The 144179-nt window shown below is 35.5% G+C and overlaps 1 protein-coding gene and 1 pseudogene across 2 annotated transcripts; one reads left to right on the forward strand and one right to left on the reverse strand.

The window, feature by feature from the left end:
• Positions 1-1825: 1825 nt before the first annotated feature.
• Positions 1826-120015, forward strand: LOC149536503 (photosynthetic NDH subunit of lumenal location 4, chloroplastic-like). Of its 2 annotated transcripts, XM_089805840.1 has the most exons (6): positions 1826-2338; positions 74139-74231; positions 75070-75130; positions 75254-75322; positions 86511-86596; positions 119485-120015. In XM_089805840.1, the coding sequence occupies exons 1-5, from the start codon at positions 1958-1960 to the stop codon at positions 86564-86566; spliced, it is 660 nt and encodes a 219-aa protein (XP_089661966.1). In that variant the 5' UTR covers positions 1826-1957; the 3' UTR covers positions 86567-86596; positions 119485-120015. The 2 variants fall into 2 exon arrangements, with proteins under 2 accessions (XP_089661966.1, XP_089661965.1); XM_089805839.1 differs by lacking the exon at positions 86511-86596.
• Positions 59595-60701, reverse strand: LOC149536504 (uncharacterized; annotated as a pseudogene).
• Positions 120016-144179: the final 24164 nt, after the last annotated feature.

The following is a 144179-nucleotide window of genomic DNA, read 5'->3' on the forward strand; positions in this document are numbered from 1 at the left end:
TCTTTGGACATTTAAGCTCGAATATGACACTAAGTACCTTAATACCATACTACGTTCAATACATATGCTTTAAAAAAATTTGCACCTTCTACATTGACAACTCAAAATATGTGCAATGGGGAAAGATATCCATACCAATATTTGAATTATAGAACTTGAAGAAGTGATGAAGCATTTGGAGTATCACATTATATGTTTAAGCATGTTATGCATTCTACTAGAGAACCATAAGTAGTTGGAGAAACTTCCCCAAAAATGTATTATTCTCATCTTGATTATCAAATGTAACTCACACTATTTTTAATCATTAGCATTGGACAAAAACTATGATAGAGGTATAGATAGAGATAAATAACAGAATAAAATAATAACAACATAAACATATATGCAGAAGAAAAAAGGATAGATAATATAGAGTAGGAAGAGGAAGAGAGATAAAATAGTAAGATAGAGTGAGACCAACATAAGTTGTGTGTGTGAGAGAGAGAATTAAATATAATTATTTTTCTTAATAAAACAAATAGTCAAAATAAAATCATGGTTATAATAAAATATATATATATATATATATATATATATTATATTTTAATTAATGAAAGTAAGAATTTAATTTTTATATTAAAACTCACATTTGTATAAGAAAAAATGAAATGTATTGAAATATAAAAATATTTTATAAGTAAAATTAATTGTTTATTTTACACAATTAGAAAAGGTGTACTATTTAATGTTTTCTATTTCCAAAATTTTTTAAAAATTAAGTAATTTTTAATTATGAAATAATATCTATATAATTTAATATGTACATTTGTATATAATAAATAGATGTAATACAGATAAATTTGATGTTGATGAATAAATATGATGTAATAAATAAGAAATAGAATATAACTATTTAATTTTAACACAATTTATAAAAACTTAATAATAATTTATATATCTTTTAGAATTGAATTATTTGTTTTTTGTGGTTATTTCGTTTAGTATGTCTTTTTGATATGAAATAAAATTATTAATTTAATATTAAAATATATATTTAAGTTTTAAATATATTTAAACTAAATGATAAATTATTTAAATAAAAAATATTAATGATAATAAATGATATAATTTATAAATTGTAACACTTATCAATTATACATATTACAAACACTATTATAAAATATAATATATGCATTTTATTGTTTAATTTATATTTATAAAAGTAAAATAATAGTAATAATTTAACTACTTTTATTAAAAAATCAAAGTTTTTAAAACCTTAGAAATTCAAATACAAAGATCTAACATATTGAAATTATATTAAAAAGACACACACTTACGAACTTATGCATTATATGAAGTTTTAGGAACAAGTCATATCAAATAGTTAAAAATAAACATCAATGTAAAATTAATAATAAATATATTTAAAAGAACAAATTAAAAATATTTAACTCTATATTTGAAGAAAAATAGATTGTGATAATTAATATTGATTAGACATGTTGTGTAAGGTGGAAGATAAAAGGATTGAATAAAAAAAATCTTATCAACTTGTCACAAATGTAGAAAAGATAAAGTTACAATTAGTGCATTCATTAATGCATGACGAAGTTGTTAGAAAATATTTTAATTTTCTCCTCCACCAATAATATCAAACAATAAAATAAATGAAAAGTTTAAATTAGAAAAAGATATAAACATTTGAACTTTCATATAATCTTTTAAATTCTTTGATTTGATTAATCAGTGTTAATGTCATATTAGCAATGCATAAGTATCCATGCCATAGGCACTAATAATATGCCACTTTTAAACATGCCATTTCTAACCGGGGAGGTTCACCACAAGAGTAGACTACGTGAAGGGTGGATAATGGATCAGCCCACTTGGGCTATCGAATTTAAACCCGAACGGATATTTGAAATGATTGCCACAGTTTGCCTTATCCCGAGCTACTTCGAAATTCAATTCAATGGCAACTGCATCAATCCTCCCTCTTACCCAGAGACCAATCTTTGACAGAGCTTTCCGCTGTACCGAGTGCCCCGTGCGCTTGAAATGCAGGCAGTCGCATGTCTGTAGGTTGGAAAAACTATCACCAGATGGAGGGGTTGGATTCGACGTTGTCACCTCTGAGTGCTCAAGAACTCACCCCGTCAACTCCAGAAGAAGGTTTGTTGAATTGGGTTGCGGACTATTAGCAACTACATTGACCATGACAATGGCAGCTGAAGCAGAGGAAGAGAAAAAGGAGGAGGAATCTTGTGAGCTCACATTCGCACCCTCTGGGCTTGGATACTGTGACATAGTCGTTGGGACAGGGATCGAACCTCCTCAAGGCGAACTTATTTTGGTACTTTCAATTCTGTACATATATGTATCCGCATTGAATTTGAACTTGCACAAGAGGTGGTTTGGAGTTGGCAATGACACTTACAAAGTTTATTTTTTGTTTTCTCTTGATTTGGTCAATCTTTTCAAGGATATGATTGGACAGGTTTCTAGTAATTATAATAGTCTTCGTGTACCCAGAAATCATTACACAGCCTTGCCACATCTGGCAGAGTCATGGGTCATAACTATGAAGGAATTCAACTTTGATCAGGGCCTTACGCTCATTTCCAATACAACTTCACAACGACCGCTTGGGCATTACAATTACATTATTGGAACCACCCATGCTCGAGTACTAAAACAATGCCAGGAACATTAGAGAACTGACTCTGTTCTTCCAGTGTACTGGCAAATTACACGAGAAGCACGAGAACAGGGCTCAAGTATCATTGGTTTGGGTTAATATACCAAAGCAGAAATAGAAACAAAAATATAGAATTATAACTTATCTTTAGTTGATGCTTTCAGGCAATATTTTCAGTCAGAAATTGGTATGACTTTACATTCACTTACTTTCAAATTCTATTAAGCGGCAGTAAATACCGATTACAATCTGGCAATGGTTGATGTCAATTGACTGGGAATATCGAAGTGCTTGGCAATATTGTCAGTTGATAAGTAGGAGATACTTTCCACAGCAAATCAAATTTTGATATTGTTATCAGGATTCAATTGTTTAGTTCTTGAGTCAAACTCATTGACCTATGTTTCATGAGTAGTGATTTGCACAAACCCATCTCTCATTAGAATGAATGGAACACTTGGGGTATAAAATCATGGACTGAAAATGAAACTTGATAAAAGGCCCTATATATATATACAGGGTGGGGGACATGTGCTACTTCTCCTGATCTCCTCTATTGTAGGAGTGCTGGTTTCCTAAACCCCACAAGTTATGCTTAGTTTACAGTCTATAAGGACTGCAAAACATGCAAAGTATAAACACATCCAATAGGAAGCTTAAAAAAGAGGTATTAGTGACTAGAAATATCTCCTCAAGATGGTATAACTAGTGTTACAGGAGTCGGTGAGTTCCGATGCGAGGCAGCCTTCCCAAGGCTGGTAGCCTCTTGCCTCAGACTTGACCAAAACCTGAGCGAGTTTCCATTGACTCCCCGAGTCCAGCTGGTCAGACTCTATCATCAGCCAACGATTTTTTTTCAGCTCAGGGGCAGGAGGATTTATACAAATATAGCATTTAAGAATAAGTTGCATTTATACTTTAAGTTATATTTGTATAAATATTGTCAAGATGTTTGAGATAGCTTTCAGCTTCACAAGAGTTAAAATGCAAATTCTAGATTTTGGGGGATTTCAAAAATTCTAGGCTTAGCCAAATTTTAGGATTCATCATGCCTTCAACAGTGTTATCTCCCACAACTTGTCTTGGCTATTTGAGGTCAAATTGAAGCTGGAAGTTGATGATCCTGTCTTCAATGATGAAAACTTGGAGTGGGTTGATCAAGTGGATTGAGAGGCAGATGCAGTGGTGATAGTAGTGGAGGAGGCTAGAGCACGAGGAGACCCAATGCAGGACCTTGAGACCAAGAGTGATGGATCCAACTCTAATGAAGAAGATTATTAGGATAAGTACGAGGATGAGGAGGATGATCATGATGAAGATGTCATTGAGGTTCAACCTCACACAGAGGGAGAGAGGATGGTTCTAGAGTCTTCCATGACCTATCTTAGCATAGTCGTAGGAGGACATAGGCTACTATGAGCCTTTATTTTGATATATGTTTTGAACTTTTGATGTAACGCATTGCATATTCCATGAATATTATAGACATTTGATAGTGACACTATATTTCTATTATGTTATTCAATTAAAGTAATTTCTTTCAAAAATCCACATTTATACTTATGTGATCTAGGAAAAGTTGTGGATGTTGGCAAAGTAGCTTCTATTTATCTCAATTATTGTGTATTTGATGTTAATTGGCTAAATGATGGATGAAAAATATTTAAAATCCTTAAAAATCTTTGAATTTCATGGGTTTTTAAATGTTGAGTCCATGCCGTGTCCTTGTCGAGTCCAAGTCCGAGCCTGATTTGGGCTTGCCTGGTTCGAGCCGAATTTGAGGCTGATAACACTGGGTATAACCATGGTTATGAGCATTGCTTATCTTTTATTTGTAAATATACAAGGAGCATATAATCTCTTCGATCAAAGAAGGTGTTTATCTATTCATTGGTAAGGTGTCAAGGGAATTTGGTTTGTTGGCTTTCTATCAAAATATTCCGTAGAGGCTTAAAAAAGAAAGTCATAGAGGGAAGAGACCAAACCTATATGTTGAAAACTTAAAGTTTTTCCTATCTAATTCTTTAGACTAGCTGGAAAAATCAGGTCAATATCAATTGCATTAATCATCTTTCATTATTTCTGCAAGGATTATTCTTATCGAGAGAGTTATATGATAAGGTCTCTCTTCATTACTTAAACAATAATCTATACCCTATGACAAAAGTAGAGGCAAGTATCCTTTCTATTTCTATTTTCCTCTTTGAATACTTTAAAACCATGTTAAAAGCTTGCCCCCTAGACCCATAGTTTCAGCTTCAATCTGGCCTAGATATGGGCCATGGTTTGGTTTGGCAATGGATCTAGCCAAGGTGCTGCAAAAGCTTAGTGGGTTTGTCCAAGATGACCTTGGTTAAACTCATCCCGAATTTTGCCTCCTTCCACTCCTTTTGTGACAAATCCATTGCTTTTTTATTTTTCTAATTTGCCATTTAATTCATCATCTCCTTTCTATTTTTAGGATTTTGAAGTTAACAAAATAAGCTGTGTTCTCATATAATGCCTTATTTATAGCTAACATAAAACATTGATATCCTCATGAGGATTGACAATGCTTTTATCAAATGTAATGAATATGTGTCTAAAGACTCTAAACAAATTAGTTCACTTTGTTCTAGTAGGAGTTGATTATTGAACCCATAGCTTCTAAATATCACCTACAAAAAAAATAACTTATCATAGAAGAGAGAAAAAAATGCTTAAGCCACTTGAGATTTGTGAGGACGCCATTTTGTCGAGAGTCATAGTTATCTTTGTTCAGAATAACCTAGGATATTGATTCCTCTTGAATAGGGCAGGTTTTCGCATCCGAAGCAGACAAATACGTGGTTCTTCTAGAAGCCTTGAGGCCACAGGCTTCTGGATGCACGTGGAAGCTAGCCACAACCTTTTGGGTGCGTGTGAAAGACAATCTCTAGCTTTCACGCGCATCTGAAAGCCTGTGGTTGGTTTCCGGTCAGCTTCTGGCTTCTATGCACATTCGGAAGCCTATGGCTAGCTTTCAACCAGCTTCCATAGGCCTTTCAGAAGCATCAAGCAACACTCGTAGGCCCAATGGCCAATAATATAAAGAAAAACCCAAAAACAATTTAAGTTCCCTATTATACATGTGCCTAAATTGATTTTTTAGGTTTTTTTTTAATGAAACCCTAAAATGACCCTAAAGGTGAATTTTAAGGCATTCACAACTCATTTTGGAACTTTTTTTGCACCTACAACCACTTCTCATTTTCTTTCTAGTTTGCATTGCCATTGTGAAGCTAAGTTCAACATTTTCGAAGAGGATTGATCGGAGGGCGAGAGATAGCTTTCGCGAAGGAGTTTAAATCATTCAAGGTAAGTGATAATCCCATTCTTGAGTATTTTGATGAATTTTTTGAGTTCTTGACGAATTTTTTCAAGTTGTTGAAGAATTTTTTAAAGTTTTTTTTTCAATTTTTTTTAAAAGATAGAAAGAAGCAAGTTTGGGTATCTATTTTAGTAGGTTTTTGTCACTTCTTTCCACTTGTATGCATGATGTTCATACTTGTTAGGACCTAATTAAAATTTATTTATTTTCTTATATAATACGTTGCAAAAAACTAGGCAAGAACGAAGGGCCAGTGGTAGTGCTAGTCAAAGTTCAGAGGGGGGCCAAGGAGGGCAAGGGATTGCTAATTTCAAAACTGATATAGGTTCTTCTTGTGGAGACATACAACACGGATATCGCAGGTTGTAGGAGGTGGCTCATACTATTTGAAGTGCAATTATTGTCAAAGCAACAAAAGAAAACCTTTCAATAGCTCATATTCCCGGGTGAAGCTTCATTTTATGGGCCTTGCTGGCAAAGGATTTGGAATGTCCAAAGGCCAAAATGGAAATGGGATAACTAGTGCAGAAATACTTTCATTTGTAAGAGAACAAGAAACTGTTGATGCATTGGTCAATAGATAAAAAAAAAGCTACTATCAAGGTCCATTCTCAAAGAGCAAGATGCATGCACCCATTGAACCAGTTGTATCCTCCCAACAACCATTCTTGCAAGTACTTGTGTTAGGAGAGGATGATGAAGAGGTGGGAATTTCATATTGCAAAAGAGGCCCATTGCACACTGCATTTAAAATCAAAGCAAGAGACTCTTTTGATGAAGCTATTGCACGTTGCCTCTATGCAAATGACCTTCCTTTCAACTTGTTGAGATCATCATATTGGAAGAAAATGGTGGCAGCAATCAAAGAATCACCAGTTGACTACACAAGCTTGGGGTTTGAAAAGGTGCGTACAACTCTATTGCAACAAGAGAAGACACATGTAGAGAAAAACCTTCAACCAATCAAAATATCTTGGAAAACTTTTGTTGATGCGAGTTTTGTATCACTTACATAACATATTAGGATTTGAATATTCAATATGGGATATCGAACATGCAACTCCTCTCTTGAAAAGTTATTACTCATGAAGACATAAGCAATAGCTCCAATGTTCCTTACACCGTTAGATACTCGCTCAGTTTTATCGATGTGATTCGCTAGTAATCACGTAGGCGGCCTTACGCTATTCATTCAAGGATGACTTGGACTTTGGTGGGATGAAGGTGATGGTGACTCTGTTTGTGAAATGTGCGTAGGCAGATAATGTTGATGGTGGTGGTGATGGAGGATGTGTCTGCCAGTGATGATGTTGATGGTAAAGCGGAGGTGATGGAAGGTGAATGGATGTATTCTAATGCTTGACCTGCTCCTTCTAACTTGCTTCTCTAAGCTTCGACTACCCAGCTACTTACTATTCTACTCCTACTCCTATGAATGGAAGGTTAGCAAATGGATGGGGATCGAACCTAATGAGAGTTGACCAGCGGCCTTACTTCCACAGGTGCAATGATTCAAAAGAATAATAGACTAGTTTGCCACACAAAGCTTCCCAACCAGCCGCTAGGATGCTAGTGGTCTAGTATTGATCCCTATCAAACATTTACCAATGCTACCATACAACTATCCATCTACTCTACTCTTGCTTAAACAACTTGAAATGAAACCAACTTTAACAACTTGCAAAGAAATCTAACTATGTGGAAGTAGAAAACATGCAATAATACCCAATGTTCTTAATCAAAGAAATTTTGGTATTATCTTCGCAACAATTTCTCCGACATTTTACAAATGAGAGCAAATGGCCTTTTATAGGGGCCAAAAATACAACGGACGGTGGAGATCAAAACAAGATCAACGATTCAGATTGGATCTTCAAAACCCTAATTAGGGTTGCCACCCCATCGGCCAATGAGAAGCTACCACCTCATCAATGGACCAATGGAAAAAGTGCAAAAAGTGGCAACCAATGAGAAGGCACAAAAAATGGTGGCCAATCACAAATAGACACTTGTCCTATTCTAGAAGAAAGCGAAATTTGCCACTTGGGCTTACATCAAATGATCTTCTAATATAATTCTTCCCTTTTCTTTCATCTTCTTAGCTAAGGCAATGAACGTAGCTAGCCTTTCGTTAACTTCTTCCATAGGAGGACAAGGTGTGTGCTTTGCATTGAGTTCCGCTGACTTCGCCACACTGCTTGCTGCTTGTAGTATCCTTTCACGATCCTTCTCATATTCCTTCTCAAATCCAATAATAGCACTGAGAGAGGAACGGGTGCCCAAATGCTTTTTCTTGATAGCAACCTTTCCTAACTCATCCAACCTCGATCCAAAATTTGTCTCATTGACATCCTCTTCTCTGATATCTTCAAAATCAAGGGCTACGCCGTTGTCGCTCATCATGGTCATAGTGGAAATGTCAATGCCTGGGCTGTGATGTGCAACTGCCTTTTGTATATCCTTTTATTGTACCACCATTGGTATCGGTTATTCGCCTCATTTTCAAGAAGAAGGGAGTTTTGGGCATCATATCCTCTTTGTCTTTCTTAGTGTTCGCCTGCTTGGGATTCTTACTTGCACTATCATCCTCCATGCTCCTCGCTCTATTACGGGATGGTAGAGTGGTGGACCAAAAGGCAAGAAGAACCAAGTGGAGCAATCCTTAGACTAGAACGAAAGATGGATATCAGCTTAAGGACCCTTTGCAACTCTAAATGATTTGAAATTACCTCTACCTATAGCCAAGGGGGATTTTCCTTCCTTCAGTTTGTCCCTCATCCATATCATGTCCACTATACAGATATTGGTGTCGATTATTCTCTTCATTTTCGAGAAGAAGGAAGTTTTGGGCGTCATATCCTCTTTGTCTTTCTTAGTGTTCTCCCGCTTGGGATTGTTACTTGCACTATCATCCTCCATGCTCGTCACCCTATTATGGGATGGTAGAGTGGTGGACCAAAAGGCAAGAAGAACCAAGTGGAGCAATCCTTAGACTAGAACGAAAGATGGATGTCAGCATTGTTGTGAGATTTTCACACCATCGCCCCAATATTTTTGGGGACCCCCTTTTTTCTAATCGCCTTGGCAAATTTTTGGATTGTCCAACAATTTTGAATTTTGAAAATTGTCACGCCTTGGCACCTTCAGGACAGATATGGGAGGCTTAGCTTATTTTCACCCGGTTTTCTGAACTTGATTTTCCAGAGCTATCAATTTTATCCCTAGGCTGAATAATTTTCTAAGTTAACTTCAACTTGGTAGGATAAAGTTGTGAATTTTGTACTAAGACGTTTTCTTTTGAAAATTTGGTTTTAACTCTGTAAATTTGGATAATTTTCAAAAGAGAAATTTTTTTTAGACTTAAGTCTTTGAAAAATCTCAAATTTTTCTTTGGTGAAATTTTTTTAATTTTGTTGAAACGTGGAAAATTGCAAAAAAATCGATTTTTGGTTCTAGATGCAATTTTATTTTAGCTTGGCAAAATCGATTTGGTAGAAAATTGCAAAAAATTGGCTTTAATTGGATTAATTGCCTTGAAAACTTTTAAGTTTTTAATGAATTTAGTAATTTAATATTGAAAAAATGGCTTTTGGTTAGCCAAAATCAAAATTTAATGACGTATTAATTACTAAACCCTCATTAAATGGAAATATTTAACACCCTCAAGGCCATTTAATTTCGTTTTGCAATTGGAGCTAATTGGTAAATTTAAAGTGAAATTTTCTTTTGGCAAAATTAATTTTTTTAAGATAAGTATTTAATTGTGGGCCTTAACTTGAATTTTTTTTTTTTTTTTTTTGTTTTCTCCTAGACCATGTAGGCCAGCGTTATGGAGAAAGAAAATTGGCTATAAAAGGAGTCTCCTCCTCATCTCATTTTCACAAATCATTTCTTCCTCTCCATGTGGGCGAATTTTGTGGAGGAGCAGATTTTTTCTAGACTTGGGCAAAATTTGTGGGAGCCGAATTTTGTGGGGGCCGAATTTTGTGGGAGCCGAAATTTGTGGAAGATAAAATTCTAATTTTTTCAAGAGGCTGCAATTTTTTCCCTAAGTTGGGTAATTTTATTTGGAGGTGAATTGCATGGTAAATTCCTAATTTGCAAAGGGATTTGAACTACTTGAAAGTCATATCCTAGGTTCCGAATAGTCTCTGTAAGTTTATTGGTTAAGGTGAATTTTCATCATCTAGAGTTGCAAGGAGTGCTTAAGCTGAACATCCATCTTTTGTTCTAGTCTAAGGATTGCTCCGCTTGGTTCTTCTTGCCTTTTGGTCCACCACTCTACATCCCGTAATAGGGCGACGAGCATGGAGGATGATAGTGCAAGTAACAATCCCAAGCGGATGAACACTAAGAAAGACAAAGAGGATATGACGCCCAATACTTCCTTCTTCTCGAAAATGAAGAGAATAACTGACACCAATATTTGTACAGTGGACATGATACGGATGAGGGACAGACTGAAGGAAGGACAATCCCCCTTGGCTATAGGTAGAGGTAATTTCAAATCATTTAGAGTTGCGAGGGGTCCTTAAGCTGACATCCATCTTTCGTTCTAGTCTAAGGATTGCTCCGCTTGGTTCTTCTTGTCTTTTGGTCCACCACTCTACTATCCCATAATAGGGCGATGAGCATGGACAATGATAGTGCAAGTAAGAATCCCAAGCGGGCGAACACTAAGAAAGACAAAGAGGATATGATGCCCAAAACTCCCTTCTTCTCGAAAATGAGACGAATAACCAATACCAATGGCAGTACAATAAAAGGATATACAAATGGCAGTTGCACATCACGGCCCAGGCATTGACACTTCCACTGTGACCATGATGAGCGACAACGGCGTAGCCCTTGGTTTTGAAGATATCAAAGAAGAAGATGTCAGCGAGATAGATTTTGGATCGAAATTGGAGGAGTTGGGAAAGGTTGCCATCAGGAAAAAGCATTTGGGCACCCTTTCCTCTCTCAGCGCTTTTATTGGATTTGCAAAGGAATATGAGAAGGATCATGAAAAAATACTACAAGCAGCGAATAGCATGGCAAAGACAGCGGAACTCAATGCGAAGCACACACCTTGTCCTCCTATGGAAGAAGTTAATGAAAGGCTAGCTAAGTTCATTGCCTGAGCTAAGAAAATGAAAGAAAAGGGAAGATTTATATTAGAAGATCATTTGATGTAAGCCCAAGTGGCAATTTCCCTTTCTTCTAGAATAGGACAAGTGTCTATTTCTGATTGGCCACCATTTTGGTGCCTTCTCATTGGTTGCCACTTTTTGCACTTTTTTCATTGGTCCATTGATGAGGTGGCAGCTTCTCATTGGCCGATGGGGTGGCAACCCTAATTAGGGTTTTGAGGATCCAATCTGGATCGTTGATCTCGTTTTGATCTCCTCTGTCCGTTGTATTTTTGGCCCCTATAAAATGCCATTTGCTCTCATTTGTAAAGGGTCGGAGAAATTGTTGCGAAGATAATACCAAAATTGCTCTCTTTTTCATTGTTGCGATTGGCATGTTGATCAAGAACATTGGGTGTTATTGCATGTTTTCTACTTCCACTTAGTTAGATTTCTTTTCAAGTTGTTGAAGCAAAACTTTATTTCAAGTTGTTTAAGTTGTTCAAGTGAAAGTAAAGTAGGTGGATAGTTGTGTGGTAGCATTGGTAAATGTTTGATAGGGATCAATACTAGACCACTAGCATCTTAGCGGCTGGTTGGGAAGCTTTGTGTGGTAAACTAGTTTATTTTTCCTTAGAATCATTGCACTTGTGGAAGTGAGGCCGCTGGTCAGCTCTCATTAGGTTCGATCCCCGTCCGTTTGCTAACCTTCCATTCATAGGAGGAGGAGTAGAATAGTGAGTAGCTAGGTAGTTGAAGTTTAGAGAGGAGAAAGTTAGAGTAGATCAAGTGATAGAACTCACCCACTCACCTCCCACAATCATCGCTTTCCCATCAACATCATCCTCGGTAGACACACCCTCCATCATCGCGACCATCAACATTATCTGCTTCCACACATTTCACAAACCGAGCCACCATCACCTTCATCCCACCAAAGTTCAAGTCATCCTCGAATGAATAGCGTAAGGCCGCCTACGTGATTACCAACAAATCACATCGATAAAACTGAGCGAGTATCCAATGGTGTAAGGAACATTGGAGCTATTGCTTATGTCTTCATGAGTAATAACTTTTCAAGAGAGGAATTGTCTGTTTGATACTTTGTATCAAATGTCCAATTACTAATATGTTATGTAAGTGATACAAAACTTGCATCAACAAGCTTAAGCACTCCTTGCAACTCTAGATGATGAAAATTCACCTTAACCAGTAAACTTACAGCAACTTTTTGGAACCTAGGATATGACTTTCAAGAAGTTCAAATCCCTTGCAAAATCAAAAATTTACCATGCAATTCACCTCCAAATAAAATTACCCAACCTAGGGCAAAAATCCTAGCCTCTTGCAAAAATCAGAATTTTATCTCCCACAAATTTTGGCTCCCACAAATTTCGGCTCCCACAAATTTCACCCTCCACAAAATTTGCCAAGCAAGAAAAGTGCAGATCTGCTCTTGCAAAATCACCAACGCCTTGAGAAGGAGAAGTGAGAAGTGAGGAAGAAATGGGAGAGAGGCCTCCTCTTATACCCAACTTTCTTCTTGGACCCTGGGAGAAAGAAAAACAAATAATTAATGCAAAATTATGGCCCACAATTAAATACTTAACCAAAACTAATTTTGCCATGATGAAAATTAACTTTTAAAATTGCCAATTAGTTCTAAATTGCAAAAAGAAATTAAATGGTTGGTGCCTTGGAGATGTTAAATATTTTCATTTAATAAGGATTTAGTAATTAATACGTCATTAAAATAGGATTTTGGCTAACCAAAAGCCATTTTTCAATATTAAATTACCAATTTCATTAAACGCAAAAAGTTTTCAAGACAATTTTAATCTATTAAAATCAATTTTTTGCAATTTCTTACCCAAATCGATTTTGCTATGCCAATAAATTTATTTATTTATTTTTATTTTATTTTTTGACAAAAATAAAATAAAATTTCTTCTAAAGCCAAAAATCGATTTTTGCAATTTTATTTCACCATCACAAAAATTAATCTTTTTCACCAAAAATAATCAAGATTTTCCAAAAGACCAAATTTAACAAAATTTTCATTTTTGAAAATTATCCAAATTTACACAATTATATCCAAATTTTCAAAAGAAAAATGTCAAGTACAAAATTTACAATTTTATCCTACCAAGTGTTGCTCTTTAAAATTTGTTCGGCTCAAGGATAAAATTGGTGGCTCTAGAAAATCAAGTTGAAACCGGGTGAAAATAAATCTAACCTTCTCCCTACTGGCCCTGAAGGTGTCTAAGGCTTAAAATTTTCAAAACTCAAAATTGTTAAACAATCCAAAAATTTGCCGAGGCGATAAAAAAAAAGGGGGGTCCCCAAAAATTTTGGGGCGATGGTGTGAAAACTTCACAACAACTTTGGGTCTAATTGTTGCGTTAGATGGTTGGAAAGATGCAAGAAACTGATCATTGATTAATGTGATTGCAGTTTACCCCAAAGGGCCAATGTTTTTGAAGGATGTTGATTGTGAGGGGCAAGTGAAGGATTCTGAATTCATTTCTAGAATTCTCATCGGGGCCATTGAGATGGTGGTTAGTGAGAATGTGGTACAGGTGGTCACAAACAATGCCAAAAATTGTTGGGGTGCGGGTGCTTTGGTTGAGAGTCGATATGACTATATTTTTTGGCCCCCATGCACCGTTCACTCCCTTAACTTGATCATGCAGAAGATTGGCACTAAAATAGATTGGGTGAAGAAAATATACCAAGAGGGGAAGGAGATACAAATGTTTGTGACAAACCACCGCATATCAATCCATTTTTAGAGCATACTCCAAATTGGAGTTGTTGAAGGTAAACTAATTTTTAAAAAATACTAAGTTTCATAGATTTGTAATTTAGTTAAAAATTAAATTTTTTAATTTTACTGTCAATTGACATACTGTTAATTTGCATTGGTTGTTGAGACCAGTTTTGCATCTCATACAATTGTTATGAGATGACTCCTCAAGGTAAAAGATGCAGTGACCCAAATGGTCATTAGTAATCAATGGGGCATATGGAAGGCCTCAAATTCAGAAAGAGGTCAGAGGGTTAGAGATTTGGTCTTGAGTGAGTTGGTGGGCTCATGTGGCATATGTATTGGATTTCATTGAGCTCATCGTGACTATGCAACACTTTTCTGATACAGATACATGTTGCTTGGGGGATGTGTATGATGGCATGGACACCATGGTCGAGAAGGTAAAACATTTTATACAAGCACATGAGTGACCCTACACAAAGCGAAACTTTAAGCAATCAAGTGGAAGCAATCATCCACCACCATTGGAATAAGATGACTACCCAATTGCACCTCCTTGTGTATGCTTTTATCTCCTAGGTACTATGGTGAGGAGGTACTTACTATGTCGGATAGAGTTGCACCATTTGTGAATGAGGAGGTTGTTGAGGGGTTCCACAAAACTCTTACAAGATTTTTCCCACTGGAAGAAATGCATGAAAAACTGAGGGAAGAATTTGGGCTGTTTGCTTTGGGGTTAAAGCATTCTCCATTTGCACTAAAGGACCAAAATAGAATGGGAGCTGTCATATGGTGGTACATGTATGCTCAACCTTTCAAGCATCTTCAACCTCTTGCAATCAAGGTCCTATCACAAGTAAGATTTTAATTTTGTTATGTTTTAAACTTTTAATATTTATGTTTACACTTGCATTCTAGAATTTAGTGTTTCACACATTCTTTAAAATTAATTTTCTTTTCATTTGTATGTTTTGTAACAACTATCTAGGTTTCTTGTTCCTCTGCTGCTGAAAGGAATTGGAGTACATACTCCTTTATCCATTCAATGAAGTGCAATTGGTTGGGCTCCAAGAAAGCCGAGGACTTGGTCTTTGTCCACACCAACTTGCGTCTTTTGTCACGTAAGAATTATCATTACAAGGAAAGGGAAACAAAGCTTTGGGATATAGCCCCTAAGTGTGCGGATTTGGATGCAACACTCCATGAGCTTACTACAATTGGAGATGGTGATGATGATAACATGGCACATGGTGCATCTAGCATATCCGGAACCATGTTTGGTTGAAATGATCTTTCAGTAGTCGGAGATTGTGATGAGAATGTGGATCTTCTTGCAAATCCTTATGATTTAGACTCTGATGCATATTAGATTATTAGTTAATTGAATCTTCAATCATTAACTAAGTTTTTATTTTGTTGAAATCTTGAACATGACCTATTTGAACTTATTGTCTAAGATTAAACTCTAATGTTAGACAAGCACATATTGATATATCATATGAATTTTGATAAAATATGAAGTATCATAGTCATACTATCAAATTATTTGTTTTTGTATATTTCCTGCATTTCTTTGCATACACACACACACACACACACACACACACACACACACACACACACATATGTATATATATGCAAAGAAATACACACACACACACACACATACACGTTTCCTCCCGCATCCGCATCCAAAAAATAATAATTTCCCACATCTCGTATCCACTTCCGAATCGGTAACTTAGAGGATAACATAGAATGATGCATAATTTGTTTTTATGATGCCTCCAAATGATAAAATCAGAGACCAATAATCTCAATGCATATGTGTAGGTTGAAATAAAATCATTTGAATTAACCCACTAAAGTTTCCCAGTTGATATACACAGTTCAAATAATAATTATAGAGAAATTTTCAGATTTCAATTGCAAATTTCAGAATAGTAGCAGATGACTATTTCTTTTTTGCACAACAATCTGGACAACTCTTCAAGCTATGGATTTATAAGCAATAAGAGTTCTCAATATGATTAAATAAACAAATCTAGTATGCTTTTCTTCTAAAAAATAAAGGAAACCTCGCAGATCAGTCAATTCAAACATATTTCAATCTTGAATACCATACTTGGGTAGTTCTCTATAGGCGATTGGAAGGCTCCCTATACAAGCTCAGATTGTATGGTACAAACAGAGGCCTTATTCGTGGCTGTGTGTAATGCTGCTCAATGCCATTCCCAGTGCAGCCGATAGCAATATAAGTGCAAGAACCCTTACTAACTCAGCCCTGTTATCTTAGTTTCAGGTGTTTGACATTTGTCAAACACTTTGCATGCAAGGTCTGACTTCTGATTTCTTTTTTAATTTCAATGCCCAATTAAGAAGAACGTGTAGAAGTTCAAATACTAAATGTATAAAACCAAAATATCAAGTGTCTCAATGAAAGTTTGCTTTATTAGCATTAGATCAGATGTAATATAGGTCTGATACAATTGCAACAGCAGATTAATGTTCCAGGTCTGAAGTTAATACAAATCAAAATAGACACAAACATACCTGGAAGCAAGGATATAAAAACAATATTTGGTAGAAGGTACTTCTGTCCCAAGTGGTGACCAAAGTGACTGATAACAACAATAATCTTTTCTGAAGATCTGATAAAGTGCCGACCTTCAAACCCTGAGTATTGTCCAACTCTCCTAAAATATACAAACCATTATGCCAAAATCTCATAAAATATTCCAGCAACGATAAAAATATAGCTTCAGAAGTCTTGAAATTACTTTCTAGTTCATAAGCTCTTATGAAAGCTTCTTGAAAATGTGATGCAAGAGCATCTTGGGTTCTTGGCAATCTTGCATCAACCAAAAATATGTTTGTTCTTATTTTTTCCAGTTTGCTTAATCTCTATGGTTTTCTGGTTTTCCTTCAGTCAAAATCTGTTGCTATTGCGGACCTTGTGGTTATCCTCAATCTGATATTGTTTTGAGAGATATTTGATGGATTCTTGGCGGGACCTATCTGTTCTACACCTTTCATGACCAGTTTGTGTTTTCTGATCTTCCGAAGTTATTTCTCTATCAGTAAAGCTCATTGGCACACATCTCGAGGTTCTTGGATCCTTACCTGATATCCACGTTGAATACCTGTTCTTATTTCATTAAATTGCGGGAGATCCATATGATTTGGGCCTTGACCTATATTTGTAATACGTTCTGCTGTTCTTCGAGAATGTAGTCCTTTGGAGGTTGACATATGGCTCATGCAACTGTATAAACTTCGGTAGTTGTTCCTAGTTTGGAGGCATTGCAAATCGAAGGATACGATTAGTTCTTTGAAGCTAGAAGCTGAAAAATTCATTGTATAATCAGGCCTGTATGCTTGGCACATAAGACTGAATTTTGCAGATCCATTGTAATTGAAATTGCTGATAGTAAGAAGGTTGATCTTGCTAGTCTCTCAATTGTTCTTTATTGTTTCCATCGTGTTACTCTTGCTGCAAGGATTGGATAGATCTTATGAGGTCCATGCCATGCTATAGTTGTGCCATGATTGAAGCTACAATTATCTTCAATTCCTATCAAACTGTCCACAGAATTTCTAGTTGAAAACTTTAGCAATCTGACGATTAGCCCAATGGTGAATTTTCGATGAATTGACACAAAAGACAGATTTGGGTTTTTGTTCAAACTACCAAGAAACTTCAAAGATTTTCGTCCTTAGATTTTCTGCATTGAAAGCCAAGCTCCCAAACTTCTTAGAGATAAAAATGAAATAAACCAAGTATATCCAAATGAGTCCTTTTATAGTTCTCCAAGAAAGCTTCTGCAATTCCCATTTAATTTTCCCCCTTTTTAATTTTTCATATTTACTTGCAATTGGGAATAATAGTGAAGTGGCCTCTTATATAATTTTCAGTTAACATATTGCCACTTTATGAATAAATTTTTATATTTACCTTATATCTCCCTATATTGGTGCCTATCTCCATAAAACACTTTATTAAACAATTTATAACCTTATAACTTCCGAGGCGCCATAATAAAGGTGTCCCACCTTTACATTTATTAAAATGACATTAAATTTAAACATTAAATTTTAATTTTAATAATAATGTTATTTTAATTATAAGGCTTTAGACTATAATTCACTATCAAATAATTATATCTAGGTGCTTGCTGAGCTAAAATAAAATAGAAATCCATACATCGACCTTGCTGACATTCCTCATGCGACTTTCTAAAAATAGAAAGTATGGCCAAAAAATATTGGCGATACAAATCCCAATACTAAAGATGCTGCATGTTGAAGCTGAGGGAAGACCAAACTTTGACAAGGTACTTGAAATAGAAGTTACTATAAATAGTAACTTCTAAAAATAGTAAGTCATCATATCAAATAATGTTGAAATTGATACTAAAAATAGTAAGTCTTAAACAATTTGTCCAACATAACTCTATCCAATACATCCTTTGAACTCATTGGTGACTTCAAAAACCTCCTCTAAACCATCTGATGTAGTCCTTGAAAAGTGTTACCAACCACTTTGTAAAGAGTACCTGAAAGTGGGGACATTACAATTGGCATTGAACTTCCTTTTGCAACCTACTGTCTTGCGATTAGCATCAATGGTGTTATATGGGTCCTTTTTCACAATCATTGAGGAATTTGCACCTGCTCTTAGTCTCCTAGCCAATATGTGTCTCTTCCCTTTCAGAATGAGTTGATTATGTAATGTATGAGACATATATAATAGTATGAAAAGTCAATGCTTCAAATAACTATTGTGCAAGTGTAGGGGCGGTGTCCTACTTTGAAAGTCTTTGAGGGTTGTGTCTAAGGTAATCATCGTGCTTTGAAGGTGTTTGTGGCAGATCCAAAGCATGAAAACATTACAATCTCTCCCTCCTTAAATTGTGTTTCCCAGTATTTCTCAAGGATGTCAGCCTACAAAACTAAATTGACCTAGGAAATGTTTGATCCAGGATTTTTCAAGGTCCCCTTATTGGAAAATTGCGATAGATGCTATTACTGTTTGTGGTCCGGCATTGAAAGCCCCTAATGACAAGGAGCTAAAGGTCCTATTTTGAACCGAAAGTTGGCTGATGTAAAAGTTGCAATTGAGGAGCAGTGCAAGGTATGGAGGAGGAAGAGTTCCACAATCATGACTGATGTTTGAATCGATAAAAGAAATAGAAAACTACTAAATTTTCTTTTCTCCTCAGTAGGTAATTGTAGAATTTGTACTTAGTACTTACTAGTAGTAAACTTTTGATTTAGTTGAAAAGTAGGAGATGTTTTTCACAATTTTGATTTAGTGATTAAGTTTTTGAATTATGATTGTACCAATTTGCTTTTTCTTTCCTTAGGTGCCATAGTGTTTTTGAAGTCAATTGATGCTTCAAGGAAAATAAGAAATTCAAGTATCCTATTGAACTAATTGAGGAAGTGTTGAAGGAGGTGGGTAAGGGGAACATGGTACAAGTAGTCACAGATAATACAACAAATTATGTTGCTACAGGTAAGCTTCTTACGGAGAGGCACCACCACTTGTTTTGGACCCATTGTGTTGCTCATGGCATTGATCTCTTGTTGGAGGATCTTGGCAAACATACCTAGATAAAAATGTGTAGAGAAAGGAAGAAATATTTGTAAATTCATAAATAATCATACTTTGGTCCTCAACTTTATGAGGAAATTCACAAATAAAAAAGTGTTGTCTCATCTAGGGGTCACCCGATTTGTAACATTGCAATCTTTTCTCGAGTTGAAGGATGCTTTGAAATGCATCTTTGTAAGTGGGGAGTGGACTTCATCATTATATGCAAAGACCAATGCAACAAGTGACATGACCAATTGGAATTTTGATGAGAGTGTCTTTTGGCAATCAACCAAGTATATTGTGGAGGTAATTTTCTTTTTTGTCCTCAATTCTGTTTCATTTCATCATTTTTGTTCACACTTGTTTAGTTCATTGTTCATTTTTGAAAGAACTTAAAGATTAATGTTCCTTTCTATGCATTTTTTTGGTACAAAATGAATTTGATGGAGAGCAATCTAAGCCTTGGCTCTGCCTTGTAATGATATTGTGACGTTCAATTGCAGTAGCCATCATTGTTTAATTTTGTAGAATCTAGTCAAATTTGGAGTGAATTTTGGCAGATTTCCCAGTAAAAGATGGCAACACAAGCCAGTATCTAGTTTTCAAAATTTGTGCTTCTCGTTGTTGCAGATTTTTCAGTTCACAGTTCATAGATCACTATCGGGTGGATCTATGGTGTATGGAGGACACGCCCAAACTACAATTAACATACCATTGAAGAACTTCTTCTCAGATGGATTTCACAGATAAATTATCAGCGTTGGAGGAGGAGAATACACATAAATACACCACTCAAAATTCAAGTTTCTACCATTAATGTTGAGGCATCAAACATTAAACAACATCTTGATGAGAGCTCTATTCAGGCTACAAAGATTAAAGACATTAAAGAAATGCAAGATGAGCTTCCTAGCTGCCATAATGTACTAAAAAGAAACACTGAGATAGTTAAAAACATGGGTAGAAGTCTGCAACAATGAGAAACGACAGTAGCAACAACTTCCTTTGGCGGGTCTTGAGGAGCTTGTTTAGTCCAAGCTTTCAAATGGATGGGCACGGAGAGCTAGGGAACTTAATCTAAAAGTTCGTGGCCTCCCATCTTCCATCGCAGATGTAGCTGATAAGGTGTATGCCTTCCTTCATGACAAGCTAGAATTTCTTGAGATTCTCATCAATAGAGCATGGATAGGATACAATTCCACACTTTTTATCAGTTTTCTTAATACATCAGACAAGCTACAAGTTCTAAGGGCTTGTAGAAAGCTCTACCCTCTACCATGTAAAATCTATCTTGATGAGGATCTCACTAAGTCATATGTTAATGAGCTTAAGTATGGCCAATCTTTAGTTGCTATAGCCCGCCTTGAGGGTAATTGGGCAGTTATTAGAGATCATCCTCCACCTAGTTTGGAATCTAGGTCACCTCTAGGCCTAATGACTCTCACTAGATAAGGATGGGACAGAGAGGTCCAACGACTCCTTGATCGTTCACTATTGGAACAGTAATGACACCCTTTGGTCATTACCTGGTCTTTTTATGGATCTCATTGGAGATGTGGATGTTATTCTTGTTATTGAGATGCACAAGACCTTGACTCCTCCCTGTCTTGATATTCTTGAGTATTAGTGGTTCTTTGTCCATCAAGATGAGGTTAGGTTTTTTGGGGGTGTTAGGGGTTCGGGTGGGGTGACCTACCTCATCCGCAATTGCCTCGTCAACATGATGAGTATTATGCATTCTAATGACCTTGCTAGATTCATGTGGGTCCGTATCAAAGGTAGACTAGACAGATCTCTTCATTGCTGTTTGTTATTTCCCATCGACTACTTCTCCGTATGCAGTTCACAACCCCGAGGGTGACCCCTTTGGTGACCTCAGCGACTGGATTGACAAATTCTCTGCTTTGGGGAACTTGGTTATTTTAGGGGACTCGAACGCCCGTACTAGAGATCTTTAGGCTCCTTTTCATGATTGACATATTGACTCACTTTGGACTTTCAAGTCTGACAGTGATACGACTAGTTTACAGCATTTCTCGGATGACTTTGATGGCCCGTTGACACGATATGGTAGACATCTCTTTCATCTCTGTGAGTTTTCTGCTCTTGTGGTTCTTAACAAGCTCGCCTGCTTCCCCAACTCTAAGTTATTTACCTGCTGGCTCGATTGTGGTGGTGCTAGTGTCATTGACTACATCCTTTCCTACACCTCCCTCATCCCCTTCATAAGTCACTTCTCCGTCTTTCGCCTTCCATTGGCTGACCACTCCCTCGTTAGCCTCACCTTTTGTGCCCCTCTCGTCACCTCCCCTCCCACCCCTGTCCTCCCCCCATTGCCCCTTTGCGTTGCCATCGTCTGCCTGCACCACCTTTTCCTTTATTGACGCTGATCGTGACTTCTTCATCGACCACCTTAGGTACGCTCTTAAGGCTGCTCCACTCACAGACTTGTTCTGTGCTTCCACTATGTAAGACCTCATCTCCAAGGCAATTCGAGAGTCTGCCTTCCTCTCTTTCCTTCATTTCTCTGCCCCCCTTGTGGTTCATCCCTCCTGCCCTAGCTCCTGTCCCCAAAATCATTGGTTTGATGACAACTGCACAATATTCTCACTATATTGACGTCTAGGATGGTATTATTGTTCGGCCTTACTACTCTTCCCGATGGTGGCTTCATGCCTTAAGTATCCAATTAGGATGCTTTAGAGTTAGGTCTTATTGGCTCCATAGCTAGATAGATCACTAGGCCAACAAAGATGAGCAAATTTTCCAATGTTGTGACATGAGTGTGCTTGAGACTGAGATCTATTTCCTATTCGTGTCTGGTTTACTATGAGGTTCAAGGGAGCTTCCATTGCTTTTTCAGAGAGTGCAGGTCCCTATCCTCCTTCAAATATGATTATCAATAGTCTTTCTCTCTATCTCCAGGAGGCCTTCCGTCTTTAGGGTTTCATTCTTCGAGAGTATTCCCCCTCTAGATCTATGTCCCTTCATCCATTCATCACTTCCTTCTTCACTCCGGTTACCTCTTCTAGGGGAATCAAGTTGTGTGGGAGCTCATCCATTGCCACTAACATTAGATTGATGAGACCGCACAGAGATAACACACACATGCACCATTGCGATAGGGACCCTGCTCTTTCTAGCGACGGGTTCAGACTTCTCCACACACAGACAATTATCCTTCGGTTTTGAGCTACTTTTCAGCGACTACGAACCGCTAGTTGCTTCGCGGTTTCAAAGTCTCTCTTGTACAATGTTGTTTCTCTTCATTTTCTTCTTGCTCTATTTGTTTCCTTTTTCTCAGACATCGTTTGTTAGTCTTGCTGCCTTTTGGCCTTTGTTTGTACTTTCAACCCCTTAGGCCTAATTATGGTCTCTTTTCGGACATTAATAGTTTATCTTATCTCATCTTATCTACTTTCACAATTATTGCAGTTCGTAGAGCCTCTTGTTGTTCTTCTATGAATTATCGATGGAGACAAGCCTACAATGAGATACATTTATGAGGGCATGGATATGGTGAAAGAGGCAATTAGAAAATTTTATGTAGGGAATCGGGATAAATATGGTCTCATATGTACTGTCATTGATTGACAATGGCACAATCTACTTAACAGGCCTATACATGTAGCTGCCCACTTCCTTAATCCAACATTCCAATTTAGCCCAAATTATAAAGTTGGTGATGACGTGTAGTGGGCTCTATGATGTTGTGGAGACAATGTCACTAAATAAAACAATTGGAACATATGGTCCATGAGATAGTGCAAAGAGACTGATTGGCTCTATCTGACTAAGTTGAAGATATTTTTTTGTGTTTTGTGTTTTCTCTATTTTTCTTTTGATATTTTGGTGATATCTATGATTTTAATGTTTTTTTAAAAAATATATATAGATAACTGATAATGCAATATAAATAACTAATTACAACAAATAAACAACTTCTATTTGACTAATTTGACTATTTGTACATTTAATAATGATAGAGACTAAAATTGCAATGAATTCAATCTTTTTTAACAATGGAGAAATTGTATAAAATGCAGAGTAGGTAGCCTGAATGAAACAAGTTTAGCCAACTACTCCCCTAAACTCCACGTGACTCCCAGCTAGTCTTGGTAGTCTCTTCAAGGATAGATTGTGTTGCACAAGATTTGCATCCCTTGATAGAAAACTAATTAGATATGAGTACTTGTAATGGACGTTTATATGAACTATTTATGTCTGGGATTCAAAGAGATTAACTAGTGTTTCTAAGTAGGATTCCCTTTGGAGATAGTTTCCATGGACTGTCTCTTTTTCTAGCGAGATTTAAGATAGTTTCCATGGATTGTCTCTTTTTCTAGCGAGAGCTACTCTTGTTTGGGGCTCTCCACCTCTACTTGGACCCTTTCTCCTACATAGTGTCCATACCAGTGTAACACTGGTACTGGGGTATGTCAGGATGACGAAACTTAGGGACAAGTTTTTGGGATTGGTGGACAATGGGCCTCATTTTTGGGAAGGGGGGATGGCTAGGGGACAATGACAAGGGGAGGATGGAGTAGGGATGGGTTTTGTATGGTATACATATAGAACTTGAAATTCTAGTTTTGAAATGATGTTTCAATATAACACACCAAATTAAAATACTTGAACATAGCAAAATTGTAACACGAACTAAAACCTTGAATATTCAACATGGTAACACACCCAATAGTAACATTCAAAAATCAAAATTCAACAAGAAATTCAAGTATCCCTCCCAACGGAGGCATGGTTGTGGAATAGCAGAGGTGTGGGTACTTGGGCACTCCAAGTACTCGGTGCAGGGATGTCTTGGGGATGTGTACTTCGAGGTTTGAGAGGGGTGTGATAGTCCCCATGTTTCACTGCTCCATACCCAAAGGTGGAACCCTTGGAATAAGAATTTTCAAAATTTTACTAAGGTTTCACTATGAACTTGCAAAATGTAGACAAGGCTTTGATATATTGCCTTGTATCGTAGATTTTACTTTGTTAAGTTTTGTTCTCCCTTTTCTCTATTGAGGAATGAAGAGATAACTTCTAAAACACTATAGGTTTTTTTGCAGGGGCACTAGGTCCCACTCCTACAAAGTTGCACAACCATAGTTATGTAGGCTTGATCTTCTTAGGGACCAACAATAGTTTTTGATGCCTAGAGGAACCCTTTTTCGCTCATGGCTAAGAGTTAGTGCTATCCTTGGAAACATAAGCTCCGGAGGAGTTCTCTACAAAGCTTATTACGTTTTGGCATAATAAGGATTATGCTTGGAGATGAAATTTTTCTTTGAACCTCAAAGATCAAGACGTTTGGCATTGCTCCATCGTGGAACATTTCGGTTGGAGACATGATGGCCTTTATAACTTGTTCCCCTTGTTGCTTGCACGTAGGATACACATAGATATCATGCTTGGGATATCTTGTGTGACTTCTAGCAAGAGCTTGATTAGATTGAGGCATAACGCTATTCGAATGGTCATGTAGACCTAGGCCATGACAACGTTTAGCCTATGTACCGACCTAAAGACATAGGTAGGTCAGTTTTTACTCCAATGTCGACACCACCCTATTTTCTAAGAAAGCATCTACATGCTATGTTTGAAGGATTTTTTGCTCCCACAGGCCTTTCTTCTTGAAACACTCTCACTGTAAGAGAAGCCCAATCTTTTGGAGAAAGGAGCAACCACTTGAAGATAAGGAGGGCGTTATCATGCATGTTGATGATATTCATACAGGGGAATATCCTAGCATTGTTGGAGCATTGGAGAGATTGACAACATGACCGTGTGTTGCATTCATGACTATGTTTGTCATTGATGTTAAAATATTTAGAAGATTGACAGAGTAGCAGACAGTGTTTGAGACCGTACGAGTTGAGGTTTGAAAATGGGATCAAGCACAGTTGAGGGCATGTTCTGCAGAGTGCCCTGATTTAGTGGTTAAGTGCGCATGCAGAAAGTCAAAGACTGGTAGCATTTATTCGAGATTTATAGAAGATAGTTTGCAGACAGAGTTCCTGAGAAGTGGTTTCTGGTAATTGGATTATATCTCCTAAAAGGGATAGAATCTGGTTGAGCGCAGTTAGACAGAGGAAGAAGACATCCTGATGATGACGTCAGTCAATGTGCAAAGTCCAAGGTCATACGTACGAGAAGTTGTGAAGACTGTGAGCTGACATTATTATGTAATTATGAAAAGATGTAATGTAGCGTGTTATCTAAATGAGGTCCTATTGTAATTGTAATTGGAAAAGCCTCAAGGCCAACTCAATGAATTATTTTGAGGACTTGATATAAAGGAAAGTTAATTTCCTTGTGATGAAGTGTGAATTGATCAAGTGTGTAATCGATAAGTGAAGGAGATTGGTAAATGTGACTAAGCGATCAAAGGAATTATTGTGGTGCGAGTTTGCAGATCTGCTATTGAGATCTAAGAAGTGTTTGGTGCAGAAAAGGCACAATAAGAGGACAGAGCAAGAGTTTGAGTTGCTGAGATCAGTTGTATATCTATTATTGTGAAGGGAATAATATAGAGGCCGATTGGACAGTGAGTTTGGTGGTCTTGCCCCTGAAGCTGTTTGGATAGTGTGTCCTTCTTCCTTCAACAACTCCTAACAGGTTGGAATCTCCTCACAGGAATTCAAAGTCTCCTAATACGAACTGATATGTATTGAATGTATTTCATTGGCTCTTAACAAAGTCCATTGCCTTACAAGGAACTTATATATTAGTACATCATTTTGTGGGTACCATCCCCAATAGGGTTTTCCCTCTGATCAAGGGTTTCCCTAGTTAACATATCTGGTGTTATTGTGTATGTGTATCTTCTTATGTTTGCTGTTTATATTGATCACATGTTTGAGGTTTAATAAGGTTGCTAAAGTAATATTGTTCTACTAATTGATTCACTCCCCCACCCTCTTAGTTATCTTGGTGGACTTTACTTTCTAACAGAGGGCCCAAACTAGAGATTGAAAGGGCCTAGCAGGACAAAGACTAAAGCACGAAGTGACGGAATAAGACACAAATGAAGAAGATGATGGCTAGTTTTGGGATTAGTTGGAGCTATTTTTCTTATCCCTAGAGAAACAATCACCTCTAGAGAAATATGTGACAAAAAGCCCAACCTCCACCCCTGAAAAGGAAAACAAGGTGCCTAATTGGAGCCTTGTCAAAGATTGTCCATTTTCAACATGTGATTGTTCCTCCAGATATGCAATAGAGCCCCTTGCTCACCTAACCACCCATTTGTGTATGCACAAGATTATGAGGTTTGTACTTAAAGAGTCTTTTAGTTTTCCTTTCAGTAGGAAATGGCCCCATTATGTACATCTATGTGTTCCTAGAAGTCCAAAAATAAAAGTGTAGTCTTCTGCTTTCCCTACTCCCATCTCAAAGCTTAAAGGTTCGTATTGCACAAAAGAAGTCAGGAAGGTTTTGTGAGGTCTTTGCACCATCAACCCATTGAGCATAAAGACCTCCTCTTTTCACTTGGCAATAAAAGTGGTCTTAGATAGTTTTAGTATAGTAGTGATGTTCACAAAACCTCCAAGTAAGAAGGTTAAGTCTGAGAAGCTTTAGTAGTCACACCCACTTGAGAGTCAAAACAATCGAGAAGGTGAAATCTCGAGTTAAACATCCAAGTGCCTGAGAAAGAATGAAGTGGAGTATGATAGGATGAGGTTGGAGTGAATATAGTATGAGATGCAAGGACTAGATCAAGACATGAATGAAACCTTGAAACCCAACAATTTGATTTGGAGAGGTCTGAAATACATGGAGAAAACTTGATTTTAAAGACAACAAATTGGAGGTCACCAAGTTGAACAAGCATGAATACTGACATTAAGTCCAAGGATAGAGAATATGGCATGAAGACTAAGGTAGAAATAGGAAAATGTGAATATGAAGAACTGAAGGAGAGTTCATTTATGCAGATCTCAGAGAGATACCATTAAAAATCAGACAAATGAGTGATAAAGGAGGAGGTTTTTACTAACAAAGAGAAAAATTAAGTTTTCAATGGTAACAAACCAACATGTGAGTGTTTTCATGAATTGTAGGATTTCCAACACATGCTCGGATTATGATCATGAGGTGGAAATCAAATTCCAGCTCTAGATCAGAATCCGACAATGAGTTAGAATTCTATTTCCAACTACCGCCAAAAGTCTGCCCTAGTTTGGAGGCATGCCAATGTGGTTGGGAGATGAAATGATCAAGTTTTCAAAGATGAAAACCAGATTTTAAAATAAAATTAGAAAATGAATAAAATCTGGGTTGAATCCAATCAGCAATCAGCAAAAAACAGATACTGTCAAAGGGGCAAATTAAAGTTAAAAAATGAGGTAAAAATCCTAAATTCCAAGTAGAGGATGAGGTGACCTAAAATTAACCCAGTGCTTGAGTTGGAAGATTTCCAACTCATGGTCAGAATACTACCATGAGCTGGAAATCTATATCCAGCTCATCTAGATTGAAAATCGGATCTTGAGTTGGAAATGTATTTCCAACTACCTCTCAAAATGCACCCAGCTTAGAGACCACAAATTTTCAATTTTGGGGGTGTGGTTGTTTGTTGTGAATCAGTCAAATTATTCACACAGGTCATCCTGATAGAGATAGGGTTGATCTAAAGTAAGTGAAATTCAAAATCAGATGGGAGAATCTGAGTAGGCCAACATTGAAGGGAGGAAATCAGAATTTTAAACCCTCTACGTTAGGCCAACATTGAAAGGAGGAAATCAGAATTAAAAAACCTCTATGTTTCTCCTAGCAGTATGGATCTACTTTGAAACTGGGAAAATTTCATATGCGCTGAACAAATTTGGAAAAGACCTGTGAAAACATTCTGAAATTAGACATGAAAAAATATCAGGTTTGGAGGGGCTCAGGGATTTGAACTCAGAATTTATAAAAGAATCAGATTTTAAAAAGTATGAAATTGCAAATCTGTTGAAAATTAAAAATGTCTTAAGGTATTTTGATTTGCATTTGTGGTCATGAATTCAATGGAAGATCCTTCTGGTTTTGCTAGGAGAAATCGAGAAATGGAGAAGGGAGATGCTCAAGAACAAGAAAGACAATGGAAAAATGCAGAATAAATTCAAAGGGCAAGGAGGTGATGTGGATTTAGGATCAAAGATAAAGTGGGTATATGAATCTAAATCCCAAATTCAAATGGCAAGATGGAATCAAAGAACCAGTATAGCAAAGAGAAAAGACAACTTTGTAAGTGGAGAAAAGTTATCAGAAACTTGAATTTTCCTTTCTTAAATCCAAATTAATTAGAAACCAACATCATAGAGCAAGTACATCACTTCTAAAGGTGAGGCCAAGACATCAGGAGTTTGAACCCAAACCATTCCAGTAAGGAGATTCCCAAGAGGCTGAGAATTCGTGAAGATGAAACAGTTTGGGAATAAATGCCATTGCAACTTATTGAAGGCTTAATAATGTTGAAAATCAAGAGATTACTTCATCTCCAAGGAATCAATCAAGTTTATGAGATAAACATTGCTGAGGTGGCACCCACTCATCTTCAAGTGATCAGAAACTTCCAGTTGCACATGTCCAAGTTCATTCAATTGAATCATGCCAAGTGTAGATGTGGATCCAGCTAGTATCTCTACTAACTTATTTTTGCATTGGTCCTGAAAAGAAGTATAATTTTCTTATTGGTCCACAAGGTGGTACCTCATTATATGTGGACAATCATTTAATGCTTGCAGCAAGTTGTTATCCCAGGGCTTTGCTAGCATAATCTTGGCCTTTTATTTTGAATTGATCTTTTCCATCCATTATAATTCAACAATTATAAAAGGAAGGGCCTTATCAACAGATCGTTGCAATATTACCATTAAAATTATTCTTAAGTCATTGTTGGTTTTAATGGAGGATTACTTGTACCATTTTGGAGCATTGCATGGTTTCTACATTCCTTACTTAGTTTAGAGTTTTATTTAAAGTGTCTAGCTTAGATTTTTCTATAAGTAGTTTAGTTGGATGAAAGTAATTGTGAATCCATCTTTGTGAAACTTGCTAATCCATACCACTGGCAATTTTCTGATTGTAAGTCTGCCTTGTGTCGGTGGATATTTTGCAACCGAGAGTTTGTTAAAATCCAATCGCCAAATAGGTAGATCAGCCACAGCTTATGAGACAGTCTCTCCTACCTTGAAGGGAAGGATCCTCCTCCTCATTGTTCTTTGGATCAACTCAAGGTAAGAAAGAAGTTGAGAGATTTTGAAAGGGTATATTACCAATATTCTTTCCTCTTAACTTTTAGGAAAAAATCCACTTACCTGCAAAGCGAGTAATGGGCAAAATAAAATCTCTAACTACACTTCTATCTAACAAATGAAAACAATGATATCGATAAACCAACACTAACTCAAAGGCGAGTTGAAAGCGTATTTGTTTGCCTCTAAGTCTGGTATTAATCTATTCTAAACGAATAACCTCTACCATTGGGGCGCAAAGACTTCCAAAAGTAGGGAATTCTAACTATTTGTGTGAATTGAGAAGGCAATACAAGCTACAATCAAACCTTCTAGTCTATGTATTACCACGATCGGTCCCAGTCAAAATTTTAACTTCGATTGCTTCTTAACTCACTATGATCTATGATTAAACACACAATAATAACATGAATAAAAAAAAATAGGCACAAATTACAGTCAAAGCTTCTAATTTGCGCTATCACAATTGCTTCCAATCAAAGCTTCAAATCCAATTGCTTCCGTTTTTCACCTTTCTCCTAGATTGGTACTACACAATCAAATTTATGCTTGCACAAGTTTGGTAGAGCTTTCTTGCATACAATAAAAGATGATTTTTTACAATGAGAGAGACACTCCTTTTTTAGGAAAAGAAGTGAGAAAAAGGAGGAAAAAGTGTGAGCAACTCAACCGACTTGGACTCAGTAAAACTAGGTGAGAAGAATTATTGGATTACATGTCATGAAGACATGTAATCAGATTACACATGATTGCATTACATACATTTGAGTTACATGAGATTGGACTACACGCAAATCCATCTTCTGCATCTACAAAGCTGGAAAACACTTGAAGAAAATTTTGAAATTGTTGATTGTGAATGAATCAATCCTATAGACTATCAACAAAATCATTGTACTTCATGATGATTTTGGGATCTGGGATTCCTGTATTCGAGACCACTGCATTCTCTATGATGAGTTTCTAGTTGTCATTTGAAAACTTGATGTGATCAAGCCTTTCTCATTCAAGTTGTCATGCATTCTCCTTTGTAGATTGGCAGATTCTGGAGTATCAAACACTTTGATAATCTTCTCGAAGGTGTTCACATGTAAACTCGAAACAATATTCCATTAGGACCTTTAGCTCTTTTTTTTTGAAGCAAAGTGTTTAGCACATTCCCACGCAAACTTAGGATCTCGAACAACCATTGGGAAAATGGAGACGAAATGAATTACTGCTTCTTTTGATTCAAAGCATGCCTTCTTTGTTGGATGCCTTCATTCTTTGTAGAAATTCTAGCATATCTTGACTTGTTTCAACATGAAAGTTCAATGGGATTGAGTCCATGAAAGCTTTGAAATTTTGAGTGTGGATGAGGGGTCTATGAATGAATGAGGTGTTCGGAGTATTGTTTAGATAGTTATGGAACACATGTGATGGCTGGAAATGAACCAAAAAGCATATGTATTTTTATGGAAACGGCCAAAGTCGGACTTTTCATGTGGACAGTGATAGGTTTTTGTTGGGATGACCAAGAATGCAAGCTAGCTACATAGGGATGTGTGCAAATGGATGACTTTGGTATTTAAAAGAGTGAACTTTTTCCAAAATCAGGTTCTCTAGAGGTAATTACATGTAGTAATTACTTGAAATACACATGTAATCAAGTTCGGAGGATGTAATTGCATGTATAGGAAAATGGATGTAATATGCATTGACATGGAAATGTGAAAGGATGCGGATGCAGTTTCATTCTTGGATGAGAATTCTCAACTTCTTCCAAAATAAAAACAAGCAAACAAACAAGCAAAATAAAAACATACCTCTTGCTTTAACTCAAACTTTGACAAACATCAAAATGTTCTTCTACATGCAATTTCATTTTTGGAGTTTGGAGGATTTTCAAGCATTTGTAATGAAAAGATTTCATCTAATTTAAAGAAAATTTGCAAAATATATGGCATGAATTTGAATAAATGGACAAAGATAAGCCAAAATATGCAACAAAATAGCAAAGTAAGCTAGCAAAGTTGAAATCTTCTACATACTTGGAGCTCAAAGAGCCAAATGTGGAAAATAGAGAAGTTGGAATGAATGACTTTCCTCCAAATTCGAATTTTTCAAGCAGCTCTTTAACTATTTCAAATCTTGCAAATGTGATCCTCCAATATCAAATACATGAGACGTTTTTACATGTAGATGCAAAAACGTGATTCTCTACACCTGCAAATACAAAACGTTGTTGGAAAACTCATGTATTTGGGACATTTTTGGGTAAAAATGTGCCCTCTAGATGCATGAGTATGGATTGTTTTTGCATAAAAAGGTAAAAAATGTGAATTTCAAATGCATTTGTATGCATTAGAACTCAAAAATTCCTCCTCTAGATCCAAACATATGGGCTAAAAATGCTATTTTCTAGGCATTTTTGACAAAATTGTGCCCTTCTTATGCAAAAATCTGGGTTATTTTTGCAAAACGTGGCTCACAATTACATTTACATGGGCCATTTTTGACTTACGAATGCATAAACAGGTTTCCCAAATTCATATTCATCCATCAAAATGCAAAGACGTGGCCCTCCAAAGCAAAAACGTGGATAAAAATCTGATTTTCTGGGCTTTTTTAACAAAAATGTGGTAAAAAAATGGATGTATTTGAGTCGTTGTTGGCTTGGGAATGCAAAAACATGTTCCTCAAATGCATTTGCATATGTTGGAATGCAAAATCAGGGTCTATGGATGCATTTTCATGTTTGAAATGTATTTATATGATGGCTGGAAGTGCTAATCGCACTCTCAAGGCCTCATTACATGTTTAAAATGTGTAATACATGCCATGTGTTTGGACATTTTTGTCTTTGGAGTGCAAAAATGAGGTCTTGGAGTGTGATTACATGAGTTTTAAGTACAAAACTGGATTCTCATAGACACATGACATGTAAAGTTGGTTGGAAGTTTATTTACATGTAAATGGACTATTAGAAGTCCTTGCATATTTCAAACATGCATTTACATGTTTAAAATCGAACTCATGTTTTAGTGCAAATCACACTCTAGAAGGGCATTTGCGTGTGATGCCTTGGCTTGAAATGCCTTTTACATTTAAATCGAACTCTGGGAATGCATTTACATGTTATAAAAACTCACTTTCTATTTGCCTAAGTTCATAAATTGCATTTCTAGTGCAAATCGCATTCTCAAGATGCAATTACATGTAAAGGGGAATTTTCATGTAAAGTGGACTCTAGGAAGTCCATTACATGCATTTCTAGTGCAAATCGCACTCTAGGAATGCATTTGCATAAAAATATGTAGAAGACATGTAAGTTGAGTTTGCACAACTTAAAAGACCAATTAAGCACACGTTTCATTGATATTTGAGTCAATATTACTCTATTGGGTCAAAAATAATATTTACACTGTATAGTTTATATATCATGTGCAAATATTATTCAAAAAGTAATACTTAGTTTAGATGTTCTAAAATAAAACATAAAGTAATTCTCAAAAATAAATTAAACAATATAGTTAATAAAGTCACTTAAGTGAAAACTTAAAAAGCAACTCAACATGAAAATATAACATAAAGTGCACTATAGTCATTCAAGTGATAAATTCATGTGATAAAGTAACTTAAAAACATAACCTAAAGTCATTTTAAGTTATTTTTAAAAAAGTGAATGACAACATTAACATATAACATGATATTTTAAATGCACAATTGCATTTGGAGAGTCCACCTTTTGGGCAATTAAACGATCATATCTTTTGAGTAATAAATCCAATTAAGACCTAAGATATAACAAATCAAAGGGAAAACCGAAAGCAAGAGATTGGACACAACAAAAAGATTAAAAACAACTAAACTTTCATGCAAAAATGCAAGAAATGACATTGAAGGCTTAAAAAATCAAGCATAAGCTTAATAAAATGAAAAATGGAAAGGAGTTGAAGAAAGTTTTTAGTAAAAAGATTCATTATACAAATTGGGGTTGGTTAATTGATCAATCTTGGTCAATTAAATAATTAATTATCTCGGAGAAATGCGAAACTAAGTTGAAAAAGTTTCATATTGTTACCTAAATTTTGTGGTGACAAAATGCAGGACAACCCTTGCATGGTCAGCTAAAAGTTGAATGAGCTTTACTTCACTTATTGCTTGCACATTGTATGCATCCATTGATGGTGTTGAGCTAATTGTAATAGTTTGAACATCCTAGATTCACCTTAAGAGATTGCACTAGCTTGGAGGAGTTGATGACAAGACTAAGTCTAGTAGAGTCAGAAAGATATTTGCAGTTCCTTGCATTCAAGAGCTAGATTAGATGCCTAAACCCATATCTTCTTTGCACTTTATTTCATAATTAGCGAGAATTAATTTTCTTCACTCATATTTCCATATCATTCACAAAGTCAAGTTGATAAGTGTAAGTGAACTAGCATAAGTACGATTGTGATACCAACATATCACATCACTATAAGTGAGTGAAAGTCCATAAGGTGAAAGAACCTTGGGGTTTTCTCATTTGATTGCACAATTTAGATACATTGTTGGCATATGAGCTTCCTTGTTCAAGAGAGAGTTGGAATTTGGTTTTTCATTCATAATACTAAGTATTTGATTTTGCATGTTGAAGTGTTCACAAAACTCACATCAACAAAAAGTGGGGAAGATACTTTCAAAATCTAGGATCACTCTAGTAAATTCAATAGCCGATTAGAGTACACAAGATGTCTTTAAAATTCCACAAAGTGCTATTGTGCAAGATCCTCACGTTTTGGTAGATCCCCTTGTACAGTCTATCTTCCTAAGTTCTTTTTGCACCTGTTTTATTTGAAGGACCGACGAATGTGAAAATCACCAAACATTGACGTCATCATATGACCAAATAAAAGATTTTATGGGTGATGCTAATTAAAATACATTCGTGTTTGAATAACAGCTGAAATGCACTATGAAGAGAAAACATACAAGAACTCAAATCAAGTGTACTCATCCATTAAATCCGTTAGTTGTTTTTAGCACAATTATTTACTAAACAATGTTGGTTTCTATATATAGTAAAGTTTCCCACCCTTTGTAACTTAAAAGAGAAAAGGGGTGATTTCCTTCAATGGACAAGCCTTGATCTTTTATTTCCCATATCAAAGACATGCTTTTCATAAAAAAATGTTTATACAAGGAAATTAGAGCAATAACTCAAGGAAATGCATGATGTAACACACATGGTATATATATATATATATATATCTATATATTCATATCTTTAGAATTGTGTACAACATATGTACATTATTAGAAAAAAAATTTCCCTAGAGAAGCTAAAGGGAGTGACATTTTTCTTTCATGTAAAAGTCCACATTTTATTTCTTAGGCTAGCTGTTTGCAGGACTTAGGGAATTAGTTGAAGAACCATGTCCAATGTCTTCTTCCTTGTCAGATGGATGGAGTTCCCCTTCTAGCTTCTCACTATTGGAATTGTCCCAATCTCACTCAAATATCACAAATGAGTAGCAATCATCCAACCAACCTTTATCACTGAAATCATCCCTGACTGGACTTTTCATAAATGTTGAGCTGCACCTAGCCTCCCTATGCTTTGAAATTGGCATTTGTTCAAAAATTGGTCATAAAGATCCACCAAGGCACCATTGCATCTCTTTCCAGATACACTCTCAGGTCTATAGCTATTGGGGCCCAACTCCTTGTTGTACTGCCCTCAAGACTTCTTCTAGGTCCTCAGTATAGCTTTCCCTAAACAACCCCCTAGTCAAGTGTTTGAATCATGGAATCGACTTTTCCTACGTCTAGTAGGGAAACTAAAAATTGTGACACAATGTTGGTATTCATTCTATATTTATCCTCACAATTTAAAAAGTTTGAATTCATCATCGAGACTCAATGTATTCAATCTAGTGTTACTTACCTAACCCAAGAAGTAATTTTGAGCTCTTATTATGGTGAGCCTCATAGGAGTATCCATGACCAGGCTAAGAAACATTGCTAAAGTGTACTATGACCCACACCAACATAGAATGCCCCAAAACTAAAGTGATTCTCTCAAGGGTGGTAATCCCCATCTATAGCCAAACGAGGGATGTCTGCACAAAATTGCATTTAATAAGATTGGCAAGTTTTCTTGAGAATAGACTACCACTTTGTACATTGTGGATGTTCATCCCATGGACAAAAAAGGTGTTGTACACTTTGATTTACAAAAAAATTTAATGCATTTGTTTCTTCATTTATTGCATAATATTTTGATGTGACATTAATACATTAACCAAGATACTGAAGTAATTTGTTTTTCTTATCAAGGATAGGTGGTGTCATTATTCGTTAATTCCCTTATTAACTACTTCTGTGATTTGGTGGGAACTCGGAGTTGTATTAAGTTAAAAATCTAAAGGAACCTTTTGCTACCACTCTGTTTTCCAACTTAATAGCCATGCCATCATTAACACTGCACAAAGGAGATTAAAAAGGGAAAATTGCTATAGGCTAAAAAATAGGTTATATTAGTATCTCTATAGGGGCTATCAACGTCTGATTGGTAAAGCAATGCTAATGTAAATCAAGGTGATAAACTTGTTGGGTCTATGGATGTCTAATTGGCAACAAGCTCTATCTGGTTAGCTATGGGATTGTGTCAATCTACATAGCTTAATGCGGGAAATAGTTCCTCTTCAGATCATCTCAATTGAAGGAAGGATTTAAAACTCTTGTACAAACTAGAATGAATTCATGGCTTGGCTTACCTAATAAACTCAATTTGCCTAGTATCTTGGAGAAGGCTTTGAAATTTTGATTCCCATCTTAATCTTGTTCATCAAATAATGAATTTTATGTATTTCCTTCTTTCCACGACTTGATGAATATCCCCTATGTTGTTTCTATATAATCTAGAACAATTGGTCTTTTAGTTGTCTATGCAGCCTTGTGGTTGGCCTTGACATGCTTCCTAGATTCTTGTTTTCTCACACTCCACCATGCTGCAAATGTCGCTTCCGCATGACGAAAGGTTTTCTCTCTATACCGATCTTTTTGCTAAGAATTTACCTATGAGGTTTCTTTTGATGCTGGAAAAATGCAACCCACAATGATGAACTAACTTATTTGGAAGAGTTTGCATAGTTTCTTGCTTCCTTATGCTCCAACTTGGTGTAAATGTTGCTTCTACATGATGAAAGGTTTTCTCCCTATATCAAGCTTTTTGCTAAGACTTTATTTATGATGATTCTTTTGAGGGCAAGAAACTGCAACTCACAATGATGAATAGACTTATCTCAATGAATTCTGCAATGATTGTTTCTTTACCTCGATATCCTCTTTGTTTGCAGTTTCCCTACTCAAGCAACATTCACAAACTCTCCTTAGTGATCACTTAATGAACTAATGGAAACACTATGCAATCCCAACTTAACTTTTCCCTGGAAACTCTAAGAACGCCTTCCAGCTCAATGTGTGTCCTATTTGTCACGACTTGTCAAAGGAGAGAAACAAACTTCCCTGCATGCTCACTGCCACTTGTCCACTTCAATGCAGAATATCAAGGAGATCTGTTCCAATTGGGAAAATGTCGATCCCACATGAGAAAAGAGAAAAGGAAAAAAGATGCTACCAGCTCAAAGCGGTAAAATGCTAAAAAGAGAAACAATTGGCACTTAGACACCATCAATGTGTACTAAGAGGATTTTTGTGTGTTTAGCCTTGGTCAGATCATGGTGAACCTTGAATGACATGCTTTTTGCACGATCTCGTGGAGAGAACTCTGTATAAACCCCAATAATTTAACAAAAAAAGAGGAATATATACATATATCTAGATAACTATAGGCATTGAACATGTTCATCAGTTGTAAATTTTTGCTTGATAAAGGAATATTTCATTATTTGCTATCTTTGAATGTATATCATAGCATATGTACTTTATGGCTTGATTTCCAACCTTTGCATGTTTACTCTTAATAAAGCATAGGGATTGTGTCTTTGTTTATAATATCCCAGACTATGATATTGTCCCAAAATGCACGCTCTGATACCACTGTAAGGAACCCAATCAGTTCTAACTCCAACAAATATCAAATTGCTTCAATTTTAGGATGTTTCATATTTTGTCAAACTCTTCACATGAAACCTCTATCTCACTATTTTTTTTCAGATTACTTTTGCTTGTTTGTAATGGTTTCAACTTTAGTCTAGAAACTTGCAAATAGTTATTAGATACCTAAGAAAAGAACTGAAGTACGATTGCAATCTTTTTTTTGACCATTCAAATGCACTTGCAAATAGTTATTAGATACCTAAGAAAAGAACTGAAGTACGATTACAATCTTTTTTTTTGATCATTCAAATGCATACTTAAGATTTCTACATGTAAAATGTGCATCTATAGCCAGTAGAAATTTCTACAAACACCTGGCATGCATAGGAGCGAGTTATTATAATCGAAACACATATAGCTATAACTTGGCATTTTATCACCTTATAACTTCACACCATCACTTCATTGCAAATGTGGACCTCCTCTTTTTGTTTTAGCAAGGAGTCTTTGTCTTAGATGGTTTTGGTTGGCAACATTTTCGAGTCTCAAAGTCCGGGGTGAGTTTGAGCACGTTTTGGTTTCAGGTTTGTGTGGGCACTTTGGTGTCCCTTAGAGGAATTTTTGTATCCTAAGTCCAAGTGCAGAGTGGACTTTTTAGCTTGGAAGAAAAGACTTCTGAGATAGGATGAATTTTATGAGAAAGCTTTTGGTGGAAATTTTGCTGGAAATCACATAACTTCGGAATTTTCCACCAGTGGAAATTTTGCATCTTCTGAAATTTCCCACATTGAGTCTTTCAAGTTTTACCATCCTCTTAGGCATTAGAAGATCTATTTATGGCATGTAGGTAACATCACAATCAAGAATGAGTGAGGAATTTTCAAAGAACGTTGGAATGAGGAAACTTTAAGAACACCAAATCTAGTGGAAATTTTGCAACTTCGAAAATTTCTCTACCTCTTCATTTCTCCCCAAAATCTCAAGATTTAGGTCTTTATTCAATGGAAACTAAGCATTGCAATTTTAGAAACACGAAAGGAAAAAATTGATAATTTTTATTCCCTTTGATGGAAATTTCTCAACTTTGGGAATTTCCTTTTGGTGGAAATTTTGCAACTTTGGAATTTTCCCCTAGTGGAAATTTCACATCTTTGGGAATTTCCTCGGCCAACTATCATCCTTTGTTAATCACCAAAACCATCCCACCTCTCTTAAAATTTGAAAAAAAAAATTAGAAGAGAGAAATTCACAAAAAATAAAAAATAAAACTAAAAATAATAATAATAAATGTTTTTTGATTGTGATGAGAAAAAAATTTGCCTCAACTTTGCGAGATGGTTGATCTTAAATTGGGATGATTTTTGGTTATTATTCATGTGATTTTACTTTTGGATTTTTCCTTGCAAGTTTAATGCTTTTTTCCTTTGTTTTGCTAGGTGAATTTGAGAAGGAGAAGGGCCGAATTGAAATTCATTCTTGGAAAATTAGAGCATTGTTGGTGCATGTACCCTCCATCGTCACGACAACGTGAAGGAGAAGCTAGAGGGAAAGGTGATGATCAAGGCCTCAAGACTTCAAGTGGATACTACAGGGAGATGGCTAAATCTTGAGGACTCGAGTAAGAAGGAAGGATTCATGGTTAAGTGATCAACTCACAAAGTCAGATTGAGATCAAAAGAGAATTCAGGAAAGCATGTAGGATCCAACTATATGAGGACTTATCCAAGGAAACTAGAAAGATCAAGCCAAAAATCCAAGCGCACGATAATGATGATGACATGACAATTATTTTCCTCCAATTAGAAAATTTCAGTTTCAAGCACAGTCAATAAAATCGTGCCAAGTGTTCCATTTTTTGATTGGCTATCAAAATTGTTGTAATTTCTTATGGGCCCATGAATTGGTGCCTTCATGTAATTGGTTGTAAATTGGGCAACCTTAATTAGGGCTCGTGGGAAGAAATCTCGACCCCTGATCTTGAATTGATCTTGGCCCTTTGTTGTAATGTAGCTACTATAAAAAGACGAGGCCTTCTCATTTGTAAGGAATTAGTTTTAGAGATATGAGAGATTAGCTTAGAGATTGGAAATAGTAGAGAGCTAGATTAGAGTAGGCTAGCTAAGGGAGAGATTCGATGAAGTTGTTGTTAAGATGCTTGTCAAAGTAATTTATAAGTTCTTCATGGTGAATTACTTGTTATTTCTTTGGAGTGTTGCATGATTTTCTCAATCTTTCACTTGGAGTAGATTTCCTTTCATGTTGAAGTAGTTTAATTGAATGGAAGCTATTGTGGATGTTTACTTGTTTGATTTGAACAAGTCTAGGCTACTAGCCTCTTGGCAATGGTAAGGGTGCCTTATGTGGTAAGCCGATGATTTAGTGTACTTAACTTCAATTGATATTGAATCTTTACTTTGCATCCATTTGATGGGATTGGAGAGGAGATGTTGATTTGAAAACTAGCTAAGTATTCCTTAGAAGCTTGCACTAGGTAGGTGGAGCTGTTGATGAGATTACGTCTAGTAGATTCCAAGTTCATCCACGATTCCTTGCATTTCTATCTATAGATAGAAGTAGTAGTAAAAGTAAAGTTGGATTTGAAGGGAAAATTGGGAGATCAGAAACAATATTTCCATTGCACTTTGTATAGACAAATCTTTAGAACTGCAAGAGTTGATATCCATTGAATGAATAAGTCCCTTTGTGATAACGAACAAATCACAATTTCATTGAGTGAGCATCCCCAATAGAAGGAACCATGAATTCATTTCATGATCTTACTTTGCACGCTTAGCATGAGAGACGAGCTTATTATATCAAGAAAGGATTGAGTGTTTGGCGTTTTTCCTCAAAACGTTAAGTATTTTCTTCTCATTTGGTTTGATTTGAACAAGAGGTTGCATCCATGTGATTTGTCTCAACATGCAACAAGATGGCAATGTAGGATACATGACACCACTGAACATGTGGAGATACACTATTTAATGTTTCTTTTGAGGGTGGACTTGGGATTACAGTGCAACATTTCTTTCTCACAAGTATATGAACCTGTAGTACCGATCAAAAATTTGTTGAGTTCAAAGAGAAGATCATTAGGAAACCATGGATTAGATATGGTGGAAATACCTGGTGTAGTGTGCACGACCTTTCACATTCAGAATTTAGTTGTCCATCTTGTCAAGATACCATTGACTTGATCAAATTTCAAATGGGTTGGTATGAGTAGATATTTGTGGGTGGTGGCAAGGATTTCTTCTAGCTCCAGAGTTTGGCGTCAAAGGAAGGTAGTGATCATCACTCATGTTGGGAAACAAATGTTGAAGAAAGAAATCAGTTGCATCAAGGAAGGAGGGGTGAGTATAATGACAATGAAGAGGGGAAATTTTCATGCATCAAGTCACAAGATGGTATTTGAAAAGAAAATTAAGGAAGTGGCAGATTTAATCAAGGAAGAGGAGACGGAGAAGACAAAGATCAACATCATAGAGAACTAGAAGATCATTACAAGTTGGAGGAGGTAGTCCTTGGTGAACTATCCCATATGCTACAAATTCGAAACTTTGAGGATGATTTGCAAGGAACTTCGTGTATTCTTGAAAAGAAAGGCAATCAAGTGGACGGGCTGAGTGAGGAACTAAGAGGGTATCACATGTGAATCTAAATATGAAGAACAATTTGATAAGTCATTACAAGGCATCGTCACCATCAAGTTCTGTTGGGGTATGCTAAAGGATATCATGAAGGAAGTTGAATCATTTCCAAATACATTTCAAGATAATCAAGTTACTGCTAGTGGCATGGTTCACCATCAACTTTGATCTCCAAAAGATCTTGCCACTTGATATTCTACATAGAGGACTGCAAGATGTTTGTAAAGAGAGGTCTACATGCAACACCATGGGGGAAGATGATGAAGGACAATTTGGGTTAACATCACAGTGGTACTTTCATTTGATCAACTTGGGGAGATATTTGGAGACCTCATCAAGGAATCTTTGATTTTTGAGGATGCACTTAGCAATACACACAAGGATGCATGGTTCATGCTATACAAGGATAAGCCTTCTAATGCAATATTTCATGGGTTGACTGGAACATTGATCCTGCCTTGACGAGCCACGAGTTCGATGCTAACACCGAAGGAGTCCATAACCAATTGTAACCTTTTGAAGTTGTGAATGATCAACAAGCATTTCAACATGAGTCAACACTTGAGACATTCCAAGTTGTTTATTTTCTTGCTTCTAATATTGAAAAATTTGAAAGTTGTTATTTTGATTATGGAGGTGTAGGAAAGAAAATTTGCATTTAGATTAATCATGGATTACGTGAATTGCTTCAACTATTGATCTTGCATGAAAATTTTCCTGAGTTTGAAAATGTGGTAGTAAATATTATTTCAGAGTACAAGGATAAATTTTCAAAATTGAGAACCATCACCCAGACCTTGTTGCTCTTGAATGGCTTGAGAAACCATGTTAGATCAAGTGTATATATTAGTTCTGGTAGGTGTCATCCCTTTGGGATTCTTGTACATAGTTAGAGTAGGTTCGTCTTGAACCACTTGGTTCAAGAGGTTTAGAGTAGGTTTCTTTTCAGTTAGTTAGAATAGTTGTTTGTTGAGCCAGGATGTTAATTTTGCCCGTCATTTGACTTGAGATTTCTTTGACTGGCTTGATTAGTTTCTTGGCTTTGATTTCTTTAGAGATTGAGTCTGTAGGTTTGACTTAAGTTATTTGATTCAAGCAGTTTAGTAGTTGTTTCCTTTAGTTGTCTAGCCTTCTTTAGTTCAGTTGCTTGCTTGGTTAGTTTAGCTAGAAGGATCCAGATTTGTGAGACAGGTGGATTGTTAGACAACACACTCTGGTTTATCTTCGAGTGGACTTTTTTATTATATTTCTTGGATATCTCTTAGTCTGGTTTCTTGAATTGGAGATTGAATTCCTACTAACTTTATTTTGTGAAAAGGATTTGTACTGAATTTATATTAAATTCATTTGTTGGGTTTGAGGCATCCAAGTCTCTTGGTTAGAACACTTTACTCACACTTAATTTCTCTTAATTCTTTAAGAGTCCTCGAGGTGAAATTGGAATTAGTAAAAATCATATGCTTGCTTTAGTGTCACTATGGCCTTCCAAACCCTCTACAAGCTTCATTGCTTATAAGCCAATAAAAGGGAGAGAGAAGAAAGTGATTCGGCTTTGGGTGTATATATCTATCGGTGCTATAAAAATAATCACCAAAGGTAGAGCAATGTTCGTGGTTGACCACAACGATAACCTCATTGAGGCTATGGACGTCTGACTAGCAGCGGGGCTTTATCTAGGATGCTTTTGGAGTAAGGATATCAAAATAGCTATGTCTAATGGATCTGAGAGGTTTTCTAGGTTTTTTTCAAGTGGGGAATGAATACATTTGCACACACGTGTAATCAAGGATGAAGGCGCTTATCACAATTCATGGTTTCTTCCATTTCCAATGCATTTCCTAGTTGTTTGATAGGTGGAAATGGAGTTGATCAAAGGTTCTTGGTTCCACACAAGTGTTATCCTTGAAATGTTTAGGAACATTTCTTTGGGTGGGTACTAGATGTTGTGTGGTTTTGATACCATAGCCCCCTTGCAAATGGGGACCCCCTCTTTTTGTTTTAGGAAGTAGGACTCTTTGTATCAGATGGTTTCAGTTGGCAACATTTCAAGTCTCCAAGTCTAGGGTGAGTTTGAGCAAGCTTTTGTTTCAGGTTTGTGCACATACTTTGGTGTCCCTTAGAGGAATTTTGTAGCCCAAGTCCAAGCATAGAGTGGAATTTTTAGCTCGGGAGAAGGGGGTTGAATGTTTGAAAAATAGGATGAAGTTTGTGAGGAAAGTTTCGGTGGACATTTTGCAGGTTCAGAAATCTCCACTCTAGTGGAAATTTCCCAACTTCATAATTTCCACTTTGGAAGAAATTTCACAGAATTTTCCACTTCGGAAGAAATTTTGCAACTTTGAAATTTTCCACCAATGGAAATTTCCGATCTTCCGAAATTTTCCCACATTGAGTCTCCCAAGTTTTACCATCCTCATAGGCATTAAAAGATTGATTTATGGTGTGAATGCAACATCATGATAAAAAATGAGAAAGGAGTTACCAAAGAACATCGGAAAGAGGAAACTTTAAGAACACCAGACCCGTTGAAATTTTGTAACTTGGGAATTTTCCATGCCGGTGGAAATTTTGCAACTTCCACATGAAGGGAAATGATGCAGGAGCATCCAGAGGTATAAGGGCAATCCTGTGTCACCCAAAAGAAATGTACTTAGACTTAGTTTCTATTTCATGTCTTTACATTTTTTGGATACCCATTTGGCTCAAATAAAGGTTCCAATTCTCATAGTTCAACTATCAGTGCGTTTGAAAATCCCGAAAAAATAGGAGCATGTATTTGGGCCATCATTTCGGTAAACTAGAAGGTGTGAATTGGCCAGATGAATGTAATCATGATTTAGAGCATTCCAGAAAAAGAATCAGGTCAATAGGCCTCACGGTTTGAAAGTTATTGCAGTTTTTCGAGTTTTGGAGACCTCCTAAGAATGCTTCAAAGTCAGGTTTGGGGCATTAAATGACCTCGAAAAGGGTCAAAAAATGGGGGACGAGCAAAGCTGTCTATAGGGCTATAGAGCTCTTTGAGAGCTTTCCGAAAATGTAAACGGTTCGTCAATCGGAGCTACGGTTCAAAAGTTATGCATCCCGGAAGTTCGGTTACCGTTTTTGGATTCTTCTAGATTTGCACCGACTTCTAACGCAGCTTCCGGAACCTTCTATTTCGTCAGTGGATGCCTACTAGCACTTTCTAGAATGTACTCCTAGTCCTTAACCCTCCGGGGTCTATTTAAGGAGATTTCTGGCATTGTAAAAGGCAGTTCGGAGTGGAGTTTGAGAGGAGGTGCTAAAAGGAGAAATATTCTCCAGATTTATGCTATTGTAAGCCCTTAGGGCATGTTCTGAAGTTTATTTTCTCTGTACTATTTGTACTAGCTTATTTTCTTAGTTAATATAATTTCCCTTTTCTGTTGTGTCCATTCTGTTCTTGGGTTGTGTCCCCATCAAGTGGTATCAGAGCGGGTTTTCCTGAGTGTGTAGACAGAGCGCCGACTGTGAGGCAGTTTGCACCAGGACTGTGTGGTTGTGGGTTCGAGTTAGAAGATGCCTCCACGAAGAGAGCGTGGCGGAAGGGCCAGAGCTATTGATCCTGAGGAGGTTAGAAACCTCCAGAGGCAGGTACAAGCATTGCAAGAGGAGCTTCGTAGAGGAGCAAATGTTGCCGCAGGTGACAATAGTGAGGATGATAGTGAAGAGGAAGTAATGGGACCAGAAGAGGAAGTTGACGGGGAAGTTCTGAATCCTGTAGAGGAAAGGCTTTTTAGGGCCATTACTAAGTTTGGGAAAAGACCTACAATTGAAGTGGGTATATTTTCAGGAAATCTGAAACCAGATGAGTTGATCGATTGGATCAATGAACTGGAAGAATACTTTGAGTATGAGGATATAAGGGACCCAGATAGGGTTAAGTTTGCAAAGGCCAAACTGAAAGGCCATGCCAAAATCTGGTGGCAAGAGGTTCAACTGGAAAGACTTAGAAAAGGAAAGGAGAAGATCACAAGATGGGATCGCATGGTGGACAAATTGAAAAAGCAGTTCATTCCTGTGGACTACGAGCTTGATCTGTTTAAGAAGATGCATGGGTTAAAGCAAGCAAGAAGATCAGTCCAAGAATATACAGAGGAGTTTTACCGACTCTTGATTAGAGCGGGGCATGCAGAAGCAAATAAGGAGAAGGTTGCTCGTTATATCAGTTGGTTGCGACCTAGCATCTAGGAGGAATTAAGTCTGGTAAGAATGACCAGCGTTGAAGAGGCATACCAGTTTGCCCTACGAGTTGAAGAGAAGCTGAATAAAAGGTTTGAAGGAAGACAAAGAGGGCGCGGTCAAGGAGGAAGGGGAAGCGGTAGATCATCTGGAGGCCGCAATGAAACCCAAAAGAAAAATGAAGATGTGGGTACTAGCAGAAACCAGAGGAATGAGGGTTTCAACCGCTCCCATGATCAAGACTTTGGAAATCAAAGAGGAAGAGGTAGAGGACGTGGACAAGGAAGAGGAGGCTTTCGTGGTACCTGTTTCCATTGCAATGAAGAAGGTCATCGTGCCTTTGAATGCCCTCAACGAGAAGGAAGGACAGATAGGAGAGCTGAGGGCCAAGCTAGGGTTGCTCATGTGGATGAGGATGCACAATCATCACATTCAGAGGATGCAGAAAAAGGAGAGACCTTGGTAAATGAAAGAGTCCTACTAAGTGGTGAGAATGAACCAGGACAACGGAGGAGTTTGTTCCGTACCAGATGCAAGTGTGAGGATAAATGTTGTGATGTGATCATTGATGGTGGTAGCACTGATAACTTGGTATCAGAAGAGATGGTCTCTAAGCTGAAGCTCAAGAGGAAGAAACATCCCCAGCCCTATCGGATCTCTTGGGTAAAAGATGATCATAAGGTCCTGGTAAGTGAACAATGTTTAGTGAAATTTAAAATTGGGAGTTACCATGATGAAGTTCTCTGTGATGTTATTTCGATGGATGTTTGCCATCTATTGTTGGGTAGACCATGGCAGTTTGATAGACATGCAGTGCATGACGGACATGCAAACACATACTCTCTAACAAAGGATGGAGTTCGCCACAAATTGAAGCCCATGAAAAAGGAAGGTGAAAAGGTATGTAGCAGTGCTAGGATTTGTCTTGTTGATGGAAGGAAGTTTTTAGATGGCATGAAACATCAGCATATGTGCTATGCTTTGATTCCTAGGAAAGATAAAGAAGGTAGTAGTGAAATACCATTTGAAGTTTCAGATTTACTAGGGGAATTTGGAGATATTATCTCTAATAATGTTCCAGATGGATTGCCACCAGTAAGGCAAATCAGTCATCAGATAGATCTGATTCCAAGAGCTATTTTGCCTAACAAGGCTGCTCACAGGATGACTCCTACTGAAACAGAGGAGCTAAATAGACAGGTTCAGGAGCTGTTGAGGAAGGGCTTGATTCGAGAGAGCCTGAGTCCATGTGCAGTACCTGCAGTACTTGCACCAAAGAAGGATGGAGAGTGGAGGATGTGTACAGATTCTCGAGCTATAAATAGGATAACCATCAAGTACCGGTTTCCTTTACCAAGGATGGATGATCTTATGGACTGCTTGAGTGGAGCTCAGTACTTCACAAAGATAGATCTGAAGAGTGGCTATCATCAGATACGGATTCGAGAAGGAGATGAGTGGAAAACAGCCTTCAAGACCAAGGAGGGTCTTTATGAGTGGTTAGTCATGCCCTTTGGATTGAGGAACGCCCCAAGCACCTTCATGCGGCTCATGAATGAGGTACTTAAGAAGTTCTTGGGAAAATTTGTTATTGTCTATTTGGATGATATTTTAATTTTCAGCAAGACTTTGGAAGAACATTTACTGCATATTCATAGTGTCCTTGAAAGGCTAAGGGAAGAGAAACTGTTAATTAATCTAAAGAAGTGTGTCTTTGCAAAAACGGAGTTAGTCTATTTGGGATTTGTTATATCACCTGAAGGTCTGAAAATGGATCCAGAGAAGGTAAAAGCCATCTTGGAATGGCCTACTCCAAGGTCTGCTACTGAGGTAAGATCATTTCATGGTCTGGTTAGTTTTTACAGGAAGTTTATTAAGAATTTCCGTGGCATATGTGCACCCCTAACTGATACAATAAGAGGGGATAGAAAAGAGTTCAAATGGACTGCAACAGCTGCGAGAAGTTTTGAATTGCTGACGAAGAAGGTGACTGAACAGCCTGTGTTGGCACTTCCAGATTTTAGAAAAGTATTCCAGGTGGATTGTGATGCTAGTGGTAGCGCTATTGGGGCTGTATTAAGCCAAGAAGGTAAGTCTATTGCATATTTTAGTGGAAAATTGAATGATGCAAAGAAGAAGTATTCTGTTTATGATCAAGAGTTCTATGCAATAGTTCAGGCCTTAAAGAAATGGAGGCATTATTTATTGCCAAAGGAATTTGTTTTGTATACTGATCATCAGGCATTACAGTACCTAAATAGCCAAGGTAAATTGAATCAGAGGCATATGAAGTGGGTAGAATTCTTGCAGAGTTATACATTTGTGTTGAAGCATAGAAGTGGAAAATCTAACAGGGTTGTAGATGCACTAAGTAGGAGACAGTTGTTGCTTACAACAATGCAGGTTGAAGTAGTTGGGTTTGATGAACTCAAGAATTTGTACCCCGAGGATCCTGATTTTGTTGAAGCATGGAAAGCTTGTAAAGAACCTGTTGCTGTAGATAGAACCAAGTGGTTAGACTATTTGATTCAAGATGGCATGTTGTTCAAAGGTAGTCAATTGTGCATTCCAAGGAGTTCCATGAGGGAAAATCTGATTAAGGAGAAACACAGTGGAGGGATGGCAGGACATTTTGGTAGGGATAAGACCATTGCCATTCTTAGAGAACATTATTTTTGGCCTCAAATTACACAGGATGTGAAGAAGTTTGTACAGAGTTGCCAGGTTTGTCAAGTTGCCAAGGGGTTTAGTCAAAATACTGGCCTATATCAGCCATTGCCTGTTCCATCAAGGCCATGGGAGGACATAAGTATGGATTTTGTTCTTGGATTGCCAAAGACACAAAGGGGTAATGACTCAGTATTCGTGGTGGTTGATAGGTTCTCCAAAATGGCACATTTCATTCCATGCCACAAAACTCATGATGCTGTCCATATTGCAAACTTGTTTTTCAAAGAGGTGGTTAGACTACATGGTCTTCCAAGGATTATAGTTTCTGACAGAGATACTAAATTTGTGGGGTATTTCTGGAGGACATTGTGGAAGAAGTTGAGAACAGACTTGAAATTCAGTTCCACGCATCACCCACAGACTGATGGCCAAACAGAAGTGGTAAATAGAAGTCTGGGCAATTTGCTGAGATGTCTAGTTGGAGATAAGCCCAAGGGATGAGATTTGATTCTACCACAGGCAGAGTTTGCTTATAATAACTCTGTAAATAGGAGTACTGGAAAATCACCATTTCAAATTGTATATGAGAATAGCCCAAGGACTGCACCAGAATTGAGGAAGATAGAACAAGGGGAGAGGACAAGTGCTGAAGCTGAGGAATTTGTTGAACACATCAAGCGTCTACATGAGGAGGCTCAAGCACACATTATCAGGATGAATCAAGAGTATAAAGCTAGGGCTGATCAAAGGAGAAGACATAAGGACTTCCAAGTAGGGGATCTAGTCATGGTGCACTTACGAAAAGAAAGATTTCCAGTTGGTACTTACAACAAGCTAAAAATGAAGAAATTTGGCCCCTGCAAAGTTTTGAAAAAACATGACTCAGGAAATGCATATGAGGTGGAGCTGCCAGATGGTATTCACATTTCTCCCACTTTCAACATTGCAGATTTAACAGAGTATCATGATGATGGTGCAGATGAGGAGCTAGTTTTAGAGCCATGTCCAATTCCTGCTTCTAAGAAGGAGGAGATAGAAGACATTCTAGATCATTGTGTGGGTAGGAGTACCAGAAACAGGCAGTATGAAGAGTATTTGGTCAAATGGAAAGGACGGCCAATCGAGGACTCAACTTGGATTTCAGCAGTTGAGGTTTCCCATTTGGGATTTCCTCTACCATCCATAAAGTGACAGGGTCACTTTTCAATCTACCCTGGGTGTCTGATGCAGGAGCATCCAGAGGTATAAGGGCAATCCTGTGTCACCCAAAAAAAATGTACTTAGACTTAGTTTCTGTTTCATGTCTTTACATTTTTTGGATACCCATTTGGCTCAAATAAAGGTTCCAACACTCATAGTTCAACTATCAGTGCGTTTGAAAATCCCGAAAAAATAGGAGCATGTATTTGGGCCATCATTTCGGTAAACTAGAAGGTGTGAATTGGCCAGATGAATGTAATCATGATTTAGAGCATTCCAGAAAAAGAATCAGGTCAATAGGCCCCACGGTTTGAAAGTTATTGCATTTTTTTGGGTTTTGGAGACCTCCTAAGAATGCTTCAAAGTCAGGTTTGGGGCATTAAATGACGTCGAAAAGGGTCGAAAAATGGGGGACGAGCGAAGCTGGTCCATAGGGCTATAGAGCGCTTCGAGAGCTTTTCGAAAATGTAAACGGTTCGTCAATCGGAGCTACGGTTCAAAAGTTATGCCTCCCGGAAGTTCAGTTACCGTTTCTGGATTCTTCTAGATTTGCACCGACTTCTAACGCAGCTTCCAGAACCTTCTATTTCGTCGGTGGATGCCTACTAGCACTTTCTAGAATGTACTCCTAGTCCTTAACCGTCCGAGGTCTATTTAAGGAGATTTCTGGCATTGTAAAAGGCAGTTCGGCGTGGAGTTTGAGAGGAGGTGCTAAAAGGAGAAATATTCTCCAGATTTATGCTATTGTAAGCCCTTAGGGCATGTTCTGAAGTTTATTTTCTCTGTACTATTTGTACTAGCTTATTTTCTCAGTTAATATAATTTCCCTTTTCTGTTGTGTCCATTCTGTTCTTGGGTTGTGTCCCCATCAGGAAAATACCCAACCACACTAGAAAAATAAGTCTTTTATTGATATAAAAATTCGAGTACAAGGCTTTCACTTGATTGCATATATCAAATTGAACAATCACATAAATAGATTGAAATGAGACTCTTAAAATTACAGACGAAGATCTCTTCAAATTCTAATACAAGACCCTTCATATTTCTAAATATTCAACAGTTCATATTTCCATACACATGCCTCTTCCCATGACGTATGACACGTCTTTTTACATAATATTAACTTAAATATAATCACAAATATCTCTTTCAGATGAAGATGACCATGATGGTCATAACAAACATATTTCTATCTCATAAAATCAAAGATACAAATCTCTATCGCAGCTACAATCTTTAACACTCTCACTTAGGAAGAGAGAGATCTTTAGTCAGCACACACACATAGCTGCAACCAAAGATGATAAATTCACATAACACTTGTTATCTCAGGATAACATAATCCACCATAGTTACCTCGTAAGCACATAGATGAAGTCATATACACGACTTTTACCATGTTGTAGATGGTGGAGTGAGGACTTTCACCTCAAACTTCTCCCAGAGAAGTATGAGTTTCCACCATGCCTACTTGCAGAGGGTGGTCCACCATACCTATTTGCAAAGGGTGGAAGGAGAAATTTCAACTAAAACTTCTCACAGGGAAGAATGCATTGATAACTGAGATTTTCTCTTCATAGAGACTCCCTCTCAATAGGGCCAACTTTAATTGCTGCAATAAGATAACTGACTCTTGCATAAACTTGCAAAGGATTGGACATCTCCCTCTGTCACATAACCTCCCTTTAAAGCTGAATACTCTCTCTCTCTCTAATAATGTGCCACTAGTTTGGTATTATGACTGCAAACAATGTTGCATAATCTCTCACCATCTCATTGCATCTTGCAACCAAGCGAGATTCATAAGATCCATTTATCATAGAGATCAATGCAAAGATATACTCTAGCTATATATAGACCTCATAGAATACTTATCTCTTTGAAGTCTAATCTCAATATGCATGCAAATATATACATAGAAGAGATTGTGTCATGTACCTCTATAGCCAATCCTAATGATATCAATATAAATCATACTATCAAAAAAACAGATACTTATCTCCTCATTATCACAATCCACCTGTATAAGTTAATGACAAACATGCCCCATCACAAATATGTTTATACATACAACTTATTACATATCAATTGTCTCATTGGTAATATTTTGTATCTGAACTCAGTCCTGCAACTACAACTTTACTTTGTCATGCACACACAATCTTCAATCTGTGTCAATTGATGATACAGTCAAAACAAACTTGCAATCAGACTTGATCAATATAATAAATACAAAGATACATCAAATCACTAGTTACTTTAACAAGAGCTGCCAATTGATTATCCCAAACCTCATTGAATCAAACAGTTGATTCAATATTTTGTCTGAAAATGTTCATCACAAATATCTGTAATAATTTGCATCAGTGAGACTTAAATTCACACACTTCAGAATCTTATGATGAACACCATAAGTATTAAAAATATTGTTGATCTCTTCTCCAATTTTAGAAATGCCCACACTCGCTGCAAACATTAGAGATATTACTTCAACTTCTTTACAGTGTTAGACATATTCAGACAGATTTAAATTCTAAAATCAAACAATCATTGCAACTGGTAAACATTTTGCATCCCAAATGCTTTCTGCCATATATGATATAGGATCAAACAAAATTTTGCTAACAAAGTTTTACAAACTTTAAATGCAGATTGCAATCATTTTTTAAAGCAAATCAGAATATTTGAAAATAGACTCTATAAACCGCTAAGCACATGATGCAGAAGAACCAATGTGGAATGAAAGTAAAGGAATTGAAACTATAGTTATGCCAAAAGAACAAACTCATGAAGAGGGTGGTCCACAATATGAAACAAATGAACCCAATAGGCTCAGATTCCTGAAGACCAAGGCAATTTGAATGATGTTGGAATAAGAACAAGTAGATATGGATGTGAGAATATTTTCCTGTCCCATCCTTGTGTTGTGAGGTTTTCACACATCGCCCCAAATCTTTGGGGACCCCCCTTTTTAATTGCCTCGGCAAATTTTTGGATTGCCCATATTTTTTGAGTTTTGGAAATTTCACGCCTTGGCACCTTCAGGACAAATGTGGGGAGGCTCAGCTTATTTTCACTTGGTTTCAATTTGATTTTCCAGAGCTATCAATTCTATCCCTAGGCCGAATAATTTTCTAAGTTAATTTCAATTTGGTAGGTTAAAATTGTGAATTTTGTACTTAGACGATTTCTTTTGAAAATTTGGTTTTAATTGTGTAAATTTGGATGATTTTCGAAAGGGAAATTTTAATTAGACTTAAGTTTTGGAAAATCTCAAATTTTTCTTTGGTGAAAATTTTAATTTTGTTGAAATAGGGCTAAATTGCAAAAAATCGATTTTTGGTTCTAGATGCAATTTTATTGTATTTTTATTGGCATAGCAAAGTCGATTTAGGTAGAAAGTTGCAAAAAAAATTGGCTTTAATTGGATTAATTTGCCTTGAAAATTTTTAGTTTTTAATGAATTTGGTAATTTAATATTGAAAAAATGGCTTTTGGTTAGCCAAAATCCAAATTTAATGACGTATTAATTACTAAACCCTCATTAAATGGAAATATTTAACACCCTCAAGGCACCATTTAATTTCGTTTTGCAACTTGGAGTTAATTGGCAAATTTAAATGCAATTTTCTTTGGGCAAAATTAAATTTTTAAGCAAAGTACTTAATTATGGGCCATGACTTGGAGTTAAATTTTGTTTTTTTTCTTTTTTTCTCCTCTTGGACCAGGTCAGCCAGCTTAGAGGGAAAAGAAGTTGGGTATAAAGGAGACCTCTCTCCCATTTCTTTTCCACAATTCATTTCTTACTCTCCATCCTTGGGCGAATTTCCTTGAGGAGCAGATTTTTCCAGACTTGGCGAATTTGTGGAGGCAGTTTTCTTGCATTTGTTGGGCAAATCTCCTTGGGAGCAGATTTTGATGCTTAGGCGATTTTGTTCTAAGGCAGGTTCCTCTCCATTGTTGAGCGAATTTCTCTTGAGGAGCAGATTTCAGGCCTTGGCGATTTCCTTGTGGGTATATTTTTGCAGATTTTTGGTGATTTGTTCTCCTTCTATGTGCTGTGATTTGTGTCCTAGGTGACATTTTTGGGCAAATTGAGGACTTCCATGCTTGGGTGAATTAAGACAAGGGCAAAACTTTTCACTCTCGGCATTTTCTTGAGGCAGATCTGATTTTGTGACATGGACAATTCATCGTGAAGGTCTGATTTTTCCCTATTTAGGACTGCATTTCTTATATCAGAATTGGCGATTTTGTTGGGAGAAGGGATGCATATGAAGGCCTAAATTTTGTTTGTTGAGCAAGTGTTGGATAGTTTTAGAGGTTTAAATTTCTAATTTGCAAAGGGATTTGAAATTCTTGAAGTCATATCCTAGGTTCCGAAAAGTTGTTGTAAGATTATTGGTTAAGGTGAATTTTCATCATCTAGAGTTGCAAGGGGTCCTTAAGCTGACATCCATCTTTCACTCTAGTCTAAGGATTGCTCCTCTTGGTTCTTCTTGCCTTCTGGTCCACCACTCTACCATCCCGTAATAGGGCAACGAGCATGGAGGATGGTAGTGCAAGTAAGAATCCCAAGCAAGCAAACACTAAGAAAGAAAAAGAGGATATGATGCCCAAAACTCCCTTCTTCTCGAAAATGAAGAGAATAATTGACACCAATATCGGTACAGTGGACATGATACGGATGAGGGACAGACTAAAAGGACAATCCCCCTTGGCAAAAAGGATATACAAGAGCGGAATTGTACATGTGGCGGCTTTTCCTCCCACATTGCCCTGTCCGGAATTGATTATAGAATGTGCATCCAGATTTGATCTAAACAGTAAATCCATCATTTTTGATGAAGGGAAGAGAGTGTTGCTCAGCATTGGCGAACAAGCAATCGAAGAAACATTCAACATTCCCTAGTACAAGGGCATGACAGTTGTGATGATGGACCAAGCAACTAAATCATTGCAAGATAACCAAGAGGCCTATTACACGCATCTAAAGTAGAATTGGATACACGAGGGAAGGAAGGGAGTTAACAGATCATGGGCCTAGCTCAAGGGATGCAATTTGAAAATTGGATGTACTTCTTCATTGATGAGATTGAGAAAGGAAAAAGAAGGTTTGATTGGGCCAAGATCATAAGCGAGAACTTAGAATTGCAACTCAGAACCGTACAAAACCAAAGGCAATTCTACATGGGCTTCTATCTGTTCTACCTAATTGATAGATTGTACAGGAGTCCGGGACTAAGGGCCTTAGGAGAAGTTGGTAATGGATCAGGGCAATATTTGGTACATGAATGCTATCCACAACTCCATTTGCACAATAACAAGGATTACAAGATATTTTGTGATGCCTTCGCCATGAAGACAATAAGGGTACTACAAGGGACACTTGCTAAGAGACTTTCATCAGACGTAGAAGCAAAGATAAAGAAATATGGGAGTTGGTTCATCCAATTTCCACAGTTTACATACATTAGAGTGGCAGGAAGTACAATTTGTCCTAAGAGGCTTCCTAGGTACCCACCTAACAAGGTAGTTTTGTTAGAATTGGCTAGGCAACTTGAGCACTATGATAGAATAATGAGGAACGAAGGGAAAACAGGCATTTCGTTCTCAATCGTAATTGGCAATGATGGTTGCCCAAATCAGGCCTCCTTTGAAGCCGCAGAGAAGGAATTGGAATGGTATCATCTAGGATGGTACAAAGCAAGGCAAGGATTCGATCCTAATGGTCTTATCAAGGTATCTCATGGAAATGAATTCAAGCATGTTCCCACCATAGAAGACTTTTGGTCCAATGCCAAAGATGACTTTCATGTGAGAAAGCTAGCTTTCTCATGGCTGTCGGTAAACATGATGAGGGCTATTAGATGGAGAGGGCTTGATATTCTAGATCAACTAGAGGATGATGCAAATGTGTTGAGAAAGGACTATGATACAGTAGAAGGAACAGAATTGAATCCAGTGGATTGGGATGACCATCAGGATCCTTCCTTGGAAGCAGTCACAAGGGCAGTGGATTTACATACCGAGTTGTGGTATAATGAAGGACTAAGGAAGCTACAAAGACAAAGGATTCCCCTTACCTATGAGATGATGAAGCCAAAAGAGAGACAAGCAGAATCAGTTGGACAAAGGAATGAAGGAAATAGCCGGCAACAGAAAATGATCAGAAATAGCAAGAAGAAAGTTTTGGAGGTAGAGAAGGGCAAAGAACATCCAGAGCCTCCAACCAAGAGACAACATGCAGCGCCATCAAGAGAGAGTATAATTAAGGCTAGGAGTCAAGAGGTCAATTCAAATGATAAAGGGGCCACGGTGGAGGTGAGCTTTGATTTAGAATCAAGTGGCTATAGTGAAAGCACCAAGTACTCCCCTCTCTCGGAGAACCAGCAAAGAAACGATATGGAAGAAACTAGTGGAGCTGAAGACGGACCAATCAACATTGAGGCAATAAGTCAAGAACCTGAGGCCGTTGGTGATGCTTTGTTAGTTGAACCAAATCCAGATTTGGGGAGATGCACTGCACCACTATGGTTAAGACAAATGCTTATGCCAAGAGGTGAGGTGGTAACGGCCCATACAGCTAAGGATATCCAAGGGTTAATGGAAAAAGGTGAGCGAGAACCAAAAAAAAATGGCAAAAATGGTGGCAAGGGTAATCAGGAGCGACAATGATGGTCACCGAAAGGTTCAGATTTCTATTCCAACAGTCAACAAGGCAGTGAATGAGATTGTGGCCCAAGAATATGAGATAGTGGAACATAACTTGGGAAGAAATACAGATGATATGGAGTGCGAGGAGGTCCAGGAAGGTATAGCATCAATCAGAGAAAGGTTAAGAAGGGCAAATGAAAGGATAGTAAAGTTGGAGGCCGAGAACAAATATTGGAGAGATAGCTAGTCCATCCAATAGCTGCACTAGGCAGCCCTTCCTCAAGACAGTGGGAGCAATTCAGGGGAAATATCAGCTCAGCTACACGAAGTCAGGGATTGGATCCATGATACAATCCAAGATGGGCGAAATTTCTTGCCTTCCTTCATCTCGATATTCCAGTCATTAGTGGCTGTTAGGGACAAGTTCAGATTATTCGAAGAAGAGTGGAAAGGTTTCCTTCCCATCAGAGATTTGGCTATTCTTAGGCTACAGGTGTTCATTGGGCTACCAGAGGCATATTTGCAAAGGGCCAAGTTGATTGATGAGAGAGGATTGAGTATAGTTGAATCTTGGTTTGTTGCATTAACTACTAGATTTAGAACACTTGAGGAAATACATAATGATATTGCACAACATAGCCCAGGCGTCGACACTTCTATTTCAACCATGATGAGCTACGTTGGAGTGGCACTTGATTTTGAGGGTATTAGAGAAGAGGATGTCAACGAGACAGATTTTGGATCGAGGTTGGACGAGTTGGGAAAGGTTGCCATCAAGAAAAAGCATTTGGGCACCCTTTCCTCTCTCAGTGCTTTTATTGGATTTGCAAAGGAATATGAGAAGGATCACGAAAGGATACTACAAGCAGCGAGCAGTGTGGCAAAACTCAGCGGAACTCAGAGCGAAGCACACACCTTGTCCTCCTATGGAAGAAGTTAACGAAAGGCTAGCTAAGTTCATTGCCTTAGCTAAAAAAATAAAAGAAAAGGGGAGATTTATATTAGAAGATCATTTGATGTAAGCCCAAGTGGCAATTTCCCTTTTTTCTAGAATAGGACAAGTGTCTATTTTTGATTGGCCACCATTTTGGTGCCTTCTCATTGGTTGCTACTTTTTGCACTTTTTTCATTGGTCCATTGATGAGGTGGCAGCTTCTCATTGGCCGATGGGGTGGCAACCCTAATTAGGGTTTTGACATTGATCTTGTTTTGATCTCCACTATCTGTTGTATTTTTGGCCCCTATAAAAGGCCATTTTCTCTCATTTGTAAAGTGTTGGAGAAATTGTTGCGAAGATAATACCAAAATTGCTCTCTTCTTCATTGTTGCAATTTGCATGTTGATTAAGAACATTGGGTATTATTGCATGTTTTCTACTTCCACATAGTTAGATTTATTTTCAAGTTGTTAAAGTTGGTTTCATTTCAAGTTGTTTAAGCAAGAGTAGAGTAGATGGATAATTGTATGGTAGCATTGGTAAATGTTTGATAGGGGTCAATACTAGGCCACTAGCATCCTAGCGGCTGGTTGGGAAGCTTTGTGTGGTAAGCTAGTTTATTGTTCCTTTGAATCATTGCACCTATGGAAGTGAGGCCACTGGTCAGCTCTCATTAGGTTCGATTCCCATCAATTTGCTAACCTTCCATTCGTAGGAGTAGGAGTAGAATAGTGAGTAGCTGGGTAGTCGAAGCTTCGAGAAGCAAGTTAGAGGAGTAAGTTAAGTATTAGAGCACATCCATTCACCTTCCACAACCATCTTTTCCCATCAACATCACCATTGGTAGACACATCTTCCATTATCACTACCATCAACATTATCTGTCACTCGCACATTTCACAAACCGAGCCACCATCATCTTCATCCCACCAAAGTCCGAGTCATCCTTGAAAGAATAGCGTAAAGCCACCTACGTGATTATCAGCGAATCACATCGATAAGACTGAGCGAGTATCCAACGGTGTAAGGAACATTGGAGCTATTGCTTATGTCTTCATGAGTAATAACTTTTCAAGAGAGGAGTTGCATGTTTGATATCCCATATTGAATATTCAAATCCTAATATGTTATGTAAGTGATACAAAACTCGCATCAACACCTTGTCTTCCATCCCTTCTGTAGGTCCTGGTATATCACATCCATTGGGAGCATACTCATCTTTCAAAGCCACCAAAAAAAATTAATCCAATCACCAACTTTGGCTTCCACATCACAAGCATTTTCCTTGACTTTTACATTACACAACTGCATCTGTTACTATGTGATGACAACCAAGCTTGGTAACTACACCACAAAGATTATGTGAGTGCAAATGATAAAGAATCGAAACCCCCAAATGCAAATAGAATTTTACTAGCATGTATTGAAGTTGAATTTCTTATTGAGCATGATAAATTTGAAGCCCTGAATCCCTCAACAAAGATTTCAATGGGGCGAAGATGAACTCTCGTTTGAATTTCATAAGACCTTTATTTTTCAGATTTGATGCATCTACTTCCAATAAAGATGTAGATTTCCAATGCCATATTTATTTAAAATATCGAAAGTCATGATAGAAACTACCAATTCAATAGATCTAAAATAAACTCAAAGATGTCACTGATTGTCAAATACGACTAGTCTCTATATCACTTTGATTAATACTTTGCCTGGCTATAATTATGTGCCACAATCTTGTCCGAATCATTTTATTGAACCTCCAACCATTCAAATCTTGATTGGTCTAATTTATAAAAGTATCTGTATCCAATTTCTGATAATTTTGACAAGTTGATTTGAATGGCTTAGAGTCTAATTTTATAGATGATCTTCTAGCCATCCCTCGATTACGGTCTAGTAAGATGTTAGAAAAACAAGATTAATATAGTGACTACCGTTACTTTACACATTTAACCGATCTTGAGTGAATATACATAAGTTCATTTGAAACAAACATAATTAAATATAATATAATTTGATGCAAAAGAGAAACCGACTGAATTCCACAAGCATTCATAATATAATCTTGTGATGAACAAATTTTTTTAAAAAAGAAACTGTTTTGTAGCTTGATCTTTAGGAAGTCAACTATCACAGAGCAAATTCTTACAATCCATCATCTTCCACAACAACACTCAAGGTTGATGCACTACCATCCTCTTCTCCCACGCATCGCACTATCTAAGGTTTTAAAAAAAATCAACTCTATTCTTGCAACTTTTGCCAGCTTCGGTTCAAAAAATGGAAATCAAACTCCCTTGCACTCCAACCAGTTGAACCAAAAATGAATATAGCTGAATGAACTTTGTGTCGAGAGTGCGCATAGATTCTTCACAAGTGTTACATAGGTTTTGTTTTTGAACTCCTTGCATGTGGCATCAGTCACAAGAAGCTTTTCCATGCCATCCTAGTCGACCGTCTTCGTAGCTTGTTCTATGATCTTCCCTTTTCCACTTATTTTGCAAGTGTGATTCTTCTCTCCTCCTCTCTCTAAGCAAGGATACTCCCGGAAGCAATTGCATTGGAAAGATGAGAAGTGCAAGGTAGGATAAGGGTAGGGAGACTTGGTCTGCCATGCATCATCTCTAAAGGTTATGGTAAATTTGCAACAAATGTAGCTTGTTCACTCCATTCTTTTAGTGCAGTGTTAGCAACTTTTGATTCAATCATTCTTTCTATGAGCCAAAGAAAATGTCTTGATGGAGGTTCATTCGTTGTACAACTTCAATCTCATCGTGATCACCACCTCTCAGATTGGGGCTAGAAAACTCCTCTAAAGAATCCTTCACATTTTTCATACTTCTAACAAATGCATTGTCTAGAACAAGATAAAAAACATCTTGAGATGAAAAGTCCTCTGGTAACTTAGCCACAAATGCTATCACAGTTGCACCATTTAGATGGCTATGGGTTGCAGTAAATATCAAACCATTCAGCATATCCTCCAACACAATGCCTTTCACAGGAGAGATTCTTGCAAGGAGCTCTATAGCTTCTCTTGTTGTAGGAAAGGGACCAATTTCACCTCTTCCCTTTCTTCTTCCTCCGTCCATTGCACAACCTCCAAGAACTGGACATAGTAACTTATATAGTCATCATACAACAACTCTGATGCAATAGGTAGAAGAGCTATTGAACTTGGAACGTGCTTGATTATTCCAGAAAAATCGTTTGAATAAAAGAGTTGCAGGAGAATATAGCAAGTCTCCATTGTTTTTAATTAATTTGTATTGGTTTCTCCATTTTGTTATCTAAAAATGTCTGCCACCTCTCAAATAAGAGAGCAGCAAAATACCTACATTCTTTCAAAACATTAAAATGCAAGTAACGATAGAAAATTGCTCAACCTTCGCTTTTTCTTCCTAATCCTTATCAATGATGTTGAAATTCGTTGTAGAGTGAAAACAACAGCTGGACTGGTAACATCTTTGAATCCTCCAATATTATTAGAACAAAACCACGTTTCATTTTCTTCATTTTTCAGAATATCCAATCTCTCTTAAATGATGACAGCTATCTGCTATTGCCAATGCACTGCCTCTTTTTAGATGTCAATGTCATCTTTTTTCTTCAATGTCATCTTTTTTCTTCATCAGTTACCTTGAGACAAGGATTTGAATCATGTTTCTTTATGCTTGCAAGGTGGTATTTGAGGCGGTTTATGCCTCCAGAAATAATTCTCTCACATGGAATGCATTGTTGGAAATGAGAATGAAGTAACTGAGAGGGGGAGGGGGTGAATCAGTTACTACAAAAACATTTCACAGTCCCTTAGATGTCTAAAAGTTTGATCTATTTTACAGATTATTGAAACTTGATATAGCAGCAAATAATAACGATCATTAAGAACTGATATCAAAACAATTCAGCAAACTCCAACACTAGAGACACCAGATTTAACGTGGAAACCCAATATGGGAAAAACCACCAATGTAACTAGTTACTGTTTTTCACTCTTCTGAAGTGAGCCCTGTTAGGAGCCAACCCTGTTAAAGGTTACAAAAACACACTGTTAGGTGTGACCCTGTTAGAGGATTTAATCACCCTGTTAGGAGTGGCCTTGCTAGAGGTCTTTAGAACAATTCAACTGAACTGTCACCTTGTTAGAGGATTTACAATAGGGCTGTTAAACCCACTCTGTTAAGAGATTTTGAGTTCACTGTTACAATGGTTAGAAAGCAACAATGAAGTGACCTGATATAATGTACAACTTATCTTTGCTGATTGCAGATCTCTGTTATGCTTGACTGGATCCTTACTGATCACATACAACTTTGCAGCTCCTTCAACGCATCTGAACCTCCATCACACTTTTTCAACATTTGCTTATATGTTCAATATTCGCACTCTTATGCATCCAAATTCTTGCATATTTCGAATTCACAATTTGATCTTTCATATATACTTTACAAATTATCTTAGTCGGCTCTAATCACTGATCAAACAAATACAATAGTCGGCTAAGAATTACAAACCAACAAATCCCTTTACTGGCCGACACTACTTGGTTAATATTGTTCAGAAAATAATTCCTGTGTTAACCGACTGAGCTTGGTTAATACAGCGAACTCCGTGACATCCCTTCAATCGCCAGGAGAACTCGGTAAGTATAGATGACCGAGTGAGCTCGGTAGAAACTGTTTTTGCCAAATTCCCTTTGGACACCGAGTGAACTCGGTAAACACTGACTTTCCTTTGTTTACCTTCCCAGATCGGTAAACACTAACTTTTCTTCGGTTACCTTCCTAGCTCGGTAAACACTAACTTTTCTTTGCTTACCTTCCCAGCTCGGTAAACACTCTGTCACAGTTTCCTTTGATCACCGAGTGATCTCGGTAATTACTGAACTTCCTTCGTTTGACCAAGTTAGCTCGGTAGAAGCTATCTTTACAGTGTAATATATAGCAATGCTCGGTAGACTCTGTAAACAACTATGCTTACCTTTTGAGCTCGGTAGACTCTGTCTAATGACTGATATGACATTTGTGTAACATCAAAGACAACACTCAATTAACCAATTGTATCCAACAATCTCCCTCTTTGGCATTGATGGCAACACAACATGTCATAGCAGAATGAAATTTGAAAACAAGTCCTCTTAGTGCAGCACTATATGACAACATAATACTTCTCCCTCTTAGATAGAAACTTCTCCCTCTTTTAGTAATCTCCCTCTGTGAAGGATTTGTATAACAGAAAGATATGACAGTTTTATTCTTCCTTTACAAATGCTTACAAATTTCAGAATAGGTATTACAGTTTTACTCTCCCTCTTTGACAACACATGCCAAAGACAATATAACACAGTAAAAGCTCTTTTCGTATGCCAAAAGTACTTCTCAACTGGATTACAGTGTACCTCATGTACAAATTCATATGCAATGACTTCAATACTCTGCTGCATCAACTTGATTGATTTTCAACTTGTCATAGGTTGATGCATCACTTCAAACTTTATTTTAGTGAACTTCAGATAGGGGAGTGATCCCTAACTTACCTCTGAGATACAAGAATGTATCCTTAGGTAATGGCTTTGTGAATATGTCAGCAATTTGTTCCTTTGTATGCACATATTCTAGTCTGATCTCCTTGTCCTGCACCAATTCTCTGACAAAATGATATTTTATTTCTATGTGCTTGGTCTTGGAATGCATTACTGGATTCTTGGATATGTTGATTGCACTAGTATTGTCACAGAACATAACAACTGGTTCTTTGATTTCCATCTTCATTCCTTGTAATAACTATTTAAACCAAACAATGTTGGAACAGTTTACTGCTGCAGCAACATACTCTGCCTCTGCTGTGGATTGGGATGTACAATTCTGCTTTTTGCTTGTCCAAGAAACCAATCTCTTTCCAAGAAAGAATGCTCCTCCACTTGTGCTTTTTCTGTCATCAAGATTCCCTGCCCAATCAGCATCAGTAAAAACTTTCAAATCCAAATTACCTCCAAATTTGTATCATAGCCCATAATCTTCAGTTCCTTTCAAATATCTCATTATTCTCTTGATCGCCATCAGGTGAGTTTCTCTTGGTTTTGCTGAAAATCTTGCAATAATACCAACTACGAGAGCAATATCTGGCCTGGTATGAACTACATATTGCAATTTTTCAATCATAGATCTATACAATGTTTGATCTACCTCTTTGGATTCATCATCTTTTGTAAGTTTCAATCCAGTACACATGGGAGTACCAACAGGTTTACAGTCCTCCATACCAAACTTTTTCAATATCTCCTTGATGTATTTTGACTGAGTGATGAAGATGCCATTTTTATTCTGTTGGATTTCAAGACCAACAAAGAATTTTATCTCACCAAACATAGACATTTCAAACTCCTTGTTCATTTTTTCTGAAAATTCTTTGCAAAGATCATCATGCCCTGTGAAAATAGTATCATCTACAAATATTTCTGCCAAGACAATCTTATTATCTGGACCCTCCTTTATATACAAGCTACTATTATCATTAGCTCTTTGAAAACCAATCTGAATAAGATAATTATGCAATCTTTCATACCATGCTCTAGGAGCTTGTTTCAGACCATACAGTGCCTTGTGTAATTTGCAGACCATATTCCTTTTATCTGGATCAACAAAACCTTCAGGTTGTTCAATGTAAACTTCTTCATCCAGTATTCCATTGAGGAATGCTGACTTGACATCCATCTGATAAACTTTGAATCCTTTGTGAGCAGCATATGCAAGTAAGGTTCTGACTCCTTCCAATCTTGCAACAGGAGCAAAAGTTTCTCCATAATCTATACCTTCTTCTTGTGAGTATCCTTTGCATACCAATCTAGCTTTGTTTCTGGATACCTTACCATCTTCAGTCAACTTGTTTCTGAATACCCACTTGGTTCCAATTATATTCTTATCTTTGGGCCTGGGTACAAGAGTCCATGTCTTGTTTTTCTCTATCTGTTCTATTTCCTCATTCATTGCCTCAATCCAACTATCATTTGCCAGTGCATCTTTAATACTTCTAGGTTCAAAATCAGCAAGTAAACAAGTATTTTTCAACTTACTTCTTGTCAAGGTTCCTTCAGATTTGTCTCCAATGATCTGATCTGGTGCATGATGTCTTTTGACATATTTTGCTAATACAGGTTCCTTGCCTCTTGAATGAATTTCATTATTATCCTTCTGTTCTTCAGATTCTTGCTGTTCTGGCTCGGTAGATATTGGCTCGGTTGATTCAGACTCGGTAGACACTTGCTCGGTAGTGTCTGAAAGTTGCTGAGGCTCGGTTTGAACTATTTGCAACTCGGTTATTGAAGACTCAGGAGTTGAGGATTCTTGAGTGAACGGTATACTTGGTATAGTATCTGGTTCAATGTAAACAAATCTCTTGTAGTCTTTAGGTACCTTTTTGCTTTCTTCTTCTTTCCTGAATTGCAGACACTCTGATTGCATACACGGTAAGCAAGGTTCTGAGAACTTTGCTTACAACTGTTTCTCCTTTGATGTCACCACCAGCTGCCCTAATTGCACTTACACATGCTTTAACTCTTTCAACATACTTTGCAATGTTTTCATCCTCTCTCATCTTCATTTGATCAAATTGTCCTCTTAGACTTTCTGCTTTTGCTCTTTTCACATTGTCATCCCCTCCATAGATTTCTTTTAGCTTGTTCCACATGTCAAAGGCGGTTTTGCAGTCCTTAATGTCATCAAATTCTTCATAGCTGAGAGCAGATGCTATGTCTATCATCATGTTGTTGTGAGTTTTCTTTTCAGCAATATCATTGACTGACAGTGTGCCAGAAGGTTCTTCATATTCTTCTTCAAGGTATTTCAGTCCAGTATCACCAACAGTAGCCAGATGAAGTTTCATCAGTCCTTGCCATGCTGAGAAGTTATCTCTATTAAGTTTTGGAATTTCTCTTTTGTAAGACATCCTGATCTTTTGCTTAGATCCTTGAAATCTTCTCCTGCAAGTACCAAAAGCTCTGATACCAATTGTTGGAAATGAGAATGAAGTAACTGAGAGGGGGAGGGGGTGAATCAGTTACTACAAAAACATTTCACAGTCCCTTAGATGTCTAAAAGTTTGATCTATTTTACAGATTACTGAAACTTGATATAGCAGCAAATAATAACGATCATTAAGAACTGATATCAAAACAATTCAGCAAACTCCAACACTAGAGACACCAGATTTAACGTGGAAACCCAATATGGGAAAAACCACCAATGTAACTAGTTACTGTTTTTCACTCTTCTGAAGTGAGCCCTGTTAGGAGCCAACCCTGTTAAAGGTTACAAAAACACACTGTTAGGTGTGACCCTGTTAGAGGATTTAATCACCCTGTTAGGAGTGGCCTTGCTAGAGGTCTTTAGAACAATTCAACTGAACTGTCACCTTGTTAGAGGATTTACAATAGGGCTGTTAAACCCACTCTGTTAAGAGATTTTGAGTTCACTGTTACAATGGTTAGAAAGCAACAATGAAGTGACCTGATATAATGTACAACTTATCTTTGCTGATTGCAGATCTCTGTTATGCTTGACTGGATCCTTACTGATCACATACAACTTTGCAGCTCCTTCAACGCATCTGAACCTCCATCACACTTTTTCAACATTTGCTTATATGTTCAATATTCGCACTCTTATGCATCCAAATTCTTGCATATTTCGAATTCACAATTTGATCTTTCATATATACCTTACAAATTATCTTAGTCGGCTCTAATCACTGATCAAACAAATACAATAGTCGGCTAAGAATTACAAACCAACAAATCCCTTTACTGGCCGACACTACTTGGTTAATATTGTTCAGAAAATAATTCCTGTGTTAACCGACTGAGCTTGGTTAATACAGCGAACTCCGTGACATCCCTTCAATCGCCAGGAGAACTCGGTAAGTATAGATGACCGAGTGAGCTCGGTAGAAACTGTTTTTGCCAAATTCCCTTTGGACACCGAGTGAACTCGGTAAACACTGACTTTCCTTTGTTTACCTTCCCAGATCGGTAAACACTAACTTTTCTTCGGTTACCTTCCTAGCTCGGTAAACACTAACTTTTCTTTGCTTACCTTCCCAGCTCGGTAAACACTCTGTCACAGTTTCCTTTGATCACCGAGTGATCTCGGTAAGTACTGAACTTCCTTCGTTTGACCAAGTTAGCTCGGTAGAAGCTATCTTTATAGTGTAATATATAGCAATGCTCGGTAGACTCTGTAAACGACTATGCTTACCTTCTGAGCTCGGTAGACTCTGTCTGATGACTGATATGACATTTGTGTAACATCAAAGACAACACTCAATTAACCAATTGTATCCAACATGCATATCACTTTCCCAACATCATTTGGAGCTTCATAGGCAAACCGCCATGTCTTATCTCTTGCATTTTTAGGCCGAGTGCCTATATATCCAGAAGGGCATGGTGTTTGTGGCCACTCTTCTTGCAGATTTGTCATGTTTTTTTAGTGCTTGACCACTGCCCTACACATAAATTTATTGAAAAATGAATAAACACAGTTAGAACTTAGAAGCTAGGGTTTCAAATGATTCAAAATGATTCAAACTTCAAACTTCAAGCATATCCTTAGAAGCTAGGGTTTCAAATGATTCAAAATGATTTTAAATGATTTGAAAACATTTACAAACAACAACAAAAACAAAAGAACATTTGTTATAAAACTATAAAAAGTTTTCAAACTATGATAAGATGAACATACCTGGAAAAAAATTTGTCTTCTAAAATCGGTTAGAATCCTCTACAATCCACTCAAATCCGCCTTGAATCACTTGCAATCAGCCAATAATGCCTCCAAACCTTCTTCTCTTCACTCCTCAAGGCTCTAAACAATGCAAATACAAGAAAGAATGAGAAAAAGCACACTCATTGCCGCTTTAACCCGTCAGAAGCCGCGGGCAAAACTTTCACCAGTAAATCGCGAGTTTTTATTAAAAACTCGCCGAGTTTTTATTAAAAACTCGCCGAGTTTTTGCCAATTACTCGCCGAATACTCAGCGAGTTTTTACCAGACTACCGAGTTTTTAAATCGGCGAGTTAACTGGTGAAAAACTCGCCAAGCTAAGAAACTCGGCAAGTTTTCCATCTATGGCCCCTACTAATATATAACGAATCGCATAAAAGAGATTGTCTTCTTTCTCTCGTGAGCATGCTCGGCTACAAGCAAGATAGGAAAGGTGGCAATGTCAGGAATTACATTCAAGAGCCTCTAAAATGGTTGATAGCACATGTGGCTAATTCAGAAAGAAAGAAAATATCAAATAGGCCCTGGAATAATAAAAAGGGCCGATGACATGAAATAATATTATTAAAACATATCTAATTGTTGGAAATAATAACTTAATGTGTTAATATAAGGATACCATCCTATATCTACCTATACTTGTATATGCATGTTCCCAAGTATATATATACATATGATATTCTAAGCATACGTATCTTGGGTATACATCATATTTTAGGTGGGTGTATACGTTCATGTATGTCTCATTTGAATTTATGTATATATACATATATATGTATATACATGTACAAGTATATATAGGTAGCATGGTATCGTTATATTAACACGTTTGTTATCACAGGAAGCTCCGAGTTCATACCAATATATATACAAGTAACAATTTGTTCCATATAATTATTTTATCATCTTATTAAATGCATAAACCAATTTAGCTCATGGTGATCACTTGGTATCCCCTTGCTTGCCTAGTCTGGTTTTTTCCTTTACCAAGGTGGTTTAGGACCCATACCTGTTAGCTCAATGATAAATGGTTCCCTCATATACTTTCTTTTTCTAGCAATGCTTCCCATCTTTGTCATGTTCTTGCAAAAATAAATTTACCATGTTAATATGTCATGCCCCCATTTTTGTCAATATCAGAGTTTCGGGGATTAGCCTATTATTGTGATCCTCGTAGGCTAATTATTGTGGATAGAGAGTCTTCTGAGGCAGTGGCTTGGCTTGGGAGGGTCTTATCTTCTCCGCAATTCCATAAGCTACAGGTTGGTCTTTGTTTGGCTCAAATTGGACTTCATTTGGGTTTAGTTTTGTGTACTTACTATTTGTGGTAAGTTGGTGTTGATCGAGATGGACCCTTTCTATTTTAAGAAAGTGCATTTGGTCACATGGAAAAATAATAGGTATAACTCCTATTTCAAACGACATATTTAAATGTTGAGTATTTTGGGAGTTATTATATTTTTAGTGGCCAAATTATTATTAATTTATTAATGGCTTATTATAAAGTTATAATTTAGCTTTATAATTTCACTTAAGTTGAGAGTTGAGTTATCATTGGAAAGAGCCATATATTAATTAGCTAAGCCAACTCAAGTGAAAGAATCTAATGGAAGCTTTTAATTAATGTTCTGTAGTGTGGCTTCTTGATTGAAGTTACATTTTGGCAACAAAAGGGCATCTAGAGGTTATAAATACGAGCCCATTTGTTGAGAAAAGCATGCTTGAATATTTATTTTCTTTTGTTGCCTTTGTGGCTTTCTGAGGTACTGAATTTTGTTGCCCTTGCTGAGGTATAAGGGAAACTGAGAAGTGTTTTCAAATCACTGCTGAGGTAAAGTGATTCCATTTAACCTCCCTTACTGTTATAATTTGTGGTTGGGAGTAGTGCATTTCTCAAGTTCTCATAATTCTGAGATTTATTTCTGAGGTTTGCATTTGCTACTGTGATTGCAATTCGTTATTACTTATCTACCGTTGCTTCTATTTATGAGAAGTTAATTTATGTTGATGAGACCAGAGAACTTGTTGGTTGTTGAGGAATTAAAACATATCTGCAATTTGTTCATGAAAAATTTGAGTGCATTTGAGAGGCTGTCAATCATGTTAGTGGTAGCGTTTGGCTTTTTCTTGCCTGTGGCTTCCTGATAACAGGCCTGCAATACATATCAGAGGAGCTGTGCCACTGTATAAGGGACGGCATTTCATTAAGTGAGACCTGCGTCAATTCTCCTGAGCATATATGTTCTGATCTGAAGTCTGCGTTTATGTATTGGAGGCTTGAGACTGCTGAATAGAGGTCTGTGGTTGCTATTGGGAATCTGCAATTCATTATTTTGGGCCTGCATTTGTATTTGAGACAACTACATTGACTGTGGTGGCTTGGTCAATGAAATTCTGGGAGTTGGGAACTGTTAGAATATAAATCAATTTGACTAAGGCTGCGTGGATTTAAAGAGATCATCAACGTGCCTTTAATCAGGTTCCTCATAATTATATTTGTGCTTGTAATTCCAATTGCCATAGCAATCAGATTTGAATTCAATAAAGGTGGACGTTAGTTAATGAAAATTGAAGTTTAGCATTGAAGTTTTCCATAATCGGTTGCAATACAAGCTATAATTTTGTGTTCAAACTATTCTAGAGTTCCATATATGTGTGTTCTGAATGCAACTACAAAGTTATTTCTCATAATATTGAATTGGCTTGCAAAGTGTTTGTCAAAATGCCAAATTTCCTAAATTTGTTAAAGTTATAAACAGCTGAGGCTTATTACATAATAACATATTTTTCATCATTTAATAAAATGAAAATTACTATAGCAAGCATTAATATTAGCCGTACATTTCCAATTCATATAACAGCATAAGGATTAACCATTTTTCCAAGCTCCCATGAATTTATAACAAATAACCAACTTCCATTTCATATGAACCATAACAATTAACTAGTTTAACCAAATCGACTCACTTCACATGAAGTCTCAATGGCTATAACGAATATTTTATAGTTAAGAAAATATAGGGATGTAACATTTTGACAATAAGCGTATGTTTTCTCCCTTGTAGTTGACACTGTCACTCTAACTGTATTAGTGTAATAACCCTGCCTGGCTATAGCTTTGACAAATACTAATATTTTTGACTTTTGACATTACATCAAAACATTTAGCATAGAATGCCAATACTACTGAAAAGAACTCCAAGGCTGACTAAATTACATTCACCAAGATTAGGCAATTTTTAACAACGCTGATGATGACCAAGCTCAATTCAATGGCAATAATAGATTTGCATTTGATTTACTATCCATATAAATTCAAAAAAACTGAACTAATCCATATTTATCTCTCAATTCAATTTACATCAGCATTGAATCATATTACATCTCAGAATTTGACACACTTTCTTTCAAGCAACAGTAATGATAGAAATGGAAGATGCAAACCTTAAGAAATTGATCCGCAATATCTCAGTTGTAGGATCAATGCTCAATTCTAAAACTCCAAACCCTTAGCCAGATGCTTCAATAAGTATATAATAATCAAGATTATTCTTCTTAGCTACAACAAATATAGTAGGGGATGTTGGCCAATTGTATACTTCAGCACAATTGCCAAGAACTTCTCGTGCTCAACCCTTATACTTTAGCAAGGGCCACAAAATATCAGAACTCAGAAAAAGCCACAAAGGCATCAAAAGCAAATAAAATATCCAAGCATGCTTTTCTCAACAAATGGGCTTGTATTTATAACCTCCAGATGCCCTTTTTGTTGCCAAAATGTAACTTCACTCAAAAAGCTTCACCACACAACATTAATTAGAAGCTTCCATTAGATTCTTTCACTTGACTTGCCTTAACTAATTAATAAATGGGTCTTTTCAATGATAACTCAACTCTCAAGTGAAATTATGAAGTTAAATTATAACTTCTATATAAGCCATTTAATAAATTTATAATTTGGCCACTAAAAATATAATAACTCTCAAAATATCCATCATTTAAATATGCCGTTTGAAATAGGAGTTATACTTATTATTTCTCCATGTGACCAAATGCACTTTCCAAAAATAGAAAGTGTCCATCTCAATCAACACCCAACTTACCACAATTAGTAAGTACACAAAACTAAGCCCAAACAAAGTCCAATCTGAGCCAAACGAAGACCAACCTGTAGCTTATCGAATTGTGGAGAAGACAAGACCCTCCCAAGCCAAGCCACTATCTCAGAAGACCCTCTATCCACAATAATTAGCGTATGAGGATCACAATAATAGGCTAATCCTTGAAACTCCAATGCTGGCAAAAATGGGGACATTACAATTAGTAATGCTTGTAAAATCGACTGGCTGGCCTACTCCATGTCATTTATAATGAATTATATTTTAATGCATATGAATAGGAATAAACTGGTTAATTCACAAACAAGTTTGTGTTGTTCCTCCATTGACAAATGATTACAAAGGAGAAATAAGGCAGATATGAGAGTTTTGGAGTGTTGATGTTAGCAAAATTGAATTTAACATGAATGAAACAGCTAGGACTGATCAAGGTTTCACAATGTTGAGTGTGTTGTTCGATTGCTTTTGATCAGATTATACTATCTGAACTGAATATGTAAGCAGTTTGACTACAATTGGCAGTTTGAATAGCTTTTTTAGGGGTTTGATAACAATTATTATTCCCTGGTTGAAGAATCAATCAGGATATGGATTTGACGATTTTATATTTTTCTATAGGAAGTCGACAATTGATCCCAGACTTCACTTATGAACTTGATTCAACTGTTCTATTTGACTTTTGTAATTGCTTAAACAAACATTGAAGGTAAGCTTGACTGCTGCATAAAATTCTGTACTAACATAGGTAGAAATTGTTATGTTGTAAATGCTATCATGCTCCTATCAATATCCAACTCTTTTCTGGTTATTGTAGGTATTAAGTTTCAGCTATTGAATGTTTATAAATGATTTCCATGTACTTTACCACCATTATTTCTGCTGATTGCAAATTTGCAACAAATGAACAAATAATTGAGTGTCATAAATGAGAATAAATGTTCATGAATGTCACCAAACATCATTAAATAGAAATTGTTATGAAGATGCTTGCATATCATCCTGTTATTTTGGTTTATTATTTGTGCTTTGGAGAAGCATTCTTGTTGAGATCATAGATAAAAAATTGTCCAAATACTCACCTCAATTGTTATCTATTTTTGCAGCCGAGTGAATCACCCATTAACTTGCCTAGCAGACTTTTGCTCTGTTTTAGGTGAGTTTTGGCCCACCTGCCAAGTCCAAGTGAAAATTGGGTTTGCCAAGTTTAAAAGCCAATTTTTTCGAGCCGGAGTTAAAATACTGTTGTAACTCTGGTTATTGAGAGTATTAAATCTGTCATATGAATGAGCATTGAAATGAGAATGAAACATAGTCCTTAGCTTTTGTGTCCCTAGAAATACATCAGTAATTTTTTTTCAAGGCAGGACATCTTGAAGAGCTGTCTTGTAGATGCAATATGATTAATGATGGCTTAGATCTGGAATATTTCTGAATTTTTTTCTTTCTATTGAAGTTATCTGGCCTAGGATTCTTGGGCTTGTTTGCCAGATTTTGAACTTGGACCTTGTTTTAATTTAGGGTCCCACCTTATGGCTAGAACACATCTTAACAGAATTGTACATTTTGTGGTTGCCAGTTCATGATTCTGAATCCTTATAGATGATGGGTGTTGGGACTAGTTGTTGAAGATCAGTTGGTTGGAGTCCCACATTAGTGATTCCTTATTGGCAATGAATGCCAAAGGATGGCCATCCTCGAACATGGTTTATTGGTGCCTTCATTCATTGTAGGTCTGTTGTGTTTTGATTACTATCATTGTGTGGTTTATTTTAGTCTTCTTTGTTGTTTTATTTTGTCTTTGTGTAGGTATCTTGGTGGGATGATATGTATCATCAATTATGCACATTGCACACTATCGTCAGCTTGAAAACCAGCTGCTTGGAGAAGAAATCGTTGTTCAAAGCTTTATTTGGACAGTTAGTTAGTCCATGTATCTTTTAGATCATGATGTTTATGGTGTTACTCATATACTAGGGAGACAATCTTGTTCTTATCATCTAATTTGTTTTGTTGTTTCCAAAGATTGACTTCTGAACAGTTACAAGCTATGTTGAAGCTACTTAAATCTTAAAATTTATTCTTGTTACAATCTATTGTGAATGTGTTACACACGAGGAAGGTTATATTTCTCACAATGACATGACCATCACTTTGATAATATGCAAATAATAAACTACCATTACGCACATGGACATAAATGGTTGAAGAGACAATCATGGTTGCCATTATCAAGGTGCTGAAGCTTCCTTTGATTAAGGATTTAAGCTTCTAAAGGGACTCCCTGGCCATGCTTGTCATTCTCACATGATATGCAGGAAAAGAAAGTTGACCAGTACAGATTCATTTTTAGTTTTTGTACAGATACGTTAGATAAAGTCAGCTTACCCTTTTTCTTTACAATTGTGTGGTTTCCAACTGGACGTGGACACAGCCCTTTGGTTTTTCTCTTGTAAATTTTCCTAGATCCTCATTACACATGGTGCTAAAGTCATGTATGTGTCCCTGGCCTAGCTGCTGACCTGGTTGCTTGAAATATCTATTCGGTCTTCTGTTGATAAAATTGTAACTTCTTCCTAATTTACTTTAATCTACAGGACAAACTGCACATGCTATTCTTACTATCCTCTTGATTTTACATTTTTTTTGTGTGGCTTTTTGATAAGAATCAACACATATACAATGAGAAAGGAGGCTAAAATTCATTCAAACTTTAAAATGCTGGTTGCATATTATTCAAATTGGGTTTTATAGCTTAAAAATACAGACCGAGAGATACATTAAATCAGCATTTCATTGAAAATTAATTTTTCATGTTAGCAAAAAACATGTAGTTTTGGTGAAAAAATATGACCCTGAGCTGTGTCTTGATTCTAGAGGAGTTTGTTTCAAGAATATAAGTGGAAGCCAACAATAATATAAAAAGCTACAGGTCCGTTTCTGTTTCTCGAGTTTTCATGGTAATGGAATTAATAATAAACTGAGCAGTCTACTTCAAATCAGAGAACTGGAAGGAACACCAATACTATGAATTTCACTATGCATTTCATTTATGTCATCCTAAATTTAGCAACTTGCATTCATAGAGGTAAAATTTGTTTGCCATTGCAATTTCCTAACTTAACAATAGTATTATTCTGTAGATTCACTACACTGGAAGATTTCTGGATGGTACAGTTTTTGACAGTAGCTACAAGAGAAATAGAGCGCTCATTTTACGAATAGGTGTAGGGAAGGTATGCAATTTGTTTCAACTTTTCTCACAATAATGGTATTTTATACTTCGATTTGTTATAATTTAGTAAATGAAGTACATGCTTCCATTTCTTCCAATCTTAAATAGGCATAGCATGTTTCCAGCTGTCTTCAAAGAATAGGTTTTTTTAAGGCACATGTTTAAATTTTTTGTTCAGTAACTGTTTACTATTTGTGATATCTCATATAATGATAGACATAACTGTGATCAGGTTTTTCTGGTATGGATCTCTTGTCTACCCACCAATAATTCCATTTCTCACTTTCCAACATTTAATCAAGTCTGTGTGATCATACAGTGAAGAAAGTGCAGAGGCGTTTTCTGAGGAATTTAATCATGATGCTTCAGTCATGGTTTTCCAAGATATTATTACAGTTGACAGCTGGTCCATTGAGAACACATCTTTACTTGTGAACTGGACTTACTATTAAATAATCATGTCTATTATACTAAAAAAATAATATACTTTGACAAGATGGGAAACATAATATGGTGTTGTTTGATTTGTATGAGTGTGCAAACAAATATCTCATGCATCTGGGCAGTTCTGTAATATAGAATCCCACATTAGCATCCACATATCTGATTGAGTTCTCAATTGAACTCTATTGTAAGGCATAAATCTGTTATTGCATTATAAGGAAAAGAGTTACCTACTGATGTCATAGTTGAGAGGGACACAATTTTTACACATTAGCACTCTCACACAGGCATGTGAATGATAAATGCTAAGACATAAATTACTGGGTGCTAATTTGAGTTTATAATCTTGTCATAGATTCAGGTATAATTTGGCCTCCCTTGGTTTTTTATAATAGGTAATCCCTGGATGGGAGCAAGGCATCTTAGGTGGTGATGGAGTTCCACCTATGCTAGCTGGTAGGTACTTGGTTTCATCTCATTTTGTTTTCATCTTTGTATGGACACTGTTGCATTTAAAGACAATACATTTTTAAAAGTAAAGACAGTCCATCAACCTTTTATCATTGTGCCAATGTGCAGGAGGAAAAAGAAAACTTAGAGTTCCTCCCGAGCTTGCTTATGGTCAATATTCAGTTGGATGCTATGCAGGTAAAGCTATCTAGAGAATTCTTATAGCTTATTATCAAACTAATGAACTTGGGGATATGATATTTTTTGCATGTTCCATTTCCCAGAATGCCTAGTAGTTCAGAAAAGTTATTCCTATTTTAATTTTAGTATATGCATAATTGATAATAGCAGCCAAAATTTTGTAAAGTGAGTATAAATTATAGATTACAATGTCATATCATATGGTATGGATCAGTAGCGCTTTTCAACAGAGGGTCTTTCTTTATTTAAGTCTAAGTTGAAAGCATTTTAGTATCCATTTCAAATTTGTACTAAACAAATATATTCTTACCACGGGCCACAGATTTAGTAGAAGTGTTACCTGTATATAAACATCCAGGAAAAATTTACTAATAGGTGTAAGAACCCCTGCTGGTTCTAACTTCAACAACTATGTAAACTCTGATTTTTAGGCTTATCCTGTAGAAACTTGATCTCAAGAATATTGTCAAACAGTTGACATGTTTAATTAAGAACACTAACTCATCACGCTGTCATGGGAAATATATTGGCAATATATAGAAAGTCTGAAATTGATAACCAAGAGATAATGATAAACACTTGCCCAACAACCGTATAAACTCAGATTTCTGTTTTTTGCTGTGAAACACCATGACTAAGAATGACAGTTCAGATATAAACCAAATACAGAATCTGATTACTTGGCCAAAGTAGATTCAATAATATTAAAAGCCTAACAAACTAACCAGCAAACCAGGTGCTTAAGAATCAGATACAAGTTTCATTTCACACAATGAAAATATGCACCTGTAGCTGCAAATTTGAAACAAGACCATGCCCACGCCTCACAACTGCTTGATCAAGATAGATGCTTAGATACCATAGATTGTCCCAACATTCACAGATCAGTTTGAAAGTGGGCTGCTTCTGTAGATGTTCAAATTGAGATATAATATTGATGCTCAAACCAAATTTCACACCCAACACTGTGTAATTCTGCCCTATGAATGATCTGCTTCTATAATATGACTGTTATTTGCTACAAAAATAATATTTAGTCACCAAAATATCATTGGTGAGTGTTAATTTAAATCCACCTCATATTTGAATCACCATTTGAACTACAATTAGAGCCTCCATCTTGAAGCTGTCTCAGAAGATCAAATTCAGAAGTTATTTCACTTCCTCAAGTGATTGCTCAATTGAAGAATCCCTGCTTTCCAATGGTTGAAGTTGAAACCTTGGTTCCTTCTAATAAACTTTAGCAAATTCAAAAAGCATAAGGAACATAATGAAAAATAAGGTACTCATTGAGATTTTTATAACTTTAGTCACACTTTTCCAGCCACTATGGGATAAATAGATATACGTTTTCCCGTTAATAATTCGTTTACTCTAATACTTAGGCTTAAGATTCCATGAATTAATTGAATAAATAGCCCCTTCCAATGATGACTTAACCTTCAACTTAAGTGAAATTATAAAGTCAAATTATAGCTCTATAATAAGTTATTTAATGTTTTAATTATAATTCGGCCACAAATATAATAATAACTCCCAAAATACTTTTCCTTTAAATTTGTTGTCTGAAATAGGAGTCATAATTATTATTTTCCCACATGACCAAATGCACTTTCCAAAAATAGAAAGGCTCCCTCTCAATCATCACCAAACTTACCAAATATAGTAGGTACATGAAACTAAGCTCAAACAAAGTCCAATCTGAGCCAAAGGAAGACCAAATTGGAACATACTGAATTGTGGAGAAGACTAGACCCTCCTATAACCTAGCCTTTACCTCAGATCTTCCTCTATCCACATTAATTAGTATATGGGGGACACAATAATAGGCTTGTTGACAAATAAATTTTCAGTCCTTTTTGTCTTTATGTTTTCCTTTTAAGTCTTGTTTAATTTGAATTTTCATTTGGATTCAAAATGTATGAACGATACCTCTTCTGTCATGAGAATAGTTACTGCTATCATTATGTGCAGGATGAAGAGTATCACCAAGCGATCACCTTTGACAAGTGACTTGGCTTCTGAGAACTGATCTTCAATTCGGCAGCTCAAGGGCAAAATTGAGATCAGGTTGTGTGTTCATGCTCAAATTGGAAATTATGGAGTCATCGTTGCATTCTTTTGATAGTCTAGAGAAAGAGAATTGATGAAGAAGCTTCAATTGGATAAGTTCAAATCAGATTGTATGCTTAAGGAATAGCACAAGAAAGAATAAAAGCTGCATTAAGTAAAAAATTACATTTTGGCAAAGGTTACCCTGATGGAGAACCATAAGAAAAAGGAATGAATTTTATCAGAGAAAGACAATCCAATTGTATTAAAGAATCAAAAGAACATAGTGAATCAGGAAAATCTATACCGAAGAACCTTATCGGCAAGACTTACAGAAGCGACGAAGTGGAAATTCGTCTTGCCGATAACCGATAAGGTTATTGAGAAGACACTATCCAATAAAGTACAACTCAAATAAAAATTTCTTTGGCAAAAGTCACACTAATGGAGTCCATTGGTAAAAGATATCCGATGGAGTTATCGGTGAAACTCATGGTGATATACGATACCAAGTCAATAATGAAAAGTTTATCGCTAAAGCACATTTTGACTTGAATCAGCATCCCTTGAGCTTATTGGAATGATTTATGGTGATCATCGAAGTAACGTACACTATCAGAGTAAGGGATTTCAAGTTGTTTCAACACCTAATAATGTCAATGGGATAACTTATGCTAATATATAAAAAGATGGTGATTGGTCAGTGTAATGTCGATGGATGAAATAAGTGGAGTCATACATGTTGGCATCATGAAGACTTATGCTGGTGAAGCCAGAGACATCAGAAAAAGGTACTCCGTAAAATCTCTCCTTGGTATAACTTTTGCTATTGGTATATTGCTAAATTAGGTTGCCCAATCCCTGATAGATACATTGGTGCCACCTATGCCAATTTTATGACGACATAAGGGTTTTGGAGAGTAAAAGCTAGGCTATACCACTGGAGCCATATGGAAATAATTCACTAGAAAAGTTACATCGACGGGGAACTTTTTTCATATCATTTCTAGTTTCAAAACTAAACTAAGGGATTTCTATTTAATGCTTGCATTAGGCAAAGCTAAAGGGTCACATGATGCAAATATATGGTGAATTTATGAGCAATTACTTTGAGGCATTTTTTATGCAATTTTATTGCTTGACACATAAAATTTGTAGAAACAAAGTTAGCTTGTAGGCAGAGAGGAGCTGCAGGAGAATTCTCTGGGAATTGCAGTCACAAAAATGAAGGCTTCTAGTTCTTGAAAGAAAAATCCCATGAAAAACATTGAATCTAAGGGGAAGAAGTCAAATCAAAATACAATACTTGAGTTAGGAAATCAGAACCAAGATACGATAGACCAAATGCAAGCCCCGAGTCTAAAATTGAGAAGATCAAAGAAACATTTACTGGAAAGGGATCAGTTAGGAAGAAAAATACAAGGGTGTTGACGACATATGAACCAAGGTCAGAGGATATGAGCTCTTTATATTTCACTACTTAAGAAGAAACAAGGAGGTGCCACTATGCAAGCCATGGGAGACAAATTTGGTTAAGCTAATTGTCCCAAATGCCTGTTTGAATTTGAAAGTGTTGGAGCTTGTGGTCAGAAATTACAAGTTAATTGGAGTATGCATTTGTGATCTTGACGGAAACGTATTTATTAAGTTTTATGTGGAAACTTTGGAAGAAGTTTTTAACCTTGATCCCATATGTAATAAACCCTTGTCTTTTGTGGAGTTAGAAAATGAGTACTATAGGATGGATACCACATATACCGGTTGGAAATTGGCTATTCACAAAAATGTGCCTGATAAGCTTACAATGCAAGATGGGCCCCCTTTTAATGTAAATTTATTTTGACATATTTGCAAATCACATACACATCATGCAGGCAATTGGGAGGAATTGAAGTGCCTGATCTTATGAACAATGGGCCTATGGTTTTGGCCAATATTCAAATGTATGATCCAAGACCTTTTGACTAGGTGGCTTATCTTGCAAATTGATTACATGCGATTTTTCTAAATCATAGGGATAGTGAATACCCTAGTTTCAAACACTATTCTTTGTTAATGCATTTTTTCTTGTTCTAAGGACATAAAAGGGGTATGTGGCCAAATGAATTAAGATTAAATCCTAAGAACAAAGATGGAGATCAGCCGATGCAATTATGGACCTCTTTGTGGCATTCTAGATATACATTGTCAATTTATATTAAATTCGAGGAGTGCATTTTAAAACCAATTTAGCAAATGTTTGATTTTCCTAGTGATAAGTTTATGATGAAGTCAAAGCTTTCCTAAGGCCTAAGGATTTCAATAAGAGAAATCTTGTGAATCATAATTGGCGAGATTAGTATGTTTATCAGGACTTCACCTATTTCAGAACTATGAGTTCAAAGAAGCCCCCTACATGTTGCCAAAGATTGTTTTTGATAGAGTGGCTCATTTGGAAATTGTGAGACAGTTTAAGTGTTTCAATCACTAAACACTTTGGAGGTACCTTGCATAAACAAACTTTTCTGCCTGGAACTCTCAATTTTGGAGACTTCACCGTAGTTTCAACAAAGGCATATAAAGTGATCCAATAAGAAACGGAAAGAGGATTTTCATCTGTTTTCACACACCCCAAGAGGAAATTATGGTCCAGAGGGCTACATCCACTCTTGTAAGAAGAAGAAAATTTTAGGAGATTATTTGCATGAAAAGGTGGAAACTGAGGACATAATTATAAATCTTGAAGATAAGGGAGATCATTGATGCCTACAATAGGAAATTGAGGAAAAGATACAACTTTTGGAGCAGATGGAAACAAAGGAGAAGACAACAGTAAGCGAGCCTTGTGATGAAGCCATCTCTGGATATCACGCAACAAATGTGGAAGAAGAACCAGACAAAGGTGCAGAAGAACCATTTTTGATACCCATTTCTTGGTCAAAGGAAGTCCGAAATATATCTTGTCTTGAGACTAAATCTGAAAACATCATAAACGGGTGATTTTGGGAAAAATCCCCATAATTTATTAAAGCACTCAATCATCAAAGAGGCTGTTGCTGAGTGCTGGGAGGGTACTCTTGTGCGAAAAACAACTAATCTGGAGGTCAAGTTCATCTAGAACAAGTAAGTTGCAGGGTTATCCCCAGAAAATCTGAGTTAGTCATGTTGCTGAAAATGGATTTCTTGTCATGATTGGTTTTCATTTCACTCTTAAGTCATAATAAACCATGGATCATGATCTGTGATGACTTTAGTAGAGCGTTGGAATAATTTTTACTTCACAGTTTCTATAAATTATCCTTATTAAATCAGAAGTATTTCTTTATTGTTAAGGGTCTGATTTTATCATTCAATTGGCTGTCTGGTCTTTTTCATTGTCTTAAGATTCTAATCCACCTCCATGTTCTATTTGCAACCTGCTTTCAAGGATTAATCAAGTATCCAAAAGTCTGAGATTTAATATTTTTAATAGTCCCTCAAGACCGTACTAACTTCAAGCTTCAAGCAGGGACATGGTAGAAGGTAAAGGGATAGAAGAAAGGATGAAACTGATAAAAAAATTATCTTTACGATTTTATCCTGAGTCCTCAATGGTCTCTAAGTGGAGGAAAGTTGCAGCTACAAATATAGAGCACATAGATATGAAGAGCATAAACAGAAGGATGTTCAGAACTACAAATCATCTACCTTCAAACATAGCAGTTAGCACAATAAAGAGTGGCCTCTATCATGTAGCTAGGTTTCCATCATCTTTTTATTGCAATGAACTCCTATTGGAGCGCAAAGAACTAATATTTAATTTCCAAGAGAATCAAAGCTAAAGGGAAGGTGTTTGTTCCTAAGTGAGGTGGCAATAAGAGAGACTATTGGGCTTCCAATCTATTCCACGATTCAGTTCAGAACTAAGGAAGAAGCTCAAGCATTGTATGAAAATAGATGTGACATTTGTATGGATGTCATCGATAAGAATTGTTGTCCTGCATTTTGTCATCACAAAATGTAGGTAACAATACGAAACTTTTCCAACTTAGTTTCGCATTTCTTTGAGTTAGTTCATTGTTTAATTAGATAGCATTGATCAACCAATTGACTCCAATTGTTATAATGAATCTTTTTACTGAAAGCTTTCATCAAGTCTTTTTAGTTTTTTTCTTTGTTAAGCCTATGTTTGATTTTTAAAGCCTTCAATGTCCTTTTCGCATTTTTGAGTGCATGTTTGTTAGCTTTTGGTCTTTTGGTTTTGATCAAATCATTCTTTTCGGTTTTCCCTTCGATTAGATCTATCTTAGGGCTTAATTGGAGTTAGCAATCAAAAGATATGAGCATTTTAGTGCCAAAAAAGTGGACTCTCCAGGTGCAACTTCATGATTTTAAAAAATCATATTATATTTTAATGTTGACATCTACTTTTTGAAAAATATAACTTAAAATCACTTTATGTTATGTTTTTCAATTAGTTTATCATTTAAATTTATCACTTAAAGTAACTATAGAGCACTTTATATTATATTTTTTAGTTGAGTTGCTTTTGAGATCTTTCACTTAAGTGACTTTATTAACTATATAGTTTGATATAATTTTTAAGTAACTTTATGTTTTATTTTAAACATCTAAGTTAAATATTACTTTTTGAAATAATATTTGCTCATAATATGTTAATTCTATTATGCAAATGTTATTTTTGACCCAATTAAGTGAAATTCCTTCAAAAATCAATTAAACATGTGCTTAATTGATCACTTAAGTTGTGCAAAACATGTCTTTAAACCCATTTGCATGTAAATATGCAAATGCCTCTAGAGACCGCGTTTTCGAACTAAAGGTGTGTAAATGCATGTAACTTAAAATATGCAATGGGCCTTCTAGAGTGAGACTTCCATATTTTAGTCTTTTAAAATATGCAACATCCTCCAAGAGTGTGTTTTGCACAAAAAAGGTTATTATAGCAATTTTTAAAAATATGCATTGCTCCTCCAAGAGTACATTTTGCATCTTGAGGGCAAATGCATGTTTTTAAAATATGTCATTGCACTCCTAGAGTGCGTTTTGCATAAAGAAGCCATTGCATGTTTTTAAAATATGTATTGCTTCCTCTAGAGTGTGTTTTGCATCTATTTCCTGCATTAGCAAAGATAGAACCCAAATTTGAAGATTCAAGGCAAAAAACTTCATGTTTTCTTCCTCCAATTACACGTTTTCCATAAAAAATGCTCAAATCTGCCCATATAATGGCTTGAAATCCATGAGGAGGTTGTTTTTGCATATTTATGCATTCCCATGTATTAGGCATTGAAATCCATGCAAGAAACAACACAGATTTTGAGGTTTTGAAGCCACATTTTGGAGAGAAATACCTAGATTTGGGGCTTTTTTATCACTTCTTACCTCCAATACAATTCGTTTTGGCCTTGTGATCCTTGTGTTTTCCATTGAAGAACACGTTTTTGGCTTTAGATGTCGAAAACGTTTCATTTCATACCTTCTATAAATCACATTTTTACACAAATGCCAAGAATTTGAGAGTTTTAAAGCACATTTTTGACCAAAGATGGGCCATTTTGGGGTTTGAGTCCATGTGTATGACATCTATGAGCACGTTTTTGCATTCCCATAGCAAAAATGCCTCATTCTATAGCATTCCAAGCTCACGTTTCTTGCAAAAACATTCCAGCACTTGGTATTTTGCAAAAAAGTCTCATGTATTGGTGATCTTTGACCACATTTTTGGCATTCTCATGCCAAATCTTACCATTGAATTCTCATTAATTATCCATTACTTGCAAGTGTGGAGGAAGTCAAATAGTTGTTTGTAAATCTCGATTTGAGGGAGAATTGATCTTCAAGTCTATAAATCTTGCTATTTTGGCTCTTTGATCTCCAAGTAAGTGGACATTTTCAAATTTGCTTAGTAATACATGATTATCTTGCTATTTTGTTGCATATTTTAGCTTGATGTTGCACACTTGTTCATAAATATGACATGAAAAGTGCATTTTGCCTTTAAATATGATGAAGACTCTCATTTTCACACATTTGGATTTTCCCCAAACTCCAAGTTCGAATTTGCACTTGAAAGCAACTTGCTTATTGACATGTTTGAGTCTAAGACCAAAGGTATGTGTTTTTTTTGTTCTTTATTTTCTTTCTTTCTCGTTTTTCTTCTTTTGGAAGAAGTTAAAGATTTTTTTCCCAAGAATGCAAGTGCATAGTTCATCCATTTCACTTTCCATCTTTCCGTGCAAATGCATCACATCTTTCCGTATTTCACCAATACATGTCAAAACATATTTACATCCATTCCTTTCATATACAATTACATATTGAGAGCAATTACACATAATCTCACTCTCCATCCACATTTACATGTAATCTCACTCCATCCTCAATTACATATATGTAACAAACGGATTTTCATATCTAAATTAAAGACATTTAAAACTAATAACTCCCAACGTTCATAAAAGTAACTGAATCCTTTTCACATGACAATGACTTGCTTTAACAAATAACAAAAGGTAACTGTAATAATACTCAAGATCGATAATTAACTAATCCTAACTATAACTTCATGTTTAGCTGAAATAAAATAGAATAACAACTATCTATCATGAGAATAAACATAGTAATATTCAACAATTTAGCCATTCCTAACTGTAATCATGTTGAGCTGAAAATAAATAGAGTAATGACTATCTAGCTTAACTGTAATCATGCTTAGGTGAAAATATTCATATTCCTATTCAATTTAAATAACAATTAACTATTCTAACTGTAGTCATATTCAACTGAAATAAAACGACTAACATACATATATGAAATCCATGATAAATGATTAACAAGTAAAGTAAATGCTTAACAAGGAACAATGAAAACATACAAGTATCATCGAAAGATCTTTTAACTGGTTATGCAAGCCTCGACATTGGTGAGAGGAGAAGCATTGACATAGGCTTAAACTCCCAACCTCGGACCATACTTATCCCCACACATCCTAATATATTAGAATGGCCCTCCCTACCTTGGGATCGGGCTTGGGATGTTCTTTAGTCCAGCCATCCAAGCATTCGGGTGTTTTGAGTGCCCACTCAGTTATGCCTATATAACTGATGTTACGGACATCAAGTGATCATTAGATGGCACATATGTCTATAACTACCTTGGCCAAGGATTTTCGATGGCTACATTGACCCAATCACCACCACTCGACTTGATAATAAGTTCCATTGCAGGAATAAGCATGAGCTATTAAGTATTTTATTATTTAAGTTATTCATGCCTGATTTCTTTCTATTTCCTTGCAAGTTTATTCCACCTCTTCACCATATGTGGCTTTATAGTTGGTGATTCCCAGGTGCTTGAAAGATTATGAGCACTTTGCCCTTTTTATTTACACCTCTTCACCATTTCATAGCTACATTGCCGATGAATCCCAGGTGTTAGAAAATTCATGAGCATTCTGCCCTTTTTATTTACACCTCTTCACTAGTTCATGGCTACATTGCCAGTGAATCCTAGGTCTTAGAAAATTCATGAGCATTTTTCCCTTATTATTTTTTAATACAATTGTGACAACATGAAGCATATTCATAAGATCAACATTACTCATTGGATAGTTTTTCGAGTTTAGAAGTTAAGACACTTTCACATGGGTTGTATCTAATTGACTTGTGAACGTTTAGAGATAAAGGACTGTCATTGAGGACATTGTATTAAGTAACAACTCATATTGAATCTTGATATTAAATCAAATATGATAATTATTGAAGACGCCTAACTAACTACTTGGAAAGTGAAATAATATGGTAATGTCATAACAAGCCCTGGTATAAACTCAGGATATGCGTCAATCCCCTGCAAATTTGACTTGGAAGCTGTTCCTCTTTGCTGCAGATGTCTCAATGAAGACTTGCTCCAAGGTCTGAGTCCTCCCTGCAAATTCCTATGACAGTCAAGAGCATAATCTGGAAGTCGATTTTGTGAACTTCAACTCATGGGATAGGCTCGAATTTTAAAGAAAATATAGAGGGACAAGGATAGCAACAGGTATTGAAAGGCAGATGGTAAAACGATGACAAGAGACCGCAGTAGTATGAAATGGTTGATATGTACAGAAATACATTCAAGGTTAAGTCTGAATGCAGAGACAATCGTGCATAAATAAGTGTCGGTCCTCACACATGGCTTGAGTTTAAGGAAGGCCACGCCTTCTTGGCTTCCGCTGGTTTCAAAAGATTTAAAATCATTCGAATTCCAAGTAAATTGAAAGAAAAAGAGAGGGAAGAATAAAAGGTTGAAGAGGAAGTTGGAAAAAAAACTATAGTTCAGATTTTTATTATTATAATATATATTTATGCACGTTAAGTAAGTGTATAAATGGGGTGACATCATTAGGTTACGTTAGTATAATTATTGGTGCCACTACATTTGTATATTTATATGTACGTGTATAAGTATTTATTATAATAATATGATGAAGATTATATTAAATAAAAGAATAATCTCTTGAGGTATGTTTTATATTTAAATTAGATTATTTTATGTTTTTCCTAGATTATTTTCTTAATAGCTCATGTGGGTCCCATAAAGGTATCTTGTGGTCAAGTCATCGCATCGCTTCCAAGGAAGTTTAAGGTCATACCTGTCGATCCTGATAACTGAACTAAGCAAACATCCCATTCTGATGATCCCGTTTAGCAATGCTCCCCCCCTTCTTCATCTTCTCTTGCAATCACCCATGAAAAACACTTTCGCCATAATAATAATTCTAGAGTAATTCATAAAAATATATTAATTGTTACATCCCAAACTTTGCTCTAATTTCAAATTTGATTATAATTGTTGGTTTAACGAATTATTTTCTTTTCCTGATCATGTGAAACAAGTTAGTTAATTATATACGTTGCATCAATTGATTATTTCTTTTCCTAATCATGTGAAGTGAGTTAATTATATACGTTGTACCAACTGATAACGAATTATTCCTTTCATGATCATGTGAAATGAGTTAGTTATTGTAGATGTTGAAAAAAATGATTATACAACTTATAATTGTCATTAGATGATTAAAAGGCGTTTGATTGGAAATTGATGATCGATATGTATATATATTTTGAATTGATGTATTGGCCAGAATGTTTTGCTTTGGTGGTTGTAGGAAGAAGACTGATGAGAGAGGAAGCATTGCTAAATAGGATCATCGGAAGGGGATAGTCGAATTGACCCAGTCATCAGGATCGACTGGTATGACCTAAACTGTCTTGGAAAGGATATGAAGACTTGACTACAGGTTTCGTTAAGGGACAACATGAGGTATTAGGAAAACAATATAATAAAAACTTAAAATAATCTAAACTAAATATAATTCATACCTTTTAAGATTTATTATTGAATTTCTTTTATTTAATCATTATTATAAATTCGTAAATACAAACTCATATATATATATATATATATATATATATATATATATGAAGTGGCACCAATAAATTATAAATAAATAATCTAATGATGCAACCTCATCAATACACATAAGTGAATGTACATAATAGCTTATAATAATAATAAAAATAAAAGACTTAATCTTTTCATTTTCTCCTCATTTATCTTCCCACTTTTATTTCTTTTTTTCAAATCGAAATTCTTGAAGCACCCAAATAGACTTCTTGGAAATGTATGGAAGCTGAGGAGTCTCGGCTTAACTATTAAGGAGCCGTGATTGGGATTGAAGAAATGCCTCTCTCACATTTTCACTTTATTCCATCATAGTCATTGCACTGAACACCCTTTCCTTACCCCCGAGCAACATATTATTTATGCTTCTGAATTCTTGCATATACATCAAAAGTCATCTTCTATTGATCCCAATACATCCTTTGCTGCTGAAGTGAAGCTGGAATCAAGCCTTAGATTTGCGGGAGATCAAGTTGCAACCGAACTTGCAGGTCATACTCTTGTTTGGTATTCCTTGATAAACCGATTGAGTTGTGTTTACAATGGACAGTTTAATACTTAGAAACAGTGGTAAATATGGAACCAATTTTGTCTGAACTTAGCTGGATGTAAATAAAATGCATACGTATTCCCATCCTATATTTTTTATTCTTCTCTCTCACTCTGGTTTGACATATTCTCTGTAGTCGAGTAGGATTGATTTGTAGAAATAATTCAATATGCTATTTGTAGACATCTGAGGTATTCATGATACCAATCTCCAAACGGTCTTGAGCTTACATCAAATATGCAACCTATTGAAAACTGAGATAATTATGATTATTGAATGAATCCATATGATTGCAATACTAATAACATATATAATACTAGACATGAAATCAGAATACTTTGACACCAAGGAATTCACCTGGCTTTGAAGCCATAGTATGGGTGAAGAGGTGGAAAATCAAATCGAAATCATAAGGACACCGAGGAATTCACTTGGCAGAGAGGCCAATGAATGGCAAAGAGGTGTAAAGTTAACCTGCAAATAAAATCAAGATATCAAATTGGAATGAATAATTAAATAGCTCATGCATGTCCTGATAAAGGACCCTGTTGTCAAGTCAAGTGGTGGAGATCGGGTTCACGAACCCAATTTGAAATCCTTGGCCAAGGTAGTTTTAGGCATATGTGCCAATCATGAGATCTTTTTGTTTGTCCATAAGCTTCAATTATGTAGGAATAACTGATGGGATACTCAAACCACCAGGTAGCTCGGATGGCTGGACTTAAGAACATCCCGCTGGACTTAAGAACATCCCAAGTCCAATCTCGAGGTAGGGAGGGTCGTTCTATTAAGTTAGGATGAGTGGGGATAAGTATAGTTCGCGGTTGGGAGGTTAAGCCTAAGTCAATGCTTCTCCTCTCACCAATGTCGAGGCTTGAACAACATGACAAAGAGATTTCTCCATTGTTTCTATATGTTTTCTTTTGCACTTTTACCTTTAGATTCATAGAAGAATAAATAGATAGTTGTTACTTTACTTTCAATTGAACATGTTATCAGTTAGAATGAATATACTAGTTGATAAAGAAGATAGTTGTTACTTTTTTCTCAGCTGAACATGTTATTAGTTAGAATGAATATATTAGTTGATAAAGAAGATAGTTGTTACTTTACTTTTAGCTGAACATGTTATCAATTAGAATGATTAAAATGTTAGCAACTTACTCAATTATTTATTTCATTACAACAGTCGAATAAAATTTGCAAATAGAATAGGAAGCAGTTACTTCTTCTAGTTATAATTAGTTAATGGAAGTCTTTGTCATGTGAAATGGAATCAGTTATTTGTTAATTATGTGTTTTAAACTGGTTAGGAAAATTCGTTTGTTACATATGGTATCAGAGAGTTGGGTTCAACATTGAACCTTGGGCGCCCTAGCTTCTTCAAACCTGAAAGATTCTGGACTAACTTTTCAGAATGCAAGTACGTAAAACACCCCAAAAGAAGACTCGACACTCCATCTTTCCTTATCTTATTAAAAACATGACTAAATATGACTACCCCTGTTGTTCTATACCCCGAGACAATGAAACTTTGTAATAGGCAATTCAGCAGATGAAGAAAGAAAGAGTCAAGTGGACTCCTACTAGCAAGGCAGCATATAGAAACAATTTGATTCAAAGCTGGAACGCTTGGTAGAGCAATCCCCTTTTATAGTTTCATAGATCCTGGATGGTGCGGGATATGTACCAATTTGAATCAAAATTAAGTGTTGCAAAGCAAGATTAAATGTTATGTTGATGTAAATATCCTCAATAGAGGAAATTTTGTAAATAAGGTTGCTCTAAGTGAAGCAACGAAGTAATAAGTTAAATTAAGTTATTTAAAAATCATGTGTTTGCAAGACTTTTTCTTTTCTTGTAAGAAATCTCTTTTTCCTCTTCCACTAAATTGACATAGTTGTAAATTAATAGGTAGGAATCATAAGCATAAAAATGAATAGCAATGAGAACATTGTAAATCAAGACATAATTCATAACAACACCTAGTCTTCTAATGATTTACTACTACAGATCTTGCAAGAAATGCAATTGAAATTAGAAAACATGGAAAAAAGAATGAGTGAAATGGCAGCCCAGATAGGGTAGAACTACAACGAAACTCAAACCTCACCACCTCCTAAAGCGAAGACAGAAGTCTCGGAGCATAACAAAACCTCTTGTCCCAAGTAATCAGAAAAACAAAAGAAGAAAGAAATAGTGGCTGACTTGTCAACAGACATTAAGAAAATAAAACCACCTAAGTTTTTTGTTTCTGAGTTCGGGGAGGAAGCAGAAGCTTAGTTAACTAAGATGGAACAGTATTTTGAGATTAGGAATTTCTCTAAAACCTCAAAAGAAGTTTGGGGAATATATCATTTTACCAGAGAAGCAACAACATGGTGAGGAAACACCAAGGTTGAACAGAATATTAGAACCACTGAGATCACCTGGGAAAAATTTGTGAACATATTCCGGAACCGTTGTCTGCCACAAACCTTTTAGATTTCCAAAGCTTAAAACAAGGGGACATACCGGTACATAAGTACTCAGAGAGGTTCACTCGATTGTTAAAATACGTGCCACCATATCAACATGACACCAATTTGAATGTGAGAAAATTTATAATGGGTTTGAACAATAGGATAGGAGGAGCTATTGATGTTCTCGCTCTTTGAACCATGGAAGAAGCCCTAGAGAAGGCTGTTCGGCAAGAACAAAAGATCAGAAAGGATGACTCCATCTAAGACAACAAGAGAAAGACAACCTGGAATTCAGAAGGTGCTCGTTTCGGGCCCTAGAAAAAGCAATTTAAGGACTACAAATACAAAAAACCAGAGTTAAAGGGAAATGGAGTTAAGGATGCCAAAAGAAATTATAATATGAATAAGAACAACAAGAATAATGAGAAGGACCACTAGGAGGATGTTTTATTGGTGGAGATCATTATGCAAATTGATGCCCCAGTAAACCCAACATCATTCAGCCACAACGACCACCTTTACCACAACAGTAGCAAGTCTTCCAGCAGAGGATTCACACAACCCTGGATAATAGACAAGCAGAAAAACAACTAGGCCCCATTGAAACTCCGGGTAAGATTTACGAAAATCCTATGTCCATATTAATTGATATTGGAGCATCGGAATGTTTTATATCACCTAGACTGTTAAGTACGTTTCTGAAAAGATCTAGTTTTATGGAAAAACCGTGGACAGTCGAATATGCGAACCAGTCAAGGGCCAAGGTAGAGCAATGCTTGTTTGAAGCTCAAGTTGACTTTCCAAAATTTTCGACAGAATTAAACTTACATGTAGCACCCCTTGGGTCATACGACATTATCAAAGGAATCAATTGGCTTAGTGAACATAAGGCCAAAGTAGATTGTCTTGCCAAAATAGTGAGTTGTGTAGATGATCGGGGTAGACCCACAAGCATTACAGGGATTAAGTATGAAATTAGATCAAAACAGATTTTTGCAATGCAACTTAAAAGTTATGGAAGAAAGGGCTGTGAGATTTTTGTAGTTAGGATTGAAGACACAAGGGAACCTAAAACCACCACTTATGGAGATGACTACATTTAGGAAGATGGGGAAATTAGAGAAAAGTTAAAAGAGTCCTTATTTAAAGAATTATCAAGATGTATTTCCTAAAGAACTTCCTGGATTACCCCCTTCCCGAGCATTTGACTTTACCATAGATTTGATACCAAGAGTAGAACCCATATCTCGGGCACCATATAGGATGACAACTACAAAATTAATGGAATTGCAGATCCAACTTCAGGATATGCTAGATAAGAAATTGATCCGGCCCAGTGTCTCACCATGGGGAGCCCTAGTACTGTTTGTAAGGAAGAAAGATGGAATCATGAGATTATGCATAGATTATAGAATGCTCAATAAAGTCACCATCAAAAACCAGTACCCATTGCCGAGGATAGATGATCATTTTGATCAAATGAGGGGTGCGACAATATTTTCAAAAATTTACTTGAGGTCAGGATACCATCAGCTTCAAATAAAGGATGAGGATATACATAAAACCGCATTTAGAACCAGGTATGGACATTACGAGTTTACAGTGTTGCCATTCGGGTTAACCAATGCCCTAGCAACTTTCATGAATTTAATGAACAACATATTTCAAGATTGTCTGGACAAGTTTGTATTGGTCTTTATAGATGACATCTTAATATATTCTAAGAACGAGGAAGAACATCAAAGGCACTTAGAAATAGTTCTGCAAAGATTAAGAGAACATAAACTATATGGGAAATTATCTAAGTGCACCTTCTATCAAAAGGAAATTCAGTATCTAGGGCACATTATATCAGCTCAGGGTATAGCAGTAGATACGTCAAAGATAAAAGCAATTAAGGAATGGACCATACCAAGGAATGTATCCAAAGTTAGGAGCTTTATGGGATTAGTAGGATTCTATAGAAAGTTTGTTAGAGATTTCTCAAGGATTGCCTACCCGATCACCTCACTTCAAAGAAAGGCAAAGAAATTTGTCTGGATAGAGAAGTGTCAATCTGCCTTAGAGTTTTTGAAAGAAAAATTGACTACAACACCTATTCTAAGGGTACTTGACCCACAAAGGTAGTTCATAGTTATGATAGATGTATCCGGAGAAGGATTAGGAGGTGTGATGGGGTCAGCCAAATATCAGAATGGACACAACAGGAAAGGGAAACTTTATTAATTATGAAAAATGCTAATACACTCAGTATAGAGAAATCAGACTTCAAAACATGCCCTATGGGCTTACAATAGTATAAATCTAGAGATAATTTCTCCTTTCAGTACCTCCTCTCAAACTCCACTCCGAACTGCCTTTTACAATGCCAAAAATGTTCTTAAATAGACCCCAGAGGGTTAAGGATTAGGAATACATTCTAAAAAGTGCTAGTTGGCATCCACTGCCCAAATAGAAGGCTCTAGAAGTCGCATTAGAAGTCGTTGCAAAATTAGAAGAATCCAGAAATGGTAGCCAAACTTCTGGGAGGCATAACTTTTGAACTGTAGCTCCGATTGACAAATCGTTTACATTTTCGGAAAGCTCTCGAAGTGCTCTATAGCCCTATGGACAGCTTCACTCGTCCCCCATTTTTGGCCCTGTACAAGGTCATTTAATGCCCCTGACCTGACTTTGAAGCATTCTTAGGAGGTCCCCCAAAAGCTGAAAAACTGCAATAACTTTCAAACCGTGGGGCCTTTTGACCTGATTCTTTTTTTGGAATGTTCTAAATTACAATTATAATCATCCCATCAATTTACACCTTCTAACTCACCATAATTATGGCTCAATTACATAGTCCTATTTTTTTGGCATTTACACGTATCCCAAGGTGATTAAAACCTCTAACCTAGAACACTAATAGTGGAACTGTGAGAGTTGGAACTTTTATTTGACCCAAATGGGTATCCAGAAATGAAAACACATGAAACAGAAACAATGTCTACGTATTTTTCTTTTGGGTGACACAGGATTGCCTTTATACCTCTGGATGCTCCTGCATCAAGGTGTGTTAATGCAAGATGAACAGGTTATTGCTTATGAATCTAGGAAGCTGAAAGATTATGAACAAAATTATGCACCCCATGATCTTGAGTTAGCAGCCATTGTACATGCCTTGCAAATGTGGAGACATTATCTAATCGGAAAACCTTTTGAACTTAGATCTGATCATCATAGTTTGAGGTATATTTTCACCCAAACAAATCTTAATGCTAGACAAAGGAGGTGGCTAGAATTTTCAGTAGATTATGAATTCAACATAAGTTATATTAAAGGTAAAGAAAACAAGGTGGCAGATGACCTAAGCAGGAGAAGACACATTTCGGCAATAACTATTATAGACTTCAGGTTAAGAGATCAGATTTTACGACACTTAGAGCATGATGAGTTTTATGCAGAAGTCAGTCTAGCTCTTATCAGAGACCCAGAAGATCCCAAGTATTCAGAGTTTAACTTAGAGGAGGATGGATTATTAAGATATCGTCATAGAATCTATGTACCTAACAACCCTAAACTCTGAAGACTAATTTTAGGTGAATTTCATGCAATTCCATATTCAGGACATCCGAGAGTAACAAAAATGCTATCTGATATAAAACCCCTATATTTTTGGAAGGGAATGAAAAGGGAGATAACCAAATTTGTTGCAGGTTGTTTGGAATGCCAGAGAGTAAAAGCAGAACATTGGTACCCAGCACGATTGCTACACCCTAATGAAGTACCTGAGTGGAAATGGTAGGTAATATCCATGGATTTTTAAAGAGATTACCTATGACACAAAATTGACAGAACACTATTTTGGTTGTGGTTGATAGATTGACAAAAGTTGCTCATTTCATACCAAGTAATTTAATTGATGGAGCACTCGAGATTGCCCATAAGTTCATGAAAGAGATTTTCAGGTTACATGGAATTCCGGAGAAAATTATTTTAGATAGGGATGCTAGGATAACTTCTAGATTTTGGCAAACATTATTTACAGCATTGGGTACTAAATTAAATATTAGTGCAGCCTATCATCCTGAAACAGATGGTCAAACAGAACAGGTAAATCAAGTATTAGAAGACCTTCTAAGAGTATAATGTATGGACCGATAGTACCAATGGGAAACATACTTACCCTTGGTAGAATTTGCATATAACAACTCCTATTAGTCCACTATTAGAATGCCCCCCTTTGAGGCCTTGTATGGTCGTAAATGCAAAACTCCAGTGAGTTGGAATCAATTGGAAGATAGGATCATTGTTGGGCTTGAAATGCTTCAAGAGATGGAAGAACAACTGGTCCAGATTTGTCAAAGGTTAAAGGAAGCTAATGACAAACAAAAAAGTTATGTTGATGCCAAAAGAACACCTCGAGAATTCTTAGTAGGGGACAAGGTATTACTAAGGGTAAAACCTCAGAAGAGTACTATCAAGTTTGGCAAAAATGCTAAGTTAGCCCTGAGATATGTGGGACCCTTTGAAGTTCTGGAAGTCATGAACCCGGTAGCTTACAGGATTGCTTTACCACCAGCCCTTGCCAAGATGCATGACATCTTCCATGTGTTATTTCTTAAAAACTATATTACCCACCATGAACATATGATTGATTGGAAATTATTGCAGGTGCGAGAACCAAGGGTGGTAGAGGTAAGGCCACTCAGAATACTCAAGGTGCGTAAGTTACGCTTACGAAATCGGGAAGTGACTCAGTGCAAGGTCCAATGGGACTAGTATATTGAGGAAAATGCCACTTGGGAGGATTATCATGACATTTTTCAAAGATACCCCCATCTTTTCTCTGAAACTGAACACTAAATATTCTTTTCTTCTTGTATAAATTGATTAAGTATTACTTAAGTTTTGTTATTATGTTCATTGAGGATGATGAAAAATCTAAGGGGGTGGGTATGTTACATCCCAAATTTTGCCCTAATTTTAAATTTGATTATAACCATTGTTTTAATGAATTATTTTCCTTTCCTGATCATGTGAAACAAGTTAGTTAATTATATACGTTGTATCAATTGATTATTTCTTTTCCTAATCATGTGAAGTGAGTTAGTTAATTATATACGTTGTACCAACTAATAACGAATTATTCCTTTCATGATTATGTCAAATGAGATGGTTATTATAGATGTTGAAGAAAATGATTACGCAACCTATAATTGTCATTAGATGATTGAAAGATGTTTGATTGGAAATTGGCGATCAAGATGTATATATATTTTGAATTAATGAATTGGCAAGAATGTTTTTCTTCGGTGGTTGCAAGAAGAAGACTGAGGAGAGGGGAAGCATTGCTAAACAGGATCATTAGAAGGGGATGGTTGAATTGGCCCAGTCATCAGGATCGACAGGTATGACCTAAACTGCCTTGGAAAGGATACAAAGACTTGACCATAGGTTTCGTTAAGGGACCTCATGAGCTATTAGGAAAACAATATAATAAAAAATTAAAATAATCTAAACTAAATATAATTCATACCTTTTAAGATTTATTATTGAATTTCTCTTATTTAATCATTATTATAAACTCGTAAATACAAACTCATATATATATATATATATATATATATATATATATATATATATATATATATATATATATATATATATATATATGAAGTGGCACCAATATATTATAAATAAATAATTTAATGATGCCACCTCATCAATACACATACGTGAATGTACATAATAGCTTATAATAATAATAGAATAAAAGATTTAATCTTTTCATTCTCTCCTCATTTATCTTCCCGCTTTTATTTCTTTTTTTTTCAAATGGAAATTCTTAAAGCACCTAAACAGACTTCTTGGAAACGTATGGAAGCCGAGGAGTCTGAACTTAACTATTAAGGAACCATGATCGGGATTGAAGAAATGCCTCTCTCACATTTTCGCTTTATTCCATATTCATTGCACTGAACACCCTTTCCTTACCATCGAGTAACATATTATTTATGCTTCCAAATTCTTGCATATACATCAAAACTCATCTGTTGTTGATCCCAATACATCCTTTGCTGCCGAAGTGAAGCCGAAACCAAGCCTCAAATTTGCGGGAGATCAAGTTGCAACTGAACTCGCAGGTCATACTCTTGTTTGGTATTCCTCGATAAACCAATTGAGTTGTGTTTACAATGGCAAGTTTAATACTTAAAAACAGTGGTAAATATGGAACCAATTTTGTTTGAACTTAGCCGAATGTAAATAAAATGCATATGTATTCCCATCCTATATTTTTATTCTTCTCTCTTACTCTGGTTCAACATATTCTCCTCAGCCAGTTAGGATTGATTTTTAGAAATAATTCAATATGCTATCTGTAGACGTCTGAGGTATTTATGATATCAATCTCCAAATGGTCTTGAGCTTACATCAAATATGCAACCTATTGAAAATTGAGATAATTATGATTATTGAATGAATCCATATGATTGCGATACGGATAACATATATAATACCAAACATGAGATTAGAATACTTTTACACCAAGGAATTAACCTAGCTTTGAAGCCATAGTATGGGTGAAGAGGTGTAAAATCAAATTAGAATCATGAGGACAACGAGGAATTCACCTGGCAGAGAGGCCAATGAATGGTGAAGAGGTGTAAACTTAACCTACAAATAAAATCAAGATATTAGATTGGAATAAATAATTAAATAGCTGATGCATGTCCTGATAAAGGAACCTGTTGTCAAGTCGAGTGGGGGAGATCGGGTTCACGAACCCAATTTAAAATCCTTGGCCAAGGTAGTTTCAGGCATATGTGCCAATCATGAGATCTTTTTGTTTGTCCATAAGCTTCAGTTATTTAGGAATAACTGATGGAGCACTCAAACCACCAGGTAGCTCGGATGGCTGGACTTAAGAACATCCCAAGCCCGATCATGAGGTAGGGAGGGTCATTCTATTAAGTTAGGATGAGTGGGAATAAGTATAGTTCACGGTTGGCAAGTTAAGCCTAAGTCAATGCTTCTCTTTTCACCAATGTTGAGGCTTGAATAACATGACAAAGGGATTTCTCCATTGTTTCTATATGTTTTCTTTTGCACTTTTACCTATATATTCATAGAAGAATAAATAGATAGTTGTTACTTTACTTTCAGCTGAACATGTTATCAGTTAGAATGAATATATTAGTTGATAAATAAGATAGTTTTTACTTTACTTTCAGTTGAACATGTTATCAGTTAGAATGATTAAAATGTTAGCAACGTACTCAGTTATTTATTTCATTACAACAGTCGAATAAAATTTGCAAATATAATAGGAAGCAATTACTTCTTTCTAGTTATAATTAGTTATGGAAGTCTTTATCATGTGAAAAGGAATCAATTATTTGTTAATTATGTGTTTTAACTGGTTAGGAAAATTTCTTTGTTACATTATTCATTTTTTGAAATCAAACAACTACTAATCATCTAATAACTATTATGGGTTACCGACAATTTCATCAATAGTTAATACAATGTATATAAATAACTAACTATTTCACATGATCATGAAAGAATAATTCGTTAAGTCGAACAATTATGAAAAAATTTAAAATTAGGGCAAAATTTGGGATGTAACAATATAATTCCATCCTTCATACGCATTTACATATAAATCCATTTTCCAAACCCACTTCATGTAATCTCATCCTTCAAACCTAGTTACATGCTTACATCAAGCCACAATTGCATGTAAATCAATTTACATGTAATTGCATCCAGAGAGCCTGATTTTGGCTAAAGTCACTCTTTAAAAGTCAAAAGAAATCAGCACGCATCCCTATGTGCCTAGCTTGCATTCTTGGCCATTTACATGAAAACCCATCTTTTCCCATGTGCAATCCATCCTTCTAAGTCCAAATTTGGCCCTTTCCATCCAAATGTATATGCTTTCCGGTTCATTTCCAGCCATCATATGTGTTCCATAAGTATCTAACCCATACTTTGTACACCTCATCCCTTATGGATTCATCATTGCAACTCAAATCCCAAAGTTTTCATGGATCTAATCTCATTGGAAGATGTTTTCATCTTCATGTTGTGGCATACTCTTCAAGATATGTCAGAACTTCTTCAAAGAACAAAGACATCCCATTAAGAAGACATGCTTCAAATTAAAAAAAACTATTCATTTGGTCTCCATTTTGTTTAAAAAAAAAAGAGTTAAAGGTGCTAATGAAAAATTGTTCCGAATGAAAAGTTGTTCCAAGTTACCATTCGGACCCCATTGAGAAGGTTTTCAAAGTGTCAAAGATTCCTGAATGTGTCAGTCTACAAAGGAGAATTCATGGCAATTCGAATGAGAAAAATCTTGATCACATCAAATTTTCAAATGACAACAGACAATTCATTAAAGAGAGTTAGAGGCTATCAAAAGATGCAACACTATGATTATCAAGGTGAATGTAGTGACATGAAATACAAAAACTCCAGATCTTGTTATCATCCGTGATTGCATCATCAAGTACAATGCCTTTTCCGACAACCTATAGGATTGATTCATTCAAAATTAACAGTTTTAACTCTCTTCTTTCATGTTTGTAGATGGGAGAGGATGTATTGCATGAAATTGTGTAATTGCATGTAATTCGATTTACATGTCCTTATGAAATGTAATCCAATAATTTCTCTCATTTAGTTAGAAAAGGTCAAAGTTGGTTGAGTTTCTCGCACTTTTTTCTCAACTCCTTTGCCTATATAGAGAGTGCCTATATAAAGAGTGCCCTCTCATTGTAAAAATCATCTTTTGTTATATGCAAAAATCTCTGCCAAACTAAGTTGGTTGAGTTGCTCGCACTTTTTTCTCAACTCCTTTGCCTATATAAAGAGTGCCCTCTCATTGCAAAAATCATCTTTTGTTGTATGGAAAAAGCTCTACCAAACTTGTGCAACCATAACTTGATTGTGTAGTATTAATTTGGGTGAAAAGTGAATAAAAGAAACAATTGGATTTAAAGCTTTGACTAGAAGCGATTGTGATAGAGAAAATTATAAGCTTTGACTATAATTTGTGCCTATTATCTTAAATTCATGCTATTATTGTGTGTTCAATAATAGAGAAAAGTGAATTAAAAAGTAATCGGAGCCAAAGCTTTGACTGGGAGTGATTTTAGGTATACATAGACTAGGAACTTTGACTGTAGCTTGTATTACCATCTCAAATTCATGAAAAATAGTTAAAATTCCCTACTTTTGGAAGTCTTTGTGCCCTAGCAATAGAGGTTATTCTTATAGATTAGGTTAAAACAAGACTTAGAGCCAAATGTGTATGCTTTCAATCAGCCTTTGAGTTGGTGTGAGTTTATCGGTATCACCGTTTCCAGCTAATAAATAAAAGTGTAGCTAGAGATTTCATCTTGTCCATTACTCACTCCGCCGGTAAGTGGATTCTTTCTTGAAAGCTAAGAGGAACGAATATGGGTAACACCCTTCATAAATCTCTCTACTTCTTTTTTACCTTGAGTTGATCCAAGGAATGGTGAGAAGGGTGAGCCTTCCCTTTAAGGTAAGAGAGACTCGGTCTCATACGTTGTGGCTGTTATACCTATTTTGTGATGAGATTTTCACAAAACTGTCGGTTGCAAAATATCCACCCAACAAGAACTAGATCTATGAACCAAGAAAACATCACTATAAGTTGTATAAGAAGCTTGTAAGTGTGGATGTCATGGATTAATATAGTGATTTGATCTTTATGTTGAACATGGTCTTGGGAACACCCCAAGAATCTTTCTTCAAGACTTGGATGTATTACTTCATTGAGGAGATAATGAGATGGTATATAATGATGAATTGGGCCAAGATGATTAGTGAAAAATATCCACCCAACAAGAACTAGATCTATGAACCAAGAAAACATCACTATAAGTTGTATAAGAAGCTTGTAAGTGTGGATGTCATGGATTAATATAGTGATTTGATCTTTATGTTGAACATGGTCTTGGGAACACCCCAAGAATCTTTCTTCAAGACTTGGATGTATTACTTCATTGAGGAGATAATGAGATGGTATATAATGATGAATTGGGCCAAGATGATTAGTGACAATCGGAATACTCAACTAAAGAAGTTGGAAAAAACAAACAATTCTATATGAGTTCCTATATGATTTATTTGCTAGCATGAAATATTGAGTATCCAAGTCGCATATGTAAGGGTGTAATTGAAAATGACAACGGTGAATTCACAGTATACGATTGCTATCTTGAGTTACAACTATATGAAAAAGAAAGTTAGAGGAGGATTGGTGACATCTTCACCATGAACATATCACACACACACACACACTTTAAGATGGATTACATAGGAGACTATCCAATAAGGTTATGACATTGATTGAAAAGTATTAATATTAGTACATCCATTTCCTGACTTTTACTTACATCAGGATGCAAGGATTTTCTTCAGAGCCTTACAAACTTCCTAAGTATTCTACAGATAAGATGGTTTTCTTGGAGGTGACCCAACAACTATAAGAGTTTTATTTGATACGGAAGAAAAAGCATGCCTAGGGAATACCTTCCTCTATCACATTAGGGAAGATGCTTGAGACATTTTTTCATTACAAGTAGTAGAGACAAGTATTGGTTGCAATTTTATCAGCTTGGAGTCTACAAGGCAAGAAAGGAATTTGATCCATTCCAAACCAATCCACACTTGTAAGGGTAGGAGATATAGACATAATATTGACATTGAGGACTGTTACTTTAGGTGTTTATGTTTATGCAAGCTTGGTCAATGAGGAACGATCATGGATCATATTCCTAAGGTCGCATGTCTTTATGTTTCATATGCTTGGAGATGTAATTCATATTCTTGGGTGGCGTGTTCTTAATTGGCTTATCAGGTGATGTCTGGTAATTTGCTTATGTGATCATCATCTTCGATTGTGAGGATTTGTGGCTTTTCACATGGGCTCTTGGATCACATGTGGACCTATATCTAAGGTCACTAGTTCTCTTATGCTTTTTTGTGTTCACCCAATTAATTTAGGGGTCAGTCCTGTATTTTGTAAAACATTTCTTGATTTTGGAAAATTATGGTCTTTGAGCTAACCTCTGTGTCACGATGGCTATTTATGTAATGTAAGATGTATCTTGAGGGGGAAGATAGAGGAAGACGAAGGTCATCAGGAAGAGACCTATTGATAGAGTTGGTCTATATTTGTTTCTTTGTATTAGCCATAACTAGGAAGGCCTTACAGCCTGGTATGTTTGACATTCATTTGATTTAATTGGATTTTTAGTTAATAAAGGAGTTGTTTCAGTTGTACCTTTGGTTGTTTTTCACTGTGTGACTCTTAGTTGGGGGTTTGGTCATCTTCTTTTTGGATTCGCCAACCTTGTATTGCATCAGATAGTATCATAGCAAGGAGCAAGGTTAGATCTTAATTAGCGACTTATTAAGTACCAAATCACTTGGTTCTGGGGTGGTAGATTATGGTTTTGGCTTGGAATTGAAGAGGATTTGCACAATGTGGATTGTTGAACTAGTTACAAATCTATTGAAACTATTATTGTTCTTGTAGTGAACAAAATGATGAATTTGTGGCAGATTGCAAGTGTGGACAATAGATTGCCAAAAGTGAGGCAATTGACATTTGGTAATTAGATCGCTGAAGTTGAGGCAGTTCCACCACATAATTGATTAAGTATGCCACCTAGAAGGATGAATCCTAGGAGGTAAGAACACATGTTTGAGGATTTAAAGCTGAAATGAGAACTGATATTCGTAATGTCTTGAATGGATTGGGAAGGAATTCTAAGACAGAGGATGAGTATGAAGAAGTTGTAGAAGATCTTGAAGTACGTGAAGTAGAGATTCCCACGGAGAAGGAAAGATGGTTCCGAGCTATGACACAAGTTGGTTACAGTCATAGAATAGATGTTTCCAATTTCTTTAGTTCATTGCATCCTGATGATTTCATTGATTGGATTAATGAACTAGAAGATTATTTTGAGCTGGAGGATGTTAGGGATCCACAAAGGGTTAGGTTAGCATAGACTAAGTTGAAAGGTCTTTCTACCTTGTAAGAATCTCAACGAATTCTAACTCCAACAACATCAAATTACTTTACTTCTTAGATGTTTGACACTTTGCATGCTTCCTCTATCTCACTGTCCTTTAATTTCAGATTGTATTTGCTTGCTTGAAATGGTTTAAAATAATGTTCTAATGCTTGCAAAATAACTCAATGATGACTAAGAAAAGGACAAGGGGTAATGGCAACTTCTCTTGATCATTTCAAATGCGTATATCAGAAGTTTTACATGTAAATCTATGCCTACAGCTAAGAAACATTTCTACAAACACTTGGCATGCATACTAGCAATTTATTATAACTAAGACATATCGCTACAACTCGGCATTTTATCAAATAATTATCATGCAACCAAACTGTTTACCATGAACAACAAATAATGAAGCTAGTGATTTTCAATTATAAACTTGCAAATTATTACATCATTTCTCAAGTAGTTTGCAATAAAATATAAAAACCTGATTGTTGTGGTGCCCAAAGTTTACTGGCAGCAGTTTGTAATTTCCAATGCCACGCAGTGTATGTGCAAAACAAGATGATCAATGTGCTTGCTATGTGATTGTGGCACTCATATCAATCAGGAAATGCCTCCAAATTCCCAATGCAGCCCTTTCTTGTCCAATCACTGCTTAATACAGGTAGATCGCAGCCCCTAATCCAAGCCTCTTACTGACGTCCTGAGGCATTTACAGTCATCACAAAGATGCAAAAATTAATTATGCCAAAGAACAGTATTTTGTGATGCTAAAGCATGGAAGCCAATGTCAGAAAAAAATTCCAATTTTGGCTGCCCAAGTTGAAGAATATAGCAGAACTATGTGCACCAAAATTAATTGACAGTTGGCCTTCAATGAATCACAGTTTGTAACAGATTTTTAAGGAACTGGAAATGCCCAACTGTTCTGATCAATTTGCAGCAAATAGAGAGAAATCTTGGCATACAACAACACCAAAACTGTGATCAGAATAATCATAATAATTTACTAGATATTCAGAGCACAATTCACCGTGTCTTTCAACGGCTCAAAGTGTGAATCAGAGGAGGAACCAGTCCTTAAGAAACCCTTGTGAAAACCTTTGACAGCTTCAGAGATAATAAAAACAATAGCCAATAGAATGAATTTTTTTTCCTCCATGAAGTCTCTTTTATAACACAAAATGAAGTGTCGCTTCTCCAACACACTTTTCACTTAAGATGCTTCTTGCACACACTTTTAAATTAATGATAGTTATTTATAAAGAGTAACTTAATAAATAACTTATAACATGAACTCCATAAATTGACCCCGTGAAACGTTAATGAAGCCAAACACCAGGTGCCTCTATTGCATTGTTAAAAATAGTAAACACCCATAATTGACTTACAATAAATAGCAAGTTTATCCACAAAGACCCTCAAATCAATCTATCATCTCACAAGGGTCACAATGATGAATGGACCAAGCTTACAAGAATCTACTAAAATGGGGACATTGCATGCCTTATGGTGGAAAGAATTACAGAAAAATAGAGAGTACAATGGAAAATTTAAGATCAGTAGATGGGAAGTTATGGTATTGAGACTTAGAGCTAAGTTTATACCTGCGGACAATGAACTTGAATTGTTCACAAAGTTGTAGATTTTGAGGCAAAAGGACTTATCAGTTAAAGAGTATACTGAGGATTTTTACAAGATGCAAATTAGATCTGGACATTGTGAGTCTTCCAAGGAAAAGGTTGTGAGGTATGTAAATGGTTTGAAACTTAATATTCAAGATAAGTATGTTAAGAATTAGTTCAGTTGAAGATGCTTATCAGTATGCCTTGAAGGCAAAAGATAAGTTAAATAGAAAACAAGGTAACCTTAAAGGTAGAGACAAACAATTGGTTAATTTAGATCAAGGGAAACAAATGATTGCAATTGAGCCTGATCATTAAATTCCAAGCAAGAGGTTTGACGGAAAGGTATTCAAGGGTACTTGTTTCAAATGTGGCAATGGGGGACACTAAGCTTTTAATGTCCTAGCAAAGGTTTTGATAAGAAAAACCTAGTGACACAAGAGAATCAATTTGTGAAGGAACCTGAAGTTGATACGACTTCACCAAAGATTGACGAGTCTCTTATGCTTAGAAGAATCATGCTGGCTAAGCATGAAGCAACACCAATTCAGAAGAGAAACTTGTTTATAACTATTTGCATGTCAGGAGACAAATGTTGTAAAGTCATCATGGATGTTCGTAGTACTAATAACCTTGCATCAAAGAAATGGTAGAAAAACTTGGATTGCTTAGATTTAAACATCCACATCCTTATAGGATCAGTTGGTTTCAAGATGATCATCGGGTACAAGTTAGAGAGCAATGTCTGGTTAATTTCAGTATTGGAACCTACAAGCATGAAGTTTTATGTGATGTGGTTAACATGAGTGCTTGTCATGTTTTTCTTGTTAGACCTTGGCAATATGACAAGGGAGCTATTCATGAATTTAGAAAGAACATTTTAGTATTGAGAAGGATGCTAGAAAGTTTATTCTAATTCCTTTGAAGGATGAGGACAAAAGAAGTGCGAATGTAACATACAAATTTTCATAACCAATTTTAATCTCATATTAATCTAATTTAATAAGTACTTGATTCCATTTCACATGACCATGATTTCTACCAATTGAAATATAACTAAAATAATCTTTCCAATCTAACTGTCTTTCATATTCAGCTGAATTCATGAAAGTTAAAAAGAAACATATATATATATATATATATATAACATTTAAACTACTTCTAACAAAATCAACTGAATATAAGTAACGGCTATTATATCAACTGGAATACTTATTCAACAAATTAACTATTTCTAACTAATATCATATTCATCTAAAAGTAAAGTAATGATTAATTATATCAACTAAAATGCTTATTCAATCATAAAAATAAATGTTTTCTCCATCTAGAAATTTAAAATATCTATATATTCTACTAAGGGTTAAAGGCAAAAGAAACATACAGTAATAATGTAAAAAATCCATTTATCTTGTTGTCCAAGCTTCAGCATTGCTGAGAGGAGAAGCATTGACATAGGCTTAACCTCCTAACTACAAACCATTACTTATCCCCACTTGTACCGTATTAATAGAATGGCCCTCCCTACCTCGGGGTTGGGCTTGGGATGTTCATAAGCCCAACCATCTAAGTAATTAGGTGGGTTGAGTGTCCCAACAATTATTCTCCAAAATAACTAAAGTGTCTGGACAAGCAACAAAGATCACATGTTCGACACATCTGCCTAATTTCTACCCTGGTCAAGAATTTCAAGTTGGGTTTACAAACCCGATCTCCACCACTCGACTTGACAACATAACTCATAACTGGAACATGCATGAGCTATTATAGTTTTTGCTTATTATTAATTTATTTTGACTCCATTCTTGTTTGTGCAAACTCTCTACACCTCCTCACCTTCTTAGGTTGTCATGCCGATGATTCCCAGGTGCTCACAAGTCATATCCGCTATATACTTTACACCTCTTCACCTATAATAGCATTATCGCCAGTGAATTCCTCGATGTTGGATATAATTTCCATCTCAGTATGGTATAAATGAATGTAATAAATTCTGATCAGAGTTAGTTATTCACGGTTATCATTGCATATCCATCCCTTATGCACATGGTTGACACTCTATTATGAATAAAGATCATCAGTGAAATATTAGACATATTAAATGGACTAGAAATATTCTCATAACCATCTCGATTTCAGTCTGAAAAATAAGTGGCATCAGTATTTGAATATTATACAAACCAGATACACGATTGGTATGGAAAATAGAAAGGAATTCGTTCAAGGTTCGATTGGTTTCTTATGATAATTAAGACTCTCAACTGGCAATGTAATATGAAAGAAATCAAGACTTGGTTCGATGGTTCTAGTATGCAGTTCTTATGGTAATAAAGACTCACACAGACATGGTAAAGTGGAAGGAATTAAAACAAAATTTAGTAGAACCTTATGTGACACTCTGTCTACTGTTGAACTCTTGCGGTAGGAAGAAGGACTCCATTCCTTGTTTAGAGCCCGTGATTATGAAGATGTGGAGACAGTATGGAATAGTGGAGAGTAGAGAATAAAATTTGGAAAATATACTCTATTCTTCCTTAAACGTAGAGTGCCGAGAGCCACCGATAGCAGAGAAAGAAAAGAGATAGATGTCCGGAACGATCATGAGACTCTAATATAGAAAATATAACTTGGTTCTTCGGCTACTAACAGTTACAAGAAGACTTTTCGAATGCAAAACAAATCGTATTTTAAAAAAAAGGAAAAATAGAGGGAAAGAATAAGAAGTTGAAAGGTTTGATTTTATTATTTTATTATTGTTGTTCATTCTTATATATGTTCATGTGTATGTATTGATAAAGTGGCATCATTAGATTATAGCTTATAATTTATTGGTGTCGCCTTATTTTTATATATATATGTTCATATTTGAGTGTGAGTAATAATGATTAAATAATGAATTCATTATTAATTTCTTCAAAGGTATGAATTATAGTTTTAATTTTTATTGTTTATTATATTGTTCCTTTAATAGTTCATACGGTTCCATAATGCAACATGTTGTCAAATCCTAGTATCCTTGCCAGGGTATTCTTAGGTCAAACCTATCGACTCAGATGATTGGACCATTCGACCATCCCCTTCTGATGATCTCGTTTAGCAATGCTTTCCCTCTCTTTAGTCTTCTTCCTACAATCATTCAAACAAACATTCTTGCCAAGACATTAACTCAAGATATATTAATTGTTAATTCAAAAACTATTGTCGATCATTTAGTAACCATTAGAGATTTCATCAACATCTAAATAACTAACTCATTTCACATGATTAGGAAGAAATAAATTGATACAACGGCTATAATTAACTAACACACTTCACATGATCAGGAAGAAATAAATTGATACAACGGCTATAATTAACTAACTCACTTCACATGATAATAATTCGTTAAACCAACGGCTATGATCAAAATAAAAATTTAGGGCAAAAATTTGGGATGTAACAGCGAAGAACTTGAGTATTGCTAAGATTGTTAATTTAAATGTTGCACAACCTATAGATAAGATAGTTACAGATGCTAATCAGTTTGATATTTGTTTGCAGCAACTACCTAATGATCATTTAAGATTTTGTGAAAGGATTAATTTATTTGAGTTTTCTAGAAGAAGCATATTTGTTGTTGACAATAAAGGAATGAGTTGCAAAAGTAAGGTTGGGAAAAATTCAGTTGTTTTTTATGCTAAAGATTTATGGATTATGAATGAACATGGCATTTATGTTTAGAATCCTGTCAGATTTTCATATGTACTTACGGAACATCTTCTTGTCACCTTCAATGTGTGATGTAGGAGCATCCTTGGGTCGTTGGCAATCCTACATAACCCACAAACAGTTTGCTGTATTTTTTGTTTTCCAATTTCAGTCTAATTATTTACGGGTGCGATCATTTGATCACACATTCCAATTTATGCAAGCTTGGTTTCTTATTGAGGGCCTATCATTGGTCATCTTCCTAAGGTTGCATGTCTTTATGTTTCATATACTTGGAGATCTAATTCATTTTCTAGGATGGTGTGTTCTTTGTTGGCTCATCAGGTGATGCGTGGCAATTTTCTTATGTGGTGATTGTCTTCAATTGTGAGGATTCTGTTAAATTTCTAACTGTGATATTCATACTGGTCTGAGTGTGCAGACTGCACATTAATCTTCTCTCCTTGTATATCATTCTAAGGCATTATATGCATTACACATGGAAAATACTATGGGCGGTGATCCTTGGCAATAACCTTATTATGCACTAACTATAACTATTTAGTTATGTTAGTTAATACATTTGTTATCTCCTATTGAGCGCAGATTTCTATAAGTGAAGTGTGGGCCGACCTAGAGAGGGTCATGTCCCTTTAAGGGACATGCCCTTTGGTCATGGTATAAGAGGTGGGTGTGATTGAAGTTTAAGGACACACAACACATTGAAGTCTTCTCCTTAAATCAATTCTATCCTATGACAAATTGCAGAAATTATAAGCATTTCCAAAATTATATTATTTCATTCAAAGAAGACTATTTATTGAAGATTATCTACAACAGACCTATAAAGGTATAACATAAGTTTGATTCACTTAAGAATTTGCAAGAACTTTACATGGTATCAGAGCTCTGGTAGTCAAACCTAGGCTCTGCAAATTAATCAGACTTGACATATATCTAGCATCATTCTCCTGTCTTGAATGGCATACACAATCAGACCCGAGGACAGGTTTGATGAAAAAAACATTTTGATGCTTGGAAATTCAGAATCATGATGATTCTTGAAGAAGATGATGTAAAACAATTTGTTGATTCAACATCCAAACAACCTACTGTTGAACCTCATAAAACCATCTGGAGTAAAGGAAATAGAAAAGCCATTCAAATCATATTAGATGGAGTGAAAAATGATATTGTACCCATGCTAACAAAAGATCAAAAATCATTTGATATGATGAATGCATTACTAAATGCATATGAGGTCAACAATGCAACTAGAGTTCTTGTATTGAAAAGGAAACTAAATCACATACAAATAAAGAAGAGAGAATCAATGAATTCTTACTTCCTAAGGGTTGCCAGTCTAAGAGATGAACTTGCAAGTATAGGAACCATCATTAATGATACAGAACTAACATTGATGGCTATAGATGGATTACCAGACTCATGGGAAACATTCACACAAGGAGTAAGTGTTGTTGAGCCCATTTGCCGTTGCACCAAAAGCCATGACTGTTAGTGAACATGGAACACCACATAATTAACCACCTGTGGGCTGGAGAGCGCGTCGCATCACCCAACAATCTCCCCCTCGACGCGCATACCAGGCGCTTACGCGGGTCGGGAAGGCACCGGGGAGATTTGAACCCATGACCAGGCCAAAACTAGGCTCTGATACCAATTGTTGAGCCCATTTTCCATTGCACCAAAAGCCATGACTGTTAGTGAACATGGAACACCACATAATTAACCACCTGTGGGCAGGGGAGCGTGTCGCATCACCCAACAAGTGCCAGAGACAAACTTCCTGACTTCAATAGACTTAAAGGAGATTGTCTTCAAGAAGAATCCATAAAACTTAAGAAAGAGGGAAAGTTGAAAATTGAAGATGAAGAACTTCATGTTCTTAATACAAACTCCTATAAAGGAAAAAAAAAGCACTTCAAGAAGAAAAAGGGCTAAGTTGCACGGGTACCTCCCCCCCCTCTCCGGACCACGTACTGGTTTGAACTGGTTCGTGGTTCTGGTCCGGTTCGACCTGGGTTCAACTTGGGTTCGTTTTTGGAGGCCTGGTTCGATCTGGTTCGAACCAAGGTTCGAACCCAAGAGAACCACATATAAAATTTCGGACCAGGGTTCGAACCCAGGAGAACCACATATAAATTTTCCACATTACAGCATGTTTTAATTTAATTTATGTTGATACATCTTGGATCTAGGTTGGTAGGCATTACAATGCCACAGTTTTTTAGTGTTGAGTAATCCCTAGCTGTAAAACACTTTCTATTTGAATCAAAATGCTACTAAATTTGAGACACCCACAAGAGAAGATGCTCAACATGTGGCGACCACCATGACCAATTTCGAGGAATTTCAGGGCCTATTTGAGTAGCAATATGAATTTTTCAAACACTAAACAATAAACAACGTTTTATTGGAAAATGTTGCCCTGCAGAAGAAAGTTACGGTCACATGAATATGGTCAGGTGGGGCAGCTACTTACCACATTGTCTATCACTGTTTGGCTGATTATTTCTCCTCTAGGTATATTAAAAATTGTATTAAAGAATATTCAATCTGGGACGTCAGACTGTGTTATCCAAAGGCCTCCATGAATGGTCTTTTTCCAGTTTATTGTTGTTGATCAGTGCTTGGGAGATTGTGCCCAAAGAGATTGAAGAATATTCAGCTGGTCAAAGGGATTTACCTTCTACAAGCTAGATCTAATTAGTTTTTAACCACATTCAATCGATTATGTTAATCATAATAAGAGTTTGGTAAATAAATTTATGAAAAGAAGAAATTTTTATTAAAACTTACTGTTGATCTGCATAAACTAATCAGATACAGTTATGAATTTTTTAAATGAAAGGGAAGAGATCTAGTCGCTAGGGGTTCCAATGATCACTGTGGTTTGCTACTATATTGTTTATGCTGTTTTAAAAAATTTTGTTGTTCAAATGTGTTTATGCTACTATGCTACATTCCAATTCTAACTCATGCTTCGTATATATATATATATATTTTTAAAAAAATAAATTTTTTTACATGTTTTTGTACTAACGAACCCAAACGAACCCAAACCCCTTTTCAAAATTTTGTCGAACCAGCGAACTGGTTCTCGAACCCGAACCCGGAACCGAACCGCGAACCGGCAACTTAGAAAAAGGGTAATCAAAAGAATGACAAACCTAAGAAAGACCTATCTAAAATAAAATGCTTCATATGTGGAAATTTTGGACACTACAGATCTAATTGCCCAGAGAATTCTTAACAACAAGCGAACTGTAGAAACATAACTAGGGAAGAAGATAACTGTAATCCTGATAATCGTGTATTGTATTCGTCACTATGAAATGAAGTCTCAAGTAAAGCATGGGTGATTGATAGTGGATCATCTAGACATATTATAGCATACTAAGAAGCACTAGACTCTATATCAGAAAAGGTTAATGGCGAAGTCAACATCAGTGATAATTAAGCACATTTCGTCAAAGGAATTGGAAATTGCACCTTAAAACTAAAGTCGGGAAATTCTCTTCTTCTCAAAGGAGTACTCTATGTATCAGGAATAAAAAGGAATCTAATCTCGGTTACAACACTTGAAGATGATGGACATAATGTTGCATTTATGGATGGTAAAGTCATAACTTGGGCTAAGAACTTGATACAGTGCAAGGCACGAGAATCCCCAAAGGACATGTACTAGCCCTTAGTAAATAACCACACAACAGAAGAATAAATAATAACATAGATAATTAGATCCAAAATAATGCCGATTCTCATAATATAATCGTAAGATCTACATCCAACATGCTTGGCTGTAAGGCCTTTCGGGTTACAGCCAAATAAATAATTAATTACAATTGTAATTTTGCAAGATCCCTCAAGATCCAATCCCAACACTAGCTAGTCCAGATACACACTCTAGTAGAAACCTCCAAGGAAGCTCTCAACTTGTGCTCACAAGCCCACCAAGCAATCTCCTTATTTTCCAAGCCGCAGCTGCTAGCTCTTCTCAAACTTTATCCAAGATCCAAGTGTAAGCTGACACACATTCGGCGCTCTCTCCACTCGCTCTGAAAAAATTCACTCACTCAGCTACTCCATCTTCCATGCTCTTCTTCAAGCTGGTTCCCACACTCTCTATGACTCACTCCATTAAATGAATTCCTAAAAGACTCCACAAGACTCCATACTTATACCCAACTAAGCCACAAGTCGGCCTCGCCCATTGCAAATTAAAATAAACCCTTACATGCATAACCCACGAGTTGGCCTAGCAAGTCACATTAGATAAACCCTCAAGCCACAAGTTACATTTAATGATGTCACCTACTAAATGTCTTTTTTCCGCTTTTCTCCAATTTTATTTATTTATTTATTATTTTTCTTCTAAATTTCGTCACTTTCTCTCTCCTTAATTTTAATTTTAATTTCTAATTTTTTTCTTTTTCTTTTTGAAAAACAAACAAAAACAATATTATTTCCCACTTTATTTTTTGATGCAAAATGCTCCTGCATGAAAACTTCTTAATTAAGAAAGAAAAAATGATTGGTCAAAGAAAAGGGTATTCGTATGAATTAAATTCAGAACCTAGTCGAGCTATTCAAGCCCTAGTTCATGAAGCTGCAGATATAGATGAAATATGACACAGAAGGCTAGGACATCTAAATTTCAAAACTATATTAACTATGGAGAAGATGGTTATTGGTTTACCTAAATTGAATAAAGATCACTCAAGCATATGCAAAGGATGCGCTCTAGGTAAGAACACCAAAATTCTATTTCACAATCACTAAAAAAACTAACAATGTTTTGGAATTAATCCTCTCAGATTTATGTGGGCCTATGTCTGTTCCTTCTCTCAGAGGATTTTGGTACCATATGCTTTTATAGATGACTTCTCTAGGAAAACTTGGATTTACTTCTTAAAATGCAATGTATCAGAAGAAATCCTGAAGAGATTTAAAGAATTTAAAACCTTAACTAAAAACTTATGAGGACAGAAAATTAAAACTCTTAGGACTAATAATGGGGGGAAATACACCTCAAATTTGTTTAAATTTTTTTGTAAACAAATAAGAATTAAGAGGGAGTATACCATTCCTTATAACCCATAAAAAAATGGAGTAGGAAAAAGGAAGAATAGAACAATTATAGAAGTTGCTAGAGCTATGATATTTGATCAAAATCTAGAATATTATCTCTGAGTAGAAGCTTCTTATACTGCTTTCTATATTCAAAACAGAAGTTCTCACTCCTACCTTAGAGATAAAACTCTTGAAGAAGTCTTTACTAAGGTTAAACCCAATATAAGTCATTTTAGGATTTTTGTGTGCCCTATATATATCCATGTTCCAAAAGCAAAGAGAACTAAGTTAGAACCCTCTGGGAAGAAAGGTATTTTTGTAGGGTATAGTGAAACATCTAAAGCATATAGGATTTTCATACTTAGTTAAAAAAAATATTGAACTTAGTAGAGATGTAATTTTTGAAGAAGATTTAGCATTTAAAAGAGCCCTAAGTTCTAAAGAACCCTCTCCTTTAGCTAGTTCTGAAAGAGTTGCTGAATCTAAGTCTCAGAAGGAGAACATTGAAGAAATTGAAGATGAAATTCAAAATCTTAATCTTGTAGAAACTCAAAATTCTAAGAAAAGACCACTTTGGGCCATTAAAACTGTAGAGGAAGCACAAGACTTTATTGCACCATCTAGAATAGTTAGAGAAAGAAAAAGACCCAAAAGATTTTCTAATTATACAACAAACATGAATGATTTGTCTAAATCAGAACAAACCAATGTTTCAGATGCTATTAAACATATAGCTTGGAAAGATGCCATGATAGAAGAATAGCAATCTATTATGAAAAATGATGTTTGGAAAATTGTTCGAAGACCTGAAGGAAAATTTGTTGTTTCTTCCAAGTGGATATTTAAAATAAAGCATGTTGTTGATGGTAGCATTGAAAAATATAAAGCCGGATTTGTAGCCAGGGGATTCTCTCAAAAAGAAGGGATTGATTATGAAGAAACCTTTGCTCCTGTTGCCAGATACACCTCTGTAAAAGCAGTCCTAGCTATTGCAGTATCGAAGGGATGGAAAGTACATCAGATGGATGTAAAAACAACATTCCTGAATGGAAAAATTATAGAAGAGATATATTTGGAGCAACTTGAAGGATTTGAAACTCATGATCCTAAAGTTTTTGTTTTCAGGCTCAAGAAAGCTCTCTAAGGGCTTAAATAGGCTCCAAGGGCTTGGTATGAAAGAATTGATAAGTATCTCACCGGCTTAGGATTCTCCAAAAATGAAGCCGATCCAAATCTATATTATAAAAGGGATAAAGATGACATGGTAATTTTGATACTGTATGTTGATGATTTACTAATAACAGGTGATGATCATCTCATAGATCAATGCAAGAGAGATCTAATTAGAGAATTCGAGATGAAAGATTTGGGACCCCTTCATTACTTCCTAAGACTGGAAGTAAGGCAGAATTCTGACATCATTATACTTAATCAAGGTAATTATACATTAGATATCTTGAAGAGATTTGGAATGTGGAATTGCAAGTCTATGTCTTCTCCAATGGAGACTAATCTACATAAACTTAAAGAAGCTGCAACATAATCACCCTCCATAGATTCTACTCTCTACAGGTAGATGATTGGGTCCCTTATGTACTTGTTGAATACAAGACCTGATATATGCTATGTTGTTAACACCTTAAGTCAGTTTATGTGTAAGCCAAAGGAGATTCACCTAGTTGTAGTCAAACACATTATGAGATACTTACAAGGTACTCTTAACCTTGGGCTCAAATATGAGAAAGTTGAGTTGTATTTACATAGATTCACCGACTCAAATTGGGGTGGAAGTGTTAAAGATAGAAAAAGTATTTCAGGATGTTTTAGTTTAGGATCAGCAATGATATCTTGTATATGCAAAAAACAATCTTCAGTAGCACAAAGTTCCACAGAAATCGAATACATTGCAGCAGCGATGGCCTCTTGAGAAGCAATTTGCCTTAGAAAGTTACTTGTGGGATTATTTGGTCAAGCCATGAATCCTACAATTATTCGTTGTGATAATTAAAGTTCCATCAAGCTTTCGGTGAATCCAGTTTTCCATGACAAGTCTAAGCATATCGAAATTCCTTACCATTATGTAAGAGATATGGTAGATAGGAATACTGTAAAATTAGAATACATTTGCACTGTAGATTAGACAATAGATATTCTCACCAAACCTCTCCCTAGAGTGAAGATAGATCACTTCAGGAAAAGACTTAGTATGGTTGAATTGTAATTCATTTGTATTCTTCAAATTATTATTAATTATAATTTTATTATCAGGCCATTGACTGTTATGGGCTCCACCATTTGTATTCATTATTTTAGAGGTGACGATCTTTGAGATAATGAATACTTGTATAAAAGACATTATGTGAGATGATGATTTCTCAAATAATGTGTTGAACAGTAGAGAACTACTATTAGATCTGGGTGAGTTCAAGATCATTTTTGACATAAGCATTTCTATGCCTATGAATCACAACTTGGATAAAGGAAGAATTTATTCTTCAAACTTTATCCTGTGTTTTGGTAGATTTTAACTCAAGATCAAGTTGTGATATAGGATTTCCAATGCCTATGAGTCACAACCTGGATAAATGAAGAATTTAATCATTCTTCGGATTTCATCCTATGTGTATTGCATTACATGCAATACTGACATCACTAGTATAAGTGATAAGTTATATCACAAGATGGTTATATGACTCAGTATCATGTGTTCCATGATACCACTTTCTCAGAAGATTCAGATAGATATAGAGCATTAATCTATGCTTATTCATCGTAATTGATGATGCTAGATATGTTATCTCTCGGTATGATTATCAAGTTAAGTGGGAGTGTTAAGTTTCTAACAGTGATACTCATACTGACCTGAGTTTGCAGGCCACACATTAATCTTCTCTCCTTGTATACCATTCTAAGGCATAATATACATTACACTTGGCAAATAGGATGGGCGGTGATCCTTGGCAATAACCTTGTTATGCACTAACTATAACTATTTAGTTATGTTAGTTAATATATTTGTTATCTCCTATTGAGCAACGATTTCTATAATTGAAGTGTGGGCTGACCTAGAGAGGATCATGTCCCTTTAAGGGAGATGCCCTTTGGTCATGGTATAAGAGGTGGGTGTGATTGAAGTTTAAGGACACACAACACATTGAAGTCTGCTCCTTAAATCAATTTTTCCCTAAGACAAATTGCAGAAATTATAAGCAGTTCTAGAATTATATTATTTCATTTAAACAAGACTGTTTATTGAAGATTATCTACAGCAGACCTATAAAGGTACAATATAATTTTGATTCACTTAAGAATTTGCAGAAACTTTACAGATTCATGGCTTTTCATGTGGGTTCTTGGATCACATGTGGACCTAAATATGAGATTGTTGGTTCTCTTATGTTTAATTATGTGTTCGCTCATTTAATTAAATTAATTTAGGGGCCAGTCTTGTATTTTGTAACACGTTTCTTGATTTTGGAAAATTATGATCGTTGAGCCGAACTGCATGTTACAGTGGCTATTTATGTAATGTAAGATGTATCTTGTAGGGGAAGATAGAGGAGGAGGAAGACCATCTAGAAGAGGCTTGTTGATAGGGTCGATCTGTATTTGTTTCTTTCTATTGGCCTAACCGGGAAGGCCTTACAATCCAACATTTTTTATGTTCATTTGATGTATTTGGATCCTCTGTTAATAATTGAGTTATTTTCAATTGAACCTCTAGTTGTTTTTTCCACTATTTGATTCTTACCTGGGAGTTTGGTCATCTCCTTTTGGGATTCACCAGCATTGTACTACGTCAGATGATGAGATCATTTAAGCATTAAAGGGAAGTAACGAAGATGAATAGATGGAGGATGGCATGGATTTATCCACGATTGCTGATTGGTTAAGGTAGAGTATGAAGAAAAGAACTCCCTTTGGATGAAATTGATACTCTTGATTGAAGTTGGCAAAGTAAAAGAACCTAAATCAACAAAAAAAATTCATTAGATCAATAGAGATGAGTTAGGATCCTGCACTTTGCATATTGTTGTCTAAGTTGGTGACATGAATAGGGATGAAATTACTCCTAATAACTACCATATCTGCTCATTTGACATTGGGCCAACAACTAAGAAACAAGAATCTAAAGAATTGAGGGATACTACAAATGTAATTGAAGAAACAGCAGATAAGGTGAAAAAGAAGAAGGATGAGCTAAATTTGGAGAATTTGATGTTGGATCATAAACCCACATATTAATCCATCGGGACGCAAGAATGATGCAATTTTTCCATATGACCCCATTTCTTAAGGCATTTGTGATGTGGTAAAAGAATGGGCGAGTGATGTCAAGAGAAATGCAGGGACTTTCCTTATTATGATAGCTCAAGCATATGAGAGGACCATAATGTTGATGAATAAAATGCAAGGATTAGAAGAGACATGGCAGCAATTTCGGCCCATTGAAGAGAAGATGAATCTTTGTCTCATGGCATTGAAGAGTGTTCCTACATCTCTAATTGAAGGAGTAAATTATAAAGAAAGTGTATATGACTTTAGTCATTGGCATCTTCCATTGCCCATAAGGACTATATATGAGCACGCATAGTTTAATTGTCTAAATGTTGAGGGTCCTATCTTGGAGATACATGCAAAGGTCCATGTTAAATCATGTATTTACTTGGTTTTGACATTAATGCTTCCAGTGAATTAGATTTGGATGAGTTGAAAGAAAAGATGGAATGAGTCTATTTCAAAGACATGAACTTTCTTGAGAAGAGTCAATTGAGTGTACTCTTATTATTTTCATAAATAATTTGCAGAGGCATACTTCAAATCGGAATAGCGCATTGGATACTTGCATGGAGAAGATAGAGATCATGGACTTATAGCATAACAACCTTCCTAGTATTTCCATAGATGAACATGGTGGGATTTTGGTCAAGTTTATTGAATTTGATAAAAGGGAGGGGTAAAATGGAGTGCACATCTTGGATGATGAGTTGTCTAATGACTAATCAGCTTCCCTTCTTATTGGTCCTCAAGCCATTGAATTTTCTCATTGACTCATTTTGTGTTGCTTCATTTTCATTGATTGTTTGTGGTTTCCCTAATTAGGGTTTGTAATGGATTAATCTAGGTCAGTGATTCTGTTTTAAGCTTGACCATTGATTGTAATTGGGGCTTTAATATATAACCCACCCCTCTCATTTGTTAGAGGGAGAATGGTTGGAGAATTGTTACTAATATATTACCATATTTGCTTTATTATTCATTGTTGTGTTTTGGATGGTGAATGATGGTGATCTTATTTTGTAATTGACTACTCTCACATAGTGCAAGCTTCTAAGGTGTGTCCAAATGATGTTCAAATCAATATCATTTTCTTAATCTCATCTGTTGATGCAAATCAAGGATCAAATATGTATTGGATTTAAGTGTATTTTCTTAATCTCATCTGTTGATGCAAATCAAGGATCAAGTATGTATTGAAGTTAAGTGCATTTAAATGGCATTTGACTATACAAGGCAAACTTACGATCAATAAGAAAATAATGGTTTGTTAGAAGTAGAAGCATAGTTTAAAAAATCATCAGACTCGCCTCAGACTGGCCACAAACTTGTGAGTCCAATGATGAACTCAGTTGGCTTGCCATGGACTTGCGAGTAGAGTCTAGGTGAGTCTGTCATGATGACTCGTGCAAGTCCCACATTAGGACTTATGAATCCTTGTGACGAACTCTTGTTGCTACCTAGACATGCTCAACAACTTATAATTTGTTTTTTTTCACTTTTGGAGGCATTTTTCTTTATTCTTTCTCAAAAGAAGGTTTTAGGGTGACTCGATGGAATGAAGGATGATGAAGATGAGGACTTTGATGATGAGGAAGAAGAATTAACTCCTCATTTAAATACCTGAACACCTACTAGTTTGAGGCCTGAAAATTTGAGTTATTTTAGAAGAGGGAAAGGGAGATGTAGTCTTTTGTTTTGGAACTCCAATATATGACATTTTGTAAACATTTATAAACTTATGCCACTGAAATTGTGATGAAATTTCAAATATTGAGGGTTTGGGATTCATATGACGTGTAATTTTTAAACTATGACTCTTATGTTTTCTAAATGCATTAGTTTTCATTTTTTTTTGTAGAACTACAATTTTTTCTTTTGTCAAGTCCTTTCCCAACTCTTTTCTGAGTCCAATTTTTTTGGTTTGCCGAGTCTGTGGCGTGTCCAAATTTTTCAACTATATCAAGAAATAGTTTAGATTTGCAAGTTCTAGTTAGGATTTATATTTGTAATTTGGAAGTCAAAGTATATATCCATTGCACGTTGTGAAGCCAAATCAATTGAATCAAGTTGGCAAGTCTTAGAGAATAGCATAATTCCCCTCGTGATACAAACAAATCATGTTATTATCATTGAGTGAGTATCTAGACTAAGAAGGATCCTTGTAGTCACCTTATGATCTTTCATTGCAGTCTTAGCAGAAGAAGTGCCTTTATTCAAGAGAGGATTCAATATTCAGTGTTTCATCCTGAGCCAATGAGTGTTCTATCCTTTATGTTGTAAGGGAATAAAACTCACATAGAAATCGAGGACATGATATTTGTCAAAAACCTCATTACTGCTTTGATATATCATCACTACTTTACTAGATTAATCTCAGTAGCATTACTTTATGGTCAAGAAACCTAATTCTGAGGCTTCATTTTTTGTCTTGAGAAAACTCCGTAGAATAGTTGAAGATTTTTTTGGATTTGGGAATGTTTTTTGCTTTAGTCGAAATTAGAACAAATGTTTTTTCATGCCAAACACTGGAAGTAATATTCAGTGGACGGATAATCATTATGATTAGGAAATACCTCTGGTCTCACATACCTTAGTAATGGGTTTGATTAATATTCTTCTAAATTCTTACTAATGGAGTCAAAACCATTGTATGATTGTGACAAACCAAAGCTTCTCAACTTCTTTCATCTAAACAAAGTGGCATATTCTTTGTTGAAGATTTGTTTCCACTGTAGGGTTGAAGATTTGTCACAAATGAGTACTGTGTTTTTCATAAGCTAGCTGACGTTACGATGCCTTTTGTATTTAAAAATGAAACCACTAACTTCTTATATAGGCTATATTCAGTCTCCAATGTATACCATTTACTCTCTAGAAGGCTATTTAGTATTTTATACTCTTTACTGAACATTTACTTGTATCCTGTGTCTTGCAGGAAAATGTAATATACCTGGCAATTCTACATTGCTCTATGACATGGAGTTTCTTGGGACTTATAAATAAAAATAGGAGCTACCGCACCTAAATTTGGAAGCTACCTAGATTTAAATTTGGAAGCATTTGATTGGAGGAATATTGGGGGCACATTTTGTGGTAAATTGCCTGGATACATCTCCTTATATCTGTATTCTGGAAATCACATGGTGCACCCACATGAGAGCGAGGAAATTCAAGTGGGAGCTTCATAGTGATAAGCACCATTGTAGTTTCACTACTTAAAAAAGAGAGCTGTTTTGATTCATAATTGATATGGATATTCTGGTGTAAACAGGCATTCTAGTTTTCCTTTGTTTAATCCAGAGCAATTTGCTATCAGGACTAAAATATTTGTGACAGTTATGACTGTGATTTACATATTTCATCAAAATTGTTTGCAATATCTAAATTCTTGCTCACACTATTGTAATAAATTTATATGCTTGTGTGATTACCTCATACACAAAGCAAATATTTTGAGTTTGATATACATCTACATGCTGCTATAACTTGCAAAATCTTTTAAATAGACAGTCACAAAATTTTGAATTCTTTCTTAAATGTTGGAAATAAAATCAACATGTAAGAAATGAACAACAGAGATAGTGAAGAGAAATTGCAACACACATCAGTCTGATGGAAGAGATTTCCTAAGAAACCCAATGTGATTTCACAAGACAATTGGCTTCCACAACAATCCATCTTGCTTATTCCGCATTCATTTCTCTATGTCCTCTGAAAATTGCAGTTCCTACAATATGCAAAATCAGATCTCAACTCTAGATGGTGTTTAAGCTTTCTATGTGTATCATTATTATGCCCTTGGGAATGATTCTATTGGTTACCCAAAGGTCATATGAAGATCAGTTAACGCCATTTCACATTCTCTCAATGGTATATGTTTTATTTCAACTCACGGAAAAATGAATCTAAATGCTCTCTTATAGTGTTATTATGCTATGATTCTTCTTGACACTGTGTCAAGGTTGAACTCTTTTAGAGTACTGTTCTCTGCTTATTTGAGTGTTTTGGGATTTTATGCCAATTAGATTCTTCTTGGAAATGGCTTTACTTGAGCGTGCTTATGCTCAACTTTCTGCTTCTTGAAGTCCCATTGTCCAAGTGACGCCCATCTATTCTCTCATGTTGTTTTCACTCATCTTGCTATTTCTTGAAGTCTTCTTTAATGTCATGGCCTTACTGCTCATTTTGTTTTTCATGTTCCTTTAATGCAATTTTGTTCTCGAAATTGCTTGTGTTTTCATGCATCTAATGCTGTAAGAATTCTAAGACAGAAAATTCTAACCTTTGTATCTTGCTTTTTCATTGTATCCTAATCTACGTTGTGAATAAGTTGGTATTCCAAGAATCAATACCAAGCTCTATTTTTGTTTGGTTCTGGAATAACTTCAATTATAGATCCATAAATGATATCGGTAAAGACATTACAATTCAAGAGAACTGCTCACCTTGAGTATGCCTTCTCTTTGAGCTTTTTTGTTTTACATAATGCCATCTCTTCCAACATGGGAGCAATTATTTGGTTCATGAAGCATTCTTGTGAGCAAGGTGTTCATAGTTATTTTCATGCTGAAGAGTTTTCAAAATGGGATTTATTATTATTATGTCCAAATACATGCTACAACTATTGAGATTGCATTTTACATAGGGCTCTGACAACCACTGAAATGAGCTTTATGTTTCCTATATTCATTGTTCAATCGGATTTGCATTTGCATGCTGGATTTTTCAAAATGCTTGAACTTAAATTTTGTGGGTACTTCACCCAAGAATGATGCTATCACTATTAATTTGGAGGAAGTACAGTGTGCCTCTACACCTTTGTCTTTGGTAAGCTTTGCTTCTTTTGTTTGGAATTAAGTACATTAACCAATTCTATCCCTTTGATTTTAGGGTCTTGTTTTTTTGGATTGTTTCTTTTGATTCTTGATAATAATAAAACTACTGAAGCCTACATTACAACAAAGGCAGACAAAAGCATCAAGTGGTAGCACAATACTAAGAGATGATGGATAAATTACACACAACTCTAGTTGTTGGCATGTGGTAGTACCATATGAGTTGTGAAATTTTTGAAAACCTAGATGGTTGTTGTAACAAACAGATTTTCATAACAAAATAAAGGCGATCTAGAAAGAGTTTTTCTCAACTATTTATTGAACAAATATATTGAATTCCTTTTCATGAGACATTAATTGCTTTTAAGTACCAACGATTAATTGAGATAACAAAGCTCTACTGAAATAATTATAACAATGATCAATTGAAATAACTGTAACAATGATCAACTGTAATAACTGTAATAATGATTAATTGAAATAACTATGATAACGTTCAATTGAAATAACTGTAACAATGATCAATTGTAATAACTGAAATAACTGAAATAACGATTTACTATCTTTCCATGCATATAAGTAAAATAAATGCACAACATGAAAAAGAAAGAAGAACATACGAGAAGTATTTGGTGAGTCTTTAATTGGTTGTGTAAGCCTCGACTTTCAGCAAGAGGAGAAGCATTGACTTAGATTTAACCTCTCAACCTCGGACCATATTTATCCCCACACAATCTATTGAATAAAAAGACCCTACCCTAGGAACAGGCTTGGGATACTTTTAGTCTAGCCACCTGAGCATTTTGGTGTTTAGAATATCCGCATAGTTATGGATGAACATATCTGAATAACTGGCTCTATTGACATCAAGTGATTATAATTGGCAAACATGCTTTAAACAACCTTGGCCAAGGTTTTCTGATGGGCTCAATGACCAAATCACCACCGCTCAACTTGACAGTAGGGAAACAATCGTATGAACAAGCATGAGTTATTAAATGAAATTAACTTAGATTTTTTATGTCATGTCTGATTTGATTTCCATGTTATTGCAGATTCCATCTCACCTCTTCACCTTTTTCATGGCTATATAGTCGGTGAGTCTTAGGTGCTCGAATCTTAGAACAATTGGCTATGTCTATTGATCCTCAACCGATATATGAATATTATATGTTTCTATCTTATCGAAACCTATGATCTAAAAAATGAAATCTTTAAGACTTGTAGAATAAGTATCATTTGATTTCGACTTTCAATGGCATAAATAAAATATGATATCATTTCATGGATACTTGGCTTTTTATTCATCATAATAGCTCTTTCCTATAGAGGGTTTAACCGATGACTTATAAGCAAGATGATTTTCATCATAATATGAAATTGTATCTTATTGCTATAATAATCGGAATGCAGTAATATCTGATAATAAAACATATTGCAATACTTGAAATATGGACAACCACATAACCTGGTAAAATCTAGAAATACAATGGAGTCTTGCTAGATGCTATCAATCAGCCCCACTCTTCACAGAAGAAATCTTTAAGCACAAATCCTAGTGTGATTATCAATCACGTCTTCAACAAAACATCAATGTAAAAGACAAATTGTAGAAGGAAAAAACAATGATTACCAAGTGGCATATTGTAGAGATATCGTGTGATATCTGTAAAGGTATTGGGTGTTATGAAACCGAGGTTGGGTGATATGTTCTTATGCTCATGATCCCTCTCGGCTCAAAATAAAAAGGTATTCAAAGTCTCTTTGGCTTCCAAGAAGCCGTAACTTACCGAGAAGAGACTTGGCTCTTGATCGCCAAAATTATGCCAAATGTGCATTCCGGGTTTTAGCAAGAAATTGAATAAATATTGAAAAAAATATTTGAAGGTTTTAAATCAAGATTAATTATAATATATATCTATCTACTTGCATGTAGATGTACTTATGAAGTGGCTTCATATTATTTATTAAAATAAGATTATGGTGTCACTTATATTCCTATATCTATGTGCACATACATAGGTATATAATTTAATAATATGGTGGAAAAAACAATCAAAAACCATTTGAGGTACGTATTATTTTTAATTAAAATAATTAATTTTTTAATATTTATTTAGTAGTTCATGTGGGTTCATTGATTGTATCATGATGTTCAAGTCGCTAGGTCCTTATCAATGCAATTAAAGGTCATACCTGTCAACCTTATAATTGGACTAAGCTAGTATCTCATTCTATTGATCACGTTTAGCAATGCTTCTCCCCTTCATCTTCTCCTACAATCACCCGTGCAATATTTCCATGATAATAACAAGTTCCATAATAACATTTAATATAAATAAAGATTTTAATTGTTAACCATAATTCTAAAATCAAGCAACTATTAAACATCACATGACAAATAATTGATAACGATCATCTTCATTAAATAGTTAACATAATGAATACAACAAATGTATTTAACTACTCTCTTCACATGCTCATGAAAGAAAATCCATTCAATCTAACGGCTATAAATAAATTTAAAATTAGGTAAATATTTGGGATGTAACATACCCTTCCCCTTAAGTCATCGTATCCGATGAATATCACAACAAAACTTAAAACAATATCTATTTAGATCATTTCAAGAAAAGATGAGGTTATTTTTGAAATTTTTTGTGATAATCTTCCCAGGTAGCATTATCCTTTGCATATTGATCCTATTGAACCTTGCATTGAGCCACCTATTGATTTCGTAAGCATAGCTTAAACACCTCGAGTATTCTGAGTGGTTCTATTTCCACCACCCCTGGTTCTCATGCCTGTAATAGGTTCCAATCAATTATATAATCATGATGAGTGATGTATTTCTTAAGGTATGACATATGGAAGACGACATGCATGCATCCTTACAAGAGCTGGTGGTAGGGAAATTCTATAGGCTATTGAATTCATAATTTCTAATATTTCAAAGTGTCCCACATACCTTGGGGCTAACTTGATGTTCTTACCAAACTTGATGGTACTCTTCTGAGGTTTTACTCTTAATAGCACCTTTTCTCCCACTAAGAATTCTCTAGGTATTCTTTTTGCATCTACATAGCTTTTCTATCTATCATTGGCTCCTTTCAATCTCTGACGATTTACCTTAAGCATTTTGGGTCCAATAATAATTCTATCCTCCAATCGATTCCAACTCATAGGGGTTTTACATTTGTAGCCATATAGAGCCTCAAAGGGGGCCATTTTAATGGTGGATTGACAGGAATTGTTATAAGAAAATTTTAGCAAGGGTAAATACGTTTCCCATTGGTATTGTCGATCCATACAGTAAACTCTTAAAAGATCTTCTAATATTTGGTTTACTCTTTCTATTTAATCATTAGTCTTGGGATGATAAGCTGAACTGATGTTTAGTTTAGTCCCTAATGCTGAAAATAATCTTTGCCAAAAATTTGGAAGTTATCCTAGCATCCCTATCTAAGATAATTTTCTCTAGAACTCCATGTAATCTAAAAATCTCCTTTATGAATTTATGAATGATTTTTGGTGCTCCATTGGTTAGATTTCTTAGTATAAAGTGAGCAACTTTTGTCAATCTATCTACTACTACTAAAATAGTGTTGTGTTTATTCCATATCATAGGTAACCCTTGTACAAAATCCATGAAAATTATCTACCATTCCTATTCTGGTACCTCATTTGGGTGCAAAAGGCCAGCTGGGTAACAATGTTCTGTTTTTACCCTTTGGCATTTTAACCATCTTGCCACAAATTTTGTTATTTCCCTTTTCGTTCCTCTCCAAAAATATAGAGGTTTAATATCTAACATCATTTTAGTTACTCCAGGGTGTCCTGAATATGGAGTTAAATGAGATTCTTCCAGAATCATTCTCCAGAGTTTAGTTTTGTTGGGTATATAAATCTTGTCATGATATCTTAATAATTCATCCTCTTCTGTCTTATCTTTTGAATACCTGGGATCCTGTGGGTCTATGATGAGACCTTGGTTGATCTCTACATAAAATTAACCATGCTCTAGATGTTGTAGAATCTGATATTTTAATCTAAAATTTATAATTGTAATTGTAGAAATGTGTCTCCTCCTGCTTAAAGCATTTGCCACTTTGTTTTCCTCGCCCTTGATGTAATTTATGTTAAACTCATAGTCTACTAGAAATTCCAGCCATCTCCTTTGTCTAGCATTAAGATTGGGTTGAGTAAAAATGTATTTTAGTCTGTGGTGGTCAAATTGAAGATCAAAAAGTTTTTCAATCAAATAATGTCTCCACATTTGAAGAGTATGTATAATAGCTGCTAATTCTAGATCATGAAGGGCGTAATTCTAATCGTAATTATTTAATTTCCTAGACTTTATGCAATCACCTGCTCATCCTACATTAACACACCTCCTACTCCTTCCCCTGATGCATCAGTTATGACGACAAATTTCTTTTGTCATTTAGGTACTCTTAGTATGGGTGCTATAGTTAACTTTTCTTTCAAACATTCAAAAGTTGATTGACATTTTTCAGTCCATACAAAATTCCTTCCCTTTCTCTGAAGTGATGTGATTGGATAAGCTATCTTGGAAAAATTTCTGACAAACTTCCTATGAAACCTTGTCAATTCCATGAAACTTCTGACTTTTGTCACATTTTTAGGTATAGCCATTCCCTAATTGCCTTGATTTTTTACGGATCTACAACTATTTCCTGAGCTGATATAATGTGTCCTAAATACTAGATTTCTTTTTGATAGAAAGCACACTTAGACAATTTTTTGTATAATTTATGTTCTCTCAGCCTTTGTAAGACTTTTTCTAAATGTTCTTGATGTTCTTTCTCATTCTTCAAATAGATTAGGATATCTTCTATTAAGACTAGTACAAACTTATCTAGACAATTTTGGAATATGCTATTCATTAAGTTCATAAAAGTTGTTGGAGCATTGGTTAATCCAAAAGGTAACATTGTGAATTCATAATGCCCATACCTAGTTCTAAATGCGAATTTATGAATATCTTCATCCTTAATACGAAGTTGGTGATATCCTGACCTCAAATCAATCTTTGAAAATATTGTAGTGCCTTCATTTGATAAAAAAGGTTGTCAATTCTAGAAAGTGGGTACCGGTTCTTGATAGTAACCTTATTGAGCATTTTGTAATCTATGCATAATCTTATAGTTCTGTCCTTCTTCCTAATAAACAATACTAGGGCTCCCCATGGTGAAACACTAGGCTGACTCAATTTCTTATTTTACATATCCTACAATTGTATTTGCAACTCCATTAATTCTGTGGTGGTCCTTGAATAAGGTGCTCAAGAGATGAATTTTACTCCTGGTAATAAATCTATGGTGAAATCAAAGACTCAAGATGGAGGTAAACCAAGGAGTTCTTCAAGAAACACATCCTGATAATTCTTTAAATAGGGATACCTTTATTTGAAAGATTTATTTAATTTTTCTTTGATTTCCCCATCTTAAAAAATGTAGTCATCTCCATATGTGATGTTTATAGGATCTCTCATATCTTCAACTCTTACTGCAAAAATCTCACAGCCTTTTCATGCACATTTCTTGAGTTGCATGGCAGATTTCTGTTTTGATTTAGTTTCATGTTTAATCCCCTTAATGCTTGCAAGTTTGCCTTGGTCATCCAAACAATCTACAATTTTAGCAAGACAACCAACCTTAGCCTTATGTTCATTGATTCAATTAATGCCTTTAATAATATTGTAAGACCCAAGAGGTGCTACATATAAATTCAATTCAGTGGAGAAATTTAGAAAATCAATACGAGCCTCAAACAGACACTGCTCTACCATAGCCCTTGACTGGTTTCCATACTCAACTATCAATAGTTTTACCATAAAACTAGATTTCTTTGGAAATCTACTTAATAGTTTAGGTGATATAAAACATTTAGAAGCTTCAGTATCAATTAAAATAGAAATGAGGTTCCCATAGATCTTACTTGAGTTTCAATCGGGCCTATCTATTGTTCAGCTTATCTAGTGTCAAGGGCTATGTGGATCCTTTGTTGATAAACATGTTGTTGTTGTGGAAGGGGTGGTCTGTGTGGTTGTTTATTGTTGGTCTCAAGAGGGCATTTATTAGCATAATGATCTCCTTCACAATTGAAACATCATGAAGGTGGTTGCTTCTTTTCACTACTCTTATTATTCTTACTTGTACTAAAATTACTTTTAAAATCGTTGATTCCATTCCCTTTTGATTTTGGTTTGTTAAATTAATAATTCTTAAACTATTTCTTCTGAGATCTAGTATTCATACCTTCTGTATTCCAGTTTATTTTTCTTTTATTATCCTGGATGAAGTCATCTCTCTTGATTTTATATTCCTATCAAATAGTCTTCTCTAGAGCTTCTTCCATGGCTTGAGGAGTGAGAACATCAACTGCTCCTCCTATTCGATTATTTTTCACTTTTAGATTCCTATCTTGTTGATATGGTGGTACATATTTCAATAATCGGATAAATTTCTCCTAGTATTTGTGTACAGTCATATCTCTTTGCTTAAGATTTTGAAAATCAAGCAATTTTTGGTTAGAAAAGGGTTGAGGTAACCAATGGTTCCTAAAAATGGTTACAAATTTTTCCCAAACAATCTTAGTGGTTTTAATGTTTAGCTCAACCTTGGTGTTTCCCCACTATGTAGCACCTTCTTTAGTAAAGTGGTATATTCCCCAAACTACTTTTGAGGTTTCTAAAAAGTTCTTAATTTCAAAGTACTATTCCATTTTAGTTAACCAAGCCGTTGCATCCTCTCCAGATTCAGAACTAGCAAATTTGGGCGGTTTGATCTTCTTAATATCTACAGACAAATCACTCACTATTTCTTGTTTCTTTTGTTTTTCGGTTTGAGTGAGTCAAGCTTGTGAGGTTTTCCTTTTGTGTTCAGAGACTTCTATCTCCATTCTGGGAGGAGGCAAGGATTGCATTTCCTCTTGGTTCTGCCCCATTTGGGCTGCCATCCCATTCTTTCTTTTTTCCATAGTATCCAACTTTAGTTGTGTTCTTGCAAAATCTGAAGCTATGAATCAGTGGATGATTGTGTTATTTTCATGGACCATGTCATGACCTGCAACGTTCTTATAATTGTTCATTTTGTTTGTTTACTAGTTTAACCTAGAAATTTGAACAAAAAAATTATGTCAATTTGTTGTATAATTTTTTTAGTATTCTTATAACAAATTAAAAGAGTTTGTGAGTGGATATAACACATGAATAAACCAATTTATTTAATCAACTTTAGTACTTATGTTATTGCATTTATAGTAGCCTTTATTTACAAAAAATTTCTCTTCTAAGGATATTTACATTATGGGATCTAAATTTTGCTTCTCAACATTCAATTCTGATTTAGATTTGGATCATTCAAGATCTATGGAAGTGCATAAGAGAAATTCTCTAACGAGCATTGCAATTTTTAATTAGTTTGTTTCTATATGTTGTTTTCCTAGCAGGAGTCCACCTGACTCTTTCCTTCTTCATTTGTTGCAAAGCTTGTTTTAGGGTTTCCCTGTCTTGAGGCATGGAACAAAAAGTGTAGTCGAAGTTTGGCATGTTCTTAGTTAAGCACAAGAAGATAAGATGTCGTGCCTTCTTGCGAGGTGTTTTACATACTTGCATCCTATACAATCATTCTAAGAATTTTCAAGTCTACTAGAAAGTAGGGTGCCCACAACGCTCTGATATCATATGTAACAAACAGATTTTCATAAAAAAAAAAAGGTAATCTAGAAAGAGTTTTCCTCAACTATTTATTGAACAAATATATTGAATTCATTTTCATGAGACATTAACTAGGGTGAACCCACAATACTAGGTACCACTTTTGTGGGAGGAAGAAACTTCAAAAAAATGACAAATTTTTGCATCTCCATTTCTCGTACGTTCGCGTGAACACCCTAGACATGTTCGCGCGAACATGTTTCCGCCGAGTGTTCACGCGAACATATCGTGCCATGTTCGTGTGAACAAGTATGCAACACATGTTCGCGCGAACATATATTGACAAAATTTTCGGCAGCTTAAAACGTCTTCTTCACTTTTCCAAATTCATTTTTACGGCGAGCACTGTTCATTGAGCGTTCGGGCAAATGTGTGACTTGAGCAACTTCCGTCGACATCATCTTCTCATTTTCGTTCTCATTTTCATTATCGGGTATGTCAAAATAATATTAATTTAATGTTTTCAACGTTTTTAAAGTATTTTTTTTATATTATCAAAATAGATTTTAATGTTTTCAATGCATTCTTTTTGTGTTTTTAAAACATATTTGAATGTTATATAGTTTTTAATTGTTTTGAAAATATGTTTGAATGTTATTTAGGTTTTTAATAGTTTATAAAACATATCTAAATGTTAATTTAATATTTTTATTGTTTATTTATATTAATTTAGAAAACAGAAAAATATTATGTAGAAAACATTAGAAAACATTAGAAAAAAAAGTAAAAAATATGTAATATAAAATTTAGGAAAAATATTAGAAAAAAAAATTTAAAAAAAATTACGAAAACATTAGAGAATTTATAATTTAATATAAAATTTACAAAAAATTTATAAAAAAATATTACAAAAACATTAGAAAATTTATAATTTAATATAAAATTTAGAAAACAAATAGTTAAAAATTAGAAAATTTTTTAAAAATATTTTTAAAAAATTGAAAATTTAGAAAAAAACATTAAAAAAAATTAGAAAATTTAGAAAAAAAAATTGCAAAAACATTACAAAATTTAGAAAAAAAATTTAGAAAAAAAATTACAAAAATATTAGAGAATTTATAATTTAATATAAAAAATTTAAAAAATATTAAAAAATAAATTTTAAAAAAATTAGAAAAAATATTAGAAAATTTATAATTTAATATAAAATTTAGAAAATAATTTTTTTTTTTTAATTGCAAAAACATTAGAAAATTTAGAATTTAATATAAAATTTAGAAAATAAACTTAGAAAAAACATTACAAAAACATTAGAAAAATTATAATTTAATATAAATTTTTAAAAACAAATTTAGAAAAAAATAAGAAAAACGTTAGAAAATTTATGATAATATAAATTTTAGAAAACAAATTTAAAAAAAATTAGAAAATTTATAGTTTTCAAATATTTTGAAAATAAATTTAGAAAAACATTAGAAAAAATATTTTAAAAAAAATTAGAAAAACATTACAAAATTTTAGAAGTCAAATTAAAAAAATATTTTAAAAAAAAATTTGAAAATTAAAAAAATAAATAAAAAATACACACACACACACACACACACACACACACACACACACACACACACACACACACACACTTTAATGTCTTAATCTTAGAAGTTTAATTAAATGACATATCTTAAGGGTCTAGATCCTGAATTGTACATGTAAAAATGTAGATTAAAATGTATAATTTTTTATTTTGAACATAGATGTACATGTATATTTGTTCATGGTTAAAAGTAAATGTATGTATATATTTTTAATAAATTCACATTTTTTTATGTATAATTTGTGTATATGTTAACTATTGATCTTAATTTATCTTATAACTAAGTGTAATTAACTATATTTAATAACACATGTCTTAAGGGGAGATCCTAAATTATACATAAGAATGTAGATTAAAATGTATATTTTATTTCATAAATGTACATGTAAATATGTTCATGTGGTAGATATAGATGTACATACATATGTTTTCAATATTCATGTTTAAATGTACATATGTTATTATTTTTAATGTCTTAATAATTAGAAGTATATAATTAACTATATAATTCAATGACATGTCTTAAGGGGAGATCCTAAATTATACATATATAAGAATGTAGATTAATTTGCATTTCTACCAGTATGAATATAACATACATGTACATCCAAACCCTAACCCTAACCTAACCAAACCCTAACCCTAACCATTATCCAAACCCTAACCTTGACCTTAAAATTTAATTTCTAAACCCAATATTATAAATGATAATAAATACCCTAAATCATAATCTTGAACCAAATCATAAACTTCATATGCTAAGTTCCCTTATCCTAAATTCTTAACCATGGACTTTAATATTAACCCTTAAATTTAATGCTAGAAATTATGTAAGTTCGTGTAAACCTTGACAGTGTCATAAGGTCTTAAATCTTACCCTAAAATTGAGCCTAATTACACTAAAACCCTATTTGAAAACCTAATTGAAGCCTAACTTACATAAAATTAAAACAAGTTGACCCTAATCCTAAATTGTTAAAAATTACATTCGAGATACATGCACATACATGAAGTATGACCCTTGTTTTAAATGATATATATGTAACCCAACTTGAAACCTAAACCTCGAAACATTATTTTTTTTTATAAAAAAAAGGGGTAAAAATTTATTCAAATAAAACCAAATTATAGAAGGCCTCAGACCCAACCAACCAAAACACCAACCCAAAACCAATTACATTTTGTCCTTTTCCACTAATTGCTCGAAAGTCCCAGCAAGATCAGCAGGAAGATCATCCCTAACAGAAATATCCCAACCAACACCTTTCTCTGATGCCCATTTTGCCAAGACATCAGCCACTCCATTCCATTCCCTAGGAATATGACAGAAAGAGATCCCATCCACAAAGCTACTCAAGTGGAGAATCTCTCTAACAATAGAGCCAATTTGCCAGCTAGATTCATCCACTCTCCAGTTATTTATCATATCACAACAATCTGAGAGTCAGACTCACACACCATTCTCCTCCAACCAAGAGAACAAGCCCGCTCCATAGTCACCTTAATGGCCAAAGCCTCCATCACATTATTGGATTGAACTCCTTTTTGAATAGAGAATATGAAAATAACATTGTCATCTGCATCTCTCCCAATCCCCCCCACTCCAACCAGTCTAGGATTCTCACGGGAGGAGCCATCAGTGTCAATCTTTAGGACTGCATCAGGAGGAAGACTCCATCTCCCCACTCTACAAACCTTCCTCTTTCATGGCTAAGATCTCTTACTACTACTAGTTCCAAATCCTTTATCCACTAATCCTAAATTCCTGATAATACGAGAATCACCAGGATCTACCAGCTCTGACATATCACATTTAGCAGAGATAGTCTCTTGAAGCCTGGTTAGGATCAACTGCCATAGTTTAGTGGCTCCCAAGTTGGAATTATAGAAGATCTGACGGTTACGCTCCAACCAAAGATTCCACAGAATGAAAGAAGGTCCAATAGCCCAGGCCACCTGAAGGAATTAAGTTTTCGTAGGGGGTCTGCCAAGGCTGTCCCAAAATTTAATAAGAGATTCAACATGAATATGGCTATGGTACCATGCCTCCCACCACTTATGACAGATCTTTCTAGAGAGAGGACATAAGAAGAAAACATGAGAAACATCTTCCCCATCCAACATACATAGGGTACAGAAAGAGGGTCCTTGAAACCCTCTTCGCTGGAGATTATCCCAAGTAAGACACTTATTTTGCGCAACCAACCATAGAAAAAAATTACATTTTGGCCAAGAAAATTTATTCCAGACCTTCCTCCACCAGGGAACCACCTGAACTACATTACATTGGCTATCCAACCGAGCATATCCCTGGGCCACACTGAACTTACCTTTTGGGCAAGGACCCCAAGCCAGGATGTCTTTTTCTTTAGAAGAGCTATAAAGCCTAGCAGAGAGAAGATGCACCAGTTTAGCCCGAATCTCTGAGGAGCCCCCTGTGGGCCAAATTTGTGGATCCTTCCAACTAGCCACCTCCATCAATCCACACCTCCAAACAGTCTTGAAGTGAGCTACCGTGGTCCAACCTGCAGAAGAAAAAACCTGAAACAGAGGCAAAAGGTGGGGAAAACTGGAGAGAATAGGAAGGTGGCCATCCCAAGAGTCCTGCCAGAATAACACACTTGACCCCTCATTACAGATCCAGAAAAGGCCATCCTTGATAAGAGGAGCACCCCTTTTAAGGGTGTCCCAAATAAAGGACCCCTTACCATTAAGCTCAAGTCTAGGAATATCCTGGACCTTCACTCCTAAGAAATACTTATGGGTCAGAATCTTGGCCCAATCCTGATCTTGATTCTTGCACCATCTCCAGTATAACTTTGTAGCAAGAGCTTTGACACCGAGAGCCATACATTTAAGGCCTAGACCCCTAGCAAACTTAGGCAAACAAACCGTGTCCTAGTTGACTAAGCTCCATTTAGAGGATTGGAGATTGCCTGACCAAAGGAATTGTTGTGACAAAGCATCAAAATCTTTCAAAACTCCCACGGGAGGTGTTTGCACTAAACACCTGTAAATAGGAAGAGCCTGAATCACAGTTTTGAGCAGGGTAACTCTCCCAGTAGATGAGAGCCACCTATGAGTCCAGTGACTCACTCTGCTAATAATATCAATCAAGAATTTCAAACCTCGAAACATTATCATTTAAGAGTAATATAAATAATTTATTAGGTACCCTTTAATTGAATTCTCTAATAATACCCTCCAAAATATAATAAAATCTTAGAATAACAAATTAACTCTAACCATAACCAAACTCTCAACTTTAAAGTTATCTTATACTTATATGCAAATTAATCTAGGTCTGGATGTGTTACAGATTATCTAGGTCCATGATGTGTGATGTATGTTTAATTACATGTGTATAATTTTTAATGTTAAAAATAAAAAAGTATGTACAACAGACAATTTAGCTCTTCATACATTTTTACAGATATGGCTTCACACGATATGCTTGATGCGGCTTCTGGTTTGACACCTGATGTAGTTCCTATTGCGGCTCCTACTATGACACAGGTTGATGTGGTTCCTATTGCAGCACCTGATGCAGATCCTGATATTGCTCCTCGTGCAGCTCGTGGTGGGGCTCGTGCTACAGCTTCTGGTGGGGCTCCTCGTGTACCTCAATGTAGGGCTCATCGTGCAGCTCATGTTCCAGCTCCTGCTGGAGGTCTTGCTGCACCACCTCCACGCATCGATATTGATGCATTATTTGCATTTTCAGAGCATGAGGTTGCTAGACTGCAACACTCTATATTGAGCTCTGATGATGGTGTTTATAGAGACATATGTACTACGATATGTAGGAGTTTATAGGATTTGACAACTAGGTTTAGAGGTCACCATTCATTTACTCCTGCCATATTAGCTTCCATATCTAGGGAGCTTAGGGTTGAGGTTTTAGGAGATGCATCATTTGATGACGTCAAGAGGGTAGCCCCCAAAGACGTCATCCGGAGAGAGTTATTTCCAGCTTATGAGGGGACACAGGGTAGGGTGAGAGGCTACAGAGTCACACGATGTAGAGACCCTATTATTGCTAGCATGATCTATCCATGATTTTTAGCTGCATATGGTCGTTATCCTAATAATGACCAAATACCCCTTTATTTTGCACAGCAGTTGTACGCTGAGTTTTGTATAGGGCTCAATGTCAACTACTTGGATATTCCTGATTATTACGGACAAGGGTGTGGTCGGGTGGCAGATTGTGACCAATACCGCAGTGTAGATCGTCTGCCACCTGCAAATCTTAGACAGTTTGTTGGATCGAGGATGCCTCCTATGATTCCTACACATGCGCCTATTGCAGATAGAGTTGTCATTGCTTCCCAAAGGGAAGCAATTGACACTATTGGGCACATTGCATTTGCGGCAGCTAGTATCACATCAGATTCTATTGGTCGTTATCTTCATAGTCGACGTCCTCATCCACTTGGTCGACCATCTTCATAGGCATCTAGTAGCACTTCAGGTGCCTCCTCTAATGATGCATATAGAGCTGCTGGGCTACTACTGCTAGGCGATATTCGTGGTCTTTCAGGATAGTAGACACATATGGATATGTCACTGTATTTTTTGGAGGATATGTTGCACTTTATTAGCTATATTTCTGATACACAGAGGATTCCAGTACATGCGGTGATGGATGTTGTTAGACAGCATCAAAGCCCCGACACAGTTCCACAGACATAGGCCGCCACACCAATGATAGATGATACACCTGTGCGTAGCTCACAGCATTCGGCACCAGACTCACGACACTCTACAGATGACTCAAGCATACGAGTTGGAGATGTCCATATCATAGCTGAGGGCCTTGATGATTTTGGTGAGCAGTTGCGAGGTCTATCTGAGATTGATACTAGTTCGACCCTGGGTCTTTCATCATACATGTATTTGTTATTCGGACCTGGTAGCACTAATTCTACACCAGATGTACTTAGCTAGTTACACAGTCCACTTCACTCAGATTTACTAGCAGTTGGACATGGAGTTTCAGGCTCAGGTGCATCAGTAGATGATATGATGGAGTATGCTAATCATTCTCCAACTCCGGAGACCTAGGTACATATATAATTTATTTTTAATTTTAAATATATATGAAATTAAAAAATATGTTCATTTATTGAAAAATTTAGTTCAGATGTATATGCAGATATTTAATTTAATCTTTAACTTGTAATAAATCATGTAGGCACAGGTTGCTGAGCACATGGTTACACATACTGTTGGTTCAGGGCATCATATACATGAGAGTGATGATTCTATTGAGGCACCTGGTAGTGCTTAGGTACTTGAGTTTTAAATAGTTTGTTTAAAGTTATTTAAATATTTTGAAAACTAGATATATCTATATATATATATATATATATATATATATATATATATATATATATATATATATATATATATATATATATATATATATATATATATATATATATATATATATATATATATATATATATGCAAATTTGTATTTAATTTGAATGTATATGTACATGATGCACATATGTATATATATGTTCTAAAGATAGAACTCTAACACATGTATGTATATATGTATATATATTTGCAGGGCTTGGTTGATGCGCCTAGGCGAGAGGATGTACAGGAGACTCGATCAGAGGGTCGTTCTGTTCGTATGCATCTTGAGGGGTCCTTCTAGTAGTAGATCAGATTTATATATTTTTTGATGCATATATATTGGAGGTCCAGTTTACATGTACACATGTGTATTTCAGTTCCTTGATGACATCCATATACTTTCACTTTTTATTTGATTATTGAGTATTTCGGTGTTAGATACCATCACATGTACGTATATATGACTTTTTATATTTTGCTACATACGTATATTTATTCGAGATTTACAGTTTGCATTTCAGATACATAGAGATATATTAGATCTGTAGATGTTTATTCTTGAGACGTGTATATGTGTACAAGTTGATAAATGAATTTAAATTATTAAATTCATCCATGTTACAATTAATTTAAATTATTAAATTATATAATTTTTTAATAAACTAAATTTGATAATTAAGAACTTATGATCATACAATTAAAAATATATTTAATTCAAGATGAAATTCAATAGTTTGAAAAAAAGTTGATATTTAAGAATTGTAACATAGATAATGAAATTGTGTAAGTTCGAAATTGTAACATAGATAATGAAAGTGTTGAAGTATAAAAAATACATAGAGGGTACTATGCAAGACAAGCAAGCAATGTTTGAATTATGTGATGCAATCCCTAATTTGTGTCCCAATGAACTAATTGGTTTTGGAGTTCCTGGGAAACCTATTGGCGATTTCAAGCAGAACCTCTCCCCCCATGACTATTCAGGAAGAACTTCCACAAATAAAAAAGTATTGGCCTTCATGGGATCAGATGACAAAAAAAAATTCCATAGACTCAAGACGATGTGGCACTATCCTTATTGATCAACTAAGAGTTATGATTCAGAATGCACGAGGGAAACTGCAAGATAGTGCGTAGAAATATATACTTCAAAAGTGTGAAGAGTGGAATTTGGTATGGGTGGGGCTAGGTGACCTCATCCCTCTAGAGCTCCATGAGATAGAGCTTATATTAAAATTTGATAGAGATCACACTCGTAGAACTTCTTCTCCGACTGACCGCTTGTGTCCTTTGGGTAATTCATTCCAAATAGATACAGTTGCATATCATTTATCAGTCTTGAAAGCATTATATCCTGATGGCGTCAGAGTACTTTCTCTATTTTCTGGTATTGGTGGAGCAAAAGTTGCTCTTCATCGATTTGGAATACATTTAAGTTGTGTTGTATCTGTTTTAAATTATGAGTTTCCTCGCATTGTGATGGAAGTGAGAGAAATAATGCACTCAAAAGCCTCAGCTAGTAATTTTTCCTGATAAATGTGTAGGCTCATTTTTTTTGTAAATAACTCAACGTTAATAAACTACCTGAAAAATAGAAAATTGATTTTAACCAGAACAAAATGTTCTCTACTGATTTTAAATTGTCAAATCAAAGGATTACATACCCTAACTAAGAATAGTATTTTTTTTCATTTTCAAATTAATTTTATAAAGGTTTACAATCATAAAATACTTATTTTTTAATGAGAGTTCAATTTTTAGTCGTCCAAGGAATTTTTTTGAACCGACTCTAAAGTGGTTTGTCATGGAAGTTTATCGTAATAATAATGTTTCTGATCTTCTTTAACAGATGTTTTTTAATTATAACTTTTGGAGGACCTCCGTGGGCTTAGAAAGTATGCATTTTGTTTTACAATGATACAAAATCACCATATTTATTGTTTGCAACTACTTGAATTTCCTTGGAACTTTTTAAGGTGAAGTATTATTAAATTCATCCATGGTACAATTAATTTAAATTATTAAATTATATAATTTTTTAATAAATTAATGAAAATAAAGAACTTATGATCGTACAATTAATCTAAACACATTTAATTCAAGATGAAATTCAATAGTTTGAAAAGAAGTTGATATTTAAGAATTGTAACATAGATAATGAAATTATTTAAGTTCAAACTAACTTCTAGCCTATTTATATCGAGTTGTTAAATTATTAAATTCATCCATAGTACAATTAATATTATAGTTTTTTAAATAAACTAATGATAACTGAAACTCAGATATTCGGATTAAAAACACAATTTCACCAAAGTTGATATTCACAATTTCACCATAGTATGTAATTGAAAACACATTTCACCAAAGTTGATATTCAGATTATTATAAAATAAATCTCAAAGGTCTAATCAACCATGATGTACACTTATAACATGCAATATTTTTTCATGATCTTCACTGTCTAGTCTCCACTTGTGACGTGCACGCTTAAGTTTGACTAGATGCAGACAAAGCCCTGTAGCAACGACTAGGTGGCTATATTGTAAAACTTTGTTGTCAGGTTGATAATCAAAAAAGTGTATTCCATATTGGACTATTTTCTCTTGCTTCAAATATGTCCCCTCTATCACAACAGAACTTGTACCACAAATTTAAGTGTTTTAAAATTTGATAGATATGAAGTTACCTAAATATATATATTTATTTAAATATATATGTGCATGTACATATGTATATGTATAATTTACCTATGGGGAACAACATTCCATCACTTTCTTCAGGGTCATATAACTTTGTCCTCTCTGCAGTACATCGCAATAAATAATAACTGACACATTCATGATTTCCAGGCTCAACAATCACTGCAAAGACATCTCCTACATAACAAGTATACATGAATGCATGTGTACAATATATATAAGACAGTTGAAATCAATAATTAAATAAAAACTTGAGATTAATTTTTATGATACTCACCCACTTTTACCAATCCAGAGATATGATTATAATCATCAGAAATCAATGGAATATCATCAAAATTTTCATCTTCTTTATCAAATTTATCGGTAACATCAAGTGGTACCAAAATCCATGCACCTGTATATCCATGTGTCTGATTGATGCATTCTTCATAGTTTTCATCAATGCAACTATCACAAAAACATGAGTATTCTCTTGTCTTCAATGTCCAATTGCAATTATCTGTACTCATGACTGAATGTAAAGAACGTGTCTTTTCTATCCTCTTGCAACCATGCATGTTTTTTCTATTGACACCTGAAAGTTCGTTAAATTGAAAATATAGAAAAATTAAATTTAAACTTCAACGAATTCAAAAATAAAACTTAACAATAAAATTTTATAATTTAATCATGCATAAAAGTTAAATAGACGTACACATCCATACCTGTTATCTCCCAAAAAACTCTATATGGTGTCTGTCGACTCATTGTTGATGATGTCCCGACCTCATCTAATGCAAAATGAGTCTTACACCATTCAACAACATCATGTGCATCATTTACACGAACTCCCTGATAATTCATTTGATATTTTCGCAAAGCACGTTTGATGCAAGCTCTAGCACCATCATGTTCACCTTTTCCATGACCACTCTCAAAGAAATTCCATATGTGTTTTATATTCTCATTGCGATGATATCTACACAATGCATAAAATGGTCTAGATGATTTAAACTGCGCGGCACATCCATCAGACCAAACATAATGTTTATCAACATTTATGTTTCTTTCTTTCAAATAAGAAAAGAACGTATTGAAGTAATGTTCTACATAGTGAATGTCATGTTCTTTATCATCACTTATATAAAAATGATATTCCTTTATAATTACTCGTGCTTGAACTATACTCTGAACACCATCCAAGTCTAACTGTGCATGTTTATAAAAAACATGTACCATAATAGTGACCTGCTTATTAAAGTAATAATCTGATTGAATTGCTTTTTGATGAAAAAATGAATAGTTTTCTGCAAAATCAACAACTGATACAATTGTTCCAAGTGGAAAATTATCTCTCAGAGTTTGAAACTGTTGTGCTTGCCACTTTGCAAAAAATGCATGACAAATATAAGGTTGAATCAATTTCTTAAATCTGTCCATAAATGTTAGAACAGGAAACTCCTCTTCAACATATTCCAACCTTTTTGTTTCTTTCCCCAACTTTGTTTCATTCTTGACATACTTGTAACTTTTGCAATTCAATATTTTTGTTACATCAATATTTTCAGTTTTCAAAGGAAATACAGCCAATTCACCACATGTTTCACATAATCCTTTGATGCAATTTATTTGACTAGCTGGATCATCTATGTTGTCAAACAAAATGGATGATATAAACTCACTTCTCCTACTAGGAGGAGCAACATGAAAACCATATGTGTCTTCTACAAACTTTCGAAATACCTGATAGTGGAGATCAAACTCAATATGATGACGACAACAACACGTTTCAAACACTTTGTTTGACCTCACAAAGTATGGCTTCAATTTTTCAAACAATGTTTGCCCAACTTTTACATTAGGATGTTGACTACAAAACGACACATATAACTCATGCTGTGTTGTGTCCAACCAATGTTTTGTATGATGTTCATATTGACCAGGTGCAATCCTATGCCTGATAACATCTCTACTATTTGATGAAGGACGATTGTTATCAATCCAAAATGATATGATTAATTTTTTTAATAACTCTTCAATCCTATCAGAACGAGGTGCTCTACACATGATTACCCAATTGCCCTCCATAGTACTGTCATCCACAATTAATCTTCTCTTAACATATTCTCTCATTGTTTTCCTACTAAAACCCATTTCAGACGAAATTGAAGATATTTGTCTATTTTGGGTCATATTCTTACTTACAACAGACATCAACATCACTTTTCTTGCCGCAGACTTATCTTTAGTTCGAGAGTGTTTTCCTATGTTTCTCAAACCTTGTTTAACATTTTCAATCAAATCATTTTGCATGTTAGAAAATCTTCTCTTTTTTGATGTTGTGTTTACACCTAACAATTTGAATGCCTCTTGCAACTTTTTTTGTGTAAGAAAAAGTGAAAGCAACTGAGCTTGTTCAAGTGTTTCAGCCTTATCAAATTGATTCATAATTTCTCTTATCTTCTTCTTCATTGACCTTCTCTTAGACAAACTTAATGGTTGAACACTAGCTGCAAGTTTTCTCAATTTATCTACATCCATTTTAAGTAAATGATCTAAATTCTTATGAGAAATACCATACTTTACAGATTGGACAATATTTAAGAGTTCATCCATACTAGTTCCTGCACCTAATCTCGACCCTTCTCTGATTTCTGTTACTGGAATTTCTACAGGGACCGATCTTGAGCCTTCTCCAACATCCATTATTTGAGATTCAACAAGGAAAGATTCTGACCCTTCTCCAACTTCTGTTATTTGAACCTCTGTAGGGACTGATCTTGAACCTTCTTCAACATTCATTGTTTGAGATTCCATAGGGAGTGTTCCTGGCCTCTCTCCCATAGGCACTGCTTGTACTTCTGTTGAGCCTTCTTCAACATTTCCTTCACCTTGTTTAATTCGATGATAACGTGCCACAGTTTTCTGAATATTTCTTTGTTCTGCTTCATCAGATCTTTTCCTTGCATATTTTTTTTGCCTTCCTCTCTTGTTTTCCATTATAAAATCAAAAAAAAAAATTTATCCCTTGCCTCAAGATAAATTTCGTGCAGTAACCAGATAAAAAAATCACTGCATGGATTTGTTTGTCACTGTCAGTACTTTTAAATTATTTGACAGAAATCAATAGAATGCAGTCGTCTGCAACAAGACATAAATATTTTTCATTATATGACTAAAATCTGTGAGTCGCATTCTTTATAAGTAGCAAAGTACCAAATCCTTCTTAAGCCATCATTGAATCACAAACAAATAACATGGTATGAATACTATAATGTTTGTCCTAAAAAATAAATTTTTCTTTCTTATAAAATATATAATTGTTTTGTCTCTTTAATTTTTTCGTTCTTATTGTAGGACTAGAAAAACGGGTTAAATGCATAATATACTATGAGAAATCACAAAACTCAATCAACATACATTAACACCCACTAGTCTACCATGAAAGCCAAACTAATCAAAAAAAGTAAACACAAGGTTAGAAACCCCCTCTTTTATTTGTAGCTCCCATGTCCTTCTTTTTTCTGCAAATGATGTAGCTCCAGAGTTTCTTAAAATGCAAATTTTGAGTGATTTAGAGTGTTTCTTAAGGTCTTGGGATGCAATGCAAGGTGTGGAAGTGCAGATTAGGGTTTTGGAACCTAGAATGAAACACCTAATTACCAAGTGCACCCTAAAACTACCAAGTGTTCCCTGAAACTACCAACTGCGCCCATGAAGTGTGCAGTTGGTAAAACAGGGTTGCAATTGATAAAAGAGGTCAAAACTTGATAATTAAGATGTGGGTATGCAAGATATGAGTGTTTTTTATATTTTCAAGTGTTTAGGGATGTTATGCAATGTGAGGAAATGTTAAATGACCTAGGGTTTTGATATGCAAAGTACAAATGTCCTAGGGATGTTATGCAAGTGCAAATGCAAGGTGTCGTTTTGAAGGTATGCAAGATGAAGATTATGATGTGCAAAATGAAGGTTAGGGTTATGTTTTGGACTTGGTAAGGATGTTAAAGGTAGGTGTACGCAAAGTGGACTATGCAAGGGATGGTTTCATAGGGTTGATAATGACGTTTAGGCTATGCAAAATGAGGATAGGTGATCAAGAAGACAAGTTGGTTGATGGACAATTTGATAGGGTTTGATAGTGAAAATGATGTTAGGCTTTGAAAAATGCAATATGAGGGGGATATACCACTAGGGTAAGTCAAAAATGAGATTTAAAAATATGATTATGCTAATGATAGCTCGGTATACATAAGGTTTTTTGAACTTAGGTGAAATCTTTACAAGGTATTAACTTAAGAGTTTAACGTTATGACAATAGATTTTGGATCTTGATCAAAAAAATGACAAAAAAAGATAAGATCAAAATGACAAAGCCAAATCTACCTTGACATAGGTAGCAGTTAGAAAGCTGGGCTGAAACTAAGGCAATTCTAAGAGCTATGTTTTCCAAATTTTTTGTTGAAAAATGGGTCAAACTTTACTAGTCCCTCTATAGAGATGGAGAAAAGGCCCAATTGGTGAAGGGATTGAGAAGAAGAGGGATATGGAGATAAAAGGAAGAGATAAACAAAGATAGTGAGAATGAAATATATAACTAAGAGAAGGTAGAGAGGGAGATATAGGGATAGAGATGGATAAAGGGAGAGATGGAGAAGAAATATGGATATAGAGAAGAGGTGTATGTGGAGAAAAAAATGGATAGGTGATGAGAGAAGTGAAAGGGGTAGATAGAGATGGAGGGATGAATATAAAAATGAGACACAAGTAAATAGTGTTTGTGTGTGTGTGGGAGAGGGAGAGAGCAGTGAGGGAGAGACACATTGAAGGAGATAATTCGAAATGAATGCTCAAAATGATGTGTAGGACATCCGAAATGATGGTTAAAGTAGTCAAGATGAGGGTTGGGTATGCAAAGATGCAAGATGGAAGATGCAAAGTGATAATTTTTGAGGTGAAATGCAAAGGATGCAAGCTTAAATGCTAATGATTGCAATGTGAATATGAGGGATACTAAAAAGGTGCTATATGAAGTCTATATGATGCAAGTATGAGGCTCAAACTATGAAGAATGCAAGTGGATGCTATGCAAGAGTGAAATCTATGTTTTGCCAAGCACGTTTAGGAGCACAAGTTGCTATGTTTTCCAAGGTTTGAATGTATTGAACCAAAGTTTGTAATGTTTTGACAATGTTTGATATTTTGACAAGGTTTTGCAAATTTTCAAGGTGTAAATTTGAATGTTGGCTTTTATCTTGATTATGTTTTACACACATGCAAGACACATTAAGACAAGAATAGCTGTTGTTAAAAGTGAACAGTCACACCACAACCTAGGCTTTAGGACTGTATCCACTGAATTCCTACTTGAACCAAAGTTCAGCCGCGCTTATCCAGAGCGGACAACTTAGGACCTTGGCACCACAGGCTCCCCCTTATAGTGCACTCACTTCTCAGGGCTACCAAGAT

Source organism: Cupressus sempervirens, chromosome 10, assembly GCF_028749045.1.
Source record: "Cupressus sempervirens isolate cs-2001-9-10 chromosome 10, ASM2874904v1, whole genome shotgun sequence".
NCBI classification, from domain to species: domain Eukaryota; kingdom Viridiplantae; phylum Streptophyta; class Pinopsida; order Cupressales; family Cupressaceae; genus Cupressus; species Cupressus sempervirens.

Bases quoted from the DNA above. Each gene is read 5' to 3' on its own strand.
- LOC149536503 (XM_089805839.1), top strand. From the start codon at position 1,958: ATGGCAACTGCATCAATCCTCCCTCTTACCCAGAGACCAATCTTTGAC. The intron at 2,339-74,138 runs GTACTTTCAATT...ATTATTCTGTAG, and splicing joins CTCAAGGCGAACTTATTTTG to ATTCACTACACTGGAAGATT. The intron at 74,232-75,069 runs GTATGCAATTTG...TTTTTATAATAG, and splicing joins TACGAATAGGTGTAGGGAAG to GTAATCCCTGGATGGGAGCA.